Genomic DNA, 143,677 nt, shown 5'->3' with positions numbered 1-143,677 from the left:
GTATGGGCTTTGCATTTCATAATCGATATTGCAGTAGGTAGATGAATCGCGTCTAATAGAGCTTGAATGAGGGGTCCGTGTTGGATGTGGGCACCGTGAGAAGTTAAATAACCTCTCTCTCGCCACAGTACGCCGAAGTCATGGACGACTCCGAATGCATAACGTGAATCTGTGTATATGTTGACTTTCTTATTTTTGGCTTGAATACAGGCTTGTGTCAGAGCGATGAGCTCTGCTGCTTGAGCTGACAGAGTGTTAATACAATTTGTTTCAATGACTTCAGTGTCTGTTGTGACTGCGTAAGCGGCCACTAACTCTCCTGTACTTGTTCTCATACATGAACCATCTACATACAATGTCAGGTCCGTATCTGATAAAGGGATATCTGTCAAGTCTTGTCTGGGTTTCGTCGTGATAGTAATGACTTCAATACAATCATGTGCTAATGGATCTGTTCCGTTTACTGGCAAAAGTGTGGCAGGATTTAATGTATTACAACGTCTGATTTCTATGTGTGGCTGAAACAATGTTAATTCATAACCGGTGAGTCTTGCTATAGTCAAGTGTTGTGTTTGTGTGCGGTTCAAGAGAACCTCTACTGCGTGTGGTACTTGTACTGTCAATTGATGTCCTAACACTATGGCATCGCTTTGTCTGATTGCTAAAGCTGTTGCTGCCACTGATTTCAGGCACGCAGGAAGAGCCTGAGCTACGGGATCTAATGTACTAGAGAAATAAGCACATGGTTTGTGTGATCCTGCTTGTTCCTGAGTGAGTACTGACAAGGCAGTACCTTCGCGTTCTGTAACAAAGAGTGTAAAAGGCTTACTGTAACATGGTGTTGCTAAAACAGGTGCTTGGCATAAAGCTTTCTTTAAGCTTTCAAAGACATGTGTATGTTCTTGAGTCCAAGGGAGGTCAGTCGATGTGGCTGCCTCCTGTGTTGTCAACTGAATGAGTGGTTTTGCTAGAAATGCATATTGAGGGATCCACTGCCTACAGTATGAAGTGAGACCTATAAAAGCCCGCACCTCCTTTTGTGTCTTGGGTGGTGGCATGTTAGCAATTAACTGGATGCGGTCGGGTGTAAGCTGTCTTCCCTCCTTGGACAGCAAGTGCCCAAGGTAAACAACTTGCTGGACACAGAATTGCAGCTTAGAAGGGGACACCTTGTGCCCCTTGTCGGCCAGAAATTTTAAAACCGTCAGTGACGCTTTTTCACATTCAGGTTCGCTTCTGGCGGTGATCAGCAGATCATCGACATACTGAAGCAGGGTAGTGTTAACTGGCATGTGGATACTGTCAAGTTCTCGTTTCAGTGCTTGGCTATAGATGCTGGGACTTTCTGTGAATCCTTGAGGAGCGCGTGTGAATTTAAAACTACGTCCATTTAAACTGAATCCGAACAAATATTGACTTTCCGGATCTATTGGGACGCTAAAGAAGGCATTCTTGAGATCAATTACAGTAAAGAACGTTGCTTCTGAATCAATAGCTGTTAATAATGAAGAGATATCTGGGACCACAGGGTATTGTGGTACAATACATTTATTTAATTCGCGCAGATCAATAACTAATCGATATACTGGTGGTGTTTTTGGATCTGTTCTTTTAAGAATCGGAATTATCGGGGAATTACATACATTGGAGTCGGTTTCCACAACCACTCCTTGTGCAATGAGCTCGTCAATGATTTGCAGCAAAGCCACAACAGCATCTGGTGGTAACTTGTATTGTCGCATTCGTGGTAGTACTACTCCTGTTTTTAGTGTGACTCGATATGGTGTAATGTTCATGCAACCAACATCAGTGGGGCCTTGTGCCCATAAATGTGTAGGTAAATTCTGCAGCCGGTGATCCATGTCTCCGGACACGTAGTGACCTTTAAAGTCACGTAAAAATAATCGTACTCCTTCCGGAGAACAACATATTATAGCTCCTAGAGCTTTCAATGTTTTTATACCTAACAAGTTTTCTGGACATGATTTAGTAAGCAATAAATCTGTAGTTCGTGTCAATGGACCAACCGTAAGTGGAAGGGGTTGCGATACTTCATTAATGATAGGCTTTCCTGAGAATCCAAGGGAAATATTCTGTGAGCCTGAGAGGGGTGCCCCTGGAACTTCACTGCGTCGTATAGTTGTTCTGCTTGCCCCTGTATCAAGTAAAAACTTTCTGTCTTCCCCTAATAGTTCACTATGTACATAAGGTCCCTCTTGATCTACAGGAACCTCGATAAGGGGTAAGCCAACTTCCCTCTCTAGGCTGTTTCATGTGTATCGTTGATAATCGGGATAGTCAGTTTGTGCATACTGGTACATCTGTTGTGTCGTTGCTTGTGTGGCAGCAATAGGCTGCTGCTGTGATGTGGCTACGGTCTGTTGTGGAGCTGCCTGTTGCGGAGCTGGCCTAGATTGTGCATGCTGAGGGATTTGTGGTTGGTTCTGATCCTGTCTAGGTGGACGTGGTCTTTCCTGTGTTTTACCCGTGGCAATATTATGTTTCAGAACTGCACAATCGTGTATATAATGACCTTGTTGTTTACAATAGTTGCATGTCCCTTTCACCGGACCTGCGGAATCACCCTTTTTATGACCATCAGCTGGAACTGACTGAGCCAAAAGCATTTTCATTTTCGTGTCTTTCATACGTCTTTGTTCATGTTCTTGTTCTTCTCTAATTCTATTGTGGTGATATTGTAACATCTGTAACATCTGTGACGGGGTGTTACCTTGCCAGGTACTCTCGAATTTCAATACTCTATTCTTAACTTGCGGTAGGGAATTTTCAACTAATTTTGTCACAAACAGATGTGGATATGACTCGCTACTTGCTTTTATGCCACTATTTATACCAAAACATTTTTCAAATCGGGAATAGAAATCACTAGTGTCTTCATCTTGCTTTTGTTTACAGGCTGAGATTGCACCCCAGTCCTCCTTTTTCGTAGTTAATAAACGTGGCAGTACCTGCACTAGTAATCCTGGTAGGGCTGTAGTCTTTTCCCCAAGTCCTGATCCTGCAGCTCGGGCCTTTTCTTCGTTTTCTAATGCTGTCCATTCTATCTTTTGGTCTCCCACCTCCCATTCCTTTTCTTTGAGTTTCTCGTAAATACCGGCAGGCATTAATACCTTTAATATTTTCATAATGTCGGGGTAGGTATACTCTCCCATGAGTAACATGTCTTTTATCTCACGGTGGAAACCTGCTGGATCCTTGTCATGGCTGGGTACTACTTTCTTCATTTCTAATAATTCAATTTTAGTTATAGGCCTGTACACAAACACGCGTTTAAAGGTATTATCTTCACCTCTGATTGGGTGCACTTCGCGTAACGGATTCTGTCTATCTATGTGATACATCTTTCTTCCCATAGTGGGAACTGGAACATGTTCTGGGCATACGAAAACTATATACTGGTTTCGAAATTCTAGAATTTCTTTAATTAAATCAGTACCTGAACCTCTCCATTTATTCGTGAGTAATTCTGTCAATATGTCAGGTAGGGGTCCAGGATCGGAGTGTTGGCTTTTATATAATATAAGGAGGTGTTGAATCATGTATATACCAGCTAAACGCTGTTCGTCTGGGGCAAGGTTTAGAAACGTGTGTGCTAGTGCATCATCACTGTATTTGCCGGGACTGTCAGCCCATTGTACTGCTGACCTGGCTAATTCTTGTTCGTCCATGGAATCGAGCATATGGTACCCCCTTCGGTCTCGGAGTAATTTATCAGCAGTTTGGAATAGGTGTTCAGGAGACCTTGTATTTAACATAGGGGCTTGAAAATGTCTATTACATTCTGGACGTATCGGACGTATCGGATCATTAAAGCATCTGGTTTTATTAAAAGATCTTCCTTTACCTACATAAGCCATCGTTTCTAATTGTCCTGTAGGCATTTCGTCCTCCTCTCCCTCTGATTCATGTTGATCTGACTCTAATCTTTCTGTATGTATTCGTTCTACTTCTTTGCGAATCTTACGGCACATAACTACTATACATGTCTGTTTATCATGTTTCCCTTCTGATATATTCTGGCCCCATCTGGTACGTACTTGCATTTCCTCCTGATCTACCCCAGGCCTATCTCTGTTTCTGATCACACAGTTTATGAAGAAGCGTAACAGTTGTCTCTGTACATCCACTTTCTGGTATTCCATAGCTTCGTCAATACTTTCAGGGCCTCGCCCTGATTGGACAAAGTGATATATATTGTCTAAATGTGCCACCATGCCTGGTAGCGTCGCTAAATACCTTGAAGCTCGTCGTATACGTAGTGATGACAGCAGCATACCGTCCCGTCTACCGGGCACAGGGTCATATCTACAATCCACTAGATGCTCTTTAAACAAGTCGGAAGTTGCTAGTTGGGGTGTACGTTCGTATGCTAAATCTCTAAGGGATAATTTATTTCCTCGGGGTGGCGTGAAAAAAATTTCTGTCGTACCTCCTGTCGCACCGTCTGAGGTGCTAGGCACGAAAGGATTTGTTGGATGTAAGATAGAAACTGTAGAGGTAGGAAAAGCGGTAGAAACAGATGGACCTGTGGGAATGTGCGTAGGAGTTTGTTGTTGCGGGGATACAGACGGATGATCTTGGCGTTGAGCACCATCGGTAGGCGGTGTGTGTGGCGGAACATTAGCATATTCAGGAGCTACATCATCTAAATAGGAAGAAAGGAAAATATCTTTTGCTGTTTTGGGATGTGCTTTTATCGGGAGTAATGGAGGTGTCAAGTTTTTCGGTATTTCCGGGGTGGCCTGAGGTAACCCTTCAGCCAAAAGAGGATACATACCATTCATAAGAGTGTTTCGTTGTCTGTCTACTTGTTCTGCTTTTACTCGGGTACCTTCCTCAATTAATATATTTTCTCGGGCTTTATTCGAATTCTCCCTACCTTTCTCTTCCTGTCTGAGCGCTTTTTCTGTACGTCTATATGATTCTTTACGCCATAATTCAATGGCATCTTTCTGTGACTGTCTGGCTTTCTTTTTCCATAATTCTTCTTCTACTCTCATGATGCAATCTGCATCCCAGGTCCCAGCTGCGGGCCACCTCTGACTTTCTGGTAAATCCTTGGTATAGTCCACCCATAAATCAAGAAATAATACGGCATCTAGGCCATGCTTATGATACATAAAGTACCCTGGAGTGTCCCTAGGTGGAATGGGAACAGCTTCTTCGAGTACCCTTTTTCTGGTTTTGATCTGTCTTAATTTTGAAAAGAGCGGCATTTTTAGACCTTATTACTTGAACACACTTAATACAATAAACACAATAATGAACAATCATTCACACCACAATATGTAGAACGTATTAAAACATTTAACATTTAATATTTAACGAACGATGATAACTAATAGGAAACTAGTTACTGACATAATACTAACACTGGGTAATACTGAATTATATGCAAGACATACTAGATATACTGCTAAACAGTACAGATACACTGCTGAAACAGTGCAGACCGGATTTGTGTACCCAAACCCGTCTTGACCGGCACAACCTATGTGCACGTCTAAATGCCTCCCCGGCAACGGTACTCACCGGGTAGCACGGAACGGAAGGCCTCGGAACTGAACTGAACTGGACCGGACTGGACTCGACTCGACTGGACTCGGAACTTCGGAACCTGGTGGGCCTCTGTATACCTCGGATCTTGCTCTCTCAGCTAGGCTCTGGTCGGGATACTTCGCACTTCTCACCGCCTCGTCTGGGTGTTGATCGCAGCCTCAGTCACTCCGCTTGGCCGGAGGGAGATACAGGAAATCCTGCGGGTACGCGTTGTTGTCCGTCCAGCTGTGGCAGGAGACCGGGCCTGCAACGCACCTCCGGCGCGTGAGATGAGAAAGTGTCCCTGTTCGGGCGCCAATTTATGTGGTAAATATTTCATTACCTGTACTATTTTTTATGCGGTAAAGTCTAGTAAGAATAACTCAGTAAAAATAAGAGGCAGAATCCGTGGTATTAGAGGTTCTGAAAGGCTTTATTCCTCTACAAAGGAATTATGATTCGAACCATAGGCTTCAAATTCCATCACCACGAGGGTTCAGGAAGGGAAGGCAATACATTATTGACAAGTAAAGATATTTATATGAAAAGCATTACATTAAGACAGATGCAGGAGGCGTAACAGCTGATAATACAGATAATAATACACATACGTAATGAAAAAGGCGTACATATAGGCGTAACTAGATACGTCATTAAACATGATGTCACAAGTGGGTGGATCCATAAGAGAATCCTGCAATGTCAGCAGAAATATTTGGCAGAGATGCGCGCGCAGCCGCATGACGTGTGATTGACGTGCAACTAGAGGGTGAAGGGGACTTGACATTTAGCTCTACATGTGGAGACAGAAGTCTGGGGGGTCATGTCAACCTAATCCCAAATCATATCTAATATCTTATGTTTAAAGAACTGTATTATCCAAAAGGAAAGGTCTCTAGGATGGAATCTATTCTATACTGACTGTTAGTGCGTGTACAAGCGTCTAAGTGTCTACATGAGATGCGAGGGGGCAGGAATCTTCCATGGTAACAGGGGCTATGAATTACTTGCATGAGGACAGTGAGGCCTGGCCCTTTGCTCGGTAGCTAGAAGAATGTTTACCTAAACTACTAGACAGGAATGCATCGGATGAGGAGCGGAGCAGATAATCTTGAAGGTGAAATACAGTTTTTGGCAAGCAACAGGCCGGATCAGGCACCGTTAGCCGCGCAGGGAGTAGGATAAAGTTCATGGATACAGATGCGGGCTCGGACTGGAGCTTTCAAAGGCAGAAGGCAGGAAAAGGCTTGATGGCAGAATTCAGGGCCTACTCGCCTGAACTGTAAAACGTGGAAAGTGAACCACATAAAGTCGGTGGCCTTTCATACTTAGGAATGGAATATCTGGCCCATTCATGGCGGATCTGAAAGAGGACATGTTGACGGTGGACGCACATGTATTTGCGTCTTCATAACTGGAACTGGAGGGAACATACATGTACTTGTAGCATGCACATGGAGCCGTTGGGGTCTACGATAGGGGACATAACTGATCATAAAATTCATATTTCCTCAATGGACATATAGTGTAAATGGCTTACTGTAGTCAGGAGTACCCAACACAGGAGCTGAACACAGCGCATCACGTAAGTTAGAGAAGCTTTGTTGACATTCATCAGACCATGGCAAAGGGCTCAGAACACCTTTTCCAGTCAGGGCTACCAATGGTTTTGCCATGAGAGAAAAATTTGGGATCCATTGCCTGCAGTATGACGTAATACCCAAAAACACACGCACTTCTCTCTGTGTGCTTGGTACAGTGATCTGCGAAATTGCTTTGATTCTCTCTGGGGTCAACCTTCTTCCCTCCTTTGACAAAAGATGACCTAAGTAGGTCACTTCTTGGCAACAATATTGCAGTTTAGAAGGTGACACCTTGTGATGTAAGTCTGACAAATGACGCAATAGAGAAATTGTAGCTGCTTTGCAAGTTTCCTTGTCATCAGCAGCTAGTAAAAGATCGTCTACGTATTGGATCAGAGCAACACCAGGAGGAAGTACAAGAGCATCTAATTGACTCTTCAATGCTTGGCTGTAAATTGAAGGGCTCTCACAGTAACCTTGCGGAGCGCGCTTGAATCTGAAACTGCGACCTCCTAAGGAGAAACCAAAAATGTCTCTACATTCCTCGGCTATCGGAATGCTGAAAAATGCATTTTTCAAGTCGATAACTGTAAACCATGAGGCTGAGGCAGGAATCAACGTCAATAATGCAGTGATATCTGGGACCACAGGAAACTGCGGAATCACGATTTTGTTAACCTCTCTGAGGTCAATCACAAATCTGTAGATTGGAGGCTTGGAAGGGTCAGTACGTTTCAAAATCGGCAGAACAGGACTATTGCAGACATTTCCTCTAGTTTCCTCAATCACATCTTTCTGTATTAAGTCTTTCACAATCAGTAAGAGTGCACGTTCCCCTTCATTCGAAATCCGATACTGTGGGATTCGTGGGAATTTAACATTCGCTTTCAGACTTACCACATAAGGGGGAATTTCCAAGAGGCCTACATCATTAGGACCAGTTGCCCAAAGGGTATCAGGGAGAGAACGCAGCTCCGGTGGGAGCTTATCCATCGACATATACATTGGAGAGATAACTCTTTTGCCTAATGTGAGCTGTACTCCTGAAGGAGAACAGTACAGTGTCGCATGCAGGCGTTTCAACAGATCTAAACCAAGTAGATTCTCATTACAACCGGTTGTTAGGATAAGGGGTGCTTCTAGTTCGCATGGCCCCACAGATATTGGCAAAGGATTAGAAACAGGATTGTGAACAGGGGCGCCTGAGAAACCTACTGAAGTGTTCGTTAAGCCAGACAAAGGTGCGCCAGGGAGTTTCGCATGCATAATTGAACTTTTTGCCGCACCAGTATCCAACAGAAACGGTTCGACCACGCCTGAGGTAACTACTGCGACATAAGGTCCACTCTGATCAACTGGAACTGATACTACTCCCTCTCTTTGCCTGTGGCTGTCCTAGTACTCGCTTTTCTGAATCTCCTCATTATGATCATGATAATCTTCAACATGATACTGTGGAGATCTACCTAGTTGCGCAGGTTGTACATTTCCCTGATCGAAATAATTCGATTGGCGATCGGCCTGTGGTGTCATAGTACCACGTCCTCTACCTCTAGGAGCTTGCATAGATCCAACAGTACCTCTCTGAGCTGGGACACCACTAGTCTGTGCGTGCAGTACCGGACACTCATTCTTATAATGGCCCTCCTTTTTACAATAGGCACACTGATTCCATGCTAACTGTTGTCGGGAAAAACCATAATTAAATCTTTGGGACGTCCCTTGCTGGAATTGTGGCTGTTGCTGAAACTGGGGTCGCTGCTGTGAATCTGACTGATTCGAACGAGGCGGATACGCCTGTTGCAAAAGAACTTTAGTCTTTAAATCTTTTGTTTTCTTTTCTGACTTTTCCTTCTCTTCTTTCTCTCTATTCTCGTAATACTGAGCAGTTGCAAGTATCTGTGCTGTTGTCGACACTGCCCATGCACTTTCAGAATCCTTTAACTTGTTACTAAGTTCAGGTAGTAAATTAAACACGAACTTGTCGACGAACAATCTCTAGCCTCCTTCAGTACTCATATCTTGCCCACTGTGGTCTACGAATGTCTCTTCAAATCTAGTGAAAAAGTCAGAAACGCTTTCGTCCTTCTTTTGTTTGCATGCCGATAGTTTATCCCAATTGACTCGTAACGCTGGCATCAGCGTTTTCATCAGATTAATTATTCTGCCAGGCAAGGCAGCAATCAGAGGTTCAGGTTTAGCACCGCCAACTTGTTGCGCATCTGCTGCTACAATTACTGGCCAATCACCTCCTAAGGCGACTGGGTGGTTCTCTTGTCGAATCTTGGCCCATATAGGCTGTGGCACTACATTACCAAATAACATTTCAATGTCTGCTAAATTCATGATGCACGCTTGAACTGTCTGCGTTAACTCTTTGTAATAACCAGCAGGATTTTTACGTGGGTCTGGTAACGCTTGTTTTACTGCTAACACTTCGGCCCGCTTCCAAGGGATGTATATCCACACTCTCTGGAAATGTGCCGGGGCAGCTACAATATTATTAGCCCCATCAGCTTGAACTGCATCACGCCATATCGGCGGAACTTCCCTCATCGGATATTGACCTCGTTTTTTCCTAGTAATAATCGGTGAACCATCAGGGTCTCTTGTCGCTCGAAGAGGGGAATCATCCCTATGGGCTAAAATCAGTTCTATCGCTCCTCTTACTTCTGAACCTATCACCATTCCTGCGGCGAACTTCTGTTGAATATTTATCAGATCAGAGGGGACGGAATCTAAGTAATCATCTTCCCATTCTTCACGCACAAGAGAACACATCACGTCAAAAACATAACGTTGAGTTGGTTCATTCCATTGCATAAAAGTATCTAACACTCTTTGTGCATCATACTTCACAGCTTTCGACATCCACCTAAGAGCTGTCGAATCTAACATGTCTCGTTCCTGAGGACCAGGAAGCTGGCTACGTCTCTGTATAGAGTCAGAAACGGGGGTCCCAATTAAAGACCTGTAGAGAGGAGTTAAGATATTAGTTACAGAGTCGGTTATTTTCCGACGAACGGAAAGCGGAGTCAGAATGTTCACAGGGTTCGGGAACAGGGCAGCTGGAGCAGATGAAATAGTAAGGGTGGGAGTAGTAGGTAAAGCAGTTTGCGTAACGACAGGCAAAGGCGGAGCAGGCGACCCAGGAAGAGGGGGTGCCGAAGGAACATTAACCACGGGAAGGACAGGAGCTGGAATCAAAGGAAGTGGAGCAACTATTCCAGGCTGACCAGCAGTTGGCTGTACAACAGTTAGTAACTGTGGTACTGTAATACCTTGTGCATACGGTGGAGGTGAATTCAACAGGTAAGACAACAGAGGATCCTTCTCATGATCCTCCATCGGCTTAGTAGGACAAGATGGCAATACAGGGTAACATTTATCAATTGCCAAATTATATTTTCTATTCGCCATCTCCATTGCTTTCTCAGTCTCGTTGACATGCAGCTGCCTAGCAGACTCCATTAAAGTCAACCCTTTTTCTTTCTGTTCTTTCTTCGTCTTCCTAATTTCTCTCTGTTTGGCTTCTTTGCGCCATACGCGAAAAGAATCAAACATTGCCGGCCGGGCTTTTCTCTTAAACAACTTCATTTCTAGATTGTCTAGAATTTCGGTTTCGAAGCTACCATGCGGTGGCCAACTAAGGACACCATCTTTTCTGGTATAACGGACCCATACTTCATTATACGTAATAGGACCAACACCATGTTTACAATAGAGCTCATATGTAGGAGTTCCAATCGGAGGAACCGAACACGAATCCTCCAACCGGGAATCCCCGTTGCAACGTAACCAGGACAAGAAACAATTACTACTGGTAGTCATGACAAAAAAGACAAATTCCAACCAAAAATGCGCAAAGAACTTAGGCCTACCAAAATGAACTAATACCAAAACAAAGATTATCTAAACAAGAGCAACCAGTGATAATCTACGAATTAAACCAGAGCAACAAGGAACAACCAAACTGAGCGTAGCCCACTTAATACTTAACTGAAATGTGGAAGACGTCACCAAGGAGAACCCGTCTACGTCTCGCCGTACTAAGGTCTGCACCTCGGGTCCAAGACAGGGCGACAGTCAGGGCAGCGGTCCTCTGTAGCCGTCTGGGAACGGGAACCCTCGTGGAAGAGATCGTCGGGCCACTTTTACGACATGCGGGGATCGATGAAGCGGGGTACCTCCCTCCGGAATCTTCACACGAAACTTCTCGAACTTTTCAGGCTTTGGACCGGTACCGGATGACGTCGCCCCACGTTGGGCGCCAATTTGAGGTTCTGGACTTTTAAGAGTCCAGAGGTGTCAGGGAAACAACACCCAAAGACCCCTGAGTTCCTCCTGTCTCGGTGCACAAATAAACAGAGACACAGGCTTCTCGATGGTGGCGTCAAAGACCAAGGTTTATTTACTGCAGGGACACAGAAGTCATAGGAACCACACAGAGGCAGAATCTACGAGACTGTTCGAATTGCATTAAGTGGGTTATTCTTTAAATACACGAAAAATGTCTTTAGGCAACATTACACGAATATTTCTCATGCCCAACCCGGTATCCCAAACAAACAGTAAATAGACATCAAACAATAATTAGTCGTAGGATTTCGGTATTCGATCAGGTTCCCTTGACAGTTTTCCATTCTTTGTCCGATCCTCCCCATCATAAAAATCGTAACCTCCCTATTGTAAAAGCCCAGAACGAGAGGACCAGAGCCAGGTGCAAAGGATTGAAAAGTAGGATAAGAGGTGTTTATGGATCATAAACGGGCATGGCTACCGTCTTTGGCCTTTCAGTCAGGACAACGGACACGAGAACCAGTATAGCAGGACTGGCCTCAGGCAGGGGAGGCAGCTTGATTCTGCCTAGTCATGTAGCGTCAGCCTTTCTCGGGGCTTGAGCTTACGTGTCCTTAACAAGATGACTCTGCCGGGGTCATCGCCCGTTCATTGACTATGTGAGGGCAAGAAACAAAATGGATGCCGTAACTAAAATGGATGCCATGACTTTACAACAGAATGCCCTATTTCTCAGTGAATTCATGCTAGTTGCGTAGCGAAAACACTGTCATGCATGTAATGGATCATTTGCGGTTCATTGGTACCGAAATCGTGTCAGTACTACGATACCGAATTCACGGGTTCGGATCGCTACAGAACCTCAATGTCACATATTACATCATTCATGACATGATCAGTGACATCACTGATGACATCTCAAATGACATCACTTTATACATCACTGATGACATCATCCAATGACTGTGTTTCCGTAAAGTTTAAATTTGTTTTCTATATATGCCAAGCTGTATTGAAGAATGAGTGGGTGTATAAGTGTATGTATGGAGGATTTAGTAGGTACATGACTGACTGTATATGAGTGATTAAATGTGTCTTTCTGAATGCATGGGTTAGTGACTAAACTGTGTGAAAGTGAAAGTCTGTATCAGTCAGTCTGTTGTTGTGTAAGCTGCTGCATGGGTTGGTGAGGAGCTGCAGGAGTGTCTATATGGGTTCTTGATTGCTTGCCTAAGTATTTGTATGGTTGTGTGTGTGTGTGAGTGGGTGGGAGGTGTGTAAATCTGTGCAGAGATGTGTGAGTGGTTGATTCACTGGGTGTATGGGTTCAAGAGTGCATGTGGAAACAGCTGTATGGGTGGGTGAGTGTGTGTATTGGTGTGTTGGTGAGTGAATGGATGTCTCAATGGTACAGGTGCAAGTAAGTACATATGTATAAGGCAGTATATGTGAGTGATGGTGTATATAAATAACTATATGTGAGAGTCAGTAATTGTGAGAGTGGCTGCATGGATGAGTGTGTATTTGTATCAGTGATTCTATAGGAGAGTAATTATGTGTTAGTATCTGTATGAATAAGTGAGGTGGTGTCTGTATAACTGTATAGGTGAGTAAATGGAAGTATGATTGATTCTTTGCATGACTGACTAGGTGTGAGAGTAACTATGGATATTTGGCAGTGTGTGAGTGTCTGTATAGGTGTATGTGTGCTTATGATAGTGTTGTATTGATGAGGGACTGCATGTATGGGTTACTGTGTGGGTGAATGAGTGGATACGTGTGTAGACCTAGGAATCAGTCAGCGCGTATTTAGTAACTGGCATTGATGTGCCTATTGTTTCGAAAATGGTAGTCTGTATTTTAGAGTGGGTGTATCAAAGGTTATATTCAGGTGTAAGGAGGTGCATCAGATTTTCATGTGGATGATCTCATCAGTGATGTCATCAGTGATGTCATTTGATAGGTCATCAGTGATGTCCTCAGTGATGTCACTGACCATGTCATGAATGATGTAATATGTGACGTCATCAGCAGTGCATTGCGGGGGCGCATGTTAGAGTTAGCTGAACTAACTAAAACACCGGAATTTCTATGGTTTTGTATGAGTGAAATGTCAAACTAACTATAACGTTCCTGAAATCTATGCTTTTTTCAGTAAATTTCTATGTTTTTTTAAATGCTAATTTCTGACTATAACGTGCCTGATACCTATGTTTTTTTGTGAATTTCTATGGTTTTTTAAATGCTAATTTCTAACTATAACTTGCCTGAAACCTATGGTTTTTTTTGTGAATTTCAAAGGTTTTTTAAATGAAAATTTTTAAGTCCAATGTACCTGAATCCTATGTTTTTTACAATTTTCTATACATATATATATATATATTTTAAAAAGTGTGAATAATTTTTAGTTAGGAAAACTATATTCATTCTTTTTTATTTGTAATATTATACAGAAGTCACGCACCCTTTGCGAATCCTTCACGATGGCTGCGCGCATTCCGGTAGCCATTTTGAAAATTCACCCTGGGGTCGCAACTATGGCGTAGTTTGTAATGTAAGAAATATCTTTGAATCAATTATAAATAAAAGTTTTCCTTTAAGTGTTTGTCTAAATGTATTAATAAAAGTATTTTTAAAGTATTATTTTCAATATAATTTGGACGAACGTAAAGTTACGAAATGCACGGTGTAGCCGCTTAATTTGCGCAACATCTCCCCACGCATATTTCCAGGGTCATGCTGTGATTGCGCTGAGATCGAACCGCAGTGGAGACATCGGCGTACATTAAAAGTTGAAAAAATGACAATAGAAAGTTCAAATATGATATTAGACTGAACAGTTTTGCTAATATACTTATTAAAAGTTTAAATAAATTTGTATTTATAGTGTATAATGATCTATATGATTTTCGCGGGTGCGCAAAGGGTGCGTGGTGAGTACGTGCACCCTACGCGACTTTATTTCAGCAAAAGAAAAAAGGAATCTGATTGGTTGAAATCAATTTAATTTTGAAAAAGGGAGGATCCATCCTTCTGATATTTCCCTTACTTTTTGTCCTTGATAGAGAGAAGTCCTGTTTCTTGCTTCCCTTAATACTGATATACCTTTTTTGTGTGTTTGTTTATTTTTAATACACCTATGGCTTCTAGTTTTGCCTAAATTGATCCACTTGCAGTAGAGGAGGAAGAACAGATGGTGCAGCAGAAGAAGAAAAGAAAGGAAAGCATTGTTTGGTCCTTTTTTAGTGTACAAGAGGACCTGCTATGGATGCCGCTTCTGCCTCCCGCAACCTAGAACGGCACAGTACGGTCAAACTGAGGTGGGACGCACACTCATTGACCTCTCATGGCACTGCTCCACACTTGGGGAGGACACTTTCCATTAGCTGTGTTTTCTGATGACGTGTCGCGCCGGCCCCGTCCTACAACAGAACTCCTTTAAATCGAAACCGACTCTTCCACTCTCTCACCGGAAGTGAAACCAAATGAGGCCACGTGGACACTTTCACAATACAACAGCCGGGAATGCACTTTTCGGTAAAAAAAACACATTCCTTCCTCCTAATCAAATAAAAGACTCACTGAAGAACAGGGGTCTGCTTCAATCGGTAAACAGCTGTTACAACAACTTTTTTACTTCGCAATACCGTTACAACGCATGCATTACAAAGCATGCGTTGTACATCGCAAAGTCATTACTACGCATTTTTTTAGAATGCATATTCATTTACTATGCATGCCTTTACAACAAATTTCGTTGTAAAGGTATGTATGATAAATGACCATGCGTTCTAAAAAGATGAAGACTATCCACATCGTTGTAAGGAAACATAGGCTGTTCTGTTTCCTCACAACGACATGCACAGCCCCTCAGAGACGACGTGAAGCAGGAACCACTAGGAGTGACAGTTAAGGGGGATTGAGCATGGGGTGGGGTTTACTTTTCTAGGGTTTAAGGAAGTGCAGTTGTGTTTGGGTAGTGCAGGGGTAATGGTGGGGTAGAGTTTTAGGGTTTAGGGTAGTGCAGTGGTGCTTGTATAGTGTAGGGGGTTGTGCTGGGGGTAGTGTTTTAGGGTTTAGGGTAGTGCAGTGGTGCTTTGGTAGTGTAGGGGTTCGTGCTGGGGTAGGTTTAGGGATTAGGGTAGTGCAGTGGTGTTTTGGTAGTGTAGGGGGTCAAGCTGGTAGTAGATTCAGGGTTTAGGGTAGAGCAGGGGTGTTTGTGTAGTGTAGGGGTCGTGCTGGAGGTAATGTTTTAGGGTTTAGGGAAGTGCAGTGGTGTTTGGGTAGTGTAGAGGGTCGTGCTCGGGGTAGTGTTTTAGGGTTTAGGGTAGTGCGGTGGTGTTTGGGTAGTGTTGGAGGTCATGCTGGGGGTAGTGTTTAAAGGTTTAGGGTAGCGCGGTGGTATTTGGTTAGCATAGTGGGTCATCCTGGGGGTAATGTTTTAGGTTTTAGGGTAGTGCGGTGGTGTTTGGGTAGAGGAGGGGGTCATGCTGGCATAGTGTTTTAGGGTTAGGGTAGTGCAGAGTTGTTTGTGTAGTGTAGGGGTCGTGCTGGGGGCAGGGTTTTAGGGTTTTGGTTAGTGCAGTGGTGTTTGTGTAGTGTCGGGGGTTGTGCTGGGAGCAGTGTTTTAGGGTTTAGGGTAGTGCAGTGGTGTTTGGGTAGTGTAGGGGGTCATTCTGGGGGTAGTTATTTAGGGTTTAGGGTAGTGAAGTGGTGTTTGTGTAGTGTAGGGGTCGTGCTGGGGGTAGTGTTTTAGGGTTCAGGGTAGCACAGTGGTGTTTGGGTAATGTAATCATCATGCTAGGGTAGTGTTTTAGGGTTTAGGGTAGCGCAGTGGTGTTTGGGTAGTGTAGGGCGTCATGCTGAGGTAGTGTTTTAGGGTTTAGGGTAGTGCAGTAGTGTTTGGGTAGTGAGGGGGTCGTGCTGGGGGTAGTGTTTTAGGGTTTAGCGTAGTGCAGTGGTGTTTGGGTAGTGAAGGGGGTCGTGCTAGGAGTAGTGTTTTAGGGTTTAGGGTAGTGCAGTGGTGTTTGTGTAGTGTAGGGGGTCCTGTTTTAGATTAGTGCAGTGGTGTATGGGTAGTGTAGGAGGTCGTGCTGGGGGTAGTGTTTTAGGGTTTAGGGTAGTGCAGTGGTGTTTGGGTAGTGTAGGGGGTCATGCTGGGGGTAGGGTTTTAGGGTTTAGGGTAGTGCAGTGGTGTTTGGGCAGTGTAGTGGGTTGTGCTAGGGCTAGTGTTTTAGGGATTAGGGTAGTGCAGTGGTGTTTTGGTAGGGAAGAGGGTCATGCTGGGGTAGTGTTTTAGGGTTTAGAGTAGTGCAGTGGTGTTTGTGTAGTGTAGGGGGTAATGCTAGGGGTAGTGTTTCAGCGTTTAGGGTTTAGGGTAGTACAGTGTTGTTTGTGTAGTGTAGGGGGTCGTGCTGGGGGGAATGTTTTAGGGTTTAGGGTAGTGCAGTGGTGTTTGTGTCATGTAGGGGGTTGTGCTGGAGGAAGCGTTTTAGGGATTAGGGTAGTGCAGTGGTGTTTGGGTAGTGTAAGGGTCATGCTGGGGTAGATATAGGGTTTAGGGTAGTGCAGTGGTGTTTGTGTAGTGTAGGGGGTCATGCTGGGGTAGTGTTTTAGCGTTTAGGGCAGTGCAGTGATGTTTGTGTATTGTAGGGGGTCGCGCTGGGGGTAGTGTTTTAGGGTTTAGGGCAGTGCAGTGGTGTTTGTGTAGTGTAGGGGGTCGTGCTGGGGTAGTGTTTTAGGGTTTAGGGCAGTGCAGTGGTGTTTTTGTAGTTTAGGGGTCGTGCTGGGGGTACATTTAGGGTTTAGGGTAGTGCACTGGTGTTTGGGTAGTGAAGGGAGTCATGCTGGGGGTAGATTTAGGGTTTAGGGTAGTACAGTGGTGTTTGGGTAGTGTTTGGGGGTTCGTGCTGTTTGTAGTGTTTTAGAGTTGAGGGTAGTGCAGTGGTGTTTGTGTAGTGTAGGGGGTCGTGCTAAGGGTAGTGTTTTAATGTTCAGAGTATTGCAGTCATGTGTGTGTAGTGTAGGGGATAGTGTTGTAGGTTTTAGGGTCGTGCAGTGGTGTTTGTGTAGTGTGGGGGTCATGCTGGGGGTAGAGTTTTATGGTTAAGGGTAGTGCAGTGGTGTTTGTGGAGTGTAGGGTGTCGTGTTTTAGGGTTTAGGGTAGTGCAGTGCTGTTTGGGTAGTGTAGGGGGTCATGCTGGGGTGGTGATATAGGGTTTAGGGTAGTGCAGTGGTGTTTGGGTAGTATAGGGGGTCATGCTGGGGTAGTGTTTAAGGGTTTAGGGTTGCACAGTGTGTTTGGGGAGTGTAGGGGGTCGCGCTGGGGTAGTGTTTTAAGGTTTAGGGTAACACTGTGGTTTGTTTGTAGTGAATGGGGTCATGCTGGGGATAGTGTTTTAGTGTTTAGGGTACCGCAGTGATGTTTGCGTAGCGTAGGGGGTCGTGCGTGGGTTGTGTTTTAGGGTTTAGGGTCCGCAGTGATGTTTGGGTAGTGTAGGGTGTCGTGGTGGCGTAGTGTTTTAGGGATTAGGGTAGCACAGTGGTGTTTGGGTAGTGTAGGGGGTCATGCTGGGGATAGTGTTTTAGGCTTTAGGGTACTGCAGTGGTGTTTGGGTAGTGTAGGGGGTCATGCTGCGGGTAGTGTTTTAGGGTTTAGGGCAGTCCAGTGGTGTTTGTGTAGTGTAGGGGCTTGTGCTGGGGGTAGTGTTTTAGGATTTAAGGCAGTGCAGTGGTGTTTGGTTAGTGTAAGGGGTGGTGCTGGAGGTACATTTAGGGTTTAGGGTAGTGCAGTGGTCTTTGGGTAGTGTAGGGAGTCGTTCTGGGGGTAGATTTAGGGTTTAGGGTAGTGCAGTGGTATTTGGGTAGTGTTTGGGGGTTCATGCTGGGGTAGTGTTTTAGAGTTGAGGGTAATGCAGTGGTGTTTGTGTAGTGTAGGGGGTCTTGCAGAGGGTAGTGTTTTAGGGTAGTGCAGTGGTGTCTGTGTAGTGTAGGGGGTAGTGTTTTAGGGTTTAGGGTAGTGCAGTGTTGTTTGTCTAGTGTAGGGGGTCATGCTGGGGGTAGTGTTTTATGGTTAAGGGTAGTGCAGTGGTGTTTGTGGAGTGTAGGGGGTCGTGTTTTAGCGTTTATGTTAGTGCAGTGGTGTTTGGGTAGTATGGGGGGTCATGCTGGGGTAGTGTTTTAGCGTTTAGGGTAGTGCGGTGGTGCTTGGGTAGTATAGGGGTCATGCTGGGGTAGTGTTTTAGGGCTTAGGGTAGCGCAGTGGTGTTTGGGTAGTATAGGGAGTTGTGCTGGGGTAATGTTTTAGGGTTTAGGGTACCTTAGTGTTTTTTGTAAAGTGTATGGGTTTATGCTGGGGATAGTGTTTTAGTTTTTAGGGTACCGCAGTGATGTTTGCGTAGTGTAGGGGGTCGTGCTGGGGGTAGTGTTTTAGGGTTTAGGGTACCGCAGTGATATTTTGATAGTGCAGGTTATCGTGGTGGTGTAGTGTTTTAGGGTTTTAGCGTAGCACAGTGGTGTTTGGGTAGTGTAGGGCGTCTTACTGGGGATAGTGTTTTAAGGTTTAAGGTACTGCAGTCATGTTTGGGTAGTGTATGGGGTCATGCTAGGGGTAGAGTTTTAGGGTTTAGGGTACTGCAGTGATGTTTGGGTAGTGTGGGGTGACGTGCTGGGGGCAGTGTTTTAGGGTTTGGGCAGCCCACTTGTGTTTGGGTAGTATAGGGTGTCATGTTGGGGGTAGTGTTTTAGGGTTTAGGGTAGTGCAGTGGTGTTTGGGTAGTGTAGGGGGTCGTGCTGGGGGTAGATTTAGGGTTTAGTGTAGATCACTGGTGTTTGGGTAGTGTAGGGGGTCATGCTGGGGGTAGATTTAGGGTTTAGGGTAGTGCAGTAGTGTTTTAGTAGTGTTGGGGGTCATGCGGGTGTAGTGTTTTAGGGTTTAGGGCAGTGCAGTGGTGTATGTGTAGTGTAGGGGGTTGTGCTGGGGCAGTGTTTTAGGGTTTAGGGTAGTTCAGTGTTGTTTAGATAGTGTTGGGGGTCGTACTGGGGTAGATTTAGGGTTTAGGGTGGTGCAGTTGTGTTTGTGTAGTATAGGGGGTCGTGCTGGGGTAGTGTTTTATGGTTTAGGGCAGTGCAATGGTGTTTGTGTAGTGTAGGGGGTAGTGCTGGGAGTAGTGTTTTAGGGTTTAGGGCAGTGCAGTGGTGTTTGTGTAGTGTAGGGGGTCATGCTGGGGGTAGTGTTGTGGGGTTTAGGGTAGTGCAGTGGTGTTTGGGTAGTGTAGGGTGTCATGTTGGGGGTAGATTTAGGGTAGTGCAGTGGTGTTTGGGTAGTGTAGGGGTCGTGCTGGGGGTAGATTTAGGGTTGTGCAGTGTTGTTTGTGTAGTGTAGGGGGTCGTGCTGGGGTAGATTTAGGGTTTGGGGTTGTGCAGTGGTGTTTGTGTAGTGTAGGGGGTCATGCTTGGGTAGTCCTTTAGGGTTTAGGGCAGTGCAGTGGTGTTTGTGTAGTATAGGGGTCGTGCTGGGAGTAGTGTTTAGGGTAGTTCAGTGGTGTTTGGGTAGTATAGGGTGTTGTGCTGGGGTAGTGTTTTAGGGTTTAGTGTACAGCAGTGGTTTTTGTGCAGTGTATGGGGTTATGCTGGGGATAGTGTTTTAGGGTTTAGGGTACTGCAGTGATGTTTGCATAGCATAGGGGGTAGTGCAGGGGGGTAGTGTTTTAGGGTCTAGGGTACCGCAGTGATATTTTGGTAGTGTAGGGTGTCGTGGTGGGGTAGTGTTTTAGGGTTTAGGGTAGCGCAGTGGTGTTTGGGTAGTGTAGGGGATTGTGCTGGGGATAGTCTTTTAGGGTTTAGGGTACTGCAGTGGTGTTTGGGTAGTGTATGGGTCAATGCTAGGGGTTGTGTTTTAGGGTTTAGGGTACTGTAGTGATGTTTGGTTAGTGTAGGGTGTCGTGCGGGGGGTAGATTTAGGGTTTAGGGTAGCCCACTTGTGTTTGGGTAGTATAGGGTGTCATGCTCGGGGTAGTGCTTTAGGGTTTAGGGTAGTGCAATGGGGTTTGTGTAGTGTAGGGGGTTGTGCTGGGGCAGTGTTTTAGGGATTAGGGTAGTGCAGTGGTGTTTGGGTAATGTAGGGAGTCGTGCCAGGGGTAGATTTAGGGTTTAGGGTAGTGCAGTGGTGTTTTTGTAGTGTAGGGGGTCGTGCTGGGGGTAGTGTTTTAGGGTTTAGAGTAGTGCAGTGGTGTTTGGGTAGTGTAGGCTGTCATGCTGGGGGTGGATTTAGGGTTTAGGGTAGTGCAGTGGTGTTTGGGTAGTGTAGGAGTCGTGCTGTGGGTAGATTTAGGGTTTAGGGTAGTGCAGTGGTGTTTGTGTAGTGGAGGGGGTCATGTGGGGATAGTGTTTTAGGGTTTAGAGCAGTGCAGTGGTGTTTGTGTAGTGTAGGGGCTCGTGCTGGGGTTAGTGTTTTAGGGTTTAGGGTAGTGCAGTGGTGTTTGTCTAGTGTAGGGGATCGTGCTGGGAGTAGTGTTTTAGGGTTTAGGGCAGTGCAGTGGTGTTTGTGTAGTGTAGGGGGTCATGCTGGGAGAAGTGATTTAGGGTTTAGGGCAGTGGTGTTTGTGTAGTGTAGGGGGTCGAGCTTGGGCTAGTGTTTTAGAATTTAGGGCAGTGCTGTGGTGTTTGTGTAGTGTAGGGGGTCATGCTGGGGGTAGTGTTTTAGTATTTAGGGTAGTGCAGTGGTGTTTGGGTAGTGTAGGAGGTCGTGCTGGGGATAGATTTAGGGTTTAGGGTAGTGCAGTGGTGTTTGTGTAGTGTACAGGGTCATGCTGGGGTAGTGTTTTAGGGTTTAGGGCAGTCAGTGTTTTTTGTGTAGTGTAGGGGGTCGTGCTGGGGGTAGTGTTTTAGGGTTTAGGGCAGTGCAGTGGTGTTTGTGTAGTGTAGGGGGTCGTGCTGGGGTTAGTGTTTTAGGGTTTAGGGTAGTGCAGTATTGTTTGGGTAATGTAGGGGGTCGTGCCGGGGGTAGATTTAGGGTTTAGGGTAGTGCAGTGGTGTTTGTGTAGTGTAGGGGGCCGTGCTGGGGTACTGTTTTATGGTTTAGGGCAGTGCAGTGGTGTTTTTGTAGTGTAGGGGGTCGTGCTGGGAGTAGTGTTTTAGGGTTTCGGACAGTGCAGTGGTGTTTGTGTAGTGTAGGGGGTCGTTCTGGGGGTAGTGTTTTAGGGTTTAGGGTAGTGCAGTGGTGTTTGGGTAGTGTAGGCTGTCATGCTGGGGGTGGATTTAGGGTTTAGGGTAGTGCAGTGGTGTTTGGGTAGTGTAGGGGTCGTGCTGTGGGTAGATTTAGGGTTTAGGGTAGTTCAGTGGTGTTTGTGTAGTGTAGGGGGTCATGCGGGGGTAGTGTTTTAGGGTTTAGGGCAGTGCAGTGGTGTTTGTGTATTGTAGGGGGTCGTGCTGGGGTTAGTGTTTTAGGGTTTAGGGTAGTGCATTGGTGTTTGTCTAGTGTAGGGGATCGTGCTGGGAGTAGTGTTTAAGGGTTTAGGGCAGTGCAGTGGTGTTTGTGTAGTGTAGGGGGTCGTGCTGGGAGAATGCTTTATGGTTTAGGGCAGTGGTGTTTGTGTAGTGTAGGGGGTCGAGCTTGGGGTACTGTTTTAGAATTTAGGGCAGTGCCGTGGTGTTTGTGTAGTGTAGGGGGTCATGCTGGGGGTAGTGTTTTAGTATTTAGGGCAGTGCAGTGGTGTTTGGTTAGTGTAAGGGGTGGCGCTGGAGGTAAATGTAGGGTTTTGTGCTGGGGCAGTGTTTTAGGGTTTAGGATAGTGCAGTTGTGTTTGTGTAGTGTAGGGGGTTGTGCTGGGGGCAGTGTTTTAGGGTTTAGGGTAGTGCAGTGTTGTTTGGGTAGTGTTGGGGGTCGTACTGGGGTAGATGTAGGGTTTAGGGTGGTGCAGTTGTGTTTGTGTAGTATAGGGGGTCGTGCTGGGGTAGTGTTTTATGGTTTAGGGCAGTGCAATGGTGTTTGTGTAGTGTAGGGGGTAGTGCTGGGAGTAGTGTTTTAGGGTTTAGGGCAGTGCAGTGGTGTTTGTGTAGTGTTGGGGGTCATGCTGGGGGTAGTATTGTGGGGTTTAGGGTAGTGCAGTGGTGTTTGGGTAGTGTAGGGTGTCATGTTGGGGGTAGATTTAGGGTAGTGCCGTGGTGTTTGGGTAGTGTAGGGGTTGTGCTGGGGGTAGATTTACGGTTTAGGGTTGTGCAGTATTGTTTGTGTAGTGTAGGGGGTCGTGCTGGGGTAGATTTAGGGTTTGGGGTTGTGCAGTGGTGTTTGTGTAGTGTAGGGGGTCATGCTGGGGTAGTGCTTTAGGGTTTAGGGCAGTGCAGTGGTGTTTGTGTAGTATAGGGGGTCGTGCTGGGAGTAGTGTTTTATTGTTTAGGGTAGTTCAGTGGTGTTTGGGTAGTATAGGGTGTTGTGCTGGGGTAGTGTTTTAGGGTTTAGTGTACAGCAGTGGTTTTTGTGCAGTGTATGGGGTTATGCTGGGGATAGCGTTTTAGGGTTTAGGGTACCGCAGTGATATTTGCATAGCATAGGGGGTAGTGCAGGGGGGTAGTGTTTTAGGGTCTAGGGTACCGCAGTGATATTTTGGTAGTGTAGGGTGTCGTGGTGGGGTAGTGTTTTAGGGTTTAGGGTAGCACAGTGGTGTTTGGGTAGTGTAGGGGGTTGTGCTGGGGATAGTCTTTTAGGGATTAGGGTACTGCAGTGGTGTTTGGGTAGTGTATGGGTTCATGCTAGGGGTTGTGTTTTAGGGTTTAGGGTACTGTAGTTATGTTTGGGTAGTGTACGGTGTCGTGCTGGGGGTAGATTTAGGGTTTAGGGTAGCCCACTTGTGTTTGGGTAGTATAGGGTGTCATGCTCGGGGTAGTGCTTTAGGGTTTAGGGTAGTGCAGTGGTGTTTGGGTAGGTAGTGTAGGGGGTCATGCTGGGGGTAGTTTTTTAGAATTTGGGGCAGTGCAGTGGTGTTTGTGTAGTGTAGGGAATCGTGCTGGGGTAGATTTAGGGTAGGTCAGTGGTGCTTGGGTAGTGTAGGGGGTCATGCTGGGGGTAGATTTAGGGTTTAGGGTAGTGTAGTGGTGTTTTAGTAGTGTAGGGGGTCATGTAGGGGTAGTGTTTTAGGGTTTAGGGCAGTGCAGTGGTGTTTGTGTAGTGTAGGGGGTTCGTGCTGGGGGTAGTGTTTTAGGGTTTAGGGTAGTGCAGTGGTGTTTGTGTAGTGTAGGGGGTCGTGCTGGGAGTAGTGTTTTAGAGTTTAGGGCAGTGCAGTGGTGTTTGTGTAGTGTAGGGGGTCGTGCTGGGGGTAGTGTTTTAGGGTTTAGGGTAGTGCAGTGGTGTTTGGGTAGTGTAGGCTGTCATGCTGGGGTGGATTTAGGGTTTAGGGTGGTGCAGTGGTGTTTGGGTAGTGTAGGGGTCGTGCTGTGGGTAGATTTAGGGTTTAGGGTAGTGCAGTGGTGTTTGTGTAGTGGAGGGGGTCATGTGGGGGTAGTGTTTTAGGGATTAGGGTGGTGCAGTGGTGTTTGGGTAATGTAGGGGGTCGTGCAAGGGGTAGATTTAGGGTTTAGGGTAGAGCAGTGGTGTTTGTGTAGTGTAGGGGGTCGTGCTGGGGTAGAGTTTTATGGTTTAGGGCAGTGCAGTGGGGTTTGTGTAGTGTAGGGGGTCGTGCTGGGAGTAGTGTTTTAGGGTTTAGGGCAGTGCAGTGGTGTTTGTGTAGTGTAGGGGGTCGTGCTGGGGGTAGTGTTTTAGGGTTTAGGGTAGTGCAGTGGTGTTTGGGTAGTGTAGGCTGTCATGCTGGGGTGGATTTAGGGTTTAGGGTGGTGCAGTGGTGTTTGGGTAGTGTAGGGGTCGTGCTGTGGGTAGATTTAGGGTTTAGGGTAGTGCAGTGGTGTTTGTGTAGTGGAGGGGGTCATGTGGGGGTAGTGTTTTAGGGTTTAGGGCAGTGCAGTGGTGTTTGTGTAGTTTAGGGTGTTGTGCTGGGGTTAGTGTTTTAGGGTTTAGGGTAGTGCAGTGGTGTTTGTCTAGTGTAGGGGATCGTGCTGGGAGTAGTGTTTTACGGTTTAGGGCAGTGCAGTGGTGTTTGTGTAGTGTAGGGGGTCGTGCTGGGAGAAGTGCTTCATGGTTTAGGGCAGTGGTGTTTGTGTAGTGTAGGGGGTCGAACTTGGGCTAGTGTTTTAGAATTTAGGGCAGTACTGTGGTGTTTGTGTAGTGTAGGGGGTCATGCTGGGGGTAGTGTTTTAGTATTTAGGGTAGTGCAGTGGTGTTTGGGTAGTGTAGGAGGTCGTGCTGGGGATAGATTTAGGGTTTAGGGTAGTGCAGTGGTGTTTGTGTAGTGTAGAGGGTCATGCTGGGGTAGTGTTTTAGGGTTTAGGGCAGTCAGTGGTGTTTGTGTAGTGTAGGGGGTCGTGCTGGGGGTAGTCTTTTAGGGTTTAGGGCAGTGCAGTGGTGTTTTTGTAGTGTAGGGGGTCGTGCTGGGGGTAGTGTTTTAGGGTTTAGGGTAGTGCAGTATTGTTTGGGTAATGTAGGGGGTCGTGCTGGGGGTAGATTTAGGGTTTAGGGTAGTGCAGTGGTGTTTGTGTAGTGTAGGGGGCCGTGCTGGGGTAGTGTTTTATGGTTTAGGGCAGTGCAGTGGTGTTTGTGTAGTGTAGGGGGTCGTGCTGGGAGTAGTGTTTTAGGGCTTAGGGCAGTGCAGTGGTGTTTGTGTAGTGTAGGGGGTCGTTCTGGGGGTAGTGTTTTAGGGTTTAGGGTAGTGCAGTGGTGTTTGGGTAGTGTAGGCTGTCATGCTGGGGGTAGATTTAGGGTTTAGGGTAGTGCAGTGGTGTTTGGGTAGTGTAGGGGTCGTGCTGTGGGTAGATTTAGGGTTTAGGGTAGTTCAGTGGTCTTTGTGTAGTGTAGGGGGTCATGCGGGGGTAGTGTTTTAGGGTTTAGGGCAGTGCAGTGGTGTTTGTGTAGTGTAGGGGGTCGTGCTGGGGTTAGTGTTTTAGGGTTTAGGGTAGTGCAGTGGTGTTTGTCTAGTGTAGGGGATCGTGCTGGGAGTAGTGTTTTAGAGGTTAGGGCAGTGCAGTGGTGTTTGTGTAGTGTAGGGGGTCGTGCTGGGAGAAGTGCTTTTGGGTTTAGGGCAGTGGTGTTTGTGTAGTGTAGGGGGTCGAGCTTGGGGTAGTGTTTTAGAATTAAGGGCAGTTTCGTTGTGTTTGTGTAGTGTAGGGGGTCATGCTGGGGGTAGTGTTTTAGTATTTAGGGCAGTGCAGTGGTGTTTGGTTAGTGTAAGGGGTGGCGCTGGAGCTAAATTGAGAGTTTATGGTAGTGCAGTGGTGTTTGGGTAGTGTAGGGGGTCGTGCTGGGGGTAGATTTAGGGTTTAGGGTAGTGCAGTGGTGTTTGTGTAGTGTAGGGGGTCATGCTGGGGTAGTGTTTTAGGGTTTAGGGCAGTCAGTGGTGTTTGTGTAGTGTAGGGGTTCGTGCTGAGGTAGTGTTTTAGGGTTTAGGGCAGTGCAGTGGTGTTTGTGTAGTGTAGGGGTCGTGCTGTAGGTAGTGTTTTAGGGTTTAGGGCAGTGCAGTATTGTTTGTTTAGTGTAGGGTGTCGTGCTGGGGGTAGTGTTTTGGGATTTAGGGCAGTGCAGTGGTGTTTGGTTAGTGTAAGGGGTGGTGCTTGAGGTAAATTTAGGGTTTAGGGTAGTGCAGTGATCTTTGGGTAGTGTAGGGAGTCGTGCTGGGGGTACATTTAGGGTTTAGGGTAGTGCAGTGGTATTTGGGTAATGTTTGGGGGTTCGTGCTTGGGTAATGTTTTAGAGTTGAGGGTAGTGCAGTGGTGTTTGTGTAGTGTAGGGGGTCGTGCTGAGGATAGTGTTTTAGGGTTTAGGGTAGTGCAGTGGTGTCTGTGTAGTATAGGGGGTAGTGTTTTTGGGTTTAGGGTAGTGCAGTGGTGTTTGTGTAGTGTAGGGGGTCATGCTGGGGGTAGTGTTTTATGGTTAAGGGTAGTGCAGAGGTGTTTGTGGAGTGTAGGGGGTCGTGTTTTAGGGTTTAGGGTAGTGCAGTGGTGTTTGGGTAGTGTAGGGTGTCGTGGTGGCATAGTGTTTTAGGGATTAGGGTAGCACAGACGTGTTTGGGTAGTGTAGGCGGTCATGCTGGGGATAGTGTTTTAGGGTTTAGGGTACTGCAGTGGTGTTTGGGTAGTGTAGGGGTTCGTGCTGAGGGTAGATTTAGGGTTTAGTGTAGGTCAGTGGTGTTTGGGTAGTGTAGGGGGTCGTGCTGGGGTAGATTTAGGGTTTAGGGTAGTGCAGTGGTGTTTGGGTAGTGTAGGGGTTCGTGCTGAGGGTAGATTTAGGGTTTAGGGTAGGTCAGTGGTGTTTGGGTAGTGTAGAGGGTCGTGCTGGGGGTAGATTTAGGGTTTAGGTTAGTGCAGAGGTGTTTGTGTAGTGTAGGGGGTCATGCCGGGGTAGTGTTTTAGAGTTTAGGGCAGTGCAGTGGTGTTTGTGTCATGTAGGGGGTTGTGCTGGGGTCAGTGTTTTAGGGTTTAGGGTAGTGCAGTGGTGTTTGGGTAGTGTAGGGGGTCGTGCTAGGGGTAGAGTTAGTGATTAGGGTAGTGCACTGGTGTTTGTGTAGTGTAGGGGCGTGCGGCGGTAGTGTTTTAGGGTTTAGGGCAGTGCAGTGGTGTTTGTGTAGTGTAGGGGGGCATGCTGGGAGTAGTTGTTTAGGGTTTAAGGCAGTGCAGTGGTGTTTGTGTAGCGTAGGGGCTTGTGCTGGGGGTAGTGTTTTAGGATTTAGGGCAGTGCTTTGCTGTTTGGTTAGTGTAAGGGGTGGTGCTGGAGGGAAATTTAGGGTTTAGGGTAGTGCAGTGGTCTTTGGGTAGTGTAGGGAGTCGTGCTGTGGGTAGATTTAGGGTTTAGGGTAGTGCAGTGGTATTTGGGTAGTGTTTGGGGGTTCATGCTGGGGTAGTGTTTTAGAGTTGAGGGTAATGCAGTGGTGTTTGTGTAGTGTAGGGGGTCTTGCTGAGGGTAGTGTTTTAGGGTTTAGGGTAGTGCAGTGGTGTCTGTGTAGTGTAGGGGGTAGTGTTTTAGGGTTTAGGGTAGTGCAGTGTTGTTTGTGTAGTGTAGGGGGTCATGCTGGGGTAGTGTTTTATGGTTAAGGGTAGTGCAGTGGTGTTTGTGGAGTGTAGGGGGTCGTGTTTTAGTGTTTAGGGTAGTGCAGTGGTGTTTGGGTAGTGTAGGGGGTCATGCTGGGGGAAGATTTTGGGTATAGGGTAGTGCAGTGGTGTTTGTGTAGTATGGGGGGTCGTGCTGGGGTAGTGTTTTTGCGTTTAGGGTAATGCAGTGGTGTTTGGGTAGTATAGGGGTCATGCTGGGGTAGTGTTTTAGGGCTTAGGGTAGCGCAGTGGTGTTTGGGTAGTATAGGGGGTTGTGCTGGGGTAGTGTTTTAGGGTTTAGGGCACCTCAGTGTTTCTTGCGCAGTGTATGGGTTTATGCTGGGGATCGTTTTTTAGTGTTTAGGGTACCGCAGTGATGTTTGCGTAGCGTAGGGGGTCATGCGGGGGGTAGTGTTTTAGCGTTTAGGGTACCCCACTTGTGTTTGGGTAGTATGGGGTGTCATGCTCGGGGTAGTGTTTTAGGGTTTAAGGTAGTGCAGTGGTGTTTGTGTAGTGTAGGGGGTCGTGCTGGGGTTAGTGTTTTAGGGTTTAGGGTAGTGCAGTGGTGTTTGTCTAGTGTAGGGGATCGTGCTGGGAGTAGTGTTTTAGGGTTTAGGGCAGTGCAGTGGTGTTTGTGTAGTGTAGGGGGTCGTGCTGGGAGAAGTGCTTTAGGATTTAGGGCAGTGGTGTTTGTGTAGTGTAGGGGGTCAAGCTTGGGGTAGTGTTTTTTGAATTTAGGGCAGTGCTGTGGTGTTTGTGTAGTGTAGGGGGTCATGCTGGGGGAAGTGTTTTAGTATTTAGGGCAGTACAAAAAGGGGTGGTGATGGACAGAGCATCAGAACCAATCAAACACTCACACCCAGTCAACAGATCTGGGTTTGAGCCATCACCGTTCTTTAGCCCACTCTGCCACCCCAGTTCAGACATGGCCATATGCAAATCAGTCTGACCCTGTGCCTCATGGGAACAGTCCAGCCCGAACTGCCAAGCCATGTCTTCCCTGGACCGGAAACAAGCTTCCTAGGACCGGTTTCTGGGATTTCAGCCGTCTTCAGCCAGGCTTGCTTGAATCCAGTGGCAAAGTGAGCAAAGTGGGCTGGACAGTTCCCATGAGGCACAGGGTCAGACTGATTTGCATATGGCCATGTCTGAACTGGGGTGGCAGAGTGGGTTAAAGAACAGTGATGGATTAAACCCAGATCAGTTGACTGGGGGTGAGTGTTTGCAATGTTCAACACTCCGTCCATTTCCTTTGGTTTTTGCTTTGTTCGCCATAAGTTGGCAGGGTATGCTCAGACGTGAGTCCCTTGCTCACTTTGCCACTGGATTCAAGCAAGCCTGTCTGAAGACGGCTGAAATGCCAGAAACCGGTCCCCAGGAAGCTTGTTTCCGGTCCAGGGAAGACATGGCTTGGCAGTTCGGGCTGGACTGTTCCCATGAGGCACAGGGTCAGACTGATTTGCCTATGGCCATGTCTGAACTGGGGTGGCAGAGTGGGCTAAAGAACAGTGATGGATTAAACCCAGATCAGTTGACTGGGGGTGAGTGTTTGCAATGTACAACACTCCGTCCATCATTTCCTTTGGTTTTTGCTTTGTTCGCCATAAGTTGGCAGGGTATGCTCAGACGTGAGTCCCTTGCTCACTTTGCCACTGGATTCAAGCAAGCCTGGCTGAGACGGCTGAAATGCCAGAAACCGGTCCTAGGAAGCTTTTTTCCGGTCCAGGGAAGACATGGCTTGGCAGTTCGGGCTGGACTGTTCCCATGAGGCACAGGGTCAGACTGATTTGCATATGGCCATGTCTGAACTGGGGTGGCAGAGTGGGCTAAAGAACAGTGATGGATTAAACCCAGATCAGTTGACTGGGGGTGAGTGTTTGCAATGTTCAACACTCCGTCCATCATTTCCTTTGGTTTTTGCTTAGTATTTAGGGTAGTGCGGTGGTGTTTGGTTAGTCTAAGGGGTGGTGCTGGAGGTAAATTTAGGGTTTATGGTAGTGCAGTGGTGTTTGGGTAGTGTAGGGGTCGTGATGGGGGTAGATTTAGGGTTTAGGGTAGGGCAGTGGTGTTCGTGTAGTGTAGGGGGTCATGCTGGGGTAGTATTTTAGGGTTTAGGGCAGTCAGTGGTGTTTGTGTAGTGTAGGGGATCGTGCTGGGAGTAGTGTTTTATGGTTTAGGGCAGTGCAGTGGTGTTTGTGTAGTGTAGGGGGTTGTGCTGGGAGAAGTGCTTTAGGGTTTAGGGCAGTGGTGTTTGTGTAGTGTAGGGGGTCCAGCTTGGGGTAGTGTTTTAGAATTTAGGACACTGCCGTGGTGTGTGTGTAGTGTAGGGGGTCATGCTGGGGGTAGTGTTTTAGTATTTAGGGCAATGCAGTGGTGTTTGGTTAGTGTAAGGGGTGGTGCTGGAGGTAAATTTAGGGTTCATGGTAGTGCAGTGGTGTTTGGGTAGTGTAGGGGGTCATGCTGGAGGTAGATTTAGGGTTTAGGGTAGTGCAGTGGTGTTTGTGTAGTGTAGGGGGTCATGCTGGGGTAGTGTTTTAGTGTTTAGAGCAGTCAGTGGTGTTTGTGTGGTGTAGGGGGTCGTGCTGGGGGTAGTGTTTTGGGATTTAGGGCAGTGCAGTGGTGTTTGGTTAGTGTAAGGGGTGGTGCTGGAGGTAAATTTTGGGTTTTGGGTAGTGCAGTGATCTTTGGGTAGTGTAGGGAGTCGTGCTGGGGGTACATTTAGGGTTTAGGGTAGTGCAGTGGTATTTGGGTAATGTTTGGGGGTTTGTTCTGGGGTAATGTTTTAGAGTTGAGGGTAGTGCAGTGGTGTTTGTGTAGTGTAGGGGGTCGTGCTGAGGGTAGTGTTTTAGGGTTTAGGGTAGTGCAGTGGTTTCAGTGTAGTATAGGGGGTAGTGTTTTAGGGTTTAGGGTAGTGCAGTGGTGTTTGTGTAGTGTAGGGGGTCATGCTGGGGGTAGTGTTTTATGGTTAAGGGTAGTGCAGAGGTGTTTGTGGAGTGTAGGGGGTCGTGTTTTAGGGTTTAGGGTAGTGCAGTGGTGTTTAGGTAGTGTATGGGGTCATGCTGGGGGAAGATTTAGGATTTATGGTAGTGCAGTGGTGTTTGGGTAGTGTAGGGTGTCGTGCTGGGGTAGTGTTTTAGCTTTTAGGGTAGTGCAGTGGTGTTTGGGTAGTATAGGGGGTCATGCTGGGGTAGTGTTTTAGGGTTTAGGGCAGTGCAGTGGTGTTTGTGTAGTGTAGGGGGTCATGCTGGGGGTAGTGTTTTATGGTTAAGGTTAGTGCAGAGGTGTTTGTGGAGTGTAGGGGGTCGTGTTTTAGGATTTAGGGTAGTGCAGTGGTGTTTGGGTAGTGTAGGGTGTCGTGGTGGCATAGTGTTTTAGGGATTAGAGTAGCACAGTGGTGTTTGGGTACTGTAGGCGGTCATGCTGGGGATAGTGTTTTAGGCTTTAGGGTACTGCAGTGGTGTTTGGGTAGTGTAGGGGTTCGTGCTGAGGGTAGATTTAGGGTTTAGGGTAGGTCAGTGGTGATTGGGTAGTGTAGGGGGTCATGCTGGGGTAGATTTAGGGTTTAGGGTAGTGCAGTGGTGTTTGGGTAGTGTAGGGGTTCGTGCTGAGGGTAGATTTAGGGTTTAGGGTAGGTCAGTGGTGTTTGGGTGTGTAGGGGGTCGTGCTGGGGGTAGATTTAGGGTTTAGGGTAGTGCAGTGGTGTTTGTGTAGTGTAGGGGGTCATGCCGGGGTAGTGTTTTAGAGTTTAGGGCAGTGCAGTGGTGTTTGGGTAGTGTAGGGGTTCGTGCTGAGGGTAGATTTAGGGTTTAGGGTAGGTCAGTGGTGTTTGGGTAGTGTAGGGGGTCGTGCTGGGGTAGATTTAGGGTTTAGGGTAGTGCAGTGGTGTTTGGGTAGTGTAGGGGTTCGTGCTGAGGGTAGATTTAGGGTTTAGGGTAGGTCAGTGGTGTTTGGGTAGTGTAGGGGGTCGTGCTGGGGGTAGATTTAGGGTTTAGGTTAGTGCAGTGGTGTTTGTGTAGTGTAGGGGGTCATGCCGGGGTAGTGTTTTAGAGTTTAGGGCAGTGCAGTGGTGTTTGGGTAGTGTAGGGGGTCGTGCTAGGGGTAGATTTAGTGATTAGGGTAGTGCACTGGTGTTTGTGTAGTGTAGGGGCGTGCGGCGGTAGTGTTTTAGGGTTTAGGGCAGTGCAGTGGTGTTTGTGTAGTGTAGGGGGCTGTGCTGGGAGTAGTTTTTTAGGGTTTAGGGCAGTGCAGTGGTGTTTGTGTAGTGTAGGGGCTTGTGCTGGGGGTAGTGTTTTAGGATTTAGGGCAGTGCTTTGGTGTTTGGTTAGTGTAAGGGGTGGTGCTGGAGGGAAATTTAGGGTTTAGGGTAGTGCAGTGGTCTTTGGGTAGTGTAGGGAGTCGTGCTGGGGGTAGATTTAGGGTTTAGGGTAGTGCAGTGGTATTTGGGTAGTGTTTAGGGGTTCATGCTGGGGTATTGATTTAGAGTTGAGGGTAATGCACTGGTGTTTGTGTAGTGTAGGGGGTCTTGCTGAGGGTAGTGTTTTAGGGTTTAGGGTAGTACAGTGGTGTCTGTGTAGTGTAGGGGGTAGTGTTTTAGGGTTTAGGGTAGTGCAGTGTTGTTTGTGTAGTGTAGGGGGTCATGCTGGTGGTAGTGTTTTATGGTTAAGGGTAGTGCAGTGGTGTTTGTGGAGTGTAGGGGGTTGTGTTTTAGCGTTTAGGGTAGTGCAGTGGTGTTTGGGTAGTGTATGTGGTCATGCTGGGGGAAGATTTTGGGTATAGGGTAGAGCAGTGGTATGTGTGTAGTATGGGGGGTCGTGCTGGGGTAGTGTTTTTGCGTTTAGGGTAATGCAGTGGTTTTTGGGTAGTATAGGGGTCATGCTGGGGTAGTGTTTTAGGGCTTAGGGTAGCGCAGTGGTGTTTGGGTAGTATAGGGGGTTGTGCTGGGGTAGTGTTTTAGGGTTTAGGGTAACTCAGTGTTTATTGCGCAGTGTATGGGTTTATGCTGGGGATAGTTTTTTAGTGTTTAGGGTACCGCAGTGATGTTTGCGTAGCGTAGGGGGTCGTGCGGGGGGTAGTGTTTTAGCGTTTAGGGTACCCCACTTGTGTTAGGTTAGTATGGGGTGTCATGCTCGGGGTAGTGTTTTAGGGTTTAAGGTAGTGCAGTGGTGTTTGTGTAGTGTAGGGGGTCGTGCTGGGGTTAGTGTTTTAGGGTTTAGGGTAGTGCAGTGGTGTTTGTCTAGTGTAGGGGATCGTGCTGGGAGTAGTGTTTTAGGCTTTAGGGCAGTGCAGTGGTGTTTGTGTAGTGTAGGGGGTCGTGCTGGGAGAAGTGCTTTAGGGTTTAGGGCAGTGGTGTTTGTGTAGTGTAGGGGGTCAAGCTTGGGGTAGTGTTTTAGAATTGAGGGCAATGCTGTGGTGTTTGTGTAGTGTAGGGGGTCATGCTGGGGGTAGTGTTTTAGTATTTCGGGCAGTACAAAAGGGGGTGGTGATGGACAGTGCATCAGAACCAATCAAACACTCACACCCAGTCAACAGATCTGGGTTTGAGCCATCACCGTTCTTTAGCCCACTCTGCCACCCCAGTTCAGACATGGCCATATGCAAATCAGTCTGACCCTGTGCCTCATGGGAACAGTCCAGCCCGAACTGCCAAGCCATGTCTTCCCTGGACCGGAAACAAGCTTCCTAGGACTGGTTTCTGGGATTTCAGCCGTCTTCAGCCAGGCTTACTTGAATCCAGTGGCAAAGTGAGCAAAGTGGGCTGGACTGTTCCCATGAGGCACAGGGTCAGACTGATTTGCATATGGCCATGTCTGAACTGGGGTGGCAGAGTGGGTTAAAGAACAGTGATGGATTAAACCCAGATCAGTTGACTGGGGGTGAGTGTTTGCAATGTTCAACACTCCGTCCATCATTTCCTTTGGTTTTTGCATTGTTCGCCATAAGTTGGCAGGGTATGCTCAGACGTGAGTCCATAGTTCACTTTGCCACTGGATTCAAGCAAGCCTGGCTGAAGACGGCTGAAATGCCAGAAACCGGTCCTAGGAAGCTTGTTTCCGGTCCAGGGAAGACATGGCTTGGCAGTTCGGGCTGGACTGTTCCCATGAGGCACAGGGTCAGACTGATTTGCATATGGCCATGTCTGAACTCGGGTGGCAGAGTGGGCTAAAGAACAGTGATGGATTAAACCCAGATCAGTTGACTGGGGGTGAGTGTTTGCAATGTACAACACTCCGTCCATCATTTCCTTTGGTTTTTGCTTTGTTCGCCATAAGTTGGCAGGGTATGCTCAGACGTGAGTCCCTTGCTCACTTTGCCACTGGATTCAAGCAAGCCTGGCTGAGACGGCTGAAATGCCAGAAACCGGTCCTAGGAAGCTTGTTTCCGGTCCAGGGAAGACATGGCTTGGCAGTTCGGGCTGGACTGTTCCCATGAGGCACAGGGTCAGACTGATTTGCATATGGCCATGTCTGAACTGGGGTGGCAGAGTGGGCTAAAGAACAGTGATGGATTAAACCCAGATCAGTTGACTGGGGGTGAGTGTTTGCAATGTTCAACACTCAGTCCATCATTTCCTTTGGTTTTTGCTTTGTTCGCCATAAGTTGGCAGGGTATGCTCAGACCTGAGTCCCTTGCTCACTTTGCCACTGGATTCAAGCAAGCCTGGCTGAAGACGGCTGAAATGCCACAAACCGGTCCTAGGAAGCTTGTTTCCGGTCCAGGGAAGACATGGCTTGGCAGTTCTGGCTGGACTGTTCCCATGAGTCACAGGGTCAGACTGATTTGCATATGGCCTTGTCTGAACTGGGGTGGCAGAGTGGGCTAAAGAACAGTGATGGATTAAACCCAGATCAGTTGACTGGGGGTGAGTGATTGCAATGTTCAACACTCTGTCCATCATTTCCTTTGGTTTCTGCTTTGTTTGCCATAAGTTGGCAGGGTATGCTCAGACGTGAGTCCCTTGCTCACTTTGCCACTGGATTCAAGCAAGCCTGGCTGAAGATGGCTGGAATGCCAGAAACCGGTCCTAGGAGGCTTGTTTCCGGTCCAGGGAAGACATGGCTTGGCAGTTCGGTCTGGACTGTTCCCATGAGGCACAGAGTCAGACTGATTTGCATATGGCCATGTCTGAACTGGGGTGGCAGAGTGGGCTAAAGAACAGTGATGGATTAAACTCAGATCAGTTGACTGGGGGTGAGTGTTTGCAATGTTCAACACTCCGTCCATCATTTCCTTTGGTTTTTGCTTAGTATTTAGGGCCGTGCGGTGGTGTTTGGTTAGTGTAAGGGGTGGTGCTGGAGGTAAATGTAGGGTTTATGGTAGTGCAGTGGTGTTTGGGTAGTGTAGGGGGTCGTGCTGGGGGTAGATTTGGGGTTTAGGGTAGGGCAGTGGTGTTTGTGTAGTGTAGGGGGTCATGCTGGGGTGGTATTTTAGGGTTTGGGGCAGTCAGTAGTGTTTGTGTAGTGTAGGGGATTGTGCTGGGAGTAGTGTTTTAGGGTTTAGGGCAGTGCAGTGGTGTTTGTGTAGTGTAGGGGGTTGTGCTGGGAGAAGTGCTTTAGGGTTTAGGGCAGTGGTGTTTGTGTAGTGTAGGGGGTCCAGCTTGGGGTAGTGTTTTAAAATTTAGGGCACTGCCGTGGTGTGTGTGTAGTGTAGGGGGTCATGCTGGGGGTAGTATTTTAGTATTTAGGGCAATGCAGTGGTGTTTGGTTAGTGTAAGAGGTGGTGCTGGAGGTCAATTTAGGGTTCATGGTAGTGCAGTGGTGTTTGGGTAGTGTAGGGGGTCGTGCTGGGGGTAGATTTAGGGTTTAGGGTAGTGCAGTGGTGTTTGTGTATTGTAGGGGGTCATGCTGGGGTAGTGTTTTAGTGTTTAGAGCAGTCTGTGGTGTTTGTGTAGTGTAGGGGGCCGTGCTGGGGGTAGTGTTTTAGGGTTTAGGGCAGTGCAGTGGTGTTTGTGTGGTGTATGGGGTCGTGCTGGGGGTAGTGTTTTGGGATTTAGGGCAGTGCAGTGGTGTTTGGTTAGTGTAAGGGGTGGTGCTGGAGGTAAATTTAGGGTTTTGGGTAGTGCAGTGATCTTTTTGTAGTGTAGGGAGTCGTGCTGGGGGTACATTTAGGGTTTAGGGTAGTGCAGTGGTATTTGGGTAACGTTTGGGCGTTCGTTCTGGGGTAATGTTTTAGAGTTGAGGGTAGTGCAGTGGTGTTTGTGTAGTGTAGGGGGTCGTGCTGAGGGTAGTGTTTTAGGGTTTAGGGTAGTGCAGTGGTGTTTGTGTAGTGTAGGGGGTCAAGCTGGGGGTAGTGTTTTATGGTTAAGGGTAGTGCAGAGGTGTTTGTGGAGTGTAGGGGGTCGTGTTTTAGGGTTTAGGGTAGTGCAGTGGTGTTTGGGTAGTGTATGGGGTCATGCTGGGGGAAGATTTAGGATTTATGGTAGTGCAGTGGTGTTTGGGTAGTGTAGGGGGTCGTGCTGGGGTAGTGTTTTAGCTTTTAGGGTAGTGCAGTGGTGTTTGGGTAGTATAGGGGGTAGTACTGGGGGTAGTGTTTTAGGGTTTAGGGCAGTGCAGTGGTGTTTATGTAGTGTAGGGGGTCGTGCTGAGGGTAGATTTAGGGTTTAGGGTAGGTCAGTGGTGTTTGGGTAGTGTAGGGGGTCGTGCTGGGGGTAGATTTAGGGTTTAGGTTAGTGCAGTGGTGTTTGGGTAGTGTAGGGGGTCGTGCTGGGGTAGATTTAGGGTTTAGGGTAGTGCAGTGGTGTTTGGGTAGTGTAGGGGTTCGTGCTGAGGGTAGATTTAGGGTTTAGGGTAGGTCAGTGGTGTTTGGGTAGTGTAGGGGGTCGTGCTGGGGGTAGATTTAGGGTTTAGGTTAGTGCAGTGGTGTTTGTGTAGTGTAGGGGGCCATGCCGGGGTAGTGTTTTAGAGTTTAGGGCAGTGCAGTGGTGTTTGGGTAGTGTAGGGGGTCGTGCAAGGGGTAGATTTAGTGATTAGGGTAGTGCACTGGTGTTTGTGTAGTGTAGGGGCGTGCGGCGGTAGTGTTTTAGGGTTTAGGGCAGTGCAGTGGTGTTTGTGTAGTGTAGGGGGCCGTGCTGGAAGTCGTTGTTTAGGGTTTAGGGCAGTGCAGTAGTGTTTGTGTAGTGTAGGGGCTTGTGCTGGGGGTAGTGTTTTAGGATTTAGGGCAGTGCTTTGGTGTTTGGTTAGTGTAAGGGGTGGTGCTGGAGGGAAATTTAGGGTAGTGCAGTGGACTTTGGGTAGTGTACGGAGTCGTGCTGGGGGTAGATTTAGGGTTTAGGGTAGTGCAGTGGTATTTGGGTAGTGTTTGGGGGTTCATACTGGGGTAGTGTTTTAGAGTTGAGGGTAATGCAGTTGTGTTTGTGTAGTGTATGGGGTCTTGCTGAGGGTAGTGTTTTAGGGTTTAGGGTAGTGCAGTGGTGTCTGTGTAGTGTAGGGGGTAGTGTTTTAGGGTTTAGGGTAGTGCAATGTTGTTTGTGTAGTGTAGGGGGTCATGCTGGGGGTAGTGTTTTATGGTTAAGGGTAGTGCAGTGGTGTTTGTGGAGTGTAGGGGGTCGTGTTTTAGCGTTTAGGGTAGTGCAGTGGTGTTTGGGTAGTGTAGGGGGTCATGCTGGGGGTAGTGTTTTATGGTTAAGGGTAGTGAAGAGGTGTTTGTGGAGTGTAGGGGGTCGTGTTTTAGGGTTTAGGGTAGTGCAGTGGTGTTTGGGTAGTGTATGGGGTCATGCTGGGGGAAGATTTAGGATTTATGGTAGTGCAGTGGTGTTTGGGTAGTGTAGGGTGTCGTGCTGGGGTAGTGTTTTAGCTTTTAGGGTAGTGCAGTGGTGTTTGGGTAGTATAGGGGGTCATGCTGGGGTAGTGTTTTAGGGTTTAGGGCAGTGCAGTGGTGTTTGTGTAGTGTAGGGGGTCATGCTGGGGGTAGTGTTTTATGGTTAAGGTTAGTGCAGAGGTGTTTGTGGAGTGTAGGGGGTCGTGTTTTAGGATTTAGGGTAGTGCAGTGGTGTTTGGGTAGTGTAGGGTGTCGTGGTGGCATAGTGTTTTAGGGATTAGAGTAGCACAGTGGTGTTTGGGTACTGTAGGCGGTCATGCTGGGGATAGTGTTTTAGGCTTTAGGGTACTGCAGTGGTGTTTGGGTAGTGTAGGGGTTCGTGCTGAGGGTAGATTTAGGGTTTAGGGTAGGTCAGTGGTGATTGGGTAGTGTAGGGGGTCATGCTGGGGTAGATTTAGGGTTTAGGGTAGTGCAGTGGTGTTTGGGTAGTGTAGGGGTTCGTGCTGAGGGTAGATTTAGGGTTTAGGGTAGGTCAGTGGTGTTTGGGTGTGTAGGGGGTCGTGCTGGGGGTAGATTTAGGGTTTAGGGTAGTGCAGTGGTGTTTGTGTAGTGTAGGGGGTCATGCCGGGGTAGTGTTTTAGAGTTTAGGGCAGTGCAGTGGTGTTTGGGTAGTGTAGGGGTTCGTGCTGAGGGTAGATTTAGGGTTTAGGGTAGGTCAGTGGTGTTTGGGTAGTGTAGGGGGTCGTGCTGGGGTAGATTTAGGGTTTAGGGTAGTGCAGTGGTGTTTGGGTAGTGTAGGGGTTCGTGCTGAGGGTAGATTTAGGGTTTAGGGTAGGTCAGTGGTGTTTGGGTAGTGTAGGGGGTCGTGCTGGGGGTAGATTTAGGGTTTAGGTTAGTGCAGTGGTGTTTGTGTAGTGTAGGGGGTCATGCCGGGGTAGTGTTTTAGAGTTTAGGGCAGTGCAGTGGTGTTTGGGTAGTGTAGGGGGTCGTGCTAGGGGTAGATTTAGTGATTAGGGTAGTGCACTGGTGTTTGTGTAGTGTAGGGGCGTGCGGCGGTAGTGTTTTAGGGTTTAGGGCAGTGCAGTGGTGTTTGTGTAGTGTAGGGGGCCGTGCTGGGAGTAGTTTTTTAGGGTTTAGGGCAGTGCAGTGGTGTTTGTGTAGTGTAGGGGCTTGTGCTGGGGGTAGTGTTTTAGGATTTAGGGCAGTGCTTTGGTGTTTGGTTAGTGTAAGGGGTGGTGCTGGAGGGAAATTTAGGGTTTAGGGTAGTGCAGTGGTCTTTGGGTAGTGTAGGGAGTCGTGCTGGGGGTAGATTTAGGGTTTAGGGTAGTGCAGTGGTATTTGGGTAGTGTTTAGGGGTTCATGCTGGGGTATTGATTTAGAGTTGAGGGTAATGCACTGGTGTTTGTGTAGTGTAGGGGGTCTTGCTGAGGGTAGTGTTTTAGGGTTTAGGGTAGTACAGTGGTGTCTGTGTAGTGTAGGGGGTAGTGTTTTAGGGTTTATGGTAGTGCAGTGTTGTTTGTGTAGTGTAGGGGGTCATGCTGGGGGTAGTGTTTTATGGTTAAGGGTAGTGCAGTGGTGTTTGTGGAGTGTAGGGGGTTGTGTTCTAGCGTTTAGGGTAGTGCAGTGGTGTTTGGGTAGTGTATGGGGTCATGCTGGGGGAAGATTTTGGGTATAGGGTAGAGCAGTGGTATGTGTGTAGTATGGGGGGTCGTGCTGGGGTAGTGTTTTTGCGTTTAGGGTAATGCAGTGGTTTTTGGGTAGTATAGGGGTCATGCTGGGGTAGTGTTTTAGGGCTTAGGGTAGCGCAGTGGTGTTTGGGTAGTATAGGGGGTTGTGCTGGGGTAGTGTTTTAGGGTTTAGGGTAACTCAGTGTTTATTGCGCAGTGTATGGGTTTATGCTGGGGATAGTTTTTTAGTGTTTAGGGTACCGCAGTGATGTTTGCGTAGCGTAGGGGGTCGTGCGGGTGGTAGTGTTTTAGCGTTTAGGGTACCCCACTTGTGTTAGGTTAGTATGGGGTGTCATGCTCGGGGTAGTGTTTTAGGGTTTAAGGTAGTGCAGTGGTGTTTGTGTAGTGTAGGGGGTCGTGCTGGGGTTAGTGTTTTAGGGTTTAGGGTAGTGCAGTGGTGTTTGTCTAGTGTAGGGGATCGTGCTGGGAGTAGTGTTTTAGGCTTTAGGGCAGTGCAGTGGTGTTTGTGTAGTGTAGGGGGTCGTGCTGGGAGAAGTGCTTTAGGGTTTAGGGCAGTGGTGTTTGTGTAGTGTAGGGGGTCAAGCTTGGGGTAGTGTTTTAGAATTGAGGGCAGTGCTGTGGTGTTTGTGTAGTGTAGGGGGTCATGCTGGGGGTAGTGTTTTAGTATTTCGGGCAGTACAAAAGGGGGTGGTGATGGACAGAGCATCAGAACCAATCAAACACTCACACCCAGTCAACAGATCTGGGTTTGAGCCATCACCGTTCTTTAGCCCACTCTGCCACCCCAGTTCAGACATGGCCATATGCAAATCAGTCTGACCCTGTGCCTCATGGGAACAGTCCAGCCCGAACTGCCAAGCCATGTCTTCCCTGGACCGGAAACAAGCTTCCTAGGACTGGTTTCTGGGATTTCAGCCGTCTTCAGCCAGGCTTACTTGAATCCAGTGGCAAAGTGAGCAAAGTGGGCTGGACTGTTCCCATGAGGCACAGGGTCAGACTGATTTGCATATGGCCATGTCTGAACTGGGGTGGCAGAGTGGGTTAAAGAACAGTGATGGATTAAACCCAGATCAGTTGACTGGGGGTGAGTGTTTGCAATGTTCAACACTCCGTCCATCATTTCCTTTGGTTTTTGCATTGTTCGCCATAAGTTGGCAGGGTATGCTCAGACGTGAGTCCATAGTTCACTTTGCCACTGGATTCAAGCAAGCCTGGCTGAAGACGGCTGAAATGCCAGAAACCGGTCCTAGGAAGCTTGTTTCCGGTCCAGGGAAGACATGGCTTGGCAGTTCGGGCTGGACTGTTCCCATGAGGCACAGGGTCAGACTGATTTGCATATGGCCATGTCTGAACTCGGGTGGCAGAGTGGGCTAAAGAACAGTGATGGATTAAACCCAGATCAGTTGACTGGGGGTGAGTGTTTGCAATGTACAACACTCCGTCCATCATTTCCTTTGGTTTTTGCTTTGTTCGCCATAAGTTGGCAGGGTATGCTCAGACGTGAGTCCCTTGCTCTCTTTGCCACTGGATTCAAGCAAGCCTGGCTGAGACGGCTGAAATGCCAGAAACCGGTCCTAGGAAGCTTGTTTCCGGTCCAGGGAAGACATGGCTTGGCAGTTCGGGCTGGACTGTTCCCATGAGGCACAGGGTCAGACTGATTTGCATATGGCCATGTCTGAACTGGGGTGGCAGAGTGGGCTAAAGAACAGTGATGGATTAAACCCAGATCAGTTGACTGGGGGTGAGTGTTTGCAATGTTCAACACTCAGTCCATCATTTCCTTTGGTTTTTGCTTTGTTCGCCATAAGTTGGCAGGGTATGCTCAGACCTGAGTCCCTTGCTCACTTTGCCACTGGATTCAAGCAAGCCTGGCTGAAGACGGCTGAAATGCCACAGACCGGTCCTAGGAAGCTTGTTTCCGGTCCAGGGAAGACATGGCTTGGCAGTTCGGGCTGGACTGTTCCCATGAGGCACAGGGTCAGACTGATTTGCATATGGCCTTGTCTGAACTGGGGTGGCAGAGTGGGCTAAAGAACAGTGATGGATTAAACCCAGATCAGTTGACTGGGGGTGAGTGATTGCAATGTTCAACACTCTGTCCATCATTTCCTTTGGTTTCTGCTTTGTTTGCCATAAGTTGGCAGGGTATGCTCAGACGTGAGTCCCTTGCTCACTTTGCCACTGGATTCAAGCAAGCCTGGCTGAAGATGGCTGGAATGCCAGAAACCGGTCCTAGGAGGCTTGTTTCCAGTCCAGGGAAGACATGGCTTGGCAGTTCGGTCTGGACTGTTCCCATGAGGCACAGAGTCAGACTGATTTGCATATGGCCATGTCTGAACTGGGGTGGCAGAGTGGGCTAAAGAACAGTGATGGATTAAACTCAGATCAGTTGACTGGGGGTGAGTGTTTGCAATGTTCAACACTCCGTCCATCATTTCCTTTGGTTTTTGCTTAGTATTTAGGGCCGTGCGGTGGTGTTTGGTTAGTGTAAGGGGTGGTGCTGGAGGTAAATTTAGGGTTTATGGTAGTGCAGTGGTGTTTGGGTAGTGTAGGGGGTCGTGCTGGGGGTAGATTTAGGGTTTAGGGTAGGGCAGTGGTGTTTGTGTAGTGTAGGGGGTCATGCTGGGGTGGTATTTTAGGGTTTGGGGCAGTCAGTAGTGTTTGTGTAGTGTAGGGGATTGTGCTGGGAGTAGTGTTTTAGGGTTTAGGGCAGTGCAGTGGTGTTTGTGTAGTGTAGGGGGTTGTGCTGGGAGAAGTGCTTTAGGGTTTAGGGCAGTGGTGTTTGTGTAGTGTAGGGGGTCCAGCTTGGGGTAGTGTTTTAAAATTTAGGGCACTGCCGTGGTGTGTGTGTAGTGTAGGGGGTCACGCTGGGGGTAGTATTTTAGTATTTAGGGCAATGCAGTGGTGTTTGGTTAGTGTAAGAGGTGGTGCTGGAGGTCAATTTAGGGTTCATGGTAGTGCAGTGGTGTTTGGGTAGTGTAGGGGGTCGTGCTGGGGGTAGATTTAGGGTTTAGGGTAGTGCAGTGGTGTTTGTGTATTGTAGGGGGTCATGCTGGGGTAGTGTTTTAGTGTTTAGAGCAGTCAGTGGTGTTTGTGTAGTGTAGGGGGCCGTGCTGGGGGTAGTGTTTTAGGGTTTAGGGCAGTGCAGTGGTGTTTGTGTGGTGTATGGGGTCGTGCTGGGGGTAGTGTTTTGGGATTTAGGGCAGTGCAGTGGTGTTTGGTTAGTGTAAGGGGTGGTGCTGGAGGTAAATTTAGGGTTTTGGGTAGTGCAGTGATCTTTTTGTAGTGTAGGGAGTGGTGCTGGGGGTACATTTAGGGTTTAGGGTAGTGCAGTGGTATTTGGGTAACGTTTGGGGGTTCGTTCTGGGGTAATGTTTTAGAGTTGAGGGTAGTGCAGTGGTGTTTGTGTAGTGTAGGGGGTCGTGCTGAGGGTAGTGTTTTAGGGTTTAGGGTAGTGCAGTGGTTTCTGTGTAGTATAGGGGGTAGTGTTTTAGGGTTTAGGGTAGTGCAGTGGTGTTTGTGTAGTGTAGGGGGTCAAGCTGGGGGTAGTGTTTTATGGTTAAGGGTAGTGCAGAGGTGTTTGTGGAGTGTAGGGGGTCGTGTTTTAGGGTTTAGGGTAGTGCAGTGGTGTTTGGGTAGTGTATGGGGTCATGCTGGGGGAAGATTTAGGATTTATGGTAGTGCAGTGGTGTTTGGGTAGTGTAGGGGGTCGTGCTGGGGTAGTATTTTAGCTTTTAGGGTAGTGCAGTGGTGTTTGGGTAGTATAGGGGGTAGTACTGGGGGTAGTGTTTTAGGGTTTAGGGCAGTGCAGTGGTGTTTATGTCGTGTAGGGGGTCGTGCTGAGGGTAGATTTAGGGTTTAGGGTAGGTCAGTGGTGTTTGGGTAGTGTAGGGGGTCGTGCTGGGGGTAGATTTAGGGTTTAGGTTAGTGCAGTGGTGTTTGGGTAGTGTAGGGGGTCGTGCTGGGGTAGATTTAGGGTTTAGGGTAGTGCAGTGGTGTTTGGGTAGTGTAGGGGTTCGTGCTGAGGGTAGATTTAGGGTTTAGGGTAGGTCAGTGGTGTTTGGGTAGTGTAGGGGGTCGTGCTGGGGGTAGATTTAGGGTTTAGGTTAGTGCAGTGGTGTTTGTGTAGTGTAGGGGGCCATGCCGGGGTAGTGTTTTAGAGTTTAGGGCAGTGCAGTGGTGTTTGGGTAGTGTAGGGGGTCGTGCAAGGGGTAGATTTAGTGATTAGGGTAGTGCACTGGTGTTTGTGTAGTGTAGGGGCGTGCGGCGGTAGTGTTTTAGGGTTTAGGGCAGTGCAGTGGTGTTTGTGTAGTGTAGGGGGCCGTGCTGGAAGTCGTTTTTTAGGGTTTAGGGCAGTGCAGTAGTGTTTGTGTAGTGTAGGGGCGTGTGCTGGGGGTAGTGTTTTAGGATTTAGGGCAGTGCTTTGGTGTTTGGTTAGTGTAAGGGGTGGTGCTGGAGGGAAATTTAGGGTAGTGCAGTGGACTTTGGGTAGTGTACGGAGTCGTGCTGGGGGTAGATTTAGGGTTTAGGGTAGTGCAGTGGTATTTGGGTAGTGTTTGGGGGTTCATACTGGGGTAGTGTTTTAGAGTTGAGGGTAATGCAGTTGTGTTTGTGTAGTGTATGGGGTCTTGCTGAGGGTAGTGTTTTAGGGTTTAGGGTAGTGCAGTGGTGTCTGTGTAGTGTAGGGGGTAGTGTTTTAGGGTTTAGGGTAGTGCAATGTTGTTTGTGTAGTGTAGGGGGTCATGCTGGGGGTAGTGTTTTATGGTTAAGGGTAGTGCAGTGGTGTTTGTGGAGTGTAGGGGGTCGTGTTTTAGCGTTTAGGGTAGTGCAGTGGTGTTTGGGTAGTGTAGGGGGTCATGCTGGGGGAAGATTTTGGGTATAGGGTAGTGCAGTGGTATGTGTGTAGAAGGGGGGTCGTGCTGGGGTAGTGTTTTTGCGTTTAGGGTAATGCAGTGGTGTTTGGGTAGTATAGGGGTCATGCTGGGGTAGTGTTTTAGGGCTTAGGGTAGCGCAGTGGTGTTTGGGTAGTATAGGGGGTTGTGCTGGGGCAGTGTTTTAGGGTTTAGGGTACCTCAGCGTTTATTGCGCAGTGTATGGGTTTATGCTGGGGATAGTTTTTTAGTGTTTAGGGTACCGCAGTGATGTTTGCGTAGCGTAGGGGGTCGTGCGGGGGGTAGTGTTTTAGCGTTTAGGGTACCCCACTTGTGTTAGGTTAGTATGGGGTGTCATGCTCGGGGTAGTGTTTTAGGGTTTAAGGTAGTGCAGTGGTGTTTGTGTAGTGTAGGGGGTTGTGCTGGGGTTAGTGTTTTAGGGTTTAGGGTAGTGCAGTGGTGTTTGTCTAGTGTAGGGGATCGTGCTGGGAGCAGTGTTTTAGGCTTTAGGACAGTGCAGTGGTGTTTGTGTAGTGTAGGGGGTCGTGCTGGGAGAAGTGCTTTAGGGTTTAGGGCAGTGGTGTTTGTGTAGTGTAGGGGGTCAAGCTTGGGGTAGTGTTTTAGAATTTAGGGCAGTGCTGTGGTGTTTGTGTAGTGTACGGGGTCATGCTGGGGGTAGTGTTTTAGTATTTAGGGCAGTACAAAAGGGGGTGGTGATGGACAGAGCATCAGAACCAATCAAACACTCACACCCAGTCAACAGATCTGGGTTTGAGCCATCACCGTTCTTTAGCCCACTCTGCCACCCCAGTTCAGACATGGCCATATGCAAATCAGTCTGACCCTGTGCCTCATGGGAACAGTCCAGCCCGAACTGCCAAGCCATGTCTTCCCTGGACCGGAAACAAGCTTCCTAGGACCGGTTTCTGGGATTTCAGCCGTCTTCAGCCAGGCTTGCTTGAATCCAGTGGCAAAGTGAGCAAAGTGGGCTGGACTGTTCCCATGAGGCACAGGGTCAGACTGATTTGCATATGGCCATGTCTGAACTGGGGTGGCAGAGTGGGTTAAAGAACAGTGATGGATTAAACCAAGATCAGTTGACTGGGGGTGAGTGTTTGCAATGTTCAACACTCCGTCCATCATTTCCTTTGGTTTTTGCTTTGTTCGCCATAAGTTGGCAGGGTATGCTCAGACGTGAGTCCCTTGCTCACTTTGCCACTGGATTCAAGCAAGCCTGGCTGAAGACGGCTGAAATGCCAGAAACCGGTCCTAGGAAGCTTGTTTCCGGTCCAGGGAAGACATGGCTTGGCAGTTCGGGCTGGACTGTTCCCATGAGGCACAGGGTCAGACTGATTTGCATATGGCCATGTCTGAACTGGGGTGGCAGAGTGGGCTAAAGAACAGTGATGGATTAAACCCAGATCAGTTGACTGGGGGTGAGTGTTTGCAATGTACAACACTCCGTCCATCATTTCCTTTGGTTTTTGCTTTGTTCGCCATAAGTTGGCAGGGTATGCTCAGACGTGAGTCCCTTGCTCACTTTGCCACTGGATTCAAGCAAGCCTGGCTGAGACGGCTGAAATGCCAGAAACCGGTCCTAGGAAGCTTGTTTCCGGTCCAGGGAAGACATGGCTTGGCAGTTCGGGCTGGACTGTTCCCATGAGGCAAAGGGTCAGACTGATTTGCATATGGCCATGTCTGAACTGGGGTGGCAGAGTGGGCTAAAGAACAGTGATGGATTAAACCCAGATCAGTTGACTGGGGGTGAGTGTTTGCAATGTTCAACACTCAGTCCATCATTTCCTTTGGTTTTTGCTTAGTATTTAGGGCAGTGCGGTGGTGTTTGGTTAGTGTAAGGGGTGGTGCTGGAGGTAAATTTAGGGTTTATGGTAGTGCAGTGGTGTTTGGGTAGTGTAGGGGGTCGTGCTGGGGGTAGATTTAGGGTTTAGGGTAGGGCAGTGGTGTTTGTGTAGTGTAGGGGGTCATGCTGGGGTGGTATTTTAGGGTTTGGGGCAGTCAGTAGTGTTTGTGTAGTGTAGGGGATTGTGCTGGGAGTAGTGTTTTAGGGTTTAGGGCAGTGCAGTGGTGTTTGTGTAGTGTAGGGGGTTGTGCTGGGAGAAGTGCTTTAGGGTTTAGGGCAGTGGTGTTTGTGTAGTGTAGGGGGTCCAGCTTGGGGTAGTGTTTTAGAATTTAGGGCACTGCCGTGGTGTGTGTGTAGTGTAGGGGGTCATGCTGGGGGTAGTGTTTTAGTATTTAGGGCAATGCAGTGGTGTTTGGTTAGTGTAAGAGGTGGTGCTGGATGTAAATTTAGGGTTCATGGTAGTGCAGTGGTGTTTGGGTAGTGTAGGGGGTCGTGCTGGGGGTAGATTTAGGGTTTAGGGTAGTGCAGTGGTGTTTGTGTATTGTAGGGGGTCATGCTGGGGTAGTGTTTTAGTGTTTAGAGCAGTCAGTGGTGTTTGTGTAGTGTAGGGGGCCGTGCTGGGGGTAGTGTTTTAGGGTTTAGGGCAGTGCAGTGGTGTTTGTGTGGTGTAGGGGGTAGTGCTGGGGGTAGTGTTTTGGGATTTAGGGCAGTGCAGTGGTGTTTGGTTAGTGTAAGGGGTGGTGCTGGAGGTAAATTTAGGGTTTTGGGTAGTGCAGTGATCTTTGGGTAGTGTAGGGAGTCGTGCTGGGGGTACATTTAGGGTTTAGGGTAGTGCAGTGGTATTTGGGTAACGTTTGGGGGTTCGTTCTGGGGTAATGTTTTAGAGTTGAGGGTAGTGCAGTGGTGTTTGTGTAGTGTAGGGGGTCATGCTGAGGGTAGTGTTTTAGGGTTTAGGGTAGTGCAGTGGTTTCTGTGTAGTATAGGGGGTGGTGTTTTAGGGTTTAGGGTAGTGCAGTGGTGTTTGTGTAGTGTAGGGGGTCATGCTGGGGGTAGTGTTTTATGGTTAAGGGTAGTGCAGAGGTGTTTGTGGAGTGTAGGGGGTAGTGTTTTAGGGTTTAGGGTAGTGCAGTGGTGTTTGGGTAGTGTACGGGGTCATGCTGGGGGAAGATTTAGGATTTATTGTAGTGCAGTGGTGTTTGGGTAGTGTAGGAGGTCGTGCTGGGGTAGTGTTTTAGCTTTTAGGGTAGTGCAGTGGTGTTTGGGTAGTATGGGGGTAGTACTGGGGGTAGTGTTTTGGGTTTAGGGCAGTGCAGTGGTGTTTGTGTAGTGTAGGGGGTCGTGCTGAGGGTAGATTTAGGGTTTAGGGTAGGTCAGTGGTGTTTGGGTAGTGTAGGGGGTCGTGCTGGGGGTAGATTTAGGGTTTAGGTTAGTGCAGTGGTGTTTGGGTAGTGTAGGGGGTCGTGCTGGGGTAGATTTAGGGTTTAGGGTAGTGCAGTGGTGTTTGGGTAGTGTAGGGGTTCGTGCTGAGGGTAGATTTAGGGTTTAGGGTAGGTCAGTGGTGTTTGGGTAGTGTAGGGGGTCGTGCTGGGGGTAGATTTAGGGTTTAGGTTAGTGCAGTGGTGTTTGTGTAGTGTAGGGGGTCATGCCGGGGTAGTGTTTTAGAGTTTAGGGCAGTGCAGTGGTGTTTGGGTAGTGTAGGGGGTCGTGCTAGGGGTAGATTTAGTGATTAGGGTAGTGCACTGGTGTTTGTGTAGTGTAGGGGCGTGCGGCGGTAGTGTTTTAGGGTTTAGGGCAGTGCAGTGGTGTTTGTGTAGTGTAGGGGGCCGTGCTGGGAGTAGTTTTTTAGGGTTTAGCGCAGTGCAGTGGTGTTTGTGTAGTGTAGGGGCTTGTGCTGGGGGTAGTGTTTTAGGATTTAGGGCAGTGCTTTGGTGTTTGGTTAGTGTAAGGGGTGGTGCTGGAGGGAAATTTAGGGTTTAGGGTAGTGCAGTGGTCTTTGGGTAGTGTTTGGGGGTTCATGCTGGGGTAGTGTTTTAGAGTTGAGGGTAATGCAGTGGTGTTTGTGTAGTGTAGGGGGTCTTGCTGAGGGTAGTGTTTTAGGGTTTAGGGTAGTGCAGTGGTGTCTGTGTAGTGTAGGGGGTAGTGTTTTAGGGTTTAGGGTAGTGCAGTGTTGTTTGTGTAGTGTAGGGGGTCATGCTGGGGGTAGTGTTTTATGGTTAAGGGTAGTGCAGTGGTGTTTGTGGAGTGTAGGGGGTCGTGTTTTAGCGTTTAGGGTGGTGCAGTGGTGTTTGGGTAGTGTAGGGGGTCATGCTGGGGGAAGATTTTGGGTATAGGGTAGTGCAGTGGTATGTGTGTAGTATGGGGGGTCGTGCTGGAGTAGTGTTTTTGCATTTAGGGTAATGCAGTGGTGTTTGGGTAGTATAGGGGTCATGCTGGGGTAGTGTTTTAGGGCTTAGGGTAGCGCAGTGGTGTTTGGGTAGTATAGGAGGTTGTGCTGGGGTAGTGTTTTAGGGTTTAGGGTACCTCAGCGTTTATTGCGCAGTGTATGGGTTTATGCTGGGGATAGTTTTTTAGTGTTTAGGGTACCACAGTGATGTTTCCGTAGCGTAGTGGGTCGTGCGGGGGGTAGTGTTTTAGCGTTTAGGGTACCCCACTTGTGTTAGGTTAGTATGGGGTGTCATGCTCGGGGTAGTGTTTTAGGGTTTAAGGTAGTGCAGTGGTGTTTGTGTAGTGTAGGGGTCGTGCTGGGGTTAGTGTTTTAGGGTTTAGGGTAGTGGAGTGGTGTTTGTCTAGTGTAGGGGATCGTGCTGGGAGTAGTGTTTTAGGCTTTATTTATTTATTTATTTATTTATAAATTTATAAAGCGCCTGGTGACCCGGAGGCATCCCCGCGCTATAGAGCTGTGATATCCCAAGAGGAGGGGGGACCGGAGGATTATTTGGGGAATAAGAAAGTTTTTAGTTTTTTCCGGAAGAGGGCGTGGCAGGGTTCCAGACGCAAGTGGCGAGGCAGTGCGTTCCAGCCTGAGGAGGCTTTGACCGAAAAGCGACGGCCACCGGTCCGAGCCTTCTTAAATTTAGGGACGATGGCCAAATGCTCGTCGACCGAGCGCAGTGCCCTAGGGGCTTTGTAGGGGGCGACAAGGTCTTTCAGGGCGGCAGGGCCGGCACCATTAATGAGTTTGTGACTGGTGCACATTGCCTTAAACTCGACTCGTTGGCGGACAGGGAGCCAGTGCAGGGCCTTGAGGGCTGATTTGGCAGAGGCTCTGGGGGGGAGGTCCATTATAATCCTTGCCGCGGCGTTTTGTGCCCGTTGGAGTTTGGCTAAGGTAAACTCCGGTGCACCGAGGTAGACGGCGTTGCTATAGTCGAGTCTGGCTAGGATGAGCCCTTGAACCAGCAGTTTCCTGGATATTGGAGGAAGGAGAGGGAGAATTTTACGGGTTGACCGCAGGAGGCCAAAGCATGATCCAGCGGTCTTGGTTGCCTGGGTCTTCATGGTGAGGCTTGGTTCCAGCCAAACGCCTAGCGTTTTGACTTCTGACTTTGGAGTGGGTATCTCACCAAAGGTGTCCGGCCACACCGAAGCGGGGATTGATGACCATTTGTTGCCCAGGAGCATAATTTCGGTTTTAGAACCGTTCAATTTAAGGGAAGATTCGCACATCCAGGAGTAGATGTCTTGGAGGCAGTTCCGCAGGCTGTCTGGGTGTTTGTCCAGCTGGGAGAGGGAGACGACAAGTTGGGTGTCGTCAGCATAGTTGACAATTTTGATCCCATAGGGGGTCACGACGTCTTCCAGGGGGGCCATGTAAACATTAAACAGGGTGGGACTAAGCGAGGACCCCTGCGGGACTCCACAAGTCAGTGGAAGGGGGTCTGAGCGAGAGTTGCCGTCCCACACCTGAAATGAACGGCCTGATAGGAAGGAGTTAATCCAGGCGTGTGCTGAGCCCACAATTCCTGCCCTGGCCAGGCGATGTAGAAGGACACGGTGATCCACCGTGTCAAAGGCGGCACTGAGGTCCAGGAGGATCACTGCCACTGATCCTCCTGAATCCAAAATGCGCCTTGATTCCTCAATGACGGAGAGGAGGGCTGTGTCCGTGCCCTGGCCGGGCCTAAAGCCAGTTTGAGATGGGCGCAGGATTTTGTTGGTCTCAAGGAATTGGGAGAGTTGGGAATTAACTAGTTTCTCCGCCATCTTGCTGATGCAGGGAAGGAGTGATATGGGTCTATAGTTAGACATATCGTCAGGATTCAGATGGGGTTTCTTTAGCAGGGCTTTGACAACCTCATTTTTCCAGTTGGGCGGCACTGTGCCTTGGCGCAAGGAGATGTTAATGAGATCCCTGATGGTGGAGGCTATGCTGGGGGCGGCAGCTTTTAATAGTCTGGCCGGGGCTGGGTCAAGAGGAGAGCCGCTTTTCATTTTGGCTAACGTGGCGGAGACCTCAATGAGGGAGGTTGCTCTAAAGGAGGACAGCCGCGGGCTGTTGATCCAGACCTCAGTATCAGTGGAGATGTGGGGGGTGATGCTGGGGAGAGAGTCCAATATTCGCGAGATTTTAGAGTCGAAGAAGGAGGCAAAGTCATTACTTCTGTCTGGGGGGGCATGGGAAACGGTGGGTGCTGATGGAATGTTGAGGAGTTCTTTGACAATCAGGTACGCTTCTTTTGTGGAATTGGTGGCGTTTTGTATTCTGTTGTCATAGAATCCTGCCTTAGCAAGTTTGAGAGCTGATTTGTAGCGTCTAACTGCACTATTGTAGAGGTCTTTGTTACTGTGGAGCCAGTCCTTTCTCCACTGCCTCTCGGCCTTTTTGCACTCTTTGCGTAGATCCCTGAGGTCAGGAGTATACCAGGGGGCCTGGCCTTTTATCCTATTTTTGATCTCCCGATTTTTTATGGGGATAAGATTATCGAGAGTGGAGGATATCCAGTCTCTGACTTGGGAGTCGGCGGTGGAGGGGTCCTCAGAAAGACTGGGGGTCGAAGCGTCCAGGGCTGCGGACCAATCCTCCACCGAGAGTCTGGCCCACGCTCTGTCTCTGGTGAAGGTGGGGGGTTTTTGAGGCTTTTTGAAAGCTCCAGGGAGATGGGTCGTGACTAGAAAGTGGTCCGTCCACGGGAGGGGTTGGGAGTTAATGAAAAGGAGGGAAGGGATGTTGGAAAACACCGGGTCGAGAAGGTGCCCTTTCGTGTGAGTTGGTTCAGAGTTGGCAAGAAGCAGACCCAAGGCCGCTAGGTCGTCAATAAAGTCGGTTGCCCCAGTGTCAAGGGGATCCTCGAGATGGATGTTTAGGTCGCCTGTTATAAGGAAGTTAGGTGTCAGGTGTGCCGCGGAGGAAACGGTTTCCAGGAGGGCGGCTGTGAAGGGGCCAGAGTGGCCGGGCGGCCGATACACCAGAAGGCCTGACAGGGAGTTCGTCGAAGACAGCTGAATCGTGAAGAGGCAGCTCTCTGAGTCTTGGATCGCGCAGTCTTTGGATCGACAGATAAAGTGGTCCCTGTGGATAATGGCTAAACCACCTCCTCTACCTAGGGGACGGGGTTGAGACATGATGAGGAAGCCCGGGGGGAGAGCTAGGACGACGTCAGCGTTGGAATGCTCCGTAATCCAGGTTTCTGTGAGGAAAAGTATGTCCAGTTTAAGGTCGACAATAAGATGGTTGATAAGCAGGGCATGTTTGGGAAGTGATCTGCAGTTAAGGGTCGAGATTTTAAGGACAGGGGGAGGGACGGGGGGTTTTGGAAGGGAGAGATTGCCTGGTTTGCATTTGTCACAGCGGCGAAAAGGGACAGTGGGGTCGTGTAGTGCCAGACATGAGCTGTTTTTAGTGGGTCTAAGGCTGAGGAGCTCTCTGCGGGAATAGCTTACCTTAGAGGCGGCTGGGACAGGCATATAGTCTGGCCCTAGGCCCGGTCGTGCGCGGACGGGCGCAGACGGGCTTGCCTTAGGCGCGCCTTCGGCGCGCAAACGGCGCTCCCGCTGCGCTCGTCCGCTGCGCTGGAATGGCCGACACATTTGTAGTAGATGTTAAGGGCGTGGCCTCGCAGTGGGCGTGGCTTCGCCTTCGACCGCGCTGGCGGTGTGGGCGTTTTCCTCTCAGGCAGCGTGGGCTCGCTGTGTTTTGGAGGGTCTAGGAGGGCAGGCTGAGCGCTTGACTGCAGCGCTTCTGCTCAGGGGAGCTTCGTGGTCAGTTACCGAAATTAAAAACAACAGTAAGTGAAAAATAGTGGTGACAGCGTTAAAATACAATTTTTTGATGCAGCGTGCTAACCTCCGGCTTTCCGCCTCAGAGGGAGTATAATCAGAAGTGGGTGTTGCGCTCTCGGGAGCGTTTAAGTAGTCCGGTGGGCGTGGCCTCGCAGTGGGCGTGGCTTCGCGTTCGACCGCGCTGGCGGTGTGGGCGTTTTCCTCTCAGGCAGCGTGGGCTCACTGTGTTTGGAGGGTCTAGGAGGGCAGGCTGAGCGCTTGACTGCAGCGCTTCTGCTCAGGGGAGCTTCGTGGTCAGTTACCGAAATTAAAAACAACAGTAAGTGAAAAATAGTGGTGACAGCGTTAAAATACAATTTTTTGATGCAGCGTGCTAACCTCCGGCTTTCCGCCTCAGAGGGAGTATAATCAGAAGTGGGTGTTGCGCTCTCGGGAGCGTTTAAGTAGTCCGGTGGGCGTGGCCTCGCAGTGGGCGTGGCTTCGCCTTCGACCGCGCTGGCGGTGTGGGCGTTTTCCTCTCAGGCAGCGTGGGCTCGCTGTGTTTTGGAGGGTCTAGGAGGGCAGGCTGAGCGCTTGACTGCAGCGCTTCTGCTCAGGGGAGCTTCGTGGTCAGTTACCGAAATTAAAAACAACAGTAAGTGAAAAATAGTGGTGACAGCGTTAAAATACAATTTTTTGATGCAGCGTGCTAACCTCCGGCTTTCCGCCTCAGAGGGAGTATAATCAGGCTTTAGGGCAGTGCAGTGGTGTTTGTGTAGTGTAGGGGGTCGTGCTGGGAGAAGTGCTTTAGGGTTTAGGGCAGTGGTGTTTGTGTAGTGTAGGGGGTCAAGCTTGGGGTAGTGTTTTAGAATTTAGGGCAGTGTTGTGGTGTTTGTGTAGTGTAGGGGGTCATGCTGGGGGTAGTGTTTTAGTATTTAGGGCAGTACAAAAGGGGGTGGTGATGGACAGAGCATCAGAACCAATCAAACACTCACACCCAGTCAACAGATCTAGGTTTGAGCCATCACCGTTCTTTAGCCCACTCTGCCACCCCAGTTCAGACATGGCCATATGCAAATCAGTCTGACCCTGTGCCTCATGGGAACAGTCCAGCCCGAACTGCCAAGCCATGTCTTCCCTGGACCGGAAACAAGCTTCCTAGGACCGGTTTCTGGGATTTCAGCCGTCTTCAGCCAGGCTTGCTTGAATCCAGTGGCAAAGTGAGCAAAGTGGGCTGGACTGTTCCCATGAGGCACAGGGTCAGACTGATTTGCATATGGCCATGTCTGAACTAGGGTGGCAGAGTGGGTTAAAGAACAGTGATGGATTAAACCCAGATCAGTTGACTGGGGGTGAGTGTTTGCAATGTTCAACACTCCGTCCATCATTTCCTTTGGTTTTTGCTTTGTTCGCCATAAGTTGGCAGGGTATGCTCAGACGTGAGTCCCTTGCTCACTTTGCCACTGGATTCAAGCAAGCCTGGCTGAAGACGGCTGAAATGCCAGAAACCGGTCCTAGGAAGCTTGTTTCCAGTCCAGGGAAAACATGGCTTGGCAGTTCGGTCTGGACTGTTCCCATGAGGCACAGAGTCAGACTGATTTGCATATGGCCATGTCTGAACTGGGGTGGCAGAGTGGGCTAAAGAACAGTGATGGATTAAACCCAGATCAGTTGACTGGGGGTGAGTGTTTGCAATGTACAACACTCCGTCCATCATTTTCTTTGGTTTTTGCTTTGTTCGCCATAAGTTGCCAGGGTATGCTCAGACGTGAGTCCCTTGCTCACTTTGCCACTGGATTCAAGCAAGCCTGGCTGAGACGGCTGAAATGCCAGAAACCGGTCCTAGGAAGCTTGTTTCCGGTCCAGGGAAGACATGGCTTGGCAGTTCGGGCTGGACTGTTCCCATGAGGCACAGGGTCAGACTGATTTGCATATGGCCATGTCTGAACTGGGGTGGCAGAGTGGGCTAAAGAACAGTGATGGATTAAACCCAGATCAGTTGACTGGGGGTGAGTGTTTGCAATGTTCAACACTCAGTTCATCATTTCCTTTGGTTTTTGCTTTGTTCGCCATAAGTTGGCAGGGTATGCTCAGACGTGAGTCCCTTGCTCACTTTGCCACTGGATTCAAGCAAGCCTGGCTGAAGACGGCTGAAATGCCACAAACCGGTCCTAGGAAGCTTGTTTCCAGTCCAGGGAGGACATGGCTTGGCAGTTCGGGCTGGACTGTTCCCATGAGGCACAGGGTCAGACTGATTTGCATATGGCCTTGTCTGAACTCGGGTGGCAGAGTGGGCTAAAGAACAGTGATGGATTAAACCCAGATCAGTTGACTGGGGGTGAGTGTTTGCAATGTTCAACACTCCGTCCATCATTTCTTTTGGTTTCTGCTTTGTTCGCCATAAGTTGGCAGGGTATGCTCAGACGTGAGTCCCTTGCTCACTTTGCCACTGGATTCAAGCAAGCCTGGCTGAAGACGGCTGAAATGCCAGAAACCGGTCCTAGGAAGCTTGTTTCCGGTCCAGGGAAGACATGGCTTGGCAGTTCGGTCTGGACTGTTCCCATGAGGCACAGAGTCAGACTGATTTGCATATGGCCATGTCTGAACTGGGGTGGCAGAGTGGGCTAAAGAACAGTGATGGATTAAACTCAGATCAGTTGACTGGGGGTGAGTGTTTGCAATGTTCAACACTCCGTCCATCATTTCCTTTGGTTTTTGCTTAGTATTTAGGGCAGTGCGGTGGTGTTTGGTTAGTGTAAGGGGTGGTGCTGGAGGTAAATTTAGGGTTTATGGTAGTGCAGTGGTGTTTGGGTAGTGTAGGGGGTCGTGCTGGGGGTAGATTTAGGGTTTAGGGTAGGGCAGTGGTGTTTGTGTAGTGTAGGGGGTCATGCTGGGGTGGTATATTAGGGTTTGGGGCAGTCAGTAGTGTTTTTGTAGTGTAGGTGATTGTGCTGGGAGTAGTGTTTTAGGGTTTAGGGCAGTGCAGTGGTGTTTGTGTAGTGTAGGGGGTTGTGCTGGGAGAAGTGCTTTAGGGTTTAGGGCAGTGGTGTTTGTGTAGTGTAGGGGGTCCAGCTTGGGGTAGTGTTTTAGAATTTAGGGCACTGCCGTGGTGTGTGTGTAGTGTAGGGGGTCATGCTGGGGGTAGTGTTTTAGTATTTAGGGCAATGCAGTGGTGTTTGGTTAGTGTAAGAGGTGGTGCTGGAGGTAAATTTAGGGTTCATGGTAGTGCAGTGGTGTTTGGGTAGTGTAGGGGGTCGTGCTGTGGGTAGATTTAGGGTTTAGGGTAGTGCAGTGGTGTTTGTGTATTGTAGGGGGTCATGCTGGGGTAGTGTTTAGAGCAGTCAGTGGTGTTTGTGTAGTGTAGGGGGCCGTGCTGGGGGTAGAGTTTTAGGGTTTAGGGCAGTGCAGTGGTGTTTGTGTGGTGTAGGGGGTCGTGCTGGGGGTAGTGTTTTGGGATTTAGGGCAGTGCAGTGGTGTTTGGTTAGTGTAAGGGGTGGTGCTGGAGGTAAATTTAGGGTTTTGGGTAGTGCAGTGATCTTTGGGTAGTGTAGGGAGTCGTGCTGGGGGTACATTTAGGGTTTAGGGTAGTGCAGTGGTATTTGGGTAACGTTTGGGGGCTCGTTCTGGGATAATGTTTTAGAGTTGAGGGTAGTGCAGTGGTGTTTGTGTAGTGTAGGGGGTCGTGCTGAGGTTAGTGTTTTAGGGTTTAGGGTAGTGCAGTGGTTTCTGTGTAGCATAGGGGTAGTGTTTTAGGGTTTAGGGTAGTGCAGTGGTGTTTGTGTAGTGTAGGGGGTCATGCTGGGGGTAGTGTTTTATGGTTAAGGGTAGTGCAGAGGTGTTTGTGGAGTGTAGGGGGTCGTGTTTTAGGGTTTAGGGTAGTGCAGTGGTGTTTGGGTAGTGTATGGGGTCATGCTGGGGGAAGATTTAGGATTTATGGTAGTGCAGTGGTGTTTGGGTAGTGTAGGGGGTCGTGCTGAGGTAGTGTTTTAGCTTTTAGGGTAGTGCAGTGGTGTTTGGGTAGTATAGGGGGTAGTACTGGGGGTAGTGTTTTAGGGTTTAGGGCAGTGCAGTGGTGTTTGTGTAGTGTAGGGGGTCGTGCTGGGAGTAGTGTTTTAGGGTTTAGAGCAGTGCAGTGGTGTTTGTGTAGTGTAGGGGGTCGTGCTGGGGGTAGTGTTTTAGGGTTTAGGGTAGTGCAGTGGTGTTTGGGTAGTGTAGGCTGTCATGCTGGGGGTGGATTTAGGGTTTAGGGTAGTGCAGAGGTATTTGGGTAGTGTAGGGGTCGTGCTGTGGGTAGATTTAGGGTTTAGGGTAGTGCAGTGTTGTTTGTGTAGTGTAGGGGGTCATGCGGGGGTAGTGTTTTAGGGTTTAGGGCAGTGCAGTGGTGTTTGTGTAGTGTAGGGGGTTGTGCTGGGGTTAGTCTTATAGCTTTTAGGGTAGTGCAGTGGTGTTTGTCTAGTGTAGGGGATCGTGCTGGGAGTAGTGTTTTAGGGTTTAGGGCAGTGCAGTGGTGTTTGTGTAGTGTAGGGGGTCGTGCTGGGAGAAGTTCTTTAGGGTTTAGGGCAGTGGTGTTTGTGTAGTGTAGGGGGTCCAGCTTGGGGTAGTGTTTTAGAATTTAGGGCACTGCCCTGGTGTTTGTGTAGTGTAGGGGGTCATGCTGGGGGGTAGTGTTTTAGTATTTAGGGCAGTGCAGTGGTGTTTGGTTAGTGTAAGGGGTGGTGCTGGAGGTAAATTTAGGGTTTATGGTAGTGAAGTGGTGTTTGGGTAGTGTAGGGGGTCGTGCTGGGGGTAGATGTAGGGTTTAGGGTAGTGCAGTGGTGTTTGTGTAGTGTAGGGGTCATGCTGGGGTAGTGTTTTAGGGTTTAGGGCAGTGCTGTGGTGTTTGTGTGGTGTAGGGGGTCATGCTGGGGGTAGTGTTTTAGGGTTTAGGACAGTGCAGTGTTGTTTGTTTAGTGTATGGTCTCGTGCTGGGGGTAGTGTTTTGGGATTTAGGGCAGTGCAGTGGTGTTTGGTTAGTGTAAGGGGTGGTGCTGGAGGTAAATTTAGGGTTTAGGGTAGTGCAGTGGTATTTGGGTAATGTTTGGGGGTTCGTTCTGGGGTAATGTTTTAGAGTTGAGGGTAGTGCAGTGGTGTTTGTGTAGTGTAGGGGGTCGTGCTGAGGGTAGTGTTTTAGGGTTTAGGGTAGTGCAGTGGTGTCTGTGTAGTATAGGGGGTAGTATTTTAGGGTTTAGGGTAGTGCAGTGGTGTTTGTGTAGTGTATGGGTCATACTGGGGGAAGATTTAGGATTTATGGTAGTGCAGTGGTGTTTGGGTAGTGTACGGGTAGTGTTTTAGCTTTTAGGGTAGTGCAGTGGTGTTTGGGTAGTATAGGGGGTCATGCTGGGGTAGTGTTTTAGGGTTTAGGGAAGCGCAGTGGTGTTTGGGTAGTATAGGGGGTTGTGCTGGGGTAGTGGTTTAGGGTTTAGTGTACCATAGTGGTTTTTGTGCAGTGTATTGGTTTATGCTGGGGATAGTGTTTTTGGGTTTAGGGTAGCGCAGTGATGTTTGAGTAGCATAGGGGGTTGTGCGGGGGGGTAGAGATTTAGGGTTTAGGGTACCGCAGTGATGTTTGGGTAGTGTAGGGTGTCGTGGTGGGGTAGTGTTTTGGGGTTTAGAGTAGCACAGTGGTGTTTGGGTAGTGTAGGGGGTCGTGCTGGGAATAGTGTTTTAGGGTTTAGGGAACTGCAGTGGTGTTTGGGTAGTGTAAGGGGCCATGCTAGGGGTAGTGTTTAAGGGTGTAGGGTACTGCAGTGATGTTTGGGTAGTGTAGGGTGTCGGGCTGGGGGCAGTGTTTTAGGGTTTAGGGTAGCCCACTTGTGTTTGGGTAGTATAGGGTATCATGCTGGGGGTAGTGTTTTATGGTTAAGGGTAGTGCAGAGGTGTTTGTGGAGTGTAGGGGGTCATGCTGGGGGTAGATTTAGGGTTTAGGGTAGGTCAGTGGTGCTTGGGTAGTGTAGGGGGTCGTGCTGGGGGTAGATTTAGGGTTTAGGGTAGTGCAGTGGTGTTTTAGTAGTGTAGGGGGTCATGCGGGGGTAGTGTTTTAGGGTGTAGGATAGTGCAGTGGCGTTTCGGTAGTGTAGGGGGTCATGCTGGGGGAAGAGTTTAAGGGTTTAGAGAAGTGCAGTGGTGTTTGGGTAGTGTAGGGTGTAATGCTGGGGGCAGTGTTTTAGGGTTTAGGGTAGCCCACTTGTGTTTGGGTAGTATAGGGTGTCATGCTGGGGGTAGTGTTTTAGGGTTTAGGGTAGTGCAGTGGTGTTTGGGTAGTGTAGGGGGTCGTGCCGGGGGTAGATTTAGGGTTTAGGGTAGTGCAGTGGTGTTTGTGTAGTGTAGGGGGTCGTGCTGGGGTAGTGTTTTATGGTTTAGGGCAGTGCAGTGGTGTTTGTGTAGTGTAGGGGGTCATGCTGGGAGTAGTGTTTTAGGGTTTAGGGCAGTGCAGTGGTGTTTGTGTAGTGTAGGGGGTCGTGCTGGGAGTAGTGTTTTAGGGATTAGGGTAGTGCAGTGGTGTTTGGGTAATGTAGGGGGTCATGCCGGGGGTAGATTTAGGGTTTAGGGCAGTGCAGTGGTGTTTGTGTAGTGTAGGGGGTCGTGCTGGGGTTAGTGTTTTAGGGTTTAGGGTAGTGCAGTGGTGTTTGTCTAGTGAAGGGGATCGTGCTGGGAGTAGTGTTTTAGGGTTTAGGGCAGTGCAGTGGTGTTTGTGTAGTGTACGGGGTCGTGCTGGGAGAAGTGCTTTAGGGTTTAGGGCAGTGGTGTTTGTGTAGTGTAGGGGGTCGAGCTTGGGGTAGTGTTTTAGAATTTAGGGCAGTGCCGTGGTGTTTGTGAAGTGTAGGGGGTCATGCTGGGGGTAGTGTTTTAGTATTTAGGGCATGCAGTGGTGTTTGGTTAGTGTAAGGGGTGGTGCTGGAGGTAAATTTAGGGTTTAGGGTAGTGCAGTGGTGTTTGGGTAGTGTAGGGGGTCGTGCTGGGGATAGATTTAGGGTTTAGGGTAGTGCGGTGGTGTTTGTGTAGTGTAGGGGGTCATCCTGGGGTAGTGCTTTAGGGTTTAGGGCAGTCAGTGGTGTTTGTGTAGTGTATGGGGTCGTGCTGGGGGTAGTGTTTTAGGGTTTAGGGTAGTGCAGTCTGTTTGGGTAATGTAGGGGGTTGTGCCGGGTATAGATTTAAGGTTTAGGGTAGTGCAGTGGTGTTTGTGTAGTGTAGGGGGTCGTGCTGGGGTAGTGTTTTATGGTTTAGGGCAGTGCAGTGGTGTTTGTGTAGTGTAGGGGGTCGTGCTGGGAGTAGTGTTTTAGGGTTTAGAGCAGTGCAGTGGTGTTTGTGTAGTGTAGGGGGTCGTGCTGGGGGTAGTGTTTTAGGGTTTAGGGTAGTGCAGTGGTGTTTGGGTAGTGTAGGCTGTCATGCTGGGGGTGGATTTAGGGTTTAGGGTAGTGCAGTGGTGTTTGGGTAGTGTAGGGGTCGTGCTGTGGGTAGATTTAGGGTTTAGGGTAGTGCAGTGGTGTTTGTGTAGTGTAGGGGGTCATGTGGGGTAGTGTTTTAGGGTTTAGGGCAGTGCAGTGGTGTTTGTGTAGTGTAGGGGGTCGTGCTGGGGTTAGTGTTTTAGGGTTTAGGGTAGTGCAGTGGTGTTTGTCTAGTGTAGGGGATCGTGCTGGGAGTAGTGTTTTAGGGTTTAGGGCAGTGCAGTGGTGTTTGTGTAGTGTAATAAAAATAATAATACGGCATTTTGTGAAGCGCGAACAGCTACCTCACGAGGAGGTGTCCCGGTGCTAGTGTAGGGGGTCGTGCTGGGAGAAGTGCTTTAGGGTTTAGGGCAGTGGTGTTTGTGTAGTGTAGGGGGTCCAGCTTGGGGTAGTGTTTTAGAATTTAGGGCACTGCCATGGTGTTTGTGTAGTGTAGGGGGTCATGCTGGGGGTAGTGTTTTAGTATTTAGGGCAGTGCAGTGGTGTTTGGTTAGTGTAAGGGGTGGTGCTGGAGGTAAATTTAGGGTTTATGGTAGTGCAGTGGTGTTTGGGTAGTGTAGGGGGTCGTGCTGGGGGTAGATTTAGGGTTTAGGGTAGTGCAGTGGTGTTTGTGTAGTGTAGGGGGTCATGCTGGGGTAGTGTTTTAGGGTTTAGGGCAGTCAGTGGTGTTTGTGTAGTGTAGGAGGTCGTGCTGGGGGTAGTGTTTTAGGGTTTAGGGCAGTGCAGTGGTGTTTGTGTGGTATAGGGGGTCGTGCTGGGGGTAGTGTTTTAGGGTTTAGGGCAGTGCAGTGTTGTTTGTTTAGTGTAGTGTCTCGTGCTGGGGGTAGTGTTTTGGGATTTAGGGCAGTGCAGTGGTGTTTGGTTAGTGTAAGGGGTGGTGCTGGAGGTAAATTTAGGGTTTAGGGTAGTGCAGTGATCTTTGGGTAGTGTAGGGAGTCGTGCTGGGCGTACATTTAGGGTTTAGGGTAGTGCAGTGGTATTTGGGTAATGTTTGGGGGTTCTTGCTGGGGTAATGTTTTAGAGTTGAGGGTAGTGCAGTGGTGTTTGTGTGGTGTAGGGGGTCATGCTGAGGGTAGTGTTTTAGGGTTTAGGGTAGTGCAGTGGTGTCTGTGTAGTATAGGGGGTAGTGTTTTAGGGTTTAGGATAGTGCAGTGGTGTTTGTGTAGTGTAGGGGGTCATGCTGGGGGTATTGTGTTATAGTTAAGGGTAGTGCAGAGGTGTTTGTGGAGTGTAGGGGGTCGTGTTTTAGGGTTTAGGGTAGTGCAGTGGTGTTTGGGTAGTGTATGGGGTCATGCTGGGGGAAGATTTAGGATTTATGGTAGTGCAGTGGTGTTTGGGTAGTGTAGGGGGTCGTGCTGGGGTAGTGTTTTAGCTTCTAGGGTAGTGCAGTGGTGTTTGGGTAATATAGGGGGTCATGCTGGGGTAGTGTTTTAGGGTTTAGGGTAGCGCAGTGGTGTTTGGGTGGTATAGGGGGTTGTGCTGGGGTAGTGTTTTAGGGTTTAGTGTACCTTAGTGGTTTTTGTGCAGTGTATTGGTTTATGCTGGGGATAGTGTTTTTGGGATTAGGGTACCGCAGTGATGTTTGCATAGCATAGGGGGTTGTGCGGGGGGTAGAGATTTAGGGTTTAGGGTACCGCAGTGATGTTTGGGTAGTGTAGGGTGTTGTGGTGGGGTAGTGTTTTTGGGTTTAGAGTAGCACAGTGGTGTTTGGGTAGTGTAGGGGGTTGTGCTGGGAATAGTGCTTTAGGGTTTAGGGAACTGCAGTGGTGTTTGGGTAGTGTAAGGGGCCATGCTAGGGGTAGTGTTTAAGAGTGTAGGGTACTGCAGTGATGTTTGGGTAGTGTAGGGTGTCGGGCTGGAGTCAGTGTTTTAGGGATTAGGGTAGCCCACTTGTGTTTGGGTAGTATAGGGTATCATGCTGGGGGTAGTGTTTTAGGGTTTAGGGTAGTGCAGTGGTGTTTGGGTAGTGTAGGGGGTCGTGCTGGGGGTAGATTTAGGGTTTAGGGTAGGTCAGTGGTGTTTGGGTAGTGTAGGGGGTCGTGCTGGGGGTAGATTTAGGGTTTAGGGTAGTGCAGTGGTGTTTTAGTAGTGTAGGGGGTCATGCGGGTGTAGTGTTTTAGGGTGTAGGATAGTGCAGTGGCGTTTCGGTAGTGTAGGGGGTCATGCTGGGGGAAGAGTTTAAGGGTTTAGGGAAGTGCAGTGGTGTTTGGGTAGTGTAGGGTGTCATGCTGGGGGTAGTGTTTTAGGGTTTAGGGTAGCCCACTTGTGTTTGGGTAGTATAGGGTGTCATGCCGGGTATCAGCAGGGATGCGCCAGTTATTGTACGCCACGGCTCCAACACCATGGATGCGCCGCATTTACAATGCGGTGTACCATGGGGACGATAATGGACAGATGCGTGACGTATCTCTGCCGTAAAGGCAGCGCATTGCTGGAGTTGCGTCGCAAGTACGACACAGCTCCAGCAAGCCTCTGGGGTGCCCTATCTTCACAATTCTGCGTCAATCCTTACGCTGTTTCAAGCAGGCGCAGGGTTTTGACGCAGCATGGGCTCAAAAGTGACTGAGATAAATCTTGTAGATTTCACTCAGCCACTTTTAGGAGGCGTTCCTGTGATAGAACGCCCCCCCTGCGCAGGAACGCCTACTTCTGGCGCAGGGCTTTACAACGCGATGCATCTCCCAGATGCGTCACATTGTAAATACCCCGCAGCATGGCGCTGGTTTTGCGCCGCCGCTGCGTCACAAAAGTGGCACAACAGCCGCGTAAAAGAGGCGCAAGGGGCTTGTAAATCTGCCCCAAGGTTGGTAAATTCTGGCCCACAGAGACACCATCCAGCAAACAATGGCCTGGAGCTATAGCTGATCTGTAAATGTTAACTATTCTATAAGTTAGACCAAAGTTAAATATTTCTGGTAGGTAATTGACCACATACACTAGATCAGTTGTAGAGGAATTGTAACATTTTTGAAGATACCATCAAACCCATTTTTTCCAAACCAGTCGATATGCTTTCCTTGTTCCGGATTCCCATGACTCACATATGAGTAGAAACCACCTGTCAAAAGGCCTGGGATGTTCCACTGTCTCCTGAAATTTTCCAAGACATCAGAACCAGTAGTCCCTGATGTACGAGAGGGTGCATTTCTCCCTCTGGTCCTAGAATTACTTCCTTGAACATCGGTATTAGGATAGGGAAGTCTACAGTCATTTCTAGCATGATTCGGAACCAGGCTTGTGATCTCCAAAGTAGGGTTATCAACACCGTGGTTTCCCTGTACCATCATACATACAGAAGTAGACTTGGTAGCATGGCAAACAGAGGGAAAGCATAAGCTGCCAGACCCTTCCATTCCTGGAGGAAGGCCTCTACCACCCCTGCTTGAGGGTCTTGGCTCTCCAGTTGAAGAATCTTGTTAGTTGTGTGTTCAATATGTCTGCAAAGAGGTCTATCTCGAAGGGTCCCCATTTCTCCTGAATAGTCAGGAATATGTCCCTGTGTAACGTCCAATTGCTAGAATATTTGAAACTTCTGGAAAACCAATCTGATACACCAGTGTTCAGTCCAGGGATGTGTTCCGCCATCCCTGATATTCCTTTGCTCAGGCAGTATATCCGAAAGACCTTCACTAAGTCTGTAAGACCTGTGGAATGGAGGCCCCCATTTTGTTGACATATCTCTTTGCCGACACATTGTCCATGCGCAGCATTATGCAACACTTCATCAGGCCCTGGATAAAGCAACAAACTGCAAATTAACCTGCTAATAATCTAAGCAATTTATATGCAACCCTTTCTCTTGATCTGTCCAGCATCCCCCTCCTGATGAGTTGCCACATCTCACACCCCATCCTTCTAAACTCTCATCCGATTCTATTATTATCCCTGGTTCCTCCCCAAAGATGGCTCTGCCATTCCATGCTTCTGCATTCCTCAGCCGCCAGAGTAATTCTTTCCTTGACTCCTGGTCCAAGGACAGTATTTGGGAGTAGGACTCTAATGTTCTCAGTGTCTTTGCTTTAAGCATCTGAAGGGCTTAGTAGCACAAGGGCCCTGGAAGCCTGGATCATTGAGGATAGGATACCCAGGATTCTTGCCAAAATTATAAAGGGGAATTCTTTCCTTCCTAATATCTTCCTCAGCTCCTTGTGAAGATTCCTTAACTTCTCCTCTGGTAGTCTTAATTCTGACTTCACTGTGTTTATGATAAAACCCAGGATTTGAGTTTCCTGGCTGGTTTCTAGGTTTGATTGTTTTCTGTTTATGACAAAGCCTAGGTTTTCTAGTAGGTGTATGGTAAGGTCTATATGTTGGGAGACTATGGCTCTGGATTGTGCTGTGAGTAAAATGTCATCCAGGTGTATTATTATCCTCACTCCCATTGCCCGGAGCCAGGCTACTACTGAGTGAAGGATCTTGGCGAAGCACCATGGGGCTGAGGAAAGACCAAAAGGGAGGCTGCAGAATTTCCTTAGTTTGCCCTTCCAAATAAATTGGAGAAATATCTGATGTGGACGCCAAATAGGAACAGTCAGGTATGCAACCTTGAGATCCAGTCTTGTCAACCTGTCTCCTTTCCCTAAAACATCCCTCAGGTGGTGTACTCCCTCCATTTTGAAACAGTGATATGTTACCAATTACTTTAGATCTTTTAAGTTTATCACCAGTCTCAAGCCTTTGTCCTTTTTCTCTACTAGGAAGATATTGCTGACCCACCCTAACTCGGTTCCATCTCTAATTGCTCTTTAGGCTAGCAATGCCTCTACTTCTTGTGAACAAGCTTTGAATCCTCCTGGGAGAATGCCATGCCCTGTGGAATCTTGAATTGGACTGGAGTGTCTACAAATTCTCTTTTGTATCCCTTGACCTTGTTCAGAACACAGGAATCTTGGGTCACTAAGTTTCAATTGCCACACAATTGGTCCAGACTGCCTCCCACCGTTGCAGGGGCATCTGAAAGGTCTCTCCATACCCTTACCTGCTGAGAATCCTATGTGCCTTCTATTACCTTGCTGGGCTCTCCCCAAAGTCTCTGCTTTTGAGGGTAGAATGTTTGGTGTGTGTTGAAGCCGGGCTGCAAGACTCTCCCACTGCGGCCCAGGAAGGCTATAGTTGTCGTTTGTAACAAATCAAGAAGGGGGGAGAAAGAAGGAACTGCGATCCATTCAGCTTCCTTGTTCTATATCAAAAAATCAGGTGGGGAATGGATCACTTGTCCTGAGTAACCAGGGTTTTTTTAAATTTTCGTATGCTATACTGATAAAAAACCCTCATTCACGTACAGAGGTAGTGGTGGCAGGATATCTTGGTTCTCCGCCTTTCTCTTTAAAAACGTGACAGCATCATCATCTGGTTCGTTTTTATGCTTCCTCCACTGGGAGGTGTACCACTGGTTAGTGCAGTAGTGATCAGTGATGGTTGGGTTATGTACAGTGAGTAAAAAAGGGAATAGTTAAAATGCTCATACAGCCAGATAAAGTTTTTTAATAAATCTGGATTCGAGATAGTCTAAAAATAGTTCCGTGCGTAGGGGGATTTATTATGAATCTCCCGCACCTAATATGTCCATAAAAAGGTCAACATGTTTCAGCCCTTGCGATTGCCCCGAGGGGTCAAGTGGGCTTTCTTCAGGACCTAGAGTGAAAAGATGTAGGAAAGGGGTATAGTGAGAGACCTATTGTGTCTCTGTGAACTTAGACCATGTGTTTTCAGGGTCTTCGTGAATCTAGGTATATTCACCTGATTCTGCTTTGGTCAGATAGTACCTGTAAAGAAGGGAGGAAACAAGACAAACAAACATAAAGGAGAATATCAGGTCTGTATTCTCACAAATGGTCATGCTGTCTTTGTGCTAAGACAGTGCAAGAAACTATAAAATGGCAACTCTTTATAACAAGGCAAATTCCCATGGCAGAGTATAGTTGGAATATTACTCGATGTTTTGTTTCTTTGTTATCATGTGGATTGATAACATAAATGTGGTACAGTGTAAGGAGTGGTTAATTATCAGCATTCTGGGTGAAAAATCTTCATGTTTCATAGGTGACAATACATTAAATGATGTTAGCTGTTGTTACGATCTTGTAAACAAAAGTGATAGGAATTCTAGCAGGTCTCTTATTCGCTGGGTAGTACTTAACAATGTGTGAGTGTTGAAAAGTTATCACAGCGTGATAGCGTACTTTACAGGTACTATCTGACCAAAGCAGAATCAGGTGAATATACCTAGATTCACGAAGACCCTGGCAACACATGGTCTAAGTTCACAGAGACACAATAGGTCTCTCACTATACCCCTTTCCTACATCTTTTCACTCTAGGTCCTGAAGAAGGCCCACTTGACCCCTCGGGGCAATCGCAAGGGCTGACACATGTCGACCTTTTTATGGACATATTAGGTGTGGGAGATTCATAATAAATCCCCCTACGCACGAAACTATTTTTAGACTATCTCGAATCCAGATTTATTAAAAAACTTTATCTGGCTGTATGGGCATTTTAACTATTCCCTTTTTTTCTCACTGCACATAACCCAACCATCACTGATCACTACTGCACTAACCAGTGGTACACCACCCGCTGGAGGAAGCATAAAAACTAACCTGATGATGATGCTGTCACGTTTTTAAAGAGAAAGGCGGAGAACCAAGATATACCGCCACCGCTACCTCTGTACGTGAATGAGGGTTTTTTATCAGTATAGCGAACGAAAATTTTAAAAAACCTTGGTTAATCAGGACAAGTGATCCATTCCCCACTTGATTTTTTTATATAGTTGTCGTTTGGCCACAGCCAAGGAACCGTCCCCTTGTTCTCCCGACCCTGCCAAAAACCCTATCCTGAAAAACGTGTTTTATGTCCTTTTACGATTTCTGGATGGAGCTAAAAAGTAAACGTATTTGCCCATCTCTCTAATACATTTGTCACCTAAGAGGAGGCTTTGAGAGCCTCCTTCCTTATTGGCCACCTCAATTAATTTTGGTTCTATTTTTAGTAGTACTCCTTTTCTCCTTTCAGTTGACATGGCGGTGTTTGCATTGCCTAGAAGGCAAATGGCTCATTGGACACATTGGCGCAATTGTTTGGGGTCAACAAATGTGTTGCAAATGTAGGCTATCTCGGCCATGTCGAAAAGGTTTGTTAGGGGCCTTGTGATGTCGAGCAGGTAATCCTGGCATGACTTAAAGCACTTGTCGAGCCCTTTTCTCGGGTCTTTGTCACCCTTGGTAATTAATGCTTCCACCTTGGCATCAAGCACTGAGGTCATTGCGACCGTGTTGGGGAGGGAGGTGCCCGGGCATTCTGATCTCAAATGAGAATGTGCTTCTTTTCGGATTTCTTTTCTGAGCCAATAAGATATGCACTCTGCAACGTGCTAAGAGGGTGTTCATTCAGGTGGTAGACGGTGTTTAATAAGCAATGGGTCAAACATTTTATCTTCGAGTGGGTCGACAATACCCATTTTGGACACAAAGGTTTTACTTGCCTCTTCAGATGATCCCATCCTCCTAACCTCTAGATCCTTGATATCAGATTCAAATTCAGAGGAACAAGAGATATCTATTGCGGGTTCAAGTGCTTTGGCATTATCAATGGGGATGGGAGGTTTAGGGCCTGTATCTTACCTATCTGTAGTGGCTGGAGCACTATTCATGTCACCGCCTGTAGTGCATGATGAAACCATTTGTGCACTTTTTTGCTTTTTTTGTGCCCCTCTGTAGGTTTCTCCATGCGGCCCTCATCCTTAGGGCTTTGCTGGCCCCATTTAATGTTTCAGCTCATTCTGCGCCAGCATTGGGCGATGTCCTCTGAGACAGGGTCTCAAGTTTATGGTTAATTGCCTAATCTAGGGATTCCAAAACTTTTTCTAGGGCCTTATTTACTAAGCCCTCTAGTTTGCTTTCCATGCTAACCCCAGAGATTTTACAGACATACCTGCAATCAATAATAGGGGTTGGGTGAGTAAGAGAAAGCAATTATTCAGTTTTTTGCCTGAGGGGAGATTTGGGCACTAGGAAATTTGGGATGTCAGCTGTGTTTAGGGCTATTGTAAACTTGAACCTAGCTCCAACTGCCAGAAACTGTTTGTATTGGCTAACCAATTAAGGTGTCCGCCGTAAGTTAAAACATAGTTATTGCCCAATGAGTTAAAATGGCAGCCAGCATGCACATAGTGTGTGTGGCTGCCTGCTAAGGTGCATTCCTTTAAAAAAAAACATTTTTAATGCTTCTTATTGGTGGTGCGATTGTTGCGCGTCCCCCTGCTGGTCTGAGGAGATGAGGCCGTCACCTACGGGTAAGGAAAATCTGTTATTTTGTTAGTGGTGTCGGTGCAGTGTCCATTGCTATGGACACCGCACCAGTACTGCACTTAGTTGCTTGAGGTTCGTGACAGCTAGTGGAACGGTCGCTGCAGTGGAAACGTTACGCACGCCAAGGCCTCATGGAGCGGGCTCGGGGTTGCAGTTGCACCATTTTCCATGGGGGCAAGCTCGGGGTTGCAGTTGCACCTGTTTCCATAGGGGCAGAGAGCAAAACCAGCTTTGAAAGTAAGCCGACTTTGAGACTAACTGCACCTTGGTCTGAAAATATCCAAAGTTAGAAACAGGGGAGGAGGAAAAGAAAAGACAAGCTCAACAGCAACAATGTGCGAGGCCCACCTCTTAATAATAGTAAACTGCCTACTAACTCATGATAGGCATAAGGAAGTGACCCAGAAGCTGTCTCCTCCCCCCACATAGACAAAGAGGGGTGTAGGGAGTGGGTAGTAGATCCGTACAGGTGGGGGAGGGAAAAATATATTACATATATTCAGGCAACAAAAATTAAAAGAATGAAGTAGCATAAGCAGCTGATATGTATCTGATGAGCAGCAGCAACAAAGAAGGAAGATGGCAGTGTGTGGGGGGACTTTATAGTGTCTTAGAATGTTCCTTGAAGTTCTATATTTTTCAAATGTTGTTGCAGTGAGCTGGTTATATAGGAGATTTCATACTTTTAGCCCCCTTGTCATGCCATAAGATCCTCGTGGAACTCAAAACATTTAGGGCCTCATTAAGTTGGCAGTCGTATGAGCATCTAACCGCCATCACAGGGGTGGGACTGCCATCTAAAGGCTGAGGGAAAGGGACACCGTAATTCCTACGAAGGCGTTTGCGCAGGGACCGCCTCTATTGTAGGGATTACAGTCGGACCGCTGCCCCGATGGGTGCCTTGAGTCTGTTGGATGTGGCAGCCTTTCGCTCTGACCACTGCGCTCTGATGGCTGACATTATATTCCGGCAGTTGGACCACTATCTTAGATGTTGAGCAGACTGCCACCATCCACCTGACCTGTAATGAGGGCCTAAGTGTTGCAAATTAACTTCTTTTCTAGTTCCAAATACTTGTAAATCACCACTATACCCCTTGGTTAAAAGTGCACTATTAAAAACTGCTAACTAAATACTTTCTCTGTGCAAAAGAGAATACCAAAATGACCCTTTGAAATTTTATACTACCTAGTTCAATTTTCTCTTCTGTCATTGTAGCCTTCTTGCATCTTATTGCTGGTGGAGAATTAATGGGTGCAGTGCATATATAACACTGAAAGGGCATCGAGGATCCAAAACATTTAAGCAGCCTTCCAAATAATTGCATATAAGAACTATTTCTTTCCTATAATTAAATAAAAAGCAGAGACAACAGATGCTATTCTAGACCATAAATCAATACCGAGTCAAGGACCAGAGCTTGATTTGATACATTTGGCCATTTGTGCTGTTTTCAAGATAAACTTTGATTTGGAAAATATTTTCCGCATATCATAATAATAGGAACTCACAGATTTGTTTAGTTTGTGAGCTATATTTCACATCAAAGAACCTACATAATATAATGAATTAGACAGTAGGTTACGCCTTATGCTCTATGTGAAAACAAAACATTCTGCTTTAGGGGGAATCAAGGAGTTGAATGTCTGAAAATTCTATCCAAATAACTCTCCATTTTCCAGTTATGAAGATTAGGAGGAGTTTGTTAAAGTTAGAAGCTAATGGCCTTATTACGATGTTGGTTGGACCGGCTTCCGCAGTTCTGTTGGAGGCAGTCAGACCGCTGCAGTCTCGTCGGAAGTGGTTGGTTCAGCTGCCGGATTACAATGCAAGCATCCTGTACTCTGACCAACTGCTGAAAGACCGCAGACTGCAGACATGGTGGTCAGTAAAGAAAAGCATCCATAGGGCAGTACTGGGACCTCCGACTGCAGTCCGCATTACAATGAGGCTTTCTGACAACCCGTGGTGTCGGTCTGTCGGGCTGCCTCGAGTCGTCAGAAATTAAGGGTTTGGTGTGCATACTCACCCCAGTCTGTTTCTCTCCGGCACTCTCCACTGTGTATCCCTTCCTCCAGGTCCCCCCTATGCCTGGGCAGGAGAACCTCAATGACTAAGATACTGTGGGCGCCAGGATCCAGGTAAGTCCTTCTGTGGTATATATCTTCATTGACTGGACTGTGCACATTCCGCCACACTCCAGCAATGGGGTACATGGATTTCAAGGCATATTCCCACTTGTGTCATGCATGTTTGTACAATTCACATGTTTTCTGTGAGTTTTGTACACATTTGCTGCAACATATTTTGGGATATGTGCTCTGCCGTAGCTACGAATTCCGTGGTAGCAGTGGTTGCATCATAATACAGCAGGGGGAAAGTTCCCGGTCTCGGCAGTCAGTAAGAACTTGCAAAGACGGCAGATGGACTGTCGGTCCGACCGGCATCATAATGATTCCCTAAGTCCATTTAACTTTATCACAAAACTTTTGACTATGTTCTATATATTTTGTTATCTAAGATCAAAAAATGCTAGCTGTAGAAAAATAATTTGCAGTCCAATTTCTTAATCAAAGAATATATATTTTCACAGAAACTAATTCAGTTAAAATATGTTCAATAGCATTTTTACACATTTTTTAAGAACAATCTAAATTGACGGTAGAGATTACTAACATCAGCTATTCTTCAAAGCTGAATTTTTGCAAATAAAAAAGGCAGCATTCTGAAAGTCTATAAACAAGTGCTGGAAAAGAGGGTATTTCAAACTGGTGTTTACACAGAACAACATAAGCCACATAGGGGGATATTCTCAAGAACGTGTGATAACCATTGCAAATTTAGCTTAACCCAACTTTGCATATCGCGGGAAAATAACGCTGTGTTTAACGTGGTATTCCCAACACGGCACTACCATGCGATTGTCGCATAATAACCCGTCAATAGAATGCGTTAAACTCAAAGCGAAGCTGCAAAAATGCAAAACACATAAGCGAAAATAGTAGCGATGACTCCAATTGTGATACAAAATCAGCGAAAACCAGCCACAGGCCCATAAATCCCACGTTTCATGCAGGAAAATGCACCATAAAAGTGGAAAAAAAAACCACAAACAAAAGCCAAACAGCGAAGCACAATGGAGGTAGCCGGAGCAAGTGCAGAGGACAACCAGAACTCCACAAGCCCCCCGGAGGACCAGCCTGGGACCTTGGGGTCAGGGAAGGGAAAGGACAAGAAGAGTAGGAAGAAGCAGTTCATTCTGCAGGAAAACAGGATCCTGATAACGGAGGTGATAGAGCACCATCAACTACTGTTCATCACATCCCCTGTGTCACTGGCAACTAAAAATGGAATATGGCAGACCATCGTGGACAAGGTGAATGCAGTCAGAGAGCTGAAGAGGACAATGGAAGAGGTCAAGAGGCGCTGGAATGATGTGAAGCGCAAAACCAAGCAGAAACTCGCAAACAACCAGAAAGCAGCAATGTAGACTGGTGGTGGCAGTCCAGCACCACAGGAGAAGCAGGACGAGATGGAGGGAATGATGTCCACAGTCATCAGTGGGGAGACGGTGGCAGGAGTTGGGGGACCGGACACTGCTCAACATGACCGGACACAACATCAAAAGGGTGAGTAACAATCAGGGACTGGGGGGACGGGGGAAGATGGACACAATGGCACACATGCACAAATAAGCAGAGCACATCGGTGGTCAAACCATGCCCCAGACCCCCAAATCCCACCCAGAGGCCAATGCACCCAATTATGCAACATTCTAGCACGGCATAAGCACAGAAGCCAGAGGCACACCTCATGTAAGGGGCAGCCAAATCAGAGCTGCAGGGACTACTCCCCCAAAATGTGGCACACACACATTACATGCAGAGCACATCAACATTGACAACGATGTGGTACAAACTGCACCACGTCCGCAACAGAACAGAGGACACAACTGGTGCTGCATGTGCGTAGAAACTGGGCAATCACATTTGGCATTGCAGGGAACTGTGAGTTTACAAAGTAGAAGTACAAACACACATCTGCGCTGTAGTCGGAATGTCCACTGTCCCACATCAAATAGGCAGCTCCCCCAAACAGACACAATGTACACTGTCATGCAGTCTGAATGTAAACATGTACAATGCGTCAACATACATGTGAACACAATGTTAAACTGCATCTCCCCTTCACATTGCAGGAGGGAATCCAACACCTCCTGCAGAGCAGTCTGAACCTCTCTTCTCTGATGACGAAGAGGACCACCACACCTTTGCCTCGGATGCCCTCCAACAGCTCGTGGAGAGCCTCCGCAGCCCACTTCCAGGAGCAGGGCAGCCCAGCTGCTATTAGGAGAACCCACCCCCTGCACAGAACACACAGCAGGCAGCACCCAGTACCACAGCTGCCTCCCAGGACCCCCACGATGAACACATGGCCTTCCAATGCCATGTGTTGGGGGTGCCAGGAGAAGCTGGCTGAACAGGTGCAGGTGGGGTTCGACCGCATGGCAGACAAACTAGACACCATACGTGGGTGTCTAAGTCTCATCAGAGACCACTCACAGTACCTAACGGACACCCACAGTCCGCTCCATGCTCTCCAACAAACCATGGCTGACATCGCTAGAGTCCTGACTCTGCGACAAGAATGACTGTCTAGTCAGAGTGCCTCCAGCGATCTCGCCTGGGAGTTGGGAAACATGCGGAGGGTAATGGAGAACATGGAGCGGACGCGGGTGGAAAGAACGGCTGCTACGGCTGCACACCAGCGAGAAGTAGCTGGGTCCCTCAATGCCATAAAAACCCTCCTCATGGCATTGCTGCCACAAGGCCTGGCGCTGATGCATGCTGCTGCTACCACCCTATCCACATTTCTGGCCCCTGATGTGTCAGTGCCACACAGTGCGGCAGACATTCCACCTCCTGCCCTTGCGGTGTCACTGCCACACAGTGCTGGAGACAGAACACCACCACCCACATGTGAGGCACATGAAACAGCAAAGGACGAAGATGCGGATGAATCTGCCCTCGTGGTCAGAAGGAAGCGGTAGCATTCATCTCGGCCATATGGCCTGTTTCTGCTTGGCTCTGCCCTCTGTATCATCACCTTCCACTGTCCTTAAAGCACTCCGCGACACTCACCTTGGATCTCGACATGGACTGCCATATTCTGTTTGGTCACCAATGACACAGCTATCAGACTGTGGACTGAACTCCTCCTCTTCTGATGTACTTGTCATTTCCTGAAGGACTCTGGCTGGCCCTTCATGGGCCAATAATGTGAAGTGGGGTTTGCATGGGCCTGTACTGCTCCAGCTGCAACACTCCACTGAATGTGGAATAAACAGTCATGTTAACACAGATGTGTCACGTCCATGATCTTTCAAGTGTGGAAGTATGGATGAATGTAGGGTCAGTGATTCCCCTTTATGTCCATGTTGCTCTTGGGTCACAGGGTGACACATTCCTGATCGTGGTCTGGGTTGCACCGACACGACAACAGAGACACATTCATTAGTCACTTCCTTGTCCAGCCCAGGACGGAACCACGCCCAGAGCCCCCGGGGGAAATTTACACACCCTTACACTGGACTGGCATATGTCAGGACAGTCCATTTCGCTTACGCTCATAGGGCGGGGGGGGACAATGCCACATGTCCCAATTATTCCTTGTATGGATCTGCTGCTCACAGGTCTAGTTGTCAGCATGCCACAGCCACTCCCTCATGGCTGGTTTACACCCACACCACACCCATCCAGCACAGGCGTCACAGGATATGTGACCCTGCCAATTAAAAGGGCCTGGCGCACATGCTGGACGCCATTTCTACTCTCTAACTGGGTGTCGCCGTGTGGTTCTCATTTATGCATGAGGGCCTAGGGCCCTGCCACCTCACATTACCCAGGCTGTCCGCACCACGGGACTCAATCATAAAGGGTCCATGGCCAGAGGTGCACTGACTTGGTGGCACCGGATACACTGTGGCAGGCACAGGCACACCGCCAAGGGACTGTGTCTTGCGGTCCAGTGAGATAGGGGCACCTGAATTGCTGAGCGGGTGTGCAGCCTGCGATGATGCGCTGTCCTGGCAGTCTGGACTGGTGAGGATTAGTGTGCACCCTGCTGGACCGCAGTGTAGGCCTGAGCCAGTGGGCAGTGCGGGCCTCCCACCATGTGGCGTTGCCTCGCGGTTCACAGAATTAGTGGCATCTATAGGGCTGAGCGAGTGTGCAGCCTGCGATGATGCCGTGTGCACTGATTTGGTCTCTGCCATTGCGTAATCTAGACCCAGAATGAAGTGTGTAACCTGGTGGCCCGTGGTGTGGGGCTGCATGATGTGGAGGGTGCCATGGTCGCGGACCCCGTGCTTGGAGCTCCCACCGGCGCATGGTGTGCCCTCATGGAGACACGACGGTGTCGGAAGGTGAGCAGTGAGGCCTGGTTGCAGAGCGGCGGTCAATCACCGATGGACGGCGGGAGGGGCTGGGGTGAGGCAGCCTGTGTGTGCAGGGGCAGGCAAGCGATGATGGTGTGTGCAACTGTATGTACTCTGCCATTCATGTCTCTGGAAACTGTTTCAGATAAGGGACCTAGGGGACTGCAGTGTATACCGGCACATGGTTGGAGACACACCAGTGGCAGCAGGTGAGCAGTGAGGCCTGGGTCCTCAGTCTCGGCACTCTCTCTCCCCCTCTTTCTCTCGCCCTCTCTCTCTCTCTTTCTCTTTCTCTCGCCCTCTCTTTCTCTCTCTCTCTCCCTCTCTCTCTCTCTTTCTCTTTCCCTCTCTCTCTCTCCCTCTCTCTCTCTCTTTCTCTCTTCCTTCCCCTCTCTTTCTCTCCCTCGCTCTCTCTCTTTCTCTCTCCCTCTCTCCCTCTCTTTCTCTCTCCCTCTCTCTCTCTCTCTCTTTCTCTACCTCTCTCTCTCTCCATCTCTTTCTCTCTCCCTCTCTTTCTCTCTCTTTTTCTCTCCCTCTCTCTTTTTCTCTCCCCCCCCCTCTCTCTCTCTCTCTCTTTTTCACTCTCTCTCTGTACTTTGATGGGCGAATGACACACCTTCTCATCTCTATTTCTGTCTTGCAGGCTGTGACTTACAGAATGCCCTGAGAAGACTCGCCGTGCCTCTTCTGAATTGTTGTTTTTCGTTTAATCTGTAATAAACGTTTTGTTTGGATAATATGATCTGAATGTATGATATGTTTGGTTCATGGTTTTGTGGAGTTGATGTGCAATATCTTTGTCCAAAGGAAGGGGGGGTACTGGGGGTGGTGGCGGTGGGTGTTGTTGCCCTATTGGGGCTCCGGGCTGCATGTTCAGTTGCTCTGGGGCATCTGTTGTTCTTCATGTTTGGGTATGGGCTGTGCTCCCTTGGCTGCTGCAGGTTGTAGTCCAACTGTACACTAGGTCAGAGCAGGTGTTAAAAACCTGCTGCTAACACGCCTTATCGCATGTTTTGTGATATTATCGCCTATCTGACTGGTCGTTGAGAATGTTGTGGAGTGGTTTTGTCGTGGCTTTTTGCTCGGGAATGCCTACTCTGCATTTCATTAGCGTTAGTTGCCGGGGTCATCTGTGGCGATGCTTTTTGCGACTGCTATCGCAGGTAAACTGGTGATATGGGCTGTTAGCACCAGCTTGTGAATGGGGCAATACATTTATCACGACTTTGGCTGCGATGAAGTGCCGATAACTGGGCGATAGTTTCTTGAGAATATGCCCCAAAATCTATCTGCTTGTACCTAAGCCCCCTCATCTTCCCACCCTAATGTCAAACCAAATCAAATCGCCTAATGCTTTTTCTCCAGGAGATTGACGTTTCATTAACTACTTATAAGACGTTTTGGAAGCATGACTATAGACCACAGTGATTCTTTACACAGTTAGAAATTGAAATGTTCACATCTACCAAAGATTTCTGGTGCCAACCTAACTACTAAAGTGTGGTTTGGAAAAGTTCTGCCAACTACTAGTAGGCCCTTGCCAGCGGGATAATCAAAAAAAGAGCATTTATTATATCGAAAACAAATTATTTGAGGCGAAATATCTGCTAGTCATATGTTGCATGGATATGGTCAGAGTATAATACCGACTCTCCTTGGAAACCAACAACCCTAGTAGTAAAGGGACCCTGTTGGATACTCATAACCCCAGCAGTAACCTATATTTTTACGCCCTCTACAACCCTCCACCTCAAACGCCCTGTTGAAACTTCAGTTTTTTTACTGTAGCAAGTGCTAGTCGAATGACAATTCCTTATATCCAGGACTTCTTGTTGGCATTAGACCAAATGCAGCAAAAAAAAAGCACTGCATTTTAATGTACCAGGCATATTACATTTCCCAGGCGTTCATTGAGTAATATCTTCTAGTACAGTATCAGCACCGAGATATTCTCCCCAGTGATAGTGCACTATAGAAATCTGCATAACATATGTTTTAGTAATAAAAACCCTAGTAATCGTGAAAGTAGGTAAGATTTTGAGATCTTAACTAAATGCGTAGGTAAGTGTAAATTACCTTCAAAAGAAATATTTTCGCACTATCGAAATGAAAAGACGTACAATTATTTTTATTTTTAATTATTCAATATTTGATTCAGTACATACAATGTTCAGGCAGAAAAACTGGTGGGATAATAATAAGGCCAACAGAAAAAAACTCAGAAAAAAATCTAACAGAATTAACTTGTACAGAAAATATTCACAATATGCTCCACAAAGTTTGAAAGGCATTAGGAATGCATTAAAATCAGTGCTGTAAAATAGAGTGGCCTTTCACGCAGAGAACTATGTGCCACACAACAGTGAACCTTTTCTTAAGTAGCTTTTTCTGCATTGCCTTACAAGGAATTATTACTAATACTCGAGCTGTAAAAGATGCACTAATTGAAAAGCCAAACTTATAATAAATAGTATGCTTAAATCATTCAGGTTTAAACTTTATTCTAAAAGACTTATTCGTTTTAGACTCAAATATAGCTTACAGAAATAACATTGAAGAATACATAGGCAATCACGGTGTGTACTTGGTTTGATAATTCTTCAAATTCCTATGTTTTCATCATATTTACTAGACCTTTTAACGTGTTGTGTTATTCAGAATGCACAATCATCCAGGAAAGTATCCTGGTGTTAAGCAGGTGTGAGTTTATCCAAACCTAGGGCCTAGTGGGACTGTTCCAAAAGTCAGGCCTTCATCGTCTTGCTTAATTGAAGAAGTGAGGAGGAGGCTCTTATGTGTAGCAGCAAGTTATTCTACACTTTAGCAGCGATGCAGGAGAAGGCCCTTCTGCCAGATCTGTTTTTCCGTTTATGTGGAATGTGATTCAAGTAGTTTAGACCAGTGGAGGTGTCTAGGTTTATGATAGCAGATATGATTATTGAGGCATGATAGTAAGGTGTTATGTATTGCCTTGAAAGTGTGCATGAAGAGTTTTAATTGTGCTTGTTTGTGTATGGGGAGTCAGTGGAACTCCTTCAGGTGTGGTGTGATGTTAGTGTGGCTTGGGAGGTTGAGAGTGATTTGGGCCTCCAAGTTCTGAATGCTCTGCATCCTTCTGGTGAGTATGTTGTTGAGTCTGACATAGAGGGAGTTCCTGGGGTCCAGCATTCTTGTGAGGGTGTGTGCTGATTGAGAGCCATTTGAAAATCTTCCTCAGCATCTTCAGGGTATGGCAGCAGAAGGTGGTGACAGCATTGATTTAGGCTGTCATGTCAAATTTGCTGTTGATGATGATCCAGAGGTTCTTGGTGTGGTGGGAGTGAGTGTCAGTACAAGCTCAGTTGTCCACTAGGTGGAGTCCCACGGTGAAGTGTTTTCCTGAAGATCACGATTTCTGTCTTGTCAGTGTTCAGATGTAGGCAGTTGGTCTTCTTCTAGTGAATGATTGAATGAAAATTTTTGTCATTGTAGGCTAATAGGAAAGGGATACAATGCAGCTGTAGAGATATGAGCAAGACCAACCATTTTACTTGTAGCTCTTATTGCCAGTGTGCAAAGTGTTTCATCGATTCATGCTTCCTGACCTGTTTTCCAACCAAGCATTTGGGGCAAGCTGCATTAAATTACAAAAAATTATTGTTATACCCGGGATCCCTGGTTGGCTGAGGTATGTACTTCAGGCCAAATAGGGACCCTCATTTCCACGTCAGGGAAAGGAAGGACACATTCTCAGATAGCCCCTTCTCACCCACTTGGTAGCTTGGCATGAGCAGCTAGGCTTATCTTCAAGGCAAATGTGTAAAGTATTTGCAACCACGCTCACAGCAACCCAATGATGAGACCACAAATGGACTCCGCACGAGTTTCATAAAAACGAGAATGCATTTATATAAAAAGATATACTATAAGACCACACGATATAAATCCAACATATGTATATTTGTAATATTCCTCCTGGCCGGTTGTTAGGCCAGCCAGCCCTTGTAAGTTCTGGCGATATTAATGAGAACTTCTAAACATTCCACTGCAGTCCTACTGCAATGCTATGCAGTTTGTAATGCTAGAATCAGACACTTTACAATGTAAAAATAATGCAGGTCGTAATGCTAGAATCAGGCACTTTGCAATGTAAAAGTCATGCAATGCATAACGCAACAATCAGGTACTTCATTATGCAGAAATATTGCAATGCGTAATACACTAATCAGGTAGTTTGTCATGCAGGAATAATGCAATGCGTAATACACTAATCAGGTAGTTCATTATGCAGAAACAATGCAATGCATAATACGACCACCAGGTAGTTCGTTATGCAGAAATAATGCAATAAGTAATACACTCCAGCACAATCATGGTGCCTTAGGTGGTCTCTCCTCCACTCGTGCTGACTCGCAGTCAGCCTCTGTCCACAGTTGCCCCCACACGGGTATAGTGTAAACAAAAAGTGCAGCTCCACACTCCGGCCCCATTACTGCCACTCCTTTGGCAAGTACGGGCCGCGACACGAGCCGAAGCAGAGGCTCGCGCTGCAGGAATGAGAGAGGACGATAGCGTCTCCCTCCGAGCCCGTACCCCGCCCCAGGCGTCGACACATGTTACTTGGGGGTGCGACCTCACTCTCCTCTCCTCTTCCAGCGACTTGGGCCTCCGATGTAATCTTTGTAAATGCCGGGTAGTGGGACTCGGGCCCTCCCTCAACGAGGTTGGTTCAAGGTCCCGGTCTGGCAACGGCAGGCTCGGGCAGGCAGCTCAGTTTCTCCGGGGCTGCCGGTCCAGGCCATTGATACTATGTAGATATTAGGCTGCAACAGGGACACACACACAGCATCGCTGAGACTCTCTTGAGCTTCGGGTGCATGATCACTGGGCACTCCACACGAAGGTATTAGGCAGCATGAAGCACATGCACACAGCATTTCTGAGACCCACTTGAACTCCGGGTGCATAATACAGTTGCACCATAACAAGGCAATCCTCATGAAGGTCTCAGGCTGCACAAAGCACACGCGCACAGCGTCGCTGAGACTCACTTGGACTCCGGGTGTGCACAATAACAAGTCAACCCTCACGAAGGTCTCAGGCTGCACAAAGCACACACGCACAGCATCGCTGAGACTCACTTGGACTCTTGTGCACACGATAACCGGACAATCCTCACGAAGGGCTCAGGCTGCAAAAAAGACACGCACACAGCGTACCTGAGACTCGCTTGGAATCCAGGGGCCCACGATCACAGGGTACTTCTTACGAGGGTCTCAGGCTGCAAAAAGCACACACACACAGCTTCACTGAGACTCTCCTGGAAACTTTTGTGTTCCTGAGTTTCCGCAACAGGGAGTCAGCATACCTCGGGCCCTTGGGGATAAGTTACTTCCGGACACAGCACACAGCAAAGTCCTTTCAAGCAGGGGGACACAGCACACAGCAAAGTCCCTTTAGTCTCTCCTTGGTTGAAACAGCAAACTGCAGGCCAGCCCCAGAACACACAGCAAGGGTCAGTCCTTTCCTTCAGTCTCTTCAGTTGTTTCTTCCTTGGCAAAGGTTCCTCTTGACCACAAAGTAGCTTCAGTCTTGTTCAAACTTGATCAATCCATTTCTCCTAAGTTCAGGGGCTTCAGCTATCATAGTTATACACCTAAATGTCTTTGAAGTCTTTGTGTTCAGGGGGGCACTGTCCCCTGTTCAAACCAGTTCTGGGTGCCTCCCTGCCAGTGACACCTTCTTCTTTTGATTAGTGGGGGTCTGGATTCTCAATCACTCAGCAGGAGATGGGAGCATTGTTTTATGGCAGCAACCCAGGCCTCTTCAGCTCTAAGGGCTACTCCTCCCCCTACACTCCAGATGCAGGTCAGCCTGTTGCTGTCTCACCTCCTCCCCTGGGCCAAGACATTCCCCAGATCCTATCACTTTCAAATCCAGACAGTCAATCCACAACCAGGCAAAGACACACAGAAATGTTAGAGCACAAAAACCCAACCACTTCTGAAAGAGTGGCTTCTAAACACACAATGCAAAAACCACCTTCATAAAAAGATGTGTTATTACATTGTGAGTCCAGGCATACTATACTTCACCTCTCCATCTTAAGCCTTTGGGAAGATAGGCTGGAAAACATATTACACAGCCTCCCCATTCTGTCCTATAGGCAAGATTGCCTTTCAACAGTAAAAAACAAAATTGAGATTATTTCACTGTCAGGACATGGTACACACCTTAGTACCTGTGCTACCTTTCACATGCACTGCACCCTGCCCAGGGGGTACCTTGGGCCTACCCTAGGGGTGTCTGATGTGCATAGAAAGGGAAGGGTAAGGTCTAGCAAGTAAGTGCACTTGGCAGAACAAAATTGCAGTTTAACAAACGGCGCGCAGACACTCCAATGGCAGGCCTGAGTTTCCTCTTTAAGGCTACTTGTGTGGGTGGCACATTGCAGTTGCATTACCAGCCCTGGCACACATAGTGCACTTTACTAGGGACATTACTAGTAAGGCAAACACACCAATCATGGCCAACCAATTACCTTTACACTTTATACAGGGAGCACTTGCACTTTGACACTGATCAGCAGAGGCAAAGTGCCCAAAGCATCTAAGCCAGTCAAACGAAATCCATCACAGCATCAAAAATAGAGGAGGGAGAGGCAAAAAGCCTGAGGTAATCAAGTCAAGAAATGCCAGGTCTAATAATTATGAATGGTTCTTTTGAAATTAAAACTGCTCCTTCAAAAAGTTCAGCCATTAATTCCTGAAGTGTTCATCTTGGAAGAATGATCGCCACTTTTAAATGATCTATCAGATTTCAACGTTATCTAAGTGATGCAATTAGTAACATTATGTCTCCATCAAAATCCCCCCCCACACACACACAAGGACAGGTCTGTTAATGTTTCTGCATTCTTCAATACAAGGCCTATTTTCTTGAAAACACTGAAATGAATTACCATACGTGTAATTTATACGTACTTGTGATATTAATGTATATTTGTTTATCTATTCACACAATTTTAACTATGGCTTGCCTAACTTATGAATGATTTTATTTACAAATAGCAAACTAAGGGGTCTATTATGATCGTGGGCGGTTCAGCAAATAGGACCGCCCGCTATGTGTGCGGTGTTCCCACAAATCAAATTAGGATGCGCCCACCGCACTGGCGGGTGCATCCTGCATTTTTAACATTGCGGCGGGCGGTTCTTTAAGCAGCACCCGCCGCAATCTTAAAAAGGCATTTGTGCATTTGCATGCTCAAAGTGGCAGGCACCGCGCAGTGCCTGCCACGTTGTGCATGCAAATGCAGGGGGGTACCATAGGTACCATTCATGCACCATTCATGTACTTGCTCAATTATCTGTGTTTTTCTGTACTTACAAGTGCACACACTGTGCATTGCCAGAATATGTATGCATAGCAGTAAGAAAGATATGCATTTATCATTTACCTTTAATCATAATTTTTCCAAAATGATATCAATAGGGACATTCTTCTTTTTGATGAAGTTTAGGTGAAAAATTGGCTGATTTGGCAAATATGTCGATGTGTGTGATAAATTATTTGTGTTCAAAATTTTACTTTCATTCTATATGAAAGGTCAAAGCCACTCCATGAAGTTCAGCACTGAGATCTGGCTTAAACGTATATCAGTGTTTGTGCTGCAAAAGAAGGAATTAATTTATCAAAGGATTTAGTTTTTAAAAAATGGCAAGATTATGGCATATATGTACTCAGTGGATATTTCTGGTGTACATTTGTCTCATCACATTGTCTTACTGGTAGATGAGTTCTACTGTCCATTTTAACACCAAGCTCTGAGCTTTTTCAGAGGTGTGTTTATTAAACTTCAACAATTGACAGAAGTTAGCTAGGAGGGTGGCGAACCAAATAAAGAAATGGTTGCAGAAGCCCAGGTGGGTCCCTAGGACATTGTTTAGTATGCAATGAATAGTTGTATACAAGACCATTTGTAATTCAAGGGAAACATTTCGATAGATATTTCTATTGTCAAATATCTAATCTAACATTATTCAGTATTTTAAGAAATGAGGATTTAGTGCTAAACCAGAAACAAATGGCACACTTGTTTTCAAAAAATGGGTGTTCTTTATGGATGCAGATGACCAGTTGCTTCACATGCCTCTTGATGTCATTCTCTAATCACTGCAGTTTAGAATTGGTGTGATGTTTAAGGACAATGTTTGGGATGATAGTAATTTTATCATGATTTTCATGATTTGTTGATCTTGTTGAACAGGAAATATGCTTTGAGTGAGGGAGACATTGATTAAAGAGAACCATTTGTGACCAAAGAGATGGATCATTATTTTGATGGGCTCACAGTTACCATATCCAGGTGTGTTGGCACTTTGATCCTGTAAGAAGTTAATTTCAGCGGTGGGATAAGCTCTTATTATGCATAGTAGAGGATCAGGAGAGGGGTCTTGAGTTTTTACATTGTAATTTTCTCTTCTTTGTAAAAGACATTTCAGTTGAAGAAGGGCAAGATATTCTCCTTCTTCATGAAAGGTAGTGTTGAAGTAATTTAGTGTGGTATCAGTGTCAGTCAAGAGATCTACCAGGAAGTGACACATTTCATTTCCCAGAAACATGTTTAGTTTGTTTGGTGCTCTGGGGTTTATACTGTGGTGCAATTAGTATAGGCAGAATAATTGTGAGCTTATCTGGCCTGTTGGTGTCAATAGAAGGCAAGTTGGTCACCATTTTAGGGCCATCTATAATGAAGTATTCACAATAGGATTGAGTGCTTGAAACTGTAGTGTAGGTTTACATTGTAAGTGCTGAGAAAGAAAGCATTTAGTGTTTCACCACAAATTCAAAACTACCCATACAGTTGCTGCTAAGGTACATCACTGAATAGAGAGCAAGGTATTCTGTATTCTGGAGTTTAGGAGGGTGGTAGATGATATGCAAATAGACAGTGTAAGATGACAATAGAGAGAGATACTTTCAGACATTTAAAGATAGTGAAGGAGGTGGAGGGAGTGTAATTGCAGTTGAGAGCTCTTTGATAATGATGGTGCTACAACCATATTGCTTCTTTTGTCCACACACATCCACACACTGATGTTGGGACTGCTCATAGATGCTCCTTACTGCTGCTGTTTTTGCCAGTAGCTTTCTTTAGCTCATGTGTAGGCTCACACACAGATCGTAGCACCAGGAAGCTGCCAGGTGCTATTGCTGTTAATATCAACAAACCAGCAGTTTCTGCATTATTTCCATCAGCCCAACACCCCTGCAATACGTGTTCCTTTATGTAAATAAATGTGATCGGAGATAAAAGAAGAGGTTGCTGGGACCTTGAATACTAAATAAGCAGAATTGCCCTCTGGCTTGCTCATTCAGCTTTCAGTGTACTAGTAGCACTAGATACCTTCTTGCACCACCTGCATAGTAGAAGGTGAACCTGGTGTCAAAAGCACCTCATTGCACTGCATTAACTATCACATGTATGCTGATGACACCCAATTGTACCTGGAAATTTCTCCCCCTGATGATTTCAGGTCATTCAACACAACACTTCAGAAAACCCGAAACTGGCTGACCTTGAACCATCTTAAGGTAAACTCCCTCAAAACGGAATTCCTCCTAATCTCCCCACACAAGCAATCTCCCATTATTGAAGAATCTACAAAATGACTAACAGCTCTCAACTGCATTCAACACGTCATAGATTCCCAAAGATCACCATCACTAATACTAGATAAGAACTTGAACATTCAGGAGCACATCAGGTCAGTCACCAAAGGAACTAATTTCCAAATGGACATTAAAAAAAACAAAAAAAAACGTCCTACCCTTGATGACTTCAAGTCCGCTGTTCAAGCCTTAGTCATTTCTAGGCTGGATTATGGTAGTGCAACCCTTTGTGGTCTAACTAGCTTCAAGTTGGCTCCACTAAGGGCTTCTCTTACCTCGTCAGCAAGGTTCATCACAGGATCCAAAAGAAAACAACCACTTCTCTCCAGATTTGAAATCCCTAAACATGCTTCCACATGAGGCCAGGGCTCAATAGAAAATTGCCTGCATGACTCACAAAGCCCTACACTTCAATACCCTCTGTACCTTGTGGAAAAGCTTGAACTATCGGGTGGTATCAGATCCTCCAGGAGCTTCAACACCTTATTGCTGAAATCTCAAAATGTCTGAGAAAGAAAACATATAACCATGCCTTCTCAGGAATTGCTCCAAAAATTTAGAACACACTGCCTTATGAAACCAGACTGAATACCTCAACAGCATCTTTCAAAAAAGAAGTGGAAGTTCGACTGATGAATATTTTCTGAACTAGAAAGTCAACAACTCCTCCCTTAGGCACATGTTATGATGCTTCCTCTTCACACATGCTTTGCCACCTATCTAAGCCCCTGTATTCTGACGTGTCGGCCTGGCTCTTTGTGGGTCTTTCTCCACCTGTTTGGTGTTGCAACATCCTGTTTAATTGCTGTAAATGTGCTTGTATTCCTTTTTAGGTCGAGGACCGTCCGGTCTGCCGAAGGCAGAACCGGAAGTCGGAGATTTAATGTTTCTGAGAGTGGCTCCTTAGCCCGCCTCTCTTTTTGGCTCTCCTCCATTGGCTGGCTTCCTAAACGGAGGCCAGCCATTGGAGGAGAGAGCCGTCCCTCCAAATAGGCTCCGTCTTTTTCAGATTCGGGGGCGTGTTTTTTGGTGTTCTTTCCACTTTTTGGCAACGCCCTTTTTTAGGCGTGTTTTTCTCTCCTCCTGCCAATGGCAAAAGGAGAGAAAAAGAAACACGCCCCCGAATCTGAAACTGCCGCTGCGTTTCTCCGATGCATTTCTGCTTCGCCTCGGAGAAAGGCAGTGGTGTGCTTGTCCTGCCATGCTTTCCATTATGTACCGCCATAGTAACCGAGGATTTCGATGTGGAAGTCAACTTGCACAATTAGTGCATTTTTGAGTGTTAAAGAGAAAATATGGACAGGAATCCGAGACAAACTGAATAACATGCATTTTGTATTTCCAAAGTTGCCAACCATAGTTTCTTAACTATTCTGCAATTTACTAGCGATATTATAGGAAGCTTTTACAGTTTAGATATAAAAAAATTGTTTTAGAATATATAATGTTGTTATCTCATATTTGAAAATTTCAGAAAAGTATCTCCGCAGCAATACAAGAAATTACTCCTAACGCCTCGAAGATTGCCGTCGGCGCTTTACCTTCGGAGCCGCGATGGCGGCCACCTTGAGAAGGGCTTACTCAGATTCAAATGTTCGGCCTCTGCGCATTGCATGGCTAGTTAGCGCGCAATAATACAGCTGAATTCAATTAAAGTCTTAGGGGGCGCGCCATTGTTTTAAAAGACCCCCCTACTGCTGAACTCCATCGTCCTGTTGATGTCACACACGCACACTAGTTGTCTTAACGGTGATCGACAGCCCTGCAATAATCCGATGTGCCATCTAGTCCGTCATTTATGTCCGTGACAACTGTACCTGCCAGTACGTGTGCGCACCCTAAAGCAGGAACGTTTGGCGATGGTGGGCCGGGATCGGGTACAGTCTCTCCTCCAAAGGTACCGGCTACTACTGTTCACTGCGTTGCTGATCCTTTTGCTACAAGCGCTTCTGGGATGGAACTTCCAGAGCCTGGAGGAAGGGGGCGAGGAGGTGAGATCGGGAGTATGGTAGTGCATCCAGAATGTGCATTGGAGAATCTAAGGAAGGCTTGCTTGGGCAGTGATAGGTATGTTTCCAAGTTATGGTTGAATTCATGTGTGACTTCCCTTGTTAAGGTGCTGGAGATGACCTTGGAATGGAAGTCACGTTTGAGATTGTATATCGACCCTCATGTAATTGATTATATAGCTTAGTGTTGTAATGCGGGGCATCAGTTTGGCCATGGACGGATTTCTTATCGCTTGGATCAGTTTCCTACACACCATCATCCAGACTGCAGAGATAGGAAGCCGCGGCTTCTCACGCATCCAGCCTGAATGTGCAAACTTACCTTGCACAAACACTGCACATGAAAACAAGCAAAAGTTATACTCCCACCGGAGCCAATTTCAGCAGCGTGTGTGCTCCTCATCACGGGATCAGAACTCTGCAACATCTCACTAACTCACTTTCACTGTCTCTTTCACTACCTCTCTCTATCTCACTACATCACAACACCACTCTGCTTACATCTCACTACCTCACAACATCCCTCTCCCTCACTACATCACTGTTTCACTGTTTCACTACCTCACTCTTTCTCACTACATAACTCTCTCTACCTCACTACTCCACTCTATCTCACTACCTCACTATCTCACAACTTCTCTCTCTCAAAACATCACTACCTCACTCTCTAGCTCAAAACCTCACAACTTCACTCTCTCTCACTCACTACCTCAATCACTCACTATCTCACTACCTCACTCTTTCTATCTCACTAACTCACTTTCACTCTCTCTTTCACTACCTCTCTCTCTATCTCACTACATCACAACATCACTCTATGCTTATATATCACTACCTCACAACATCCCTCTCCCTCACTACCTCACTCTTTCACTACCTCACTCTTTCACTACCTCACTCTTTCACTACCTCACTATCTTACTACCTCACTCTCTATCTACCTCACTCTCTATCTCACTACCTCACTCTCTATCTACCTCACTCTCTCTCACTACCTCACTCTCTATTTCAATACCTTACTCTCTCTCTGATGAAGGGTCTCCCGAAATGCATTGGGAACAGCAACACTGTACAAGAATCATGGAATTTGAGTTTTGATCATATTGTATAATAAAATGATATCATATGAACATTGATCATCTATGGTAGTTTTGGTGATTTATTTATGTGACATTATCGGTTTATGTATTAGCTCAATGTTTATTGAACTGTTATGAATCATCACAGAAAACTAGTTTATACAATTCTTATCCCTGAAGAAAAATTGAGTAGGTTTATTTAATTTGAAGCACCGTCAGGGCGCAAGTATAGTGCACCTTGTTCATATGTGACAGGATCTTTACACATTTAAGAAAAAACACTCTGATACCCACTTGAGTCATGTTCATGCTACATAAAACTCTATAAATAAATAAAAATACCATAGACCCATGTCATGATGGATTTTTAGTCCATTTGTGTCAAGACGCTCCATTGCTAGTTCTTGACTACAATAATCTTCCAAAGAGCACTGTGATTTTTTTCATACATAAACAATAATATTTGAAAAACATAACTGCCAATGTAATGGTATTCAAATTATCAAAAGATGTTTATGAGATGTCTTCGAACTTTGGATTGCACCACTATGAGCAGGGGGGTGCATGACTGTATTCCCAAGGTGGTGCAAAGGCTGCAGCAAATTGTTGCACAAAAATATAGTGTTGGAAGCTTTTATGCAGATATCCTTTCAGGGGAGTCATGGGGGGGAGGTCAAGGGAGAAGGGGTTAAAAGGTTTGTATTCAGATGCAGAGCCCTGATCTTCCAGACCCCTAGATCCTCAGAGCAATGGCCCAGTTGAGAGGGGAATGGGGCAAGATCCATTGAGCCTCGAAGAGATGTCCAAGATAGGTGGTCGTTTTTGGGGCTCATTTTGTTTACAAATGAGCAGAGACAGCTTCTTTATAGAAATGTCCTCCTAGGGAAGGAGGCTAGGATTGTCAGACTTCTTTTGTAAACAGGGCCATCACTACCATTAGTACAGCAGACGCAGTGGGACTGGAGCTTAGTAGTCTGAAGGGCCACTGAACCTCAAATATATCTGTCTTACTATTTAAAAGAGTAATCAGGCTCATTTTCCTAGCTAATGTTAGGGGCCCAGGCACTCGTGCTACATTGTGCTGCTTCAATGTTTCAGACCTTGAAACGATGGGTCAAGGAACATGGGGAGGAGAGTGCTCCTTCCTGTTTTAAAAAAAATGTAAATTAACGAAGGCACAGACTACTGCAGGCCTTAAGTCTTTGAGTGATGATCCAGTGGAAGGGCTAGTGGAGACAACCTGTCTCTCTGGGCTGTAGGTATGTTTGGAGCAGTAGTAGGTGCAGTGGCAGGGCACACCTGAATTAGTGCTGTTACAAAAGGGGAAATGAAACCTGTTTTTATTGCTAGCATTTAGCTTGAAACATCTTTGCTGGCTGGGGGGGCAGATGTGGGGGTTAATTTTTATTTTCTCAGAGAGACAGATTCAGGGAAGATAGTGGGAAAAAGGTGAAAAGGGTCACTGATTCGCAGGACGGTCGCAATCATTACTACAGCATATGTAGTTGCATGGTGGCTCAGGCGAGTGAGGTGTTTAGTGCACCCAAGTTATGGGTCTTAACACAACTATTAAAATAATAAACAAATAGATAATAAATATAATAAACATTAAAGTCATATAAAAAGAATCTAAGCACAACAAATAAATGAGAAGCATAAATAAACTGCACTTCAAATACAAAGACTTTAAAGCATGAAAGCATAAACATGAAATGAAAATATGCATAAATTATAAACACCAACTGATGGGAAATCGTTTCCATTGTGATATCAGCTAATAATGTTTTGTCGGAAGATTTTGCAAACCTTATTTTAACATGAGAAAATATGTTTTTGATAGATTGAATCAATTTAACAACAGTGCCTTCAATTCTATACGAAAATGTAAGATGCAAACCTTGTGTTTGTTCATTTATTATGGATGAGATGGAATTTTTTTTTTTTTTTAAATTGTACCCTTAGTTAATTGCTTTTTTCTCTACATTTTAGCCACCTTAACACTTAAATTCAAAAGGCGAAAGGACAGTCACACCGGATACATTTCAACATAATGATTCATTCACTCCATTATAAACAGACCCATTTCAAAGATCGTGGCTACAACAGATATTTTATACCAGATGCAGAATACAAAGGTCCACTTCCCTTTTAGATGAGATCTTGTTTTCTGCAAGATGTGAGCTTCTTTTTAAGTACAGATAAGGCTTAGTAAATAAAAGCTACCGTACTGTTCCAGGCTTTGAACAAGAATGCTGGCTGACCTGAGTGCCAGTAAAAAAGCCGGAATTGCAAAATGTGAGCTTCTGTAGCCAATTGATCTTGCAGTGGATTATAGTGCAGTTTTGAGCAAAAATAAAACGGTTTGCTAGATTTGTCTTTTACATATACTACCGTACCTTCCCTGCAGGGTGGACCAATTATTTTACCAGCTGGATACTTTAAAAGTGTCAGCCCTTTTGCCAAGAATTGGTAATGCAGAATGGTAAATAACATATCAAATATATATATAGTTTCACTGAAAAAAACACAGGTTTCAGGGACGTTATAGTAAGTCTGACATTTCACTCGTGCAAAACAAGAGAAATTCAGCCATTATAGTTAGCTGAGCCAACTATAACTCATGCCCCCGCAATGCACTGCTGATGACGTAACATATTACATCACTCATGACATGGTCAGTGACATCACTGATGACATCTCAAATGACATCACAGATGATATCACTGATGACATCATCCAGTGACTGTGAATGTTTCTAAAAAGTTTAAGAATGTGATATATATATGATGATTCAGTCAGTGTGTGACTGACTGTATAAGTGAGTGATTATACATGTCTGGGTGAATGTATGGGTGAGTGACTAATCTGTATGAATTTCTGTCATGTGATCAAGGTTCATTTTCGAACCGAAACGCGTCAAGACCGTACAAGCTAAATAAATCACGCATTTTGGCACTTAACTGTGGTCCGTCTCCGTCTTTGGCGCGAAGCTGCAGATGGACGGTGTAATTTGATATATATATATATATATATGTATTCAATCTCGTCTCACTCTTACAAGGAAGGAATCAGCACTCAGGTTGTAGTTTGGAAGTATTTAATGTGCAAAGGGCTTGATCTACGCATTTCAGCTTGTCCGAACCTTGATAACGATACAAGACGGCATTGTAGCTTCCTTATTTAAATGTAAAAAATGCCTCCCGTTGCGAACATTAACAAAGGACTACATATTACATCAATCCAAAAAGCTGGCAGCCATATTGGCCTGGTCACGATGTGAAAATTTAGGAATTCCTAACATAAAGGAAAGAAAACAAGTGTTGCTATGCACACAATGTCATTTCAGCATATCTTGCCCCGTGACCTCCGTATCTGTATGTTCGTCAATGTGACTTGTTCATAATAAACATACTTATGATTGCAAACATAAACATAAACAATGGACTACACATTACTTTAAAGTGAAAGGCTATCAGCTATATTGATATGGGCACTTTGCATATTATAATGGTTCTTCCACGAAAGAAAAGTAAAAAAAGAGGAGTTAATATACACACAGTGTCCCTAAATAAAGTTCTAGCGATTATAGTTCCATTCCATTCACAGCTCATTTGAGATGTCATGAGTGATGTCATAAGTGATGTCACCGACCTGTCATGAATGATGTAATGTCTGAGGCCATAAGCAGTGCATTACCGGAGCGAAAGTTATAGTTAGCTTAGGTAACTGTAACTGCAGAATTTCACTGGTTTTGTATGAGTGAAATCTGAGTCTAACTATAACGTCCCTGTAATCTTGTTTTCTTTGCAGCAAATTTCTAGTTTTTTTAACATTAAGTAAGATGCCTATCACAATGGATGGTGGGGGGTTGGAAGCAGGGCCTGGCCTGACATTGTGCTGCCCCCACCCAAGCTTGCTGCTCCTGCCTCCCCTCCTCCTTGCCATCCATTGTCCAAGTCCATGCCCCTGCTCCCTCATGACAGCCCTGTGTGGCTGTTGTTCTGCGACTGGCCTTCCCGCCTTCTCTGAATAGTTAGCTTGCTGCCCCATCCACTTCCTCCCTATCCTCTTCTGTCTGAATCCATGCACTAGCCTCCTCCCTCCTGCCATGCATGGTGTGATGTGCTGCCACTGCTCTCCATTTAGCATGATGTCCCAGTACAGTCCTCCTCCTGCCCTCCATTGCCCAGTTCTATGCCCCATCATTGACCTCCTGCTTAGCCTCTGTGTTTAGCTTTCTGCCCCTTCTCTACTTCCCCATTCCCTCTGATGTCTGTGTGCTTACCCCAGCTCCATCCTTTTTGCCCACCATGTTCCATGGACCTGCCCCTCCTATCTACTCTGAGTGTTCTGTTGATCTGCCACTCCCCTCCCTCCTGCCTAGTATTGTCAGATGACTGTAACCTGTCCCTGCCACCTCCACATATCCTGTCAAAATTCCATGCTCCTAACCCCTTACTCCTGTCCTCTATAGCCCATTGTATTGCCACACCCTTCTGCCCTCCCTTGTCTGTTGTCCTGCAACTGCTCTTCCTGCCTGCACTGTGTGGTCTGTTGTGAGGCCCCTTCTTCTGAACTCTCTTGTCTGTGCTCAGCTCCTACCCCTCCCTTCTATCCTCCATGCTCCTTTGTGCATTCCCCTGCCCCTCCTTCTTGCCCATCATGGCCATTGTGCTGCCACTAACCCTCCCACTTGCCATGCATGGTCTTCTGTGCTGCCACGGCCCCTCCCGCCTTCCCTGTGTGGTCAGCTAGCTGCCCCTGACCCCCTCCCACCTTCCCTCGATTGTCTGTGTGTATGCCATCATAGTCTCACTGTTGCTCTCCATGGTGTGTCTTGCTTCTAGTGCCCATCCTGCCTGGCCTCCATGGTCATCTTGCTGCCCCTGCCCTGCCCCCTTGCCCCCAGGCCTCTGTTTCCATGTGCAGACCTCTATTCCCTCCCTCCTGGCTTATCTGTTCCATTGTAATGCCCCTGATCTGTCCCTCCTGCCCTTTATGGTGTGTTATGCTGCAGCTTTCTCTCCTGTCTGTCCATTATGGTCAGCTAGCTACCATTGCCTCTGTCCCCTCTGTTCGCTGTTGTCCATGTGCATGGTCCTGTCCCCTCCCTATTGCATTCTATGGATTGTTGTGCTGCACTCCCATCCCTCATGCCCTGTGTGTTGTATTGTGCTGCTGCAGGGTCAGTTTGGTGCACCTCTCCATGTCCCTCCTGTCCTCTGTTATCCAAGTCCATGTCCCTACACTAATTCCTCCTGCCTTCCATGATCCAATGTACCATACTTGCGAACATTTTGAACTTGGTAAGAGGGAGATTTTGAAGAAAAAATGGGGTATTGATTTTCCCCTTTGAGTTACATTGAAAAAGAGGAGATTGTAGACAGGAGACAGATCAAATAAAGCCCATTTGAGCTTAAAAAAATTGGACGTTTCCTGGCTGAATCGGGTCTGTTGGCATGTATGGTTGTACTACCACTGCCTCTTCCTTCTGCCCACAATGGTCTATTATATTGCCACAGCCTCTCTTGCCAGTCCTGTATTGTTGGTTTGTTGCCTCTTCCCCCTTTCCACTGCCCTCCATAGTCTGTTGTGCTGCCACGGCCCTTCCTGCCTGCCCAGTGTGTTCAAATTGTTGCCTCTGCACCCTCCTACCTGCCTTCAATTTTCAGAGTCCGTGCCCCTGGCCTCTGCCTCTCAACAGTATCCTAATGAACAACTAGATTGCTAACATTCTATATTTATTACAAAAGTGTGGAACGCCTGACGTCATCTTAATGTAATCAAAACTGTAATACCTAGAGCATTTCCTTTAGAAATTACATATATGAGAGGGTCTTATTTGCATCAAAATTATGGTTAGTGCTCTAAAAAACAAAAATGAGAACATATTTTCTGAGTTTTCAAATAGCGATAAAGCACTTTTAAATTATTTGTTAACTTTATGTTTTTTTATCCAGTTGACCACTTGATTACATGTTAGGGGTGAGGATGTGGTGTTACTTCTAGTGCTGCAGACTTTTCAACTGGGGAACCAGGTTGGAGTTTCTGCTTCAGCTCGACATTCTGTGATTCTGGTCAAATCAGTTAATCTCCCCATGTCTACAACAAAAATGAATTTGTTCTTGTGTGATGTAACCAATGCTCATGTAAAGCACTCCAATACCTGACAAGTCTGCACTATGTAAAACTGCAAAAGCACAAAAAATAAGTGTTTTGCATACTTCTGTCATTGGGCTATAATTGGGCTATATCTGGGTGATATTTGGGCAGCATTTGGGCTCTTTTGTCTCTTGGCCATCTTGGGAGATTTATTTGTTATGAAGTTTCCTAATTTCCTCATTTACTGCAGTCTCATCAGTAGGAAATGCTTTCAGTTTTTTACTTTGATTCCATCAAGAAGGTATTCAGATATGTCACACATTTACCATAAATTCTGAATGTTAGCACTCTAGTTCCTCATTAGATCACTGTAGTAAAGCTACTGCTCACCAGGGAAGTCTTCTGCTGGTATTGAAAGTGCATGTTTCAGTCTGCATGTCAGAATATTTTAATGAAATAGAAGAGGATTTGAGAAGTCACTCAAAAGGTGCCCTAATTTTTCTTTCTTCAGCACTAATCATAATTTCTATGGCAAAATGAACCCCCTCATTGTGTTCCTTTTTAAATTAAATGTTTTAAGTGTTACCAGTTTATTCCAATCAAGATGGCATCAGGTGTGCCATACTTTTGTCATAAGTAAGACAGGAAGCGCTGTAGTGGTTCTTAAGAACACTCTGGGACATTCTGTCATTGGGCTATACTTGGGCTACATCTGGGTGATATTTGGGCTACATTTGGGCTCTTTTGTCTCTGGTGGTCATCTTGGGAGACTTATTTGTTATGAAGTTTCCTAATTTCCTCATTTACTGCAGTCTCCTCAGTAGGAAATACTTTCAGTTTTTTACTTTGGTTACATCAAGAAGCCATTCAGATGTGTCAAACAATTGCCATAAATTCTGAATGGTAGCACTCTAGTTCCTCATTAGATCACTGTAGTAAAGCTACTGCTCACAAGGGAAGCCTGCTGCTGGTATTGAAAGTGCATGTTTCAGTCTGCATGTCAGAATATTTTAATGAAATAGAAGAGGATTTGAGAAGTCAATCAAAATGTGCCCTCATTTTTCTTTCTGCAGCACTAATCATAATTTCTATGGCAAAATGAACCCCGTCATTGTGTTCCTTTTTAAATTAAATGTTTTAAGTGTTACCAGTTTATTCCAATAAAGAGGGCGTCAGGTGTGCCATACTTTTGTCATAAGTAAGACAGGAAGCGCTGTAGTTGTTCTTAAGAACACTCTGGGACATTCTGTCATTGGGCTATACTTGGGCTACATCTGGGTAATATTTGGGCTACATTTGGGATCTTTTGTCTCTGGTGGTCATCTTAGGAGACTTATTTGTTATGAAGTTTTCTAATTTCCTCATTTACTGCAGTCTCCTCAGTAGGAAATACTTTCAGTTTTTTACTTTGGTTACATCAAGAAGCCATTCAGATGTGTCACACAATTGCCATAAATTCTGAATGGTAGAAATCTAGTTCCTCATTAGAACACTGTAGTAAAGCTACTGCTCACCAGGGAAGCCTGCTGCTGGTATTGAAAGTGCATGTTTCAGTCTGCATGTCAGAATATTTTAATGAAATAGAAGAGGATTTGAGAAGTCACTCAAAATGTGCCCTCATTTTTCTTTCTGCAGCACTAATCATACTTTCTATGGCAAAATGAACCCCCTCATTTTGTTCCTTTTTAAATTAAATGTTTTAGGAGTTACCCCTTTATTCCAACCAAGATGGCTTCAGGGATGCCATACGTTTATCATAAGTAGGACTGTTAGCGCTCTAGTTGTTCTTTGGAACACTCTGGGAAGCTGCAGTAGAACACAAAGGAATCAACTGAGAGGCTCTGCCCTTGTTGGATGTACATGTTTTTCTGAGAATATCAGACTTCATTCTCAAATGACTGAGAAATATAATGTGAATTTACAGAAAATATGCTCTTAGTTTAGCTTATAGATCACCTTCCAAACCTCTGTGGGAAAAGCATGAGAAAATAGTTTTCTCTCAAACATGATCCATGATATCCCAGCAGAAGGCTTTTTCACATGGTAAAATCACCTTAGAACATACCACAATTCCTAAAATGAGTATGTACCATCAACAAATGATTTATAATGTAACTAAAGTCTTAAAACCTTCTCTTAACTGCAATGCTTTTTAATGAGGTGCTATCATGTATATTGGTCCCAAGATGGCTACCAACACTTCTTGGATGAAGTGCTGACAGCCAATCAGATCTCACGATGAGATGTGTGGTTAGGCTCCGCCCAGATATATATGTGATTTTACTTTTGATTTTCTCAATAACTACTGAACGGATTTACACCATTTAAGCAAAAGGCACGACTCTGAACCAAGGTCTACCTTTCTTCCAAATTTGGTGTAATTCCGTTCAGCAGTTCAGGCTGTAGCTGCGGCTAAAGGTCCTATGGGAAATTGCATAGGTAAAACACGTTTTGGGACCCCCCATTTTTTCTCAGCCCCCGCTACACGAATCATCCCGAGACTTTAAGGATAGAAGCGGACCGGAGCTGGACAACAGTTTTAAAAATTTCACAATGATTCGTCACCAGGCGCCAAAGTTATTCCAAATAGAATGTTGCGGATTTCCTATGGAAAATAGGTTCTAACTATAACTACCTACTGGTGACTGCCAGTAAGTAATATATATATATATATATATATATATATATATATATATATATATATATATATATATATATATATATATATATATATATATATATATATATATATATTCCAAAAAACAGAAGAGGCCCAATACTGGCTGCAAACCGCATTTATTTCAAGTCTGTGCACTGCAGATTCCTCCTGTATTCCTAACGTTTCAGCCTCATCCGGCCTTGCTCACAGGCAGAAGGAAAGTAGGTAATGGCTCAATGCGCACCTGCGTGCATTTAAGTTCTTTTTGCCTCACGTGACTTCAATACAAAATACATGACCCAGGGTGCACCGTAAGTGAGTTAAAATACTGTTAGGAAGTCCTCGTCAATACTCACATAAATTGTGATCGGTTTTTATGCAACGGTGCTACCCATGTTTGTTCGTTCCATTGGAAGGCAGGTGAGTACTTTGCACATTGCTGAAATTCGACGAGAAATGAAGCACCCTCCAGCCAGCACGATCGCTAATGAAATCCTTCATCACGAATCCCTTCCATCACACAAACCTTTTCGCCACATTGGCATTTCCTGAGTAGGTTGGAAGCGTGTGTGGGTCATGCCCCTCAATCTGTATCAACAACCAAAGACTCTCGTTACTGGGGCCCCCGACCCTGCAGGGCGGCCTCTGGAACAATGAGCACGGAGCAGCTCATCCATAAATTACAAAAAACAGAAGAGGCCCAATACTGGCTGCGAACCGCATTTATTTCAAGTCTGTGCACTGCAGATTCCTCCTGTATTCCTAACGTTTCAGCCTCATCCGGCCTTGCTCACAGGCAGACGGAAAGTAGGTAATGGCTCAATGCGCACCTGCGTGCATTTAAGTTACTGAGGTGGTGCACACTCGGTGGTTATGGATGAAGAAAAGATATTTTCGAAACGCGTCGGCGAGAGTGGTGTTTGACTGTGAAGGGGAGCTGGTTGGCGCCATCTGCACCGATAAATGGGGCTGGAGCTTGGAGCCCCGAGTTGATGTTCGAGTGCACCTCAAGCCTTTTGGACCCAAGCCTGAGCATTGATATTTGGCGGTGGCCATAACCGCCGAGTGTGCACCACCTCAGTAACCCATGGGGGCCACGGGGGCCAGTATATTACAGCCTCTGCATGTGGAGCATCAATGTTGGATTGAGGTGACGCTTGCCAGCTGAGAACTCATTCAGCGTTCTTTATTTACCTACAGATAATGCACGCACGGATTCTGGCACTGCAACCTCCAGGATGCCTAGCGCGGACTCATTCAGAGCAGCCCATCAGAGGGCGCGCTTATTTTGCATAAAGAGAGACAGTTGCTGGTACGTGCCTATTCTTTCACCACGAGCCCTGGAAGAAGAAAAGATATTTTCGAAACGCGTCGGCGAGAGTGGTGTTTGACTGTGAAGGGGAGCTGGTTGGCGCCATCTGCACCGATAAATGGGGCTGGAGCTTGGAGCCCCGAGTTGATGTTCGAGTGCACCTCAAGCCTTCTGGACCCAAGCCTGAGCATTGATATATATATGTCTCAGAATCGCAGATACCCAAAGAAATCTTCGATTTATGGTACAGCAATGAAACAGGCTCACAGGATGTCTTGCAGATGCAAGGAGGCAATACAAATGACCAGGAGACAGCCAGGAAAAAGATTTCTCCTTTAACACCATTCAAACCAATCTCCACTTTTGTCCCAATACTTTTACGAGACTCTATAGATATATACAATGAGATTGTTACAACCCAGATCAAAGACTTGCACAAACAAATCAGCAATAAGAAAAATCCCTTTGATATAAAGCAAGCGAGATACTATGCTCTTATCCAAAAATTGAAAAATTATAAAAATATGGCCATAAGGGGCAGCGACAAGGGAGGAAACATTGTGCTCATGCCCAGAGCATTATATGACAAAGAAGCATATTCACAGCTGAACAACCACCAACATTATGAACGTTGTAATATGTTCCATTTGAAGACTTTGCAATTGGAATACCATAAGAAACTGTTGAAATGGAAGAACAAACTTTTGTTATCAAATGATGAATATGCATACTTGAAAACTGATTTCCCTAGAGTTCCGTTCATCTATTTCATTCCAAAAGTTCATAAGGACATGACTAATCCCCCTGGCAGGCCAATTATATCAGCCAGAGGAGGCCTTTTGGAAAAAACCTCTGTATATATTGATTATTTTTTACAGGGTTATGTAAAATCACTTGATTCATATATTCAAGACACTGGTGATTTTTTACTAAAACTTCAAAGGATTGAATGGAAGATGGGTTATTGGATGCTAGCGCTTGATGTATCGTCCCTATATACCAGCATAGTACATAAGGATGGCTTGGCAGCGGTGAATTATTACTTATCAAAAAGGGACGAACATTTTTCTGATCATACCAATATGCTTTTGGAAATGTTGAAAATTTGTCTTAGCAACAACATATTCATGTTTAATAATTTGATATATCGACAGCTCCAAGGAGTAGCTATGGGGGCCAGCTTCTCTCCAAGCTATGCATGCCTGCACATGGGGGCCTGGGAGGAGCTGGTCCTCAGAACAGAGTACAAAGATACAATGGACTCCAATGTTATAGCATGGTATCGATATATAGATGACTTATTTGTGGTATGGAGCGGTACTAGAGAAGCAGCTGTTGATTTTGTGGGTTTGATAAATACAAATGATTACAATCTCAATTTTACAGTTAATTTAAGTCAGACTAATGTCACGTTTTTGGACACTGAAGTTTATATCCTAAATGGGGCTATTGAAACCAAACTGTATAGAAAGGAAACAGCAGGCAATACTATTCTGCACGCTGCTAGTACACACCCCCAACACCTCATCACGAGCATACCCTATGGTGAGATGCTTCGGATTCGCAGGGTCTGTAGTAACCAAATTGAATTGGAAGCGGCCCAAGCATCTAGCAAACTCAGATTCCTACAACGTGGCTACTCCATTAAAACTATTGAGGGGGCCATCAGTAGATCCCTAAACAAATCTAGACAGGAGCTACTCAATAAGTATGACACCACGATGGATAATCAGTCTACTAGTCAATTCAAATCTGAACCTCAAAATGATTTCAGGATTATAACGGGGTACAGTAAACAACACTCTGACCTTTATCGCATATTCAATTGAAATTGGTCGATTCTTTTAAGTGACCCCATTTTAGGTCCAACTTTACCTCGTACAGCGACTATAACTTTTAGTCGGGCATCCTCTTTGAAAGACCACATTGTCGACACTAATCCTGAGGTGATGGAAAAAACCAGTTGGCTCCAATCTAATGGGGGTTTCTTTAGATGCAAAACGTGCAAAGCTTGCACACATGGGGTCAACACTAAATTTTTTAAAGATGGTTTTAGTGACAGAAAATACAATATTGAGAAGGTTTTAACTTGTAAAACTGAATACGCTATATATGTGCTCCACGTGTGCACTCAGGTAAGTAGGGAGCACCAAGCTGGAGGTACATTAACGTATCCTTCAGCACCTGAGGGCCATTACGAACCAGGACAACACCTACCCGGTGGCGCGACACTTCAAAGATGTACATCGTAGTAATAACAAAGATTTAACTTTTTTTGTTATTGACTCAGTGCCACCAAGTAGACGTGGGGGGAATCGAGAAGCTAAGTTAAGACAGATGGAAACTAGATACATACTTCAGCTAAACTCTAAATCCCCGATTGGTCTTAATGTTACAGAGGATTTGCACGCCATTTTACATTAAAACCTTCATATGTATCTACATATTCATATATTCACATATCTATATGAGCTAAAAGAGGGCAATAAATAGTATCAATGCAATTCAAGTCTGGCTATATGATTGGTATCTAATGTACCCATTAGTGGTTATTACTAAGAGGTTTTTTAATGTGGGATATTATTTTTACCTTTTTGTAATCTATTTATTGTTTTAATGTAGTAAATAGTCACCAATCTTGAAGATCTTTTTAGCCAGTGCTTAAAATGTTCCAACATATTGTATACCGCACTATTATCACATATAGTTGTGCGGTTGGTATGGGTAACTATACCGAACTACTATTTCCAACACACTCTACTTTCTTTTTAAATTACTGTAGCCCCAACAAATGAGTTTCATCAAGCACCCTTACCTTTTGGAGGTCTATTATTCTTTGAACTTGGGTGAACACCGATTTGGGTATACCAATTTTCAAAACCCCAGGATGACAGATTATTCCATCATTGTTTGTTTTACCTGATATTGTTCCAATATATTTTATTCTATGTTATAGACTGGAAAGTTGGGTCTAAGGTCGCTAAATAAGGTATCTGCAGCTGGGATCAGCTGTGGTTATCCTTCCCTACTTGCACTTTCATTGCACTGAGTTTTTAACCATATCGTCAATGTTTATAAATGTATTTTTTATACATTTTATAGGTTGTCATGTATATCAGTTTTTAATGCATTATGATTGAGTGTTAAATTATTGAATATAATGTTAATTTATTGGCATTTGTTTGCACTCAGCATACTTCCTCATACTAGCACACTATTGCAGGGATCTGCAATTTGATGAGTTCTAGGATCAAGATACATGGAGGTTTTTTGGAGTACTATTGGGGATTTATCCCGTTATTTGACTACATAATACTCCAAAAAGATAGGCATTCTTGTGGGTATTTTACCAATCAGTGTATACCTTTATATATGGCAAGATTACAATGTATACAACGCAAACTTTTGTTTAGTATATATTTGCATATCAAGCACAAGTCTGTTTTCCCTTTCCATGTTTTAACCACATCACGTGCTAAGTAAGGTTCTTCCTATTTAAGGAAGTGATGTATTTTCACTTGTTGTCATGTGATCAAGGCTCAGGGAGAGCCGAAACGTTATGACGACATCGATGCAGGTGAGCGAATAAAACTCTTTGCACTAAAGAAGGTGGTCCGTGCTTGTGTTGTTGAGCGGAGGCTACGAGGAGGCAGCCCAGGGATACAACTGAACTGATATATATATATATGTATATATATATATATATATATATATATATATATATATAGAGATAGATAGATATATATAGATAGATATATATATATATATAGATATAGATATAGATATTGCAACAACAGGTATCGGATAATCTTCAATACCGGGTAGAAAGCCCACACAGGGACAGTAAATTAAAATATCAAATATTTTATTAGTGCAGACCCCCCCCTGACGGACGTGTTTCGCCTTGTGGCTTTTTCAATGTCAGTTACCCTGTGTCGGCTTGGCAGTATTTCACACAACAAAGTGTCACATGATTTATCATTGACATAAATGATGCACTATCATTTTACGATATCCAGCTTCAACAATTGGTGGCCATCTCGTAGCGTAGTATTTAGTGTGTGAATCCCATACTGCCATACTGGAAATACAGAAAGTTAAATAAACTTTAAAATCATTATGTATTGGGATCCATATTAACTCATATAGGTTCCCAGCTATTTACATCGCCAAGTTATGTCTATATGAAAAATTCATTATACTTTCTAGACTACTGGCAGATTAAACAAGCTGTCACCTATTACCTTAAAAAGCATGTGTATATTTATACTTTATTTTGGAATCCCAGCTACATTATAATTGCGCCCTCGATGGGCATTTATCAAGCAGCGATTTTATTTCTCAGTGCATTCGAGTTACCCACGTTTTTATTTCGACCAAATGGGCACAATGTTCTATTCTAATCCAACAGTCAGTCATAGGCCACATTCCTCTCTACGAAACTATCTTTATAACAGTAGTACTCATTCTCAATTCATATCCTATGCTTCCAAATGCACCCAGAGCTCTTCGTCATTATTGAGCCCAATCGGGGCCTTTGTTTGAAGATCTATGATGTACCTGGACTCCAGTACGCGTAGTCTTTTGGTCCTATCGCCTCCTCTTCCCCTCTCTCTATCTGATCTATACAATAATATTTTAGGAGATTTCGGTCACTGTGATGGAATTGTTCAAAGTGACGTGCAACTGCATAGCTCGCATCTTTATTTGTTATTGCGCGCATATGCTCCAGGATACGATTTTCTCTGGATTAATCGTACTACCAATGTAGAGTTTCTGGCATGGACATTCTAGATAATATACCACTTGATCTGAATTACAATTGAGAAGTTTTTTAATTACTCTGATGAGTCTAAAATCCCCTGAACTTATTTCTAGTTGTCATACTGGGATCAAAATGGCTGTGTGTTAAATGGTCACTTAAAGATTGGCAATGGTTATAAGTTATTAAAGGGCGAGACGGTAAGTGATTTAAAAAATAATATATATATATATATATATATATATATATATATATATATATATATATATATATATATATATATATATATATATATATATATATATATATCCATATATATATATATATATATATTATTGCCCACTGGCGTTCGCCAGAGGTAGTTATAGTTAGGACCTCATTTCTATTCAAAAAGCATTTTTTCTTTTGTCAATATCTTTGGTGCCATTTGACGAATCTTCGTGAAATTTTCAAAACTAATGCGGTGCTCTGGTCGGCTCCTGCCTTAAACGTTTTGGGGTGGTTCGTCAAGCGAGGCTTAGAAAAAAGGGGGTCCCGATACTCGTTTTCCCCATGTTAATTTCCATAGGAAATTTTAGACACGGCTACAGCCCGAACTGCTGAACGGAATTACACCAAATTTGGCATAAAGTTAGGTCATGGTTCAAAAAGTGACCTTTTTTTAAATGATGTAAATCCATTCAGTAGTTCCTGAGAAATTCAAAAAAGAGAAATATCGATATCTGAGTACCAAGGAGGAGTCGCAACTCAACCCTTGCACAAGCTTCACTCTGATTGGCGGCCAACACTCTTTGTGGGCCAACTAACCCTCTTGTTACCTCCAGTAAGTCCAACACAGAGGGATTTCTAAGACGTCTTTAGAGGCCATGGCCCCCTTTTTCCACCACTCTGCAAATGCACCTCTTGGCAGACTATAGGATGGGGCATGAAGTTCAATTTACTCCTGACTTTGGGGGCCAAGAAGCCCTCCTGGTACCTCCTGTAAGTCCTACGCAGAGGAATTCCTGAACGATGGTTGGAGGCCCGGCACACTTTCTCCACCACTCTGCAAACGCGACTACTAGTTAAAAAAGTGTTTGCAATGTAATAGGTTTCGCATTTGCAAGAAGTAGAGCTATTGGTGTTGCAAATGCAAAGGTTTTTTGGAGTGGAGTGGATGTACATTGTGTGTAGTGGAATTATGCGGTTATTTTGCAGTGAAATTATGTGGATAAAAAGTATGTGGTATTTAGTGCATAGGAATTATGTAGAGTGGGATTGTGTGTTTTGGAGGGTAAATAAGGGGTAAGGTAGTCTGTGTTGTGGAGTGGTAACCTCAGGTTTAGTCTTCCTCGTTTCCATAGAAGCTCAACTATATACTCAGTGAGACAAAAAAAGAAGGAATCACCGAGTAGTACTTGTGGACCTAGTCAGAGGTATGAGCAGGGCCACTGGAATTATGTGACTTTTTGGCTGCATTGACTTTTGCACAATTATACATTTTCTGCATTAGCCACATAATTCATCATCTGCTCCCTAATCTGCAGATTTGAACAATAAAAGCCTTGTTTCTAGCTCAAACGGCTCAAACGTTACCAAAAATGCAGCAACAAGTGTTACAGCGTGGTGGGAGGCCTGAAAATGTAGAATGGTCACCTGTTACTTGTTGCTAAATGTGGGTGTTAAATTGGAACTAATGGTGTGTAAGACACTCTTGCTTCCTTATGTGCCTCTCTTGCCTCTTTCTGCATTTCTGTTGCTTCTTTCTGCACATTTCTTTCTTTTTCTGCACTTCTCTTGCCTCTTTTTGCAAATCTCTTCTACTTTCTGCAGCTCTCTTCCCTCTTTCTGCATGTCTGTTGCCTCTTTCTGCACCTCATTTGTTTCTTTCTGTACCCCTCTTGCCTCTTTCTGTACTCTTCTTCCCTCTTTATGTACCTCTCCTGTCTTTTTTTGTACCCCTCTTATGTCTTTATGCACTTTTTGCCTCCTTTTTCACCTCTGTTCCTTCTTTCTGCATTTCTTTTGTTTCTTTCTGCACCTGTCTTGCTTCTTTCTGCAACCCTCTTGCCTCTCTCTCCACCCCTCTTCCCTCTTCCTGGACTTCTGTTGCTTCTTTCTGCACTTATATTGCTTCTTTCTGCACCTCACTTTTCTCTTTCTGCACCTCTATTGCCTCTTTCTGCAGTTCTGTTGCCTCCTTCTGCACTTCACTTGCTTCTTTATGCACCCCTTTTGCCTGTTTCTGCACCCCTCCTCCCTCTTTGTGCAAAATCTCTTGCCTCTTTCTGCACCTCTCTTTTCTTGCCTCTTTCTGTATATCTGTTTCTTCTTTCTTCACCCATCTTGTCTCTTTCTGCACCCTTCATGACTCTTTCAGCACCTCTGTTGCTTCTTTCTGCAGTCCTCTTCCTGTTTCTGCACCCCTCTGCCTCTTTCTGTACCACTCTTGCCTCTTTGTGCACTTCTCTTATTTCTTTGTGCACCCCACTTGTCTCTTTTTCCAACTCTGTGGGTTCTTTCTGCACCTCTTTTGCTTCGTTCTGCACTATACTTGCCTCTTTCTGTACCCCTCTTGCCTCTTTCTGAACCTCTGTTGGTTCTTTCTGCACTGCTCTGGCTTCTTACTGCACCTCTGTTACAAATTTCTGCATCCCTCTTGCCTTTTTCTGCACCCCTCTTCCCTCTCTCTACACCTCTCTTGCCTCATTCTGCCCAACTGTTCCCTCTTTCTGTGCCCCTTTTTCCTGTTTCTGCAACTCTCTTGCCACTTTCTGCAGTTTTCTTGCCTCTTTCTGCACCTCACTTGCCTCTTTTTGCACCTCTGTTGGTTAATTTGCATTGCTCTTGCTTCTTTCTGTTCTTTCTGCACCTCTCTTGCAAATTTCTGCACCCCTCTTCCCTCTTTCTGTACCACTTTTACCTGTTTATGCAACTCTCTTGCCTCTGTCGGCACCTCTGTTCTCTCTTTCTTTACCTTTTTTGCCTGTTTCTGCAGATCTCTTGCCTCTTTCTGCACCCCTGTTGCTTAATTCTGCACTTTCCATGCTCCTTTCTGCACCTGCCTTGCTTCTCTCTGCACCCCTGTTGTCTCTTTCTGCACCCCTCTTCCCTCTTTCTGTACCTTTCTTGCCTGTTTCTGCATCTCACTTGCCTCTTTCCGTGATTTTCTTGCTTCTTTCTACACCTCTATTGCTTCTTTCAGCAATTCTCTTGCCTCTTTCTGCACTTCTCTTGCCTGTTTCTGCATGACTATTACCTCTTTCGGCATGCATTTCTCTTGGTTCTTTCTGCACTGCTCTTGCCTCTTTATGCATCCCTCTTGCCTCTTTGTGCACCTCTGATGCTTCTTTCTGCACCTCTCTTGCTTCCTTCTACAGCTGACATGCCTCTTTGAGCACCTCTGTTTCTTTTTTCTGCAGATCTCTTGCCTCTTTCTGCACACCTCTTTTCTCTTTCTGCACCTCTCTTGCCTCTTTCTGAACCCTGTTTCCTCTTTCTTCCCCTGTTGTGTCTCTTTCTGCACCATTCATGACTCTTTCAGTACCTCTGTTGCTTCTTTCTGCAGTCCTCTTCCTCTTTCTGCACCCCTCTGCCTCTTTCTGTACCACTCTTGCCTCTTTGTGCACTTCTCTTACCCCTTTGTGCACCCCACTTGTCTCTTTTTCCAACTCTGTGGGTTCTTTCTGCATCTCTTTTGCTTTGTTCTGCACTTCACTTGCCTCTTTCTGTACCCCTCTTGCCTCTTTCTGAACCTCTGTTGGTTCTTTCTGCACTGCTCAGGCTTCTTACTGCGCCTCTGTTCCAAATTTCTGCATCCCGCTTGCCTTTTGCTGTACCCCTCTCCCCTCTCTCTGTATCTCTCTTGCCTCATTCTGCCCACCTGTTCCCTCTTTCTGCACCCCTTTTTCCTGTTTCTGCAACTCTCTTGCCTCTTTCTGTAGTTTTCTTGCCTCTTTCTTCACCTCACTTGCCTCTTTTTGCACCTCTGTTGGTTCTTTTGCACTGCTCTTGCTTCTTTCAGCACCTCTCTTGCAAATTTGTGCACCCCTCTTGCCTCTTTCTGCACCCCTTTTAGCTGTTTCTGCGCCTCTCTTGCCTCTGTCTGCACCTCTGTTCCCTCTTTCTTTACCTCTTTTGCCTGTTTCTGCAGATCTCTCACCTCTTCCTGCACCCTTTTTGCTTAATTCTGCACTTTTCATGCTCCTTTCTGCACCTGCCTTGCTTCTTTCTGCAGCCCTGTTGTCTCTTTTGTTTCTGCATCTCACTTGCCTCCTTCTGCGCTTTTCTTGCTTCTATCTACACCTCTGTTGTTTCTTTCAGCAATTCTCTTGCCTCTTTCTGCACTTCTCTTGCCTGTTTCTGCATGTCTATTACCTCTTTCTGCATCTTCTTGCCTCTTTCTGCACCCTTACTTGCTTTTTTCTGCTCTTCTCTTGTCTCTTTCCATACCCCTGTTGCTTCATTCTGCACTTTCCATGAATCTTTCTGCACCTGTCTTGCTTCTTTCTGCACCCATGTTGTCTCTTTATGTACCTCTTTTGACTGTTTATGTAACCCTCTTGCCTCTTTCTGCAGTTCTATTGCCTCCTTCTACACCTCTATTGCTTCTTTCTGCACTTCTCTTGCCTCTTTCTGCACCCCTGTTGTTTCATTCTGTACTTTCCATGCTTCTTTCTGCATCTGTCTTGCTATTTTCTGCATCCCTGTAGTCTCTTTCTGCACTCGTCTTCCGTCTTTCTGTACCTTTCTTGCCTGTTTCTGCATCTCACATGCCTCTTTCTGCACTTTTCTTGCTTCTTTCTACACCTCTGCTGCTTCTTTCAGCAATTCTCTTACCTCTTTCTGCAGTTCTCTTGCCTATTTCTGCAACCCTCTTGCCTATTTCTGTACCAGTCTTCCCTCTTTGAACAACTCTAGCCTCTTTCTCCACCTCTCTTTGCTCTTTCTGCACTACTCTTGCTTCTTTTTGTACCTCTGTTGCTTCTTTCTGCACCTCTCTTGCCTCTTTCTGCACCCTTCGTAACTCTTTCAGCACCTCTCTTGCTTCTTTATGCACCTCACTTGCCACTTTCAGCACCTCTGTTGCTTTTTCTGCAGATCTCATGCCTCTTCCTGCACCCCTCTTTTCTCTTTCTGCACCTCTCCTGCTCCCTTCTGCACCTCACTTGCTCTTTCAGCATTTCTTTTGCTTTTTTCTGCAGATCTCTTGCCTCTTTCTGCACTCTTCTTTTCTCTTCCTGTACCTATCGTGCCTCTATCTACACCCCTGCTCCCTGTTTCTGCACCTTTCCTGCCTATTCTGTACCTTTGTTGTCTCTTTCTGTACTTTCCTTGCTCTTTCTGCACCCTTCGTGCCTATTTTTGCACCTCTGTTGGTTCTTTTGCACTGCTCTTGCTTCTTTCTGCACCTCTCTTGCAAATTTCTGCACCCCTCTTGCCTCTTTCTGCACCCCTTTTAGCTGTTTCTGCACCTCTCTTGCCTCTGTCTGCACCTCTGTTCCCTCTTTCTTTACCTCTTTTGCCTGTTTCTGCAGATCTCTCGCCTCTTCCTGCACCCTTGTTGCTTAATTCTGCACTTTTCATGCTCCTTTCTGCACCTGCCTTGCTTCTTTCTGCAGCCCTGTTGTCTCTTTCTGCACTCCTCTTTCCTCTTTCTGTACTTTTCTTGTTTGTTTCTGCATCTCACTTGCCTCCTTCTGCGCTTTTCTTGCTTCTATCTACACCTCTGTTGTTTCTTTCAGCAATTCTCTTGCCTCTTTCAGCACTTCTCTTGCCTGTTTCTGCATGCCTATTACCTCTTTCTGCATCTTCTTGCCTCTTTCTGCACCTCACTTGCTTCTTTCTGCTCTTCTCTTGTCTCTTTCCGTACCCCTGTTGCTTCATTCTGCACTTTCCATGAATCTTTCTGTACCTGTCTTGCTTTTTTCTGCAACCCTCTTGCCTCTTTCTGCAGCTTTATTGCCTCCTTCTGCACCTCTATTGCTTCTTTCTGCGCTTCTCTTGCCTCTTTCTGCACCCCTGTTGTTTCATTCTGTACTTCCCATGCTTCTTTCTTGCATCTGTCTTGCTTTTTTCTGCATCCCTGTTGTCTCTTTCTGCACTCGTCTTCCCTCTTTCTGTACCTTTCTTGCCTGTTTCTGCATCTCACATGCCTCTTTCTGCACTTGTCTTGCTTCTTTTTGTACATCTCTTGCCTCTTTCTGCACTACTCTTGCTTCTTTTTTTACCTCTGTTGCTTCTTTCTGCACTTGTCTTGCTTCTTTCTGCACCACTGTTGTCTCTTTATGTACCTCTTTTGACTGTTTATGCAACCCTCTTGCCTCTTTCTGCGGTTCTATTGCCTCCTTCTGCACCTCTATTGCTTCTTTCTGCACTTCTCTTGCCTCTTTCTGCACCCCTGTTGTTTCATTCTGTACTTTACATGCTTCTTTCTGCATCTGGCTTGCTTTTTTCTGCATCCCTGTTGTCTCTTTCTACACTTGACTTCCCTCTTTCTGTACCTTTCTTGCCTGTTTCTGCATCTCACATGACTATTTCTGCACTTTTCTTGCTTCTTTTTGTACCTCTCTTGCCTCTTTCTGCACTACTCTTGCTTCTTTTTGTACCTCTCTTGCTTCTTTCTGCACCTCACATGCCACTTTCAGCACCTCTGTTGCTTTTTCTGCAGATCTCATGCCTCTTTCTGCACCCCTCTTTTCTCTTTCTGCACCTCTCCTGCCCCCTTCTGCACCTCACTTGCTCTTTCAGCATTTCTTTTGCTTTTTTCTGCAGATCTCTTGCCTCTTTCTGCACTCTTCTTTTCCCTTCCTGTACCTATTGTGCCTCTATCTACACCCCTGCTCCCTGTTTCTGCACCTTTCCTGCCTATTCTGTACCTTTGTTGTCTCTTTCTGTACTTTCCTTGCTCTTTCTGCACCCTTCGTGCTTCTTTCAGCAGCTCTGTTGGTTCTTTCTGCACTGCTCTTGCTTCTTTCTGCACCTCACTTGCCTCTTTCTGCACTTCTCTTGCTTCTTTTTCTATACCTCTGATTCTTCTTTCAGTAATTATTGTGCCTCTTTCTGCACTTCTTTTCCTTCTTTCTGTACCCCTCCTGCCTCTTTCTGTACCTCTCTTGCCTCTTTGTGTACCTCTCCTACCTCTTTCTGCACCCCTCTTGCCTCTTTTTGCATCTCTGTTGGTACATTCTGCAGTTCTCTTGCCTCTTTTTGTACCTTTGTTGCTTCTTTCTGCACTGCTCTTGCTTCTTTCTGCACCCTCTTACCACTTTCTGCACCCTCTATTGCCTCCTTCTGCACCTCTATTGTTTCTTTCTGCACTTCTCTTGCCTCTTTCTGCAACCCTGTTGCTTCATTCTGTACTTTCCATGCTTCTTTCTACATCTGTCTTGCTGTTTTCTGCATCCCTGGTGTCTCTTTCTGCACTCGTCTTCTCTCTTTCTGTACGTTTCTTGCCTGTTTCTGCATCTCACATGCCTCTTTCTGTACCTTTCTTGCTTCTTGTTACACCTCTGTTGCTTCTTTCAGCAATTCTCTTGCTTCTTTTTGTACCTCTGTTGCTTCGTTCTGCACCTCTCTTGCCTCTTTCTGCACCCTTCGTGCCTCTTTCAGCACCTCTCTTACTTCTTTCTGCACTCCACTTTCCTCTTTCAGAACCTCTGTTGCTTTTTTCTGCAGATCTTTTGCCTCTTTCTGCACCTCACCTGCCTCTTTCAGCACCTCTGTTGCTTTTTCTGCAGATCTCATGCCTCTTTCTGCACCCCTCTTTTCTCTTTCTGCACATCTTGTGCCCCTTTCTGCACCTCACTTTCCTCTTTCAGCATTTCTTTTGCTTTTTAATGCAGATCTCTTGCCTCTTTCTGCACTCCTCTTTTCTCTTTCTGAACCTCTCTTGCCTCTATCTACACCCCTGTTCCATGTTTCTGAACCATTTCTGCCTCTTTCTGTACCTCTGTTGCCTCTTTCTGTACTTTTCTTGCTTCTTTCTATACCTTTGTTGCTTCTTTCAGTAATTCTCTTTCCTCTTCTGCACTTCTCTTCCTTCTTTCTGTACCCCTCCTGCCTCTTTCTGTACCTCTCTTGCCTCTTTGTGCACCTCTCCGGCCTCTTTTTACATCTCTGTTGGTACATTCTGCAGTTCTCTTGCTTCTTTTTGTACCTCTGTTGCTTCTTTCTGCACTGCTCTTGCTTCTTTCTGTACCCTCTTGCCTCTTTCAGTACCCCTCTTGCCTCTTTCTGCACCCTGCTCCCTCTTTCTGCACCTTTCCTGTCTGTTTCTGCACATCTGTTGCCTCTTTCTGTACCTCTGTTGCTTTTTTCTGTACTTATCTTCCTTTTTTGCACCCCTCCTGCCTCTTTCTGTACCTATCTTGCCTCTTTGTGCACCTTTCCTATGTTCTTCTGCACCCCCTTGCCTCTTTTTGCACCTCTGTTGGTTCTTTCTGCACTGCTCTAGGTTCTTTCTACACCTCACTTGCCGCCTTCTGCACTCCTCTTGCTTTTTTCTACAGCTCTGTTGCTTCTTTCAGCAATTCTATTGCCTCTTTCTGCACTTCTATTCCTTCTTTCTGCACCCCTCCTTCCTCTTTCTGTACCTCTCTTGCCTCTTTTTGCATCTTTCTTGCCTCTTCATACACTTCACTTGCTTTTTTCTGCACCTCTCTTGCCTCTTTCGGCACCTCTGTTGCTTCTTTCTGCACTTCTCTTGCCTCTTTCTGTACCACTGAGTTAGAGGTAGTTTTAATCCCCCTGCCCTATTATGTACTAGGGCCTTACAGGGGAGGTCATGTCAATCACAGGGGTGCCCCAACCCATAGTGTACCTAGTGAATGTAGGTGTTTTCACTGTGTTCAAAGTGTCTTTCAACATACCACTGGCTCCGCGCCTGGTTAGTCAGAGTCAATTACCACCAGTACCAGTCAGCAAAATGTTGGGGGCACTGGATGACTTTGTAACATGGCCTTTTTCTGCACCTCTGTTGGTTCTTTCTGCATATCCCTTTCTTCTAACCACTTTTCTGCATTTCTTTTGCTTTTTTCTGCACCCCTCATGCCTCTTTCTGTACCCCTCTTGCTTCTTTGTGCACCCCTCCTACCTTTTCCTACAACCCATTGCCTCTTTTTTCCACTGTTGGTTCTTACTGCACTGCTCTTGCTTTTTTCTTTACCTTACTTGCCTCTTTCTGTACTTTCCTTGCTTCTTTCTATACCTCTGATGCTTCTTTCAGCAATTCTCTTGCCTCTTTCTGCATCCCTCCTGCTTCTTTCTGTACCTCTCTTGCCCATTTGAGCACCTCTCCTTCCTCTTTCTGCACACCTCTTGCCTCTTTTTGCACCTGATGGTTCATTCTGCAATTCTTTTGCCTCTTTTTGCGCCTCTGTTGCTTCCTTCTACACTGCTCTTGCTTCTTTCTGCACTGCTCTTGCCTCTTTCTGTACCCTTCTTTTCTCTTTCTGCACCCCTCTTGCCTCTTTCTGTACCCTGTTCCCTCTTTCTGCACCTTCCCTGCCTGTCTCCGCACCTCTCTTGCCTCTTTCTGTACCTCTGTTGCTTTTTTTCTGCACTTATCTTCCTTATTTTTTTTAACCCCTCCTGCCTCTTTCTGTACCTCTCTTGCATCTTTGTGTACATCTCCTATGTTCTTCTGCACCCCTCTTGCATCTTTTTGCACCTCTGTTGGTTCTTTCTGCACTTCTTTAGGTTCTTTCTGCACCTCACTTGCCTCCTTCTGCACTTCTCTTGCTTTCTACAGCTCTGTTGCTTCTTTCAGCAATTCTATTACCTCTTTCTGCACTTTTCTTCCTTCTTTCTTCACCCCTCCTTCCTCTTTCTGTATCTCTCTTGCCTCTTTTTGCATCTCTCTTGCCTCTTCATGCACTTCACCTGCTTCTTTCTGCACCTCTCTTGCCTCTTTCGGCACCTCTGTTGCTTCTTTCTGCACTTCTCTTGCCTCTTTCTGTACCACTGAGTTAGAGGCAGTTTTAATCCCCCTGCCCTATTATGTACTAGGGCCTTACAGAGGAGGTCATGCCAATCACAGGGGTACCCCAACCCATAGTGTACCCTAGTGTATCTAGGTGTTTTCACTGTATTCTACGTGTCTTTCAACATAGCACTAGCTCCGGGCCTGGTTAGTCAGAGTCAATTACCACCAGTACCAGTCGGAAAAAAGTTGGGGACACAGGATGACTTTGCAACAAGGCCTCTTTCTGCACCTCTGTTGGTTCTTTCTGCACTTTTCTTCATCTTTCTGGAATTCTCTTGCCTCTTTCTGTATTTCTCTTGCTTCTTTCTGTGCCTTTCTTCCTCTTTCTTCACATGTCCTACCTCTGTAGGCATAGTTAGAAATTAGCATAAAAAAACATTGAAATTCACTGAAAAAAACATAGGTTTTAGGGACGTTAAAGTTAGAAACTAGCATAAAAAAACATAGAAATTCACTGAAAAAACCACAGGTTTCAGGGACGTTATAGTTAGTTGGACATTTCACTTGTACAACACCAGAGAAATTCAGCCATTATAGTTAGTTGAGCTAAGTATAACTCCTGCCCCAACAATGCACTGCTGATGACATCACATATTACATCACTCATGACATGGTCAGTGATATCACTCATGACATCCCTGATGACATCTCAAAGGAAGATTGATATTTTAGGTCTTTCCAGGTTAATATACTCATCTGACCCCTAGCTGAAGAATACAGTGTCCCACAAAATAGATGGCGTTTAAATATTTTTACAGCTGGGATGAAGACAAGAAAGGAAGGAGAGTTGGGCTATATTAACTGAGTGATTCAGCTTGTGATTAACACAGGAAGGCTCAGTATTCTTTTTAAATTTATTTAGCATAACCAGTTGGAAAATAACGACAACTGTGTGACCTGGAAAAAAGAAAGTCTAAAACCAAGCAATGTTTGCAAATATTTACTTACTAACTGACTGGTATACCCCGTATCTATTGTAGTTGATTACAACATTATCACTATGTATTCCAATGACGATTACTGATAAAAAAAAGATATAAAATTAACGCAAGAGCAATTTAGCTCAGCAGGTCTATAGAAGTACAAAAAGTATCATAAAGTTAGTCTTTACGAACATAAAATGAAGTTTGTTTTCATTCTTTAAAATATTTTCATATTAGTTCTAAATTATAACAAAGCTTAGAAATGTTGTATTAGCACAATTTTAATCAATATCGCCCTGCCAACATACGAAAATGACAAGGTCCATTTTAGTTACATTATGTTGATGAATTATTATTATTTTTTAATATAAATTCTTCTAAAGACAGCTTTCAGGACATGTGATAAAAAATGTAATATGTCTTTCCTATCTTCTGACCACACAGTCTGCAGTCCTTGAAGGACGTAAGTAAACTGCATTAATTTTGAAGATATCTCTGCAAAAATCAGACAAATTCCTTATAACAATTGAGCATTTTCAATTAGATGATTCTGTTGCAGTGGAAGTATTTGGGCCTTTTCTAACTCTCTAATGATCTCATTGTAGAGTCCTCAACACTTATTTTATCCTCCGATGGTTCTGGTATTGTGCCTCCGAGGGAAGGATATAGGAGATTTAACACCTGAATATCCAATAAGGATCAGGAATTGGATATTCAGCTCAAAGATTGGTGATCAAACTCATGTATATGGCTCTCAATACCAGGCTATACATGTAGAGAATTATTAGTGCCTGTGCAAACCTTCTAAAAGAGATGTAATCAGGCTAGAATCAAACTAACCAAAAGTTCTGTTAAAGCAATACAAAATATTAACATCAATATCTGATGGTTAGAGATCTGTCTATATGGATCTTTTTCTGTCATAGGAATGCAAAATCAACAAATACAAATAATTTGTGATAACACAACTAGGTTTCGATAAAGGCATATTTTATCAGATATGCAGAAAGTCATGTATCACTAATAAGCATTTAATATCTCAACATTTAAGGACAATCTAATTAATCTAAGCTTGACACAAGGGAAAGAGAAGTTGGAAAGTTTAGCAAAGATATTATCCTTTTCGGCTTATGGGAAATATCACATCAAGGAAAGAATCCATAACTGGCACACACACAGCAGATGCGTCAGTCCAAATGGAAGTACAAAGAGTCCGCAAAGTTCTTTATTGGAAATGCAATAAAGTTCTCCCAAAATCTTTTAGTTTGACAGCATACTAGAGAGACAAGTTCACCAAGGAGAGAAGTGCACATCCTCCTTCAGGAACATTGTATATTAAAATTCTTTAGTTCCAGTGGTGACACTTCCTTGGTCACCTCATCGTGCCAAACCACTCAGTCCATTGGTCCATTCATGTAAGATGATTGTCATATGACATTCAGGAACAAACATGTTGTGAGAAGAGGTGGTTAAAGACACATAATTTGTCAGGTTATCTGGAATGCATAAACTTCCAAACATTGACAGTTTTCCATAGCGGATGTTCGCAAAGTAACAACTTTGCAGCAGATAGTCCTTGTAAGCGAGTGAGATCCCTTTCAGTAGGATACAGTTTCTTTTCACATGGCAAGTTTATGAAAACTTTCACGAGTGTAAGACAAAGCAGAATATGAAAATGCAGAATAGGGAAATACAGGCCTACAATGAAATTGTATTAAAATATGCAAAATATAAATTAATAGAAATATACTCTTCATTAGAGAAAATCATTATTATCTAGAAGCATTTCAACTTATAAGCACTCAGAATATGTCATCTGTGGAGTTATCAACGTCACATATGACTATGACACATTACTGCATTTTCAAGGTACCAACATATAAAATTATTTCAAATCATAAAATATTAATATTGTATCTAGTTGTTTACATTAGTACATATATGAAGCTCATAATCTGAGAGTTTCAGAACAATCACTTGAAGTATGACTATGCAGGACCAGTTTTCTCTTGTCACATTTGGTGCACATTTTACACATTACAAATGACAAAATATAGAATGAAGCCTTCAATATCTCTTGCAAAAAGGGCTAATTTACACTAGATCTCATTAATTCTTTTCACACAAGTCGAAGAAGAAATTAGAAATTTAGTACCACATGAGAATATCACATACAATTTTTCATACATGTAGAATTTTTAATAAAGCAAATTAATAAAATACGAGTCATAGTATTAGTGCATATGATTTATTTTACCCCACTATTTATTAGCATGCTTTTATGATGCAGTGACTAAATAGTCTCACATTTATGCTTCACGTTTCTCTTAATGGATGATAAGTGACGTTTGCTCATTTTTACCCAAAATCCCTCAAAATCTGTTTTCAGATGTATCAATTGATTTAAGGCACTTATTTATTGTTTACAGATAGTACTAAGGTTCCATCTTAGGCACCAAAGTCTAGAGTACAATCGCCTTTCAAACTGACTTGGGTAATGGTAGATTTGATTTTATTCTTTAGCTGGTACAAGTGAGTACTGAGTGTGTACTTTCTAAACAAAGAAACACTTTATCATTGTCTCTCTGAGTTTATTTTCTTTGTGATAGAGCGTGAATAGGCATATGAACACCCAACTTTGCACCCTTTAAATTAATTACATTTTTCAGAGGGTATTCATCACATAAATTAGTAGCACCACATACAATAGGAAATCTGTGATTGCTCCCCAGCAGAGCAGACCTCTGGGAATCACAGCACAGTATGCATGGTCTTTTGACTAACAGGATGACATGTTCTTTGACTACACCAGTATGGTACTCAGTCACTGCCCAGCCAAGAGTATATGTTAGATTATTGTTTCCTATATTTTTTCTGTCAAAGTTATCGTGTCCTTCATATTTTTTAGAAACATATCCCCCCATTGGGTGTAGATTTTCAATTACAAACTCTAATTGGTGGATACTTTTCAAAAGAATATTTAGTACGGTATAATTTTGCATATTCATGCAGCAGAATTCTCGTAAAAAACCCCAGCAAAATTATTTAGATATGGTGCCAGAATTGTCACTTTTGTCAGGTTAATCCTTAAAATGTAAGATTCGAGCAAATGAGGTAACAGAAAATTATTGCAGATAAAGTACACCATTGCTTTGCAAATTAAATGTCACTTTTGTCTTAGCAGTATCATTATCTTTACACATCTTCATGGAACTGTTTAAAATTATTAGATTAGATTTAGTAGTAAATTCTCCCATACTGCCCTATATTAACGAGTATTAGTGAAATCCACCAATTAGCAGTAGAGTCGGAATGTTTTTCTTTAGTGCCATAGTACCTTGAAACATAAGATGTTTGGCACTCAAACTGATTTGATCACAAGGGATGATATCGTTCACATTCATCCTATCATTCAATAGTTAGGCAATATTTTTTGCAAAAACCCTTCTCTTTGAAACCGAGCATTCTATAATCAGTACAGTGTGCCGTGCTTGTAATACAAACTCATCATGTGTCCACATTGTGAGCCATGTGCAATACACATTATATCATCCTGAAAAGGGAGCATCTTTCACTTTCCTGCAGATGAATGACCACATGTCAATATTTTTAAAAAATCACCCACATATGAAACTTGTAGAAATCTATCAAGAAATAGAACCACCTCGCCTTACGAATTATTAGGAGGGGAGGAAAAAGTGGGGATTTCACTACATGTTATATGTATACAAGTATAACAAAAGATGCAAAGTGAAAGCATGTATGTATACCCGCACCCGTACCATGAAGAAGGCATTAGCTATCAGAGAAGTGGTCAAGAACAGTTGACAGAACAAATGTCAAATTTAGCACCACCCCTTTTAACTTGGAATTGCAAGGGAGAGCTTAGCCTGGTCATTTCCAGAAAGGAAAATCTGTGTAGACCTTGCCAGACAGGAGTAGAATAGAGGTAATCTAAATAGGGTAGTGACTAAGTAGCTGAGGACATACCTGCCATGTTGCAGGTGAAATGTGTTTTTTTGAAACAGGAATCCCTGGGTAATTAAAATTGGGAAAAAACATGTGCTGCAGGAGGAGATGGTGACTGCAAGAAAATAGTTAGGATGTGTGGCAGAATTTCCCAGATCACTGACTAATACACAAGAAGACTGTGTCACCTCCCCTGACCTGTGAATACTCCACTTGAAGAAGTAATTTATGGAAGAACACCCAGACTCTAGAATCTTGCTGGAAAAAGAGAACTCACTCAAGAACTCAATTACTCAAGGACTTCTGAATCCGGCTGGCACCCAGGCACTGGATTTGCCCTTCAAGGGTCAAGTGGTTGACCTTTGTTTTGACTATTTTTGGGACACAAAAATAAGGACGTGAATCCAAGCTGGTGCCTATACATCTGCCCTGAGGAGCTACGAGCTGCAGGACTGACCAGGAGGTTTCCTATGGAAGTTGCATGCAAGGCAATCAATAAAACTAGGTTCATCTCATTTTGATGTTCTTAAAGTTGGTTCAGTTGTTTATCGTTGTAAAGATATGCAGCTGTGTGGAGCCCTGCGGGGCTAAACCCTCCAGAATTGCCCTAAATCCTACATTAAATCCTTGTCAGTTATGAAATCCAGGTTTGCACCACTAAGAGATTTTGGCACCAATAGCTTTAGGAGGAGCTAGGCAATGACATATATAACTTTGATGGACTCATGCCAGCCACAGCTGTGGAACTTTCCTCCATGGAAGACTTTAATTTTGATTTTAAGAGTCTAAAGGTAAAATGTTTGACTGGGAGAACATCCTTGGAGTAACTGTCTTCCGCTCTATTGTGGTCAGCCTAAAAACATGCCTTGGTTCTGGTCAACTGCTAACAGTGCCTTTTGATTGGTGCTTTACTTTTTCTTGGCACTTCTGGTCTTTAAGATTAAAAAACAATTTCTCTCTGGTTTCACTTAACCTGTTTTAAGGATGTTGGTTTCCTTTACGTGAATAAATTGTTCCCTATTTTCCTAAATTAGTTTGGAACTTTTATTCTGTTGTTTTCTTGTCCTTATAATAATTGGTACTGCTTGTACATGACACACCCTGGGTATTGCTTTCAGCTTTTGCCATAGCTACTAGCATTTGAGCAAAGATGATTTCAGACTGTTTTGACCTAACCAGAGTGGATTGATTAAAGTTGGTGGGTATCCCCTGCCAAATAAATAATCCCATCCCTAAAAACATGTTATTGTAGTATTTCTCGCTAACTACTTGTACTCACCATATCTTTGAAGACATATTTGCAAATTAATTCTAGTATTTTGTTTAGTTACAATTATTTTTTATTTCCCCATTCAGAGTGATCATTAAATTGCCTAAGTGCTCTATTTGGAGCCAGTTTATATTATTTACAAGAGGTATCATGCCAACAATCCCACTTTAGTTCTGTGACAAACCTGGAGATAGGCTTTGAGGCACAGACATGTGGATCTTTGTTTTCCTATGAACAAATCTAAACAGCATTTGCTCCTTATTAGAGTACAGACAAACTTGCCTATGGCGATAGGTGATGCTTACATTTTTCTTATCCTAAGTAAAAACGCAAACCTCTTCTGGTTCTTCACTGAGGCACAGACACATATGTTAATTCATAATCAAGGAGCCAAATGCTGTTCAGATTCTTACCTTGACTACTACTTCAAAGTTCCTTCCCTTCCCATGACTAATCAGTGGAACAATATAAAGCTGAACATCTACTACATGTGCAAACTATTTATTGATCTAGGATTTTGCACATTAAGGTGCCGATCACGATCCGGTAAAAACCGGGTACGAACCATCGGACGGAGCATATTCTCCGTCCGACGCGTACCCGGTCGTCAAAATATACAAACATGGAATTACAATTCGCACGGAAACACCATTTCCATACGAATCGTACAAAACCACGACCGACGAAAATAAACATACAAATGTGATACGGGAAAGCGCCGACGTGACGTCGGGACACACGCAGCCTGCCATTCTTTCTTTTTTTTTTTTTTATCTTCCCTGCTCTTGACCTCCCACCCATCCCCAAACAACCACCATTCACGAACCAGGAATCACGATTCGCACCGACGTCATCCCGCACGGTGAATATTTTCCGGCTGCCAAAAACTGCCGGGAAATCAGGATGACGCGAACAAGGAGTACCTGTACGCGACGGACAGACATGGACCCGAACCTACGTGTCATCCCGGCCCTCATAGCAGTCGACCTCCTCTACAGGTTCGGACGCAGATGCCGCAGAAGGTCAGAACAACAAAGGGAGGGGGGAAAGGGGGGGGGCAGGACCAGGGGCAGGCCACAAAACCCCCACCAAAGTCACACAGCACACATGCCCTGGACATACCTGACCCCCAGGCCCTGGTCACTACGAGGGGGTGGGGGCGTGTCCAGCAAAGCCAGCGACCGCCACAACGGAAGTGCTTGACGATGCGAACCGGCAACACAACAATACAGGTACGTCCCGTACCCACGCCTTAAGAGCGTGGGTACGAGTCGTACCCCGCCCACACCTACGTCATCCCAACAATGGCGGGACGGCTGTACTCACGTGGCAAAGGCCTGGGTACGGCCCGCACAAGCATCACATAGCGTGGGGACGCATATGTACGGACCGTACCCCCACCCCCGTATGCATGGAGCGTACCCCCAACCGCAACAGTGTAAGTACGACCCGTACCCTCACCCGCGGACGTATGGAGCGTACCCCCACCCCAACAGTGTAAGTACGACCCGTACCCTCACCCGCGGACGTATGGAGCGTACCCCCACCCCAACCGTGTATGTATGACACGTACCCCCACCCGCGTATGCATGGAGCGTACCCCCACCCCAACAGTGTAAGTACGACCCGTACCCTCACCCGCGGACGTATGGAGCGTACCCCCACCCCAACAGTGTAAGTATGACCCGTACCCTCACCCGCGGACGTATGGAGCGTACCCCCACCCCAACAGTGTAAGTACGACCCGTACCCTCACCCACGGACGTATGGAGCGTACCCCCACCCCAACCGTGTATGTATGACACGTACCCCCACCCGCGTATGCATGGAGCGTACCCCCACCCCAACAGTGTAAGTACGACCCGTACCCTCACCCGCGGACGTATGGAGTGTACCCCCCACCCCAACAGTGTAAGTACGACCCATACCCTCACCCGCGGACGTATGGAGCGTACCCCCACCCCAACAGTGTATGTACGACCCGTACCCTCACCCGCGGACGTATGGAGCGTACCCCCACCCCAACAGTGTAAGTACGACCCGTACCCTCACCCGCGGACGTATGGAGCATACCCCCACCCCAACAGTGTAAGTACGACCCGTACCCTCACCCGCGGACGTATGGAGCGTACCCCCACCCCAACAGTGTAAGTACGACCCGTACCCTCACCCGCGGACGTATGGAGCGTACCCCCACCCCAACAGTGTAAGTACGACCCGTACCCTCACCCGCGGACGTATGGAGCGTACCCCCACCCCAACAGTGTAAGTACGACCCGTATCCTCACCCGCGGACGTATGGAGCGTACCCCCACCCCAACAGTGTAAGTACGACCCGTACCCTCACCCGCAGACGTATGGAGCGTACCCCCACCCCAACAGTGTATGTACGACACGTACCCCCACCTCGTATGCATGGAGCGAACCCACACCCGTGTATGTTCTAAGCGTACATATCGTGAAATAGTAGGGGTGGGTGCAGAGTACTCCCAGCAGTGCCCAGAGACAGGAGGGGTGTGTGCAGAGTAGGGGTGGGCGGAATCTGCGGAATTAACCTTCGCAAATTATCGCGAGAATGTTTAAAATTATCGCAAACAAGCAGAAATATCGCAAAGATGCGGAAGTTTTTTTCCGGCATGTTCGCGAGATTTTCTGCATGGTTGCGGGTCGCCAACTTACCCATGTGGTTGCTTGCGGGCGCGGCCATCTTGTTTTGAGTTGTTCTCGCGGTGCATGATCGCGAGAAGAAAGACGTGATCGCGCGACGCATGACGTCACTGCGGGCGCGAACTGTCGCGAGACAGCGCAAATGGCTAAAAACAATACAACATCTCATGGAGAACGCGACCGGATCAAGAAAACTTGTCGGCGAACGCAGGGATTCAGGTAAGGCGATCGCGCGCGCGCGAGAATGTATCATTTTACAGCGCGAGCAAGAAACAAATTATCGCCAAGCTGCGGAAACCGGAATTTTTGACATTTTCGCGCTCTCCGCGGAACGCAAAAATGTCAAATTATCGCAATTTCCGCGAACGGAACGAAATTTTTGCCCAGGCCTAGTGCAGAGTCCTCCCAGCAGTGCCCAGAGACAGGAGGGGTGGGTGCAGAGTCCTCCCAGCAGTGCCCAGAGACAGGAGGGGTGTGTGCAGAGTCCTCCCAGCAGTGCCCAGACACAGGAGGGGTGGGTGCCTATCACTCCCAGCAGTGCCCAGAGACAGGAGGGGTGGGTGCAGAGTCCTCCCAGCAGTGCCCAGACACAGGAGGGGCGTGTGCCTATCACTGCCAGCAGTGCCCAGAGACAGGAGTGGTGTGTGCAGAGTCCTCCCAGCAGTGCCCAGACACAGGAGGGGTGTGTGCAGAGTCCTCCCAGCAGTGCCCAGAGACAGGAGGGGTGGGTGCCTATCACTCCCAGCAGTGCCCAGAGACAGGAGGGGTGTGTGCAGAGTCCTCCCAGCAGGGCCCAGAGACAGGAGGGGTGTGTGCAGAGTCCTCCCAGCAGTGCCCAGAGACAGGAGGGCTGGGTGCCTATCACTCCCAGCAGTGCCCAGAGACAGGAGGGGTGTGTGCAGAGTCCTCCCAGCAGTGCCCAGAGACAGGAGGGGTGGGTGCAGAGTCCTCCCAGCAGTGCCCAGAGACATGAGGGGTGTGTGCAGAGTCCTCCCAGCAGTGCCCAGAGACAGGAGGGGTGGGTGCAGAGTCCTCCCAGCAGTGCCCAGAGACAGGAGGGGTGGGTGCAGAGGCCCCCAGCATTGCCCATGGAAAAAAATAAGGGTGGAGTACCCACAGATCAAATTGCCACAATTGTCAGTCAGGTGCACAAAGACCCTGCAGTACATGTAACACATGTGTGCGAGGCTGGGAGTACACACATGTATACAGCCTAAAAGGGAACATGTCCACATGAAGTCATGTCAACAGACTACATACACAAGTACAGTGATCACCAAGGATGCCATGAATGATGCAGGTGGAGACATCGCTCTGCATGCATGGCAGAGTTGAAGGGGTCCGTCACACACCCAGCTAATGTACACACAGCTCAGCGCTAAATATTGGGAACACCCTGCAGGGAAGATGTCAGGGTACACAGAGGAAGGAATACACCTTGGGACAATTTCACCATGCAGTAACTGCTGACATGAACAGAGAAACCTAGCTAACACCTTGTGATGGCACACAGATACCAGGGTCCCCCCTATGACCAGCACACTACTACATTTCCCACACACCCAACACATGATCACCACCCAAAATCATGTAGCAGCCCCACCAACAGCAACACCACAAAAGCAGTAGTGTTCTAAGGAAAAATAAAAGGCTTTATTCAGCATTTCCAAATAATGTGTGTGTGGATCAAGTTCAATATTTACAAAGCCCATAGGGCAGTCCATGAGTCACAGCTGGATGGGGGACACAGTGGGACGCGTGTCCCTTAGCTTGCCTGCACAGTCAGACTCCTTCGTCTTCCACAGCGGGGAGGGCATCATGTGGGGGGGAAGGACCAGGCACCGCAGGGACATGAGGGCGAAGGGTAGGCGTCGTGGGTGCAGGGATGGAGGACTCCACCACAGGGGGTGGGGCAGGGCCAAAGGCGGAGGCCAGGATGTCGCTTCACACCTTAGCAAGGTCCTCCAGCGTCTCCCCTGCACCCGAAGGAACCACAGGCCCCAAGGAGGGGGGGGGTGGAGGGATGGGTCGCAGCGCTAATGGGGGAGGGTGTGGACAGGGGGGGACTCAACCTACCTGACCGGGGACTCCCTTGACCGCTTGCGGGGTGGTGTCACAGTGGGGCTCAGGGACAGAGCGGCCATGAAGGAGTCCTTGCCGGATATGTGGCCAGGAGAGCTGAGGGGAGGGGATTTGGAGGGAGTGGATTGGGTTGAATGTGGACTCCCACTCTGGCTGCATGACTTACGTTTGCCCCCGACCCTGTGGGTGTGCCTACTTCACCCTGTGTGTGCGTGCCAGGAGGTGTGCGTATGACCTTCCCTGCTGGTGTGGTGCCTGTGTCTGTTGTGGTGGGTGCATGCTGACGTCTGGGTGTACGTGGGACAGGCATGGGAGTGGGAAGTGTGGATGGGGTAGGGGGTGGGACGTAGCACTGCAGGAGACCCACTGCTGCAGTCAGTGTCAAGTCTATGGACCTCAGCAACTGGCGTTGGTCAGCCTGCGATGAAAAAATGCCCACCAAGTATGCCTCCATGTTGTGCAGCACTTGGCTGTGGCCATGGAGGACATTAAGGATCGCAGCCTGACCAACCTGCAACTGCCGCTGGAGGTCCACAGACTCGGCATTGGCGGCAGCAGTGGAGACAGGGGCAGGGGGTGCGGTGCCTGGCAGGAAGGAGACATGTGGTGACCGGGCACGCTGGGAAGGGACACGAGCAAGTGGGAGGCGGCTGATGGCAATGGAGGGGGCGGGGTACGATGTTGTGCCACTGTCAGCTGCTGATGCAGCCTCCGCCCACTCGGAGAGATCATCCTCGGACCCGTCAGCTTCATATTCTGTCGTGCCAGTGGACAGGTCCTCGGCCTCACTCTCCTCCGCCTCAGTACCACTCAATGTGCCAGCCACGATGTCAACGCTGGCACTGGTGCTCGGTCCCTCCGCTCTGTCTGTGCTCATGTCTCCCTCCATGTCCCCCGACGATGCTGTGGGCAAGGTGAAGAGACAGCAATTAATCACACACCTGTATACATATGTCACATGAGTCCAATCTACATAGGTTACAGTGCATAGCCTGCAAAGAAAGATCAGTAACGTCTACAAAACAAGGTACAGATGTAGGGCATGCAACACACAGTTGGTTGACCCACCATGCCAATGAAAATCCATGGAGAGCATGACAAAATAGCAAATTACATGAAATGGAGTTTGACATAGGAGCCAGGCCCTGGGGACAATCCAGCACTGCATCTGCACCACACAGCGTTGCCGAAAATATGGATGAGGAGGGACCATATCCATGAACTTGAGGCACATGCTGCATAGGTAATACTGAAAACATGCCCACCATGACTGGCTCACTGCACCTTGAGTGTATGTCCAGACAAACATCACACACTGGCCAGACCTAGCAAGGAGAATTCTGGTTTTGACATGTAGGCTTGGCCCGCACCAACCACCCCCTACATGAGACAATTTGTTGAGACACAGGTGGCACTTACATCTCTTAGTCTGGGTGAAATACACAGGGGCTGCATAAATGCAAGATTGGACGCCAAATACCCAAGGTGCACCTGTCCAAATAATCATGTACAAATGGCCATCATCAGATGATTGTAACAAGACACACAGGCACTGGCCACTGTGACTATGAACAAGGAAAATCAGGTCGGGCTGTACGGTGGACACCTGTACTACATTTCACGTCAATATACATGGTGCCAGGGGACAATGGCACAGAGCACAACCTATGCTGTAGACACTGAGAGTGTCCACGTTTTGTGATGACACACATGACACCTATGAAAATATGCCCCAGGGGACAGTAGTGGCCACACAAATCCATGGTCCTGAATGGGAATGACTGCAACACACGCCACCATCCCTGCACTATGCGTATCGCACACTCATGCACATCATGTCACAGGCCACAATATAGGACATGCGCGCTGTAAGGCATGACACTTGAGAGACTAACTCCCATGTCTGGACTCAGCATCAGTGCCAACTGACATGGAACCCACATGTACTGAACTGGACAGGGCACAGGCAAGGTCCCCAAACCTGTTACACACCACCCCCACACATGATGCTACAGGCATAGTTCACGTGGAGAAAGCGCCAGCCTACATTACCTTGTGAAGGAGTGACTACACACAGACCAGGGAACACATTGCAAGGAGGGGAAGGGAGGCAGGAGAGCACAGCTATACTGTGGGTAACTGGATCTGCACAGCACCTTTAAACCCTGGCAGTGTATCCATGCAACTGTGCACTTACAAATGCTGGTGACACACAACAAACACACATGTACCTACCCCCTTCCTGCTGCTGCTTCTCCTGTAAGCGCCTCTCCAAGTCTGGAAATACCACCGCCAACACACGCTTGTGGATGTGGGTCAGACGGCGGCGCCCGCGGTTCTTATGGGTCTCAGGTGAGTCCCCCAGCAGGACCCGTGCGATCCTCCGCGTCCAGCACCGGATATCCTGCCAGCATTTCCTCACCTGGGCCAGGCGCCGCTTGCGACCATCCGCACTCCTCACGGCACTGACGGCGGTCAGCCATATCTGCTTCTTGGCAGAGGCGCCTACCTGTGAGGATGAACAAGTGACACTACATCAATACACCAGGCACATGTCACAGAGAGACATATTAGAACAAATTTGCTGTTTACAACAAGGCATAGTATGCATCCAACGCATTGCACCTTTGTCATAGGGACATGATCCTCTGGGGAAGGGCAAAAGCAGTACGTGCCATTGAAAGTACACAGGTGGAATGAGGGCAACTACACAATCAATGATCCAGGCTCACACTGTGCATCACAAGCTACACCAGGATAATGTGCAGCACCTCTAAGCAGTCACATGCCACAGGCCGCTGACGCTACCGCAGCAGAGTACACAGACACACACAGGCACAGGACATTCACCTGCCATTGCCAAATGCAGCGACAAACCTCACTCTGCACATGTGCCACTATAGCAGGGGGGGCTCACAGGTGTGGGGCTGGCTCTGCACGTCAGACACACAGCACTGCTCCCTGCTCACATCAGATGGGCATGGTATATCCATCCCTCATGCAGCCCGGGTGCTACACTCCACATATGCACCCACCCACATGACAGGGGACTTACACACACACCGATGTCCAGGGTACGAACACATCATGTGGACACTCTCAGCACAGGTACACAGAACTAACACACATCTGTGGGTACAGTCACCTGTCACACTGGGCTGACCACATAATCACATGAAGACTGTAGAGGCTACATTCCCAGGAGGACAAGACAGGCAGAATGTGGCATGCACCATGCAGTGATTGTCACAGTAAACACAATGCTAGTGAGGACGGCAGACATGCACCACAGCATGCTCTGGCTGGGAGACATCAGGCATTCCCCCGCCTGGGACCCCCCCTACAGTACATAGCATGTGTGTCACACCTGGACACAATGCCAGAAGTCACACTCACAAAAAAGGGACACAGTCTGTGCTAGTGGACTCTGCACTCACCTGATACCCTGGTCGCCCATACAGCTGGGGGTACTGTGGGAGGATCACATCCAGCAAAGCCAGGTTCTCCTCCAGGGTGAAAGGCTGTGACCTCTCCACAGACCTTGACATGGTTCCAGGGAATCAGTAGCAGCAGCTGGGTCGTCGAATACAAAGATGTGCAGGCAAGTGCTCCCTCATGGGACCTGGCTGCCTTATATCTGCCTTGCTGGCCTGTTTCATGCACAGGAGTACAGAGTGATTGGTCACTCACATTTGCATCCTATGTTTCCTCCAATCCCTTCAAACCTAGCACAGTCAGTGGGTTCTTATTGTGTTTTTTTCTTCAGCATGATGTCAACTCCAGAAGCACATTGCAACAAAGTAGATTCATTCAAACTGACTACTGCTGGGCACCTGCTTAAAAAAATTCAAACTTTAAACTGGGTTTCCATGACAACCAGCATGCATGTAGGCCTTTATATTTGTCCCTCATGTGTCCCCTATGTAATTTGGAGCTTCACACACAGGTACGGTGCGTCCCGGGGCCCTAGGGCACCCCAAATGCATATCAACGGCCCGTACAGGCGTGTGTACGGTCCATCTCACTATGGGTGTTCTCGCGTATGCGTACTCATAGTGATAGTGAGCGTACAGGCGAGTGTACGGTCCGTACCACTATGAGTACGCATACGCGAGAACACCCATAGTGAGACGAACCGTACACATGCCTGTACGCTCACTATCACTATGGGTGTTCTCGCGTATGCGTACTCATAGTGGTACGGACCGTACACACGCCTGTACGCTCACTATCACTATGAGTACGCATACGCGAGAACACCCATAGTGAGACGGACCGTACACATGCCTGTACGCTCACTATCACTATGGGTGTTCTCGCGTATGCGTACTCATAGTGGTACGGACCGTACACACGCCTGTACGCTCACTATCACTATGAGTACCATACGCGAGAACATGAAGTACTGGGTATTTTAGACCCAGCGGTGCAGGGGCACACACCCTATGACTTCTGGGTTCACCCTGTTCCAGACCTACAGAAACACAGAGTCTTCTGGGTGAAGTCAAAGATCGTTTATTGACTGCAGACCAATTACAGGTATCCTAGAAGTACAACAGCGTGTATGTTCTCAGGAGACTGCTGAAAATCATAGAAACGGACTTCATCTTAAATACACTTTTTCCTGCCTCAAGCATACATTCCTAGGTTTTATGATACGGCAATATACACGTGTACATTACAAACGAAAAGGCAGAGTCATGATGACCATCCCACATTCCAGTTAAGCCAGCCCACAATGATTTACACAGCAAGGTTCAAATCCCACATTAGATAATCGATAGGCCCCAATAAACATGAGCATCTCCTGTTTTGGGAAACAAGCCATAAAGCAGGAACAAGCAGGTGCGAAAGTGATTAGCCGGAGGCTTGTGTGTGATGAAAGGACTTTATGATGGGTCAAGCCCTGATGCTAATCACAGGTGGACGGAGGAAGGGGAGCTCGTGAGACCAGTTTGACCTGGGGCAGCAGAGCCAGCTGCCCAGGTCACAGAGAAGTCAAAGGAAAGCACATGTACTGTGAGGCCCGTATTTGCTCCATTATAGCCTATGTGAGGGCAATCACAAGATGGCCACTGCTTCCAAAATGGAACCCGCGAAGTAACGTAAAACAACGTGTACACAGTGCATTCATAGCTAGAACGATATATAAAGCACTCGTACATACCGCATTAACCATTTGCGGTTTGCTAATACCAGGATAGACAGGGGTAGGGCCCTGTCCCCTACGCGGTGACCGAGATTAAAGTACGACAGACCCTCCTTTTGCCCTTACATAGGCAATCACTATACTCATCTTAATCCGAATCTAGGTCAATGTTCACGAAGTCATGGAGATGTTGCTGTAGCATCATCCTATTACTTAGCTCGTCCCTCGATACAGGTTTCCTTACACATAAGGTAGCACAGAGGCCACATATCGCAGGAGCACACTGTATGCACAGACAGAACAGGAAAAGAATGGCTAAGATCATTCCAATAACCATTAGAACTTTCCAACCCCAGGCAGATATCAATTCCCAGAACCACCCCACCAGTGACCAATCTCCTTTATCCACATGTATGGATTCAGATATTTTATGGAGTTTGGAGATGGCTTGATAGACTGTTGGAGCGTTATCTGGTATGAAAATGCAACAACTGGATTGGATAACCTTACATACCCCACCGCGGTCTGCAAGAATAACGTCTAGAACCATGCGGTTCTGCAAAGTCATAAGGCGATCCGCTTGGAGCTCAGCTGTCAAATTACCAAGGGCACCAGCCTTTACATTAACAGTGGATTCAACCACACGTGTCAGTTGTCTCAGGTTCCTCCTATTCACCATAGGTCCCCAAAACGGCAGGAAACCCAAGAAGAAGTCTCCCGCTTCCTGACCGGCAGTATCTTCCTTACTAATCACACCTCGCACAACTCTGATCTTGTGATAATCAGAGGCAGCAGTAAATGTTGGCGGTAGCAAGTTCGCAATATAACATGTGCCCGAGAAATCAGGGGGCAACCATGTATATGCTCGGTCATTGCAGATGAAATATGTGCCCTTGGCAGCCAAAAACGCAGGGGAAAACTGTGACGGGAAAGTGTACGTTTCAGTACAGTCACTTCTCCCCAGTTGAGCTCTAGGATTCTGACCATTACCCTGTAAGCAGAACCGACCCATGTGGGGTACGACCCAGATTGGAGATGAGATTTTTCGCTGTCTTTCACCCAGACTAATACTATACCCCGTCGCGTTCCACCCTACATAAGCTCTCAGCTCTTCTTTGGGAATGGATGAGTATGCATCAATATCCCTACTCATATCGGCAATTCCTCTCACTAAGGCTTTATTATTTGTACTAGGTCTGATGGAACGCGGTTGTCGCGGGGAGTAGACATCTAGAGCGTAGAGGAACATGGTCTGGAATGCCCATGACGATCCATTGTAACTAAATGGCAGCACCAAATAGGGAATACCCTTGTTAATGGTATGTGGCATTAACCCACACACCCAGCAATTAGTCGTATTCATTACTAGTTGGTGCTGGTGCAAGAGCTGGATAAACGAGTTATTTACAAACTCTGATCGTCTGGTCTGTTCGTGCTCAGGCAGAGGGTGAAAAGAGTGAGAGGAGGCAGTAGAAAGAGGTATAGGCTGTACAGTGGGCGCAATGGTCTTTTGAGAGGAGAAAAACACAAATCCTACGATGAACATTATTATACTACACAGTGTAAATAGGCACAAAAATACAAAACATTTACTTTTTACAATTCTACACATCCTTGCTTTAAAGTTCATTTCCTCAACAGGTCTCTCCATCTTAAAAAACTCCATCCTCTAATCGGGCCGCTCGCGGCGGATGAGTTTCTTCTGCTAAGGAGTACGCCTGTCAGTCCAGGGAAACGCCCTAGACCAACCAGAACCGTTGACCTAACGTCTTCGGCCTGTACCCCAAAGTCTTGGCACCGCGACCCTGCGGCTGAACCCGGATGGTGGTTCGAAAAACAAAAATCAAGAAAGTCCTTCAGATGGGAGAGCTAAAATGTCAAAAAGAAAATAGTAAGGAAATCTTTATTTGTCCATGGGCCTTGGTCTCAAATTATAGCGGAGACGGCCAGGTGCTGTTTGGTCTTGAAACAAAAGTTCAGGCTCTGTGGTTTCCAGTCGATTTGATGGTGGCACAGCCTCTTGCAGAATATTGTCACTCTCTTGGTCTGAAGCTGTGTCTCTTATGCGTGCGTCACAGAATGGTACAAAACGAGGTACAGTGTCTGTCTCAGAGTCGGCGATACCCTCCTGGACCCACTGGTCGTATGGCAGAGGCAAGGGGACTACTTTGCAGTGGGTGCCATGGATCCAGTGTTTCTTCCCCTTTACTCGCACCGCTGATCTTGTTGATAAAAGCACAAGGTGAGGGCCGATCCAGCGAGGCTCGTCGATGCTCTTGCGCTGGAAATTTCGGATCAGCACCCACGTACCAGGGTTGATAGGGTGTCCAGGAGTTTCAGAAGCTTGGGGAAGAGTATCATGTACCTGTTGGTGCAAAACACGCAGTTTAACAGTCAAATCATACAGGTAATCGAGTAGTACTGGATGCTCAATCTCACTGAATTTCGTAGGCCTCGGTACACCCCATACGTTGGCCGGGCGGCCAAAAACCACTTCATAAGGACTAAGTCCCACTCGTGAGTGTATGGTCATTCTGGTGGACAGGAGTGCTAAAGGCAGGGCGTCAGGCCATTTAAGACCGGTGCTCGCCTGGATTTTGGCTAGCTTGAGCTTTAAGGCTCCATTGTAGCATTCGACTAATCCAGCTGATTGGGGGTGATTTGCAGCGTGGAACTTCTGCTTTATGCCTAAACCTTCACATACATTCTTCATCACTTTACCCACAAACTCACTTCCATTATCACACCACACCATTCTTGGCATCCCAAAACTAGGGAAGAATTCTTTCACAAGGGCTTTGGCTGTGGATAGGGCAGTGTTATCTTTCAGAGGATAAGCCTCTATCCACTTTGAGAAAGCACAAACAACCACCAACACATATTTCAGGTTGTTGCACCTTTCCATGTGAATAAAGTCCAGCTGCAAAACTTCGAATGGACATGATGGGGGTGCAAAGTGACCAGCTGGAGTTGGGGTTCCCCTACCAGGGTTGTACTTCAAGCATACCATGCAATTCTTGACCACATTCTCTGCACACTTGGGAATCCCAGCATTCTGCCATACTGGAGCCAACAACTTACAAATTCCTTTCGTACTGATATGTGCCATCCCATGTGCCATTGTAACTACTGGAAGCACATATGCATCGGGCAACAACCATCGCCTATGTTCTGTCAGATCAATCCAACAACCATTCTCGTCCAACTTAACCATACTTTCTCTCCACTTGCTTAACTCTTTCTCTGTAGCTTCAGCTTGAAGCGACTTCACACTCTCTATCGTGTTTTCACACATCCCAACATCATCAACCCATCTTGCGGGTCCTGCCACATACATTCTAGTCTTTACATTCTGTGCTGTTTCTTTTGCGATTTCATCAGCAAACGCGTTCCCACGTCCAACATCATCTGTGATTTTCCTGTGCGCACTGCATTTCATGATCGCAACTTGCAACGGTAGGGTCAGTGACTCAAGGAGATCATTCACCAACTTGCCATTCTGAATTTTAGCTCCATGCGACGTCAGGAACCCACGCTCTTTCCACAAACGCCCAAAATTATGAGCCACGCCAAAGGCGTACTGGCTATCTGTGTAAACATTCACTCTCATACCTTCAGACAACACGCATGCTCTTGTGAGGGCGATTAATTCTGCTGCTTGGGCCGAATTATGTGGCACTCGTGCAGTTTCCACAACCGTGTGTAAAGTCGTGATAGCATATGCAGCAGTCGTATCACCATTAGGGAGCTTGAAACACGAACCATCCACCCATAGAGTACCATCACACTCAGTCAGGGGAGTATCTTTTAAATCTACTCTCCCTTTCGTCTCTTCTTCTGTTCTGAACAGACAGTCATGTTGCTCATTCTCATCTAGGTCTGCTGGATTGGGCAATAACGTAGCTGGATTCAGCGTGTTGCATCTCTTTATGTGTATGTGATTTGCTAACAGTGTGAGCTCATAGCCTGATAATCGCGCACTAAAGTACGACAAACACCCATAGTGAGACGGACCGTACACACGCCTGTACGCTCACTATCACTATGGGTGTTCTCGCGTATGCGTACTCATAGTGGTACGGACCGTACACACGCCTGTACGCTCACTATCACTATGAGTACGCATACGCGAGAACACCCATAGTGAGATGGACCGTACACACGCCTGTACGCTCACTATCACTATGGGTGTTCTCGCGTATGCGTACTCATAGTGGTACGGACCGTACACACGCCTGTACGCTCACTATCACTATGAGTACCATACGCGAGAACACCCATAGTGAGACGGACCGTACACACGCCTGTACGCTCACTATCACTATGGGTGTTCTCGCGTATGCGTACTCATAGTGGTACGGACCGTACACACGCCTGTACGCTCACTATCACTATGAGTACGCATACGCGAGAACACCCATAGTGAGACAGACCGTACACACGCCAGTACGCTCACTATCACTATGGGTGTTCTCGCGTATGCGTACTCATAGTGGTACGGACCGTACACACGCCTGTACGCTCACTATCACTATGAGTACGCATACGCGAGAACACCCATAGTGAGGCGGACCGTACACACGCCTGTACGCTCACTATCACTATGGGTGTTCTCGCGTATGCGTACTCATAGTGGTACAGACCGTACACACGCCTGTACGCTCACTTTCACTATGGGTACACATACGGCAGCACTCCCATAGTGATAGGGAACGTACACAGGCCCTCTTAGCGAAAGTACGGTGCCTTTCACACATCACAGTGGTGACACAGGAAGGAATAGGGCTGACATACTTGTCCATGGATGGACATCAAGGCATTGTCTGGGCAGTACTACATGTGTGGGGCACAGGTGTGAAAGGCTGTGATGTGGCACATTACTCCTGAGTGGAGAAGGCACCAGATGTATGATGAGATGTGTACAGATGTTATGTGTGACGGTGCAATGTGTGCCAGGCATGCCCTTAACTCCTTTGACATGTGTGCATGTTGTACTGCACACTTGGGATGAGCGTCACTGGCATGGCACGGTAAACAACACACGCAAGTGTCCCCTGATGCCCGCTACAGGGGTTACCACACCAGACATGTCACTACCCACGGTGCACGATGTGACTATGTCATGTATGTGTGGGGGGTTCCCATTAGGTTGATGTTGGAGCTCCCTCAAAAGCATCAGCTGTTGCAGCAACCAACATGTGTCTGTGTGTAGATGGACATGGCACACTGTTCCGTACACCAGGCCACATGTGTTATCAGATGTGAGGTGCGTATGTATGCATGGGACACGGAGTAGCGTAACAAGGACATGTCTGCATCCTCTCTATGAATGTGTGGTGAGTCATCACATGTACACCTTCATGGCAAGGTGTGTGGGCTGTCCTAGTGTAATGTCATGTGACCTGTGGCTCTAGTGTTCCGCTACCAGTCTCTGCAATCGACATCCTACTTCTGCTGATGTGTGGATGTATGTCACTCCTGTGTTGCGTCTGGCTGTTAACTTACACTGGGACACAGCTAATCCCATGCCATGGCATGTGGAGGTTCACAATCTCCGTGTGTAGCTGGGTCTTGGGAGGAGTGTCACCTGCCAGCCATACGTGTCCAGGGCATGTGGCACATACCTGACTCCGTATGTCGCATATGTGTATTGACAGATTAACATGTGCTCAGCACCAGAAAATTGTTGTTGTAGTGCACTCACTCTTCCTTGTCACTTCCAAATTACTGCAGAGCGCCGCCTCTCCCCCGAGCAATTCCGGACTTGGCTGACATGCGGGAGAATGACTGTATCCGGTTCTACCGTTTCCCCCAACCGTTGATTCTGGAGTTGACGGCGAGGCTGGCACCACACCTGCAACCGCTGCACAGGTATCCTACGGCACTGACACCCAAGCTGAAGGTAATGGCAGCCCTACATTTTCTTGCCACGGGTACCTTTCAAAATACCATAGCTCATGTTGGTGGCATGTCCCAGAGCATGTTCTGCTGTGTGCTGCATGATTTCTTAGAAGCCATGTTGCTTCACCTGGATGAGTTCATCCATTTCCCAACTCCCGAACAGTTGACTGGGGTCAAGCGTGGATTCTATGCCCTGGGAGGGATGCCCCATGTCATTGGGCCCATAGATGGGACACATGTGGCTTTGGTACCACCACAGGCACAGGAGGTAGCGTACAGGAATCGCAAGCACTACCACTCCATCAATGCCCTTGTGGTGTGTCTGTCCAACATGGTGATTTCACATGTCTGTGCTCGTTTTCCAGGATCAGCACACGATGCCTACATCATGAGGCGTAGCAGGGTGCCTGAAATGATGACGCAGCTGCGCAACGAACGAGCATGTGTTGTTGGTGGGTACACTCTGTCTGTCCTGTATTTTGCGTAGACTTCCAGTACGACCGTTTCTCCTGTCCTACTCATGTGCTTTCCATGTAGGGGACGCTGGCTATCCCAACATGCCATGGCTGATCACACCTCTCCACAACCCCATCACGCCGGCCCAGCTCCGCTACAACACCGCCCATGGCCGGACAAGGGGAGTGATAGAAAGGACATTTGGCCTCCTGAAGAGCCGATTCCGATGCCTCCACAAGACCGGCGGCGCCCTCCCATATGCCCCGGCGAAGGTCTGCAAAATCTTCATGGTCTGCTGCATGCTGCACAACATGGCAGTTGAGAAAGCTGTGCCACTCATCCTGGATAAAGATGATCAGGACCATCCACCCGTGGAGGATGAAGGGCTTGGCAATGGGGCTAGTGATGTGGAGGATGTGGTTCCGCAAGAGGACATCCGGACTCGGCTCATATGCGACTTCTTTGCTTAGTGGTGAGTACCAGTGTCTGGGTGTGCAAGTATTGGTCCCCGTGTGGCATGTGTTGCGATTTGTGTGTCCATCTGCATGTATGCCACATGAGTCAGAGGTGTGTGTGGATGTGTCACTGGAGTGATGGTGCCAGTGATGTGTATTTCCCCAGTCATAATTGTGACCTGGCATGTTGTCATCCTTACATGTGTCGAGTACATGCACATGCAAGTGGCTGTGCTTTTTGTGGCTGACTTCTTGTGTGTCTCTCATCCCCAGGTACTTGCGCATGCCGTCTGCTGGTTGCATTGTTGTGGCACTGCTATTCCTCATGGACACGTCATCGTGTGCTGACTCAGCGTTACACGCACGGACAAGTTTGGAAGTCTCCTTAGGGTAAGGGATGCATCAGGGGTGTATTGGGTGTGGCAGTTGTTTACGATGTATGCACACTGCCCCTGTCGATGTTTGGTTCCTCTGCAGACATGTCGCATCACCATGGTACACATGACATGCAGCTGGGTACACCTGAATAGATGGTCAGACTTGTTGACAGTCATCAGTGATGGGATTGTGGAATGTGATGATGGCATCAATGTGTGTTACACTGCCCTCGGACATATACGGTTTGCATTGGCTTGTCATGGTGTGGGACTTCCACATCAGCGGATCAATGGTGTATGGCAGTCTCTCCGTGAGCAGCAGGGGGTGTTTAGCTGTTAGCCGACACTTGTGTGCCAGTTCCATGGCTATCACGCATTTGTGCTGCAGAAGGGGGTTGCCAGTGTTGGACCCACATGTTACTCCATATGACCCGTTCATGTGTACTCCGAGTTGCCTCTGCAATCCCGAATACATGACTAATAAAGGTGTCCCTATGCCTCCAAGGTGCCTCTTCTCAGTCAATGCTGGTGTGTTGCCACGGTGCATCCGGCATGTCTGGCATTGATTTCCGTGATAGTGGCTATGTGTCTATGTGTAGAGTAGCAAGATGCAAGCTGTTTGTGTGGGATTAGACTGTGTATTGTGCATGATGTCCATGACTGTGTGGGTATTGTGACATGTGCCATCCCCATGCATCCAACGTTGGCCAGGCCACCATTCTCTGCATCCACCTGACTCAAGCTTGCAGGACATGGTTCTGCCACCTGTCCACACATACCTGGGTGCCCCCCAGGACACTCCACATGATCCCTGACCTCTGTGCATGGCTGTCGCTGTACTCAATATGTCTATCGGCACGGTTGTGCGGCCACCCCCTCAGCTGGTTGGGCCCATCACGGGTGTGTATGGTGCTCCATGTCTGTCTTGCCTAATACAATGTGACCCATGTGTGTCCGGTACCAGACTCAGGCCCCAGGGTGTGGATGGTTGAAGTCAAATGAGAACTCAGGCATGGTTAGACTTTACAAGACACATGTAAGGTAATAATGCAATCAGTAGGCATCTTCTCTTTATGGTGTGACTTTTTATTTTGGTTGGGGTAGGGGGGGCGGTTTGACATGAGGGGCTTTCCGGGTGTGTGGAATCCAAAGTTCACTAGGGGAGTTGGTGTCCTTGCCATTTGAAATCCTCAGAGTCCATGCCACAGTCTTTGTCAACATTGGTCAGACAGTGACCAGCAAGTCCATGTGGCAGAGAATGTCTTTTGCTGCTGTGCTGCTGTTGCTCCAATGGGCCAGGTGTCAGGCCAGGTGTCCTGGGAGATGGTGCTGTTGCGCCGACCCTCACGGTCTTTTCCGTGGACGACCCGCCCTCCTGCGGGGACCCTCACAAGCAGGCCGTGACGATGTTTGGGATGCTCCATCGGATGTCTCCTCCTCCTCCTCCTGATCCCTCCCTGTGGGTGGTGATGTTCTACGCCTGATGGCACAGGGAGGGTTGCCCATGTTGTCGGCCATCCGACGGAGTGTACTGTGAATTCCCGTGAACACCGTCACGAGCTCAGCCTGTCTGTCCTCCATCCGCCGTTGGTGTCGCAGTAGACAGGCATGTTGCTCCGCATGTTGCTGGGCCTGCTGGGTCTTGATCTCATCGAGGGTCCCCTTCATCTCGTTGAGGGTGGACACAACCTGGGCCATGGCCGTGGTGTCCTGCCGGTATGTGTCCAGGATGTTTCGGACATGGGAATATACCGGTTCCCCAGCCAACCGGTCAGGCTCGCGCCTCCACCGTCCTCCACTCCCACCACCCCTGCCCACTTGCACCTGGCCTGTCCTTGTGGGCACATCGGGTCTCCGGGACCCTTGAGGGGTGGCATTGGCGTTGTTGCCTGCCTCCTCCTGGGTGCCCGGGACACCGTGTCCCTCCTGGCCAGCCTGGCTGCATTGTGGTGGTGGGGCAGGGATCCTGGGTGTCTCCTGGGATGTGGCAGGAGTGGGGGTGGTGGTTGGCCCAGTTGTACCTGACGCAGGTGCTGCAGGTTGTGGACACCAGAGGGGCAAGGTTGGTCGGGGTCGGGTTCGTCCACAGAGTGGTGAGAGTCGTCGCTGCCGGTGGCTCCGTCATCCCGCCGAGCCGGGTTCTGTGAGTCTTTCCCCCCAGTGTTGGGGGGTGATCCACGACGTTGACCTGTGTGTGAGAGAGACAATGTTAATTTTGTTCCATGCAACATCCATGTTTCATTGGTTTCAAAGTTGGCACATTTCCTCTGGGAATTTGGATATGTCATGCATTCCACTCACAGTGCACTTGTGCATGGGTATGTCCCTTGGGCACAGCTTTTGCGACTTTACCTATGTGTGGCACAGTCTTACTTGCTGCGTCAATTGTGACTGCAGTCAGCAGTGGAGTGGGCAGGTGTGGTGTGCCATGCATTGGTGCCTTCCGTGTAGCACTGTACGTGGGCACATGGAGTTGTTCCACACACTTATATGATGCAGGTAGCTGTCGTTGTGCTCGTGCACAGGTTGTGACATGGCCCTGTGTTTTGCCATGGAGAAGAGGGGGGGTTCTGGCACTGGCCACCCTTGTCTACATGCACGCAGTCCACCTGCTGACGAGCAGACATTCCCACACACCACAAGGCTGATTTGCTCTCCCTGTGTGTCCCTTTCTCGCTCCCTCTCTGTCCCCCTCTCCCTCCCTCTGTGTGTCAGCCTCCTCCCTCTGTCCGTCTCCCTGTGTCTCCCTCCCTCTCTGTCCCCCTCTCCCTCCCTCTGTGTGTCCGCCTCCTCCCTCTGTCCATCTCCCTGTGTCTCCCTCCCTCTCTGTCCCCCTCTCCCTCCCTCTGTGTGTCACCCTCTGTCACCTCAGCCCAGCTTCCTGGGCACACACTGTTAGCAGATCTTTGAATGGCCCTTGGATTGTTGATGTGAGTTTGTTTCTGATCTCCAGGCACCCATTGGGTGTAGTGTCTGTGTCTGCACTGCTGCTGTGGTGGTGTGTGCTGCCACTCTTTTACAGTGTTGGCTGTTCATTAGCTGCTGTCATGTGCAAGGACGTGCCGTCATCCCCATGTGTTGATGCAAGGCGTCCGCCATTTGCTGGCAAGTCATTCCTGTGTGGGGACACACTATTTGTCTGGCTGTGACCTAGGCCATATGGGCAGGGGGCATTGTTGTCTGCTTCTGATTTGCACTATATGATTTTTGGGGCCCACCCTCCCGCCATCCGGCTTACCGTGTCATGTGTTGGTGTTTTCTGTGGCCTGTGACTTGACATTGTCCAGCTGGGTGCATGGGGCATGGTGGCGCCAGTGGCATGTGCGTGTTCATGGAGTGTGGTTGAGTCATGCGATAGCTTGGGGTGGTTGCGTGCCTGTTTGTGAGTTTGGTTGTGGATGATGTTCCCCCCATGTGAGGTGAGTTGTTTGTGTACTCACCCGGGACTCAGAGTCCTTCTAATCCATCCACTGCCACCACCGGCAGTATGGCTATCACCCTCTCCTCCCAGGGATGGTATTGTACGGGTCTGCGGGGCGGCCCTCCTCCAGTGACGTTGGCCTGGTTGTGGTCGTCGGTCATTTTGGCTCGGACCCTCCTCCGCAGATCGTATGACCTGGCTTGGCATTCATGCCTGGTCCTTCTGGTGTCCGCAACAGCATTCACAGCATCGACGATCGTCTGCCACATGGCTGTTTTTTCGGAAATGGTGGTCTGTCTGACCAATGTTCCAAAGAGGTGTGGCTCAACTCTGAGGATTTCATCGACAAGGACCTCCAACTCTCGGCTTGTGAACTTTGGATTCTTGTTAGTGGGCATGGTGAGGGGTGTGGGTGTGGATGGGGGGCGTGTGTGTGGATGGTTGTGGGTGTGTGGGTGTGGTTGTGCAGGTGTGTGTGTGAATGTGATGAGGGGGTGTTTGTGAAGGTGTGTGTGTGAAGGTGTGCAAGTGTAAGATGTAGTAAAGGTTCTAGTATGGTGCTGTAGGTTGTCTGTGGGGTCTGGCAGCAGTGAGTCTGTTGCAAAGGCTCATGGTTTGTGTGTGTGGGCCCTTTTTATTGGCCCATTGGTGGGTGCGGCTGTGTTTGAACTTTGGGTGGGTGTGTTATAAGGAGTGGTTGTGTTTTGGGCCTCTGTTTTGGATTTTGGCAGTTGCAGGTCAGTGAATGTGTTGTTTTTGTGGTTGTTCGACATGTTTTGTGGCTTTGTGCCATTCGAATGGTGTATTCTTGTGTTGTTTTGCTTTGTCCTGGTTGTGTACGTGCGTTTTTAGTGTGTGTACGGTGTGTACATGGGCCATTTTGTTGTACAGTGCTGTCCTTGTGTCTGGCTTGGTACGACTAGTACATGCGCGATGTTGTGTCAAGGTGGTGATGTTGGGGCCTGGGGTGCGCACCGTACTTAGGTTGTTGGGGTTGGGGTACGCTCCATGCATACGCGGGTGGGGGTACGCGTCGTACATACAAGTTTGGGGTGGGGGTACGGTTGTCGTACTTTAATCTCTGTGACCGCGTAGGGGACAGGGCCCTACCCCTGTCTATCCTGGTATTGGCGAACCGCAAATGATTAATGCGGTATGTACGAGTGCTTTATATATCGTTCTAGCTATGAATGCACTGTGTACACGTTATTCTGCTTCACTACGCGGGTTCCATTTTGAGAGCGGTGGCCATCTTGTCATTGCCCTCACATAGGCTATAATGGAGCAAATACGGGCCTCACAGTACATGTGCTTTCCCGTGACTTCTCTGTGACCTGGGCAGCTGGCTCTGCTGCCCCAGGTCAAACTGGTCTCACGAGCTCCCCTTCCTCCGTCCACCTGTGATTAGCATCAGGGTTTGACCCATCATAAAACCCTTTCATTCTACACGAGCCTCCGGCTAATCTCTTTCACACCTGACTGTTCCTGCTTTATGACTTGTTTCCCAAAACAGGAGCTGCCCGTGTTTTATTGGGGCCTATTGATATCAAATGTGGGATCTGAACCTTACTGTGTAAATCATTGGGGGCTGGCCGAACTGGAATGTGGGATGGTCATCATGACTCTGCCTTTTCTTTGTAATGTACACTTGTATATTGCCGTATCATAAAACCTAGGAATGTATGCTTGAGGCAGGGAAAAGTGTATTTAAGATGAAGTCCGTTTCTATGATTTTCAGCAGTCTCCTGAGAACATACACGCTGTTGTACTTCTAGGATACCTGTAATTGGTCTGCAGCCAATAAACGATCTTTGACTTCACCCAGAAGACTCTGTGTTTCTGTAGGTCTGGAACAGGGTGAACCCAGAAGTCATAGGGTGTGTGCCCCTGCACCGCTGGGTCTAAATACCCAGTACTTCAGTTTGGCGCCCAACTCGGGACGATTTCAGCGGTACCAGTCCAAGCCAGAGGTTCGTGAGGAGCTTCGTGTGGAAATTCCGGAGGAAGGCCGCCACTTCATCGACCCCTGCATGTCGACGTGGTCCGAAAGTCTTTTCTGCGAGGTTCTCCGCGTCCCGACGGCTACGAAGGACTGCTGCCCTGATTAATCGACCTGTTTTGGACCCTTGACGAGTTTTGAGAGAGCGAAACAATCGAGAGAGTCTTCTGGTGACGCCATCGATCAGCAATATTCAGTTAAGTATAAGTGGAGCGTCTCCCATTTGTTTTGGTATCCCTCGGGATCGTTTGATTTGGTAATTTGGAGTTTGCAAACGCCAAAGCCAGAGGACTCGTGTATTCACGAGACTATCGTAATTGATAATCCTTTGACGTTTGGATCTAGACTAGTGAGCAAAGATGCCTGGTTCTAGAATATTTGGTAGAATATTTTGTTTGGGTTGTGGAAAAGATTTCCAGCTGGAGGAATCATGCCCGGTCCCTCCGGTTGGAACTCCAACTTATGAGCTCTATGTAAATCATGGCGTAGGCCCCATTGCATATAACGAAGTGTGGATCCACTACACCAGGAAAGACGGTGTTTTAAAATGGCCCCAAAATGGTAGTTTCGATACCGATATTTTAGATAATTTAGAAATTAAATTGTTCAAAAAGAAAGCCCGGCCGGTGATGTTTGACTCTTTCCGCTTATGGCGAAAGGAAGCCGAACAGAAGGAAATTAAGCTAGCGAAAAAGAATAAAAGGGAGAGAGGTATGACAGTAATGCAAGCAGCTGTACAATTTAAAGATAATGAGGAGGAGCAGATGAATGAGCAATTGCACAGGCAGCGTAAGTTAGGGATCGACAAATGTTACCCAGCCTTACCACACTCTAAGCAGAATGAGTTAGAAGAAAAGGAGAAAGATCCCCTGATGTCACATTTGGTGAGTTCACCACCCCCGTATGCTCAAAATGCTACGGCACCTCCCCAGCTTGTGAATATGCCACCTCCAGTTAATATACTGCAAGCCTTGCCGCTACCACCAGCTGCTGCGCAGCCGGCTCTTGTCCATATAGCGCAGCCCTCTCAAGGGCTGCCAGTTGTGTTCCCGACTGCCCCCGCGCTTCCTGCGACTTTGCCTAATTCAGCAGCTGCCTCCCCTGACACTCTTCCTTCCAGCACTCCAGTACCCGTTTCTGCATCCTCTTTTCTTCCCTCTGTTTTTCCCCCTGTTTTCGCCTCAGCTTCTCCTTCAGCGCGACAGCGCTTAGCTAATGTGGTTACTACATTAGTGTCGCCCCTCTTTGAGTCATCTGGTGCGACTCCTGGTTTACAGCGTAAGCAACTGCGTAGTCAATTGCCTAACCCTGATGAGAAAAAGGTAATAGATAGAATGGCGCGTAGATGGATTGTTTTCCCTTCACTGTATGATGTGGAATCAGTTGTCAACGTTTTCCATCAGTGGGATGCCCCAAAACAGAGATATGTGTTTGAGCAAATGTGCGAAATTCTCTGTGAAGAATTGGAGGATAGTGGTAAAGACCCGAGCCCGCAGGAGTTGTGTAGAGTGAGGTTTGACTTTGGAACTGGTATAATTGTGGATCGCGAGGTAGATAAAGCAGTTGCGGTTGTATTGTCCTTCAGGAATGATGATTGTCAACAGTCGTTGTTTGAACCTGATGTCTCTGTGGGAAAAAGGGTAAAAGCACGCCAATATCCGATGCGTGAGGTTCCCCCAGTTTGGAGACCCGCTGATGCAAATGCCAATCCACCTGTCGTAGCACATTTCCAGCGTATTTGGGTACATGTTCCATGGAAAAGATCTGAGGTGTTAGCACTTAAGCAGTCATTGCCTGACCCCCGTAAAAACCCTACTGGTTATTATAAGGAGTTGTCACAGACTGCAGAATCTTGTGTAATGAATCTGGCTGATGTAGATATGCTGTTTGGGAATGTGGTTCCACAGCCTTTGTGGGGATCCATACGTAATACGGATCATGCTGCAGAACTAGGAGACACATGGGCTAACATCATCGCTGCTGATGCTAGACAAACTGGTGGTGCGAAACCTGAGCCTTTAGTAGCAGAACTGCCTGGTAGAATCATCATGTATATGAAGACAATAATGCCCGCGATGCGCGTAAATTGGGACAAGTTATCTGCATGCAAGCAGAAGAAAGATGAGACAGTGTCAGACTTCTTTACTAGGTTTGAAGAAACGTTTGTTGACCACAGTGGGCAAGATATGAGTACTGAGGGTGGCCAACGGTTATTTGTGGATAAGTTTGTGCAGAATCTACTTCCTGACCTGTGTAAAAAGTTAAAAGATTCAGAAAGTTCTTGGGCTGTTTCCTCTTCAGCGCAAATACTGCCTACTGCACAGTATTATGAAAACAGAGATAAAGACGAGAAAGATAGAACAGAAAAGAAAACGAAGGAACTAAAGACAAAGGTCCTTTTACAGCAGGCCTATCCGCCACGTGGAGGTCAGAATAATTATAGGCAACCCCAAGGTGTCTATCACCAACCCCAACAATTTCAGAACAATCAGCAAATGAATGGGTATTATCAACCACGTGTCCCTGTAGGTCCCAACCAATGTTCATACTGCAAAGAGGAAGATCATTTTAAATATAGTTGCCCTAAATTAATGCAGCGGAACGGTAATGCGTATGGCGCAAGAGGTAGGGGTGGTCAGCAAGCTCCTAGAGGCAGAGGGCGTGGAAATGCTCCCCAGAACGCGCGTCCTCTGCCGCCTCAAAATACCATCAATAGTTTTGACCAGCAAGCTAACGCGACTAGTAATACGGCTCAGTATTATAATAATGATTATTATGCAGAGGACGGCGATGCAGAAAATAATGATTACTAGGACAGCCGTAGACAGAGAGAGGGAGTTGTTTCAGTGCCAGTGGATCAGAGCGGACCGTATGTTAAGGTAACTACAGCAAATGTAACGGAGCCCATTCTGCTAGACACTGGTGCTGCAAAGAGTTCAATCATGCATTCAAAACTCCCTGGCGCACCTTTGTCTGGCGATATAAATGTTTCAGTAGGTTTTTCTGGCGCCCCGGTTAGGAACCCGATTTCTAGTCCCATGTCACTTTCTATTGGGCCTTGCGAGCTGAAAGCACCCCTGATTCTGACGACAGGTTGTGGTGAGAATTTGCTAGGATTAGATTTGTTGAAAAGATTGCACGCTACACTGTATTGTTCTCCTTCAGGAGTACAACTTACATTAGGCAAGAAAGTGATTTCCCCAATGTACTTGTCTAAAAATACAATGCCACCTGAATTGTCATCCCTTCCGGATGCCCTTTCGGCTACTGGTCCCAATGATGTGGGCCTCTTGGAGAT

This window comes from Triturus cristatus, chromosome 7, assembly GCF_964204655.1.
Source record: "Triturus cristatus chromosome 7, aTriCri1.1, whole genome shotgun sequence".
In the NCBI taxonomy this organism is placed as follows: domain Eukaryota; kingdom Metazoa; phylum Chordata; class Amphibia; order Caudata; family Salamandridae; genus Triturus; species Triturus cristatus.
Note: the sequence above shows the minus strand (reverse complement) of the source record.